Source organism: Pseudochaenichthys georgianus, chromosome 1 (assembly GCF_902827115.2).
Source record: "Pseudochaenichthys georgianus chromosome 1, fPseGeo1.2, whole genome shotgun sequence".
Taxonomy (NCBI): domain Eukaryota; kingdom Metazoa; phylum Chordata; class Actinopteri; order Perciformes; family Channichthyidae; genus Pseudochaenichthys; species Pseudochaenichthys georgianus.
Window position 1 is genome coordinate 16953970 of NC_047503.1, and position 125905 is coordinate 17079874.

General features: G+C 41.4%; 4 protein-coding genes across 4 annotated transcripts; 1 reads left to right on the forward strand and 3 right to left on the reverse strand.

The window, feature by feature from the left end:
- Window positions 1-342: 342 nt before the first annotated feature.
- Window positions 343-21975, forward strand: jupa (junction plakoglobin a). Its single transcript, XM_034098081.1, has 16 exons — window positions 343-473; window positions 11807-11856; window positions 12790-12954; window positions 13052-13296; window positions 14067-14305; window positions 14991-15192; window positions 15429-15573; window positions 15691-15794; window positions 16448-16786; window positions 17873-18025; window positions 18140-18259; window positions 18760-18910; window positions 19494-19615; window positions 19776-19815; window positions 20244-20364; window positions 21016-21975. The coding sequence occupies exons 2-15, from the start codon at window positions 11844-11846 to the stop codon at window positions 20360-20362; spliced, it is 2157 nt and encodes a 718-aa protein (XP_033953972.1). The 5' UTR covers window positions 343-473; window positions 11807-11843; the 3' UTR covers window positions 20363-20364; window positions 21016-21975.
- A 476-nt stretch (window positions 21976-22451) lies between these two features.
- LOC117454165 (A-type potassium channel modulatory protein KCNIP2-like) lies at window positions 22452-33622 on the reverse strand. Its single transcript, XM_034093287.1, has 9 exons — window positions 33180-33622; window positions 26398-26496; window positions 26108-26232; window positions 25903-25972; window positions 25408-25478; window positions 24812-24919; window positions 24605-24709; window positions 23384-23446; window positions 22452-23304 (listed from the first exon to the last, which is right to left on the reverse strand). The coding sequence occupies exons 1-9, from the start codon at window positions 33250-33252 to the stop codon at window positions 23257-23259; spliced, it is 762 nt and encodes a 253-aa protein (XP_033949178.1). The 5' UTR covers window positions 33253-33622; the 3' UTR covers window positions 22452-23256.
- Window positions 33623-45877: 12255 nt separating this feature from the next.
- Window positions 45878-67338, reverse strand: armh3 (armadillo like helical domain containing 3). The gene is made up of 26 exons (XM_034092295.1): window positions 67222-67338; window positions 66155-66264; window positions 65993-66049; window positions 65102-65248; window positions 63149-63256; window positions 62970-63062; window positions 62788-62862; window positions 62595-62681; window positions 61504-61560; window positions 61338-61381; window positions 60792-60852; window positions 60633-60679; window positions 59951-60026; window positions 57569-57662; window positions 56182-56283; window positions 55879-55937; window positions 55724-55789; window positions 55066-55135; window positions 54878-54938; window positions 54699-54787; window positions 53038-53120; window positions 52667-52793; window positions 51999-52074; window positions 50194-50272; window positions 46711-46827; window positions 45878-46032 (listed from the first exon to the last, which is right to left on the reverse strand). The coding sequence occupies exons 2-26, from the start codon at window positions 66254-66256 to the stop codon at window positions 45940-45942; spliced, it is 2070 nt and encodes a 689-aa protein (XP_033948186.1). The 5' UTR covers window positions 66257-66264; window positions 67222-67338; the 3' UTR covers window positions 45878-45939.
- Window positions 67339-86283: 18945 nt separating this feature from the next.
- ldb1b (LIM-domain binding 1b) lies at window positions 86284-109110 on the reverse strand. The gene is made up of 11 exons (XM_034098193.2): window positions 108983-109110; window positions 102792-102894; window positions 95944-95988; window positions 95617-95692; window positions 95426-95528; window positions 95125-95297; window positions 93890-94012; window positions 92333-92416; window positions 89116-89239; window positions 88886-89031; window positions 86284-88344 (listed from the first exon to the last, which is right to left on the reverse strand). Exons 1-11 carry the CDS (start codon window positions 109014-109016, stop codon window positions 88114-88116), a joined length of 1242 nt encoding a protein of 413 aa, XP_033954084.1. The 5' UTR covers window positions 109017-109110; the 3' UTR covers window positions 86284-88113.
- Window positions 109111-125905: the final 16795 nt, after the last annotated feature.

The window sequence follows — 125905 nt, forward strand, 5'->3', positions numbered from 1 at the left end:
TTTTAGGCTACCACGTATAATTGCGTGTATATGCAAATTTGACAAACATGTTCATGGATACATTAAATGTCCAAACAGTTTAGAAATGCTTGATAACGCTTTAAATTATATTTTGAAAATGGTATCATATCATAAACCTACAACATGGAAAATGCTTTTAATTTGATTCACTTCATCGTTACAAAGGGCAACATGTCCTAAGGCAATTGTTGGTAGGTAAACTCAAATGTTTTGTTATTTTATTGACTGCAGTTCCTCCCCTCCCGGCAGTCACGCCTCCTGTGGCAGGGTGGGGTCAGCGGAGGAGGCGGAGTCTGCTCTGAGGTGACGCTTCTTTTACTCATTTTTGTTCAGAGGACTGTCGGACAGCAGCAACAGCAGCACGGACAGAAGTGAGGAGAAAAAGTGTTCCTCCTGAAGAAAACGAGTCCCTGACCTGGAATAATTTACAACGCTTCTGTGTGTTTCGACAGGTAATATGCTCTTAATTTGGGTTCACTTTCTCCAGCTGCTCATAATGTTGTCTTTGTCACCGACGAGGATCTTTTCAGTGTGAATACGTGTGTTAAATAAGTCTCCATCGTGCTTAAAAGGCGTGAATGCTCATGTGGAATAATGTTTCCTTACACTGTTCATCTTTTGCTTAGCTTGGTGCAAATCCAATCATGTATTTGGAGTTCATTTCCGCATGCCTCAAACTAGACGATACTGCCTGCTGATACCGCTTGAGTGAAGCGCGAGCTCCCCAGGCCCCAAAAGTTTGCTTTCTTTCATGAAACATCTACTTTTACTGTTTTATTATCAAATTGACAGTTCTGCATCATCATAACGATGTTTTTGCCCCCAGTATCGATCATTCAACTTGACGTCACTTGTCAATAGAGTCACACTAGTGGTGTCTAATTATGCGCGTGCGTGTACCCGCGTGCGCGAGAGGCAGGTGAAGAGGCTTTTGCCAAACATTTAGCTTTTTCTTGACAACATTAGAGTTATTATCTAATTAGATGTTACATAGTTTGTATCAATCTCACAGATAAGATTTTATGGACACTTAACACGCTGGCAAACCGACAACAACGCTTTTATTGTTCCAGCTTTCTCAGAAAAACAAACGTAGTTGACATGATGTGATTTAATCGAGTCAACAGCTTGATTTATGATCTGAGTCCTTTGACAAATTGTTAATTAAAAGTGTCAAAGGTGAAATTGTGCCAATCCCTTAAATGTAGTTGTTTTAGTCCTCTGAAGAAAAGTAAAATAACTTTAATTTCGATGTTGTACTGTTGGATTACAACAGACAAGTACATTTAAGATGTCACCCATACAGGTCTCTCATTTAATAAGTTAATTAGGAGTTTAATGTAGTAGCCTAAAAACTGCAATGAGGTCATTTTGCATGGGGGCGTAAGTTCCTGTTCCCTGTAATCTGTAATATATGACGGTGAATAATGAATGATATCCAAATGTTACTATAGCGCCCATCCACTCCCACACAGAGGATCATGCCAGCAGAGATGTCTCAAGGTGTTGCCAAATCTTCAATGATGTCAGTAGTTTGCAGATGCCAGGATGGATCTTTTTCAATTTTAGTGTCCTCACCCAGCACCCATTTTTTAAATTACTTTTATCTTATCGGATTTTGTCTTATGTGATTAAATTATTGGCAGTGTCCACAGCCCCCAAAATATACTACATGTCAGTCAAATTAGACACGGGGCACATTAGATAGAGAAGTTAAACAGCTTTGCTCTCTCTTGCACCATTAAACACTAATCACATTATCTATTGTCCCGTTGGAATAACCAGCGAGTAACTCCATGTGAAAGTGCCAAACAAGTTTGTAGCATCCAACTTGGTTCTAGCCCAACACGTCCAGCTGAGGCTGTTGAATGTGTGTCAGGTTGAATGCCAAAACTTCCTGCCATTCAGGCCCCCCCCCCCCCCAGCCTGCCCTGGGTCTGTGTCATCCAGTGCAGCTGCAGATAGCACCCTGGTTGGAAAGCCGTCCCTGTCTGCCCTCAGGGAGGAGGGTGGTGGGACGACGGTGGGAAGAGGGGGGGCGACTTACTGTAGATGTCGTAGCTACAGCTGCGGTGGCACTGTGATAATCCACCCCCCCCCTGCTTAATTCCCTGATACTGTCCTACATTAGAGGAGCAAGAGGCCAGGAGATCCTTCAGTGCATATATAGGTCTACAATTTGAAAAAGGGATTACCATATGGCATGACCTCTTTGTTTAGCATTTCTCTTTTCTGTTGGTTCACTTCCCTCGTCTCTGTTCGGCGGTGCCTGACTGAGGACTTAATTTTCAGCGGCTCAGTTACAGCCACTCAGAGCGCACGTTGTGTGACCCGCTCCGTTTGCATAGCACCCTGCCTCTGTGTTTTACTGTTCCCATGGAGAAGGGGACGCAGAGAGATAGCGTTTCCTATCGGCTACGATAGGGTCCTTTGTGGTTGCAGTCAAAGGGGAGGGGGGTTGTGACCGCAGTAAAACCTTCTTGGGGTTAACTTTCACGGGCTTCAGAGGAAATCTTCACCTGACAATGCTGTCGTCAAGCTAAAGAAAGTTGAGTCTCTTTGTTCAGGATGAATACAGTTATTAACTAGCTAAAGCTGTGACTGAACACAAAGTCGGATACTTCTAGTGGAGCACAGTATAATGCTGAGTAAGTAAAGCTGGCACTACCCTTGACATTCACCGAAATAAATTATTTACCTTCCAACAGTTCCCTTGGTTGGATAAAACGAGGACAAGAAAATGTCCCTTACTTAAAATGTCGAAGGCCTAATGGCTGTTTCTTCCCATCAGTCGCACTTATGTGTGAATGTCTGCCAGGTTTCAAGTCTTTTCAAAGATCTTTCCAAAACACCCATGCATCAGTCCAAGGACATGCTGGAAATAGAAGCCTGCTGCTTTCCTCCTGAATCTATTACCTTTTGATAATTGTTTCATAACCAAGCCGTGTCCAAGCAGGGAGGGAAATGGATTCCAGCGCTGACTCAAAAGACAAAGTTTTCACAGTTGGTTGATTTGGCAGAGTCGTACTTCTCAGCATAGTGACTCTGATGAGTCCTGTGGTGTCTGCTTTTCTTCTCCTCCTCGCTGTCCCTTAATTACACTTCTATGAGAGATTGAGGACAGCTTGGGTGTGGTTGAAACAGAATCACCAGGGACGCTCGATATGCAACATTTCGAACGTCAACATCTCACTGAAGAACATTTAGCTTACCGTTGAGTAATAATCTCATAGCTTGATTGTTGTTCTTGTTTTGTGGCTTTTGTAGGATTTCATGCTCTCTTGGGTTGAGAAAGTTGTGCAACCCTGGGGCCTGTGCATACTTTACAAAACATTGGATGAACTAAAATATGCATGGATGTTTAAGACAATTTGTCCCTCCTTCGTTTTATTCCTCCTGTTTGTTTTAAAAGGTTTTCACCAAGAGAACGACTTATGACATGACTGTTGTCAGACTAAATGTTTTACAATGCTAGCTCAACTCTTCAAATATTTAGATTTGATGTTTCTTTTGACCTCTGCCAAGGAGGTTTTGTTTTGGTCTGTTTGTTATATCTGTCAGCCGGTTTAGGAAAAAATGACGAGCACAATTTTCAAGAAAGTTGATGTCAGGATTCAGCATGGGCCAAGTAAAGAGTATCTTTCTAAATATGGAGCGAATCAGAAACCGTCGGCAAATACAAGGATTGTTTTGCTTCTGTTAACATGTGCAGCATTCATGTGGTGTTGATACCGCTTTGGGTCAACTTGGGTCCCAAATTGGAAACGTAATGTAAACACCGTCTCAATTAGGAACAGATCAGAAACGACTATCATGTTTAAACACGGAATAAAACAAAACGCATCTTCTCTTTAAGTTACTTTACCATTCAGACTAAAAGCTCATAAACACAAATAGTTGGAATAACATTCTTTCCAAATCTGGAAATGGGAGGTTTAAGCGTAATGTTGCTTTTCGACATGGTTTTCATAAAGAAAGCAAACCGTGAACTTGAACTGCTTCCAGGTCAGCGTTGTATTCTTAAGGGTCCCTTTAGACTTTTGCCCTACTCTCCAAAGCAGCCCCCTCCCGCTCCCTCGTGCCTCTAATCTCCCTGAAAAATTAATCATCTGTCACATCTCCTCAGTGCTCAGCCGCACACCGATGCGTAGCAGTCGGTGGCAGTCCAAAAATAAATAACCCTGTCAGGCCTTTTAAACGGGGCTTTGAATGTGGCGTTGTCCAGTGAACACACAGGGCCGTCTTGATGTGCTTCAGCCTTTTTGGATGCATCCAGTGGGGACACTTGAGAACCGTTTCCTTGTCACTGTGACAGCAGTCAATGGGACAATGCGGCTACTCTTTTCCTCTCTAGCCCAAACAAAGTAACACAGAGACTCTCTGTGCTGGATCGGAGACTAAGTTCATCCTCTTCCTTCCTACCGTCCCAAACAACATGGAGAGAGCGGCAGCATCCTGCTTACTGTAAGACCAAATCACTTCGCGCAAAACTATCCTACTCGAGTGACTGGGCTTAACATAATGCATTTAAAGAATGAGGAAATGAAGCCATTCGATTGCTATATCTTTATGGTGTATTTATTGTTCTTGTGATAATCCTTGGACCGACTTCAGTTCCTCCCACTTGTCTGATATGCATGGACAGTTTGGTGAACTTTGTTGTGGGCCTTACAAATGAGTGTTTATTGTCACAAAGGGGTACACCCCCTTTTACTCTTTCTCTGCTTCTATGTCAGCTTTATGTAATGTGATCCCCCTCTGCACTTAGGCACCTCCTCCGAGACAGCTCACGTTTCCTTTGATTCACTGTGAGATCCCACAGGGAGTAAACAGCCTCACGCACACACACACACGCACACACACAGTACTGCATCCACTGACTTAATTCAACTAATTAAAGTAGCTGCAATGAATCAACGACAGATCTAGGGCCATTATCCATTCCGTTGCTTATTTCATTCATTGGCATGCTGGCTGTGGCCGACTTGTTATTGGGAATGTTTCCAGATCAGGCACATTTAGAGAAAATCAGTTTGTGTTGCTGAAGTGCGCAGCAGCAGTATAACATTGTCTTTCTTTGTCTGTGGGGCTCCTGGCATGCTGTGGTGTTGCTATGGTCTGGGTTTCATCAACTGCCTGTTCCACTCAATTGACAGCTCTGGACTTGAAGCGGTGTTGTTCCTGAACTCGGCGCAGGACACAATAGTCGTTTTGCATCTACTAACTACTTTAGTTGGACAATATATCGTCCCAGAAATATCTGAGATACATTTGATTTTGAGCATTTTTCCACTAATGTGATGGGAATATAACGACAAATTATTTCTAAGAATTTACATGGGAATTGGAATTTCATTCTTTTTAAATACCCTACATCAAAAGTAATATCAAATAATAAACACGCAAAAAATCTTTATTTTTCTTTATTATTAGCATCATGTTGGCTAAAATGTCTGGGAGAAACATGCAAAATAAAACAACAGGTCTGAAAAAGATCATGTACATATAAAGTGAAAAACATAAAAATGTTTGAGGTCATCATATCCTTTAATCGTATGTTAAGATGATAACATCTCTATATTATGCATCTAAATCTAATGTTAAAGTGATTAAGAGCATCATTTCCCAATATCGTATGTTAACAATTAATATAGTTTTTATTTTTGTAGGCCATGTCCATATATGGTACAATAAGTCCATAAAGTGATTGCCTTGATATCTATTTACAGTATGGAGGAACAGCTGTGAAAATACAGCATCTCCTCATGTCCCCTCTCTGACCAGAAGGCCCAGCCGTGTGTGAGTCAGATAATGTTGACCGCCACTTCCTGTCACCCACCACAATAAATCCATTAGGTATGCACCACTTCACATCCTCTCTTTATTGATTTATAACGAGCAGTTAGCCCCTGCTGCCTCCAGTACACTGCCATAACAGGTATTGTTGGAGGAGTGGGGGATACTGGACTTGGGGTTTGGGGACCAGGAAGGTTTGCTGGGGGGTGTAGAGCTGTATCCCATCGGGACAGCTGGACCCCACTCTGGGGAGGGGGGATGCAGACAGAGCACAATGTCAAGTGTGGAGGCTCAGCTGGCTGCACTGGCCCTTTACTGTCAGGAGGATTGGGCTGTGTGAGTGCAGTGTTGTGTTAAAGTCATCTGGGGAGTGTGTGTTGCCCATCAGGGGACAAACATGTGAAAGGGTGTGTGCGTGTGGGAGCAGCCCACAGTTGATCTGTGCAGATGGTGCAGGAAGCTTTACAGATGTGTGGAAACATAATCTGCTTTATTTGCATGTCAGTCTAAACATGACATGAGCAAGCCTGTTAGAAATCACAGACCATCAGACGAGGTCACGTTTCTACAGCAGTCGTAATGTTCTGACCTGGATGAGTATTTGCAACATCGACACAACATATGTTTTGTTTGAGAAGTGGGATAAAGGATGCAACACTTTTCTATTTGGAGGAGAGTTGGTATTGATACCACTTTCATTGGCACAATAAATATGAAGTTACCACGGGGTGGGAGCTAGCTTTTAATGAGAAGTTGTAGTTGTACAGAACTTTTAGTATTGTGTACATAACTAAAAAGTATATATAATGGGTTTAAGCTAGGTGATTTTGGGTGCATTTTGTTTTCACAAGCTACACAAACATGTTTCTAATCGTTATGCTAAACTAACTAGCTGCTAGTTCTAGCTTGAATGATGTGAGAGTGGTATCGATGTTTTCATTTATATCTTGGCAAACGTATCAATAAGAGTATTTACCAAAACATGGACCTATAACTCAACACTTGTGTGCCAGCTTTGTCTTCACGAGTAGGCATGTAAAAGCCCACCAGCGCATAGAAGAAGAGCCCGGTGGCATGTTATTTACACCTCTGCCTGCCCAACAGGCATGAGGCTGGATAACAAATCACTGCAAACCCTGTAATGAATGTTCGGAGCCACTCTGGGATACAACCAGAGTACATCTCCAGCCCCCTGCGCCTCTTCCCTGACCCGAATCATTCCTGCTGTGATGCAAAGAGCAGCTTAGGCCAGCAGAGTGACAAATCTCTGAGTGTTTTGCAGTTTGAGTTTGTTACATAGTTTCTTAATCATTGCGATGATTTACTGAGGAGAATTACGTGTCAGAATCTACAGTTTACCTCCTCTAGCAATTGGGTGTATTCAGCCTCACCCTGTTCACTCACACACCCACACACTCTACTGCCATACCCTTGTTGGGAGCCTGTCACTGCTGGGGAGGCACTCCCTGTCTGACTTGCCTGAGTGGCGGGGGGGTGAATAGTATCTCATGATTGAGAACAGAGTTGCTCATCCACTGTCAGAGCAGACCTTGGCTCATAGTATCTTATTAGTTTCGGGGATATACAAGTGAGTAATGAGGAGGTTACAAGAGTTTAGTGTCAGGGGCGTGAAACAGCATGCGCTTTCTGCAGCGCAAGATTTACGCGTGGACACGGGACATATGAATACACTACATCAGTGTGGAATGTCACACCAGCGTTTTAACATCGGGTGCTCAACAGTATCCATCTCTGCTATTCTGTCGCAACTCGCTCACTGGCAGCTTTCACTGTACACACATTCCTGCTTCACTGTGCAGGTTTTTTTTAGAAGGAAGCCCTCTAAAGTCATCCACACAGATAGTGGGAACCGATGTGTGTAAGAGGTGGTCTCTGCAGAGTAAGCAGTGCAGTGGTAAAGATGGTTATGGAGCAATGTACAGTGAGAGTGAACGGATGCATCACTCATTAACTGGAAGAGAGCAAAGTCCAGTCAGAAGTACACAATACAAGCAACGGCGTTTAGTCATGCAGAACAATGGGGGAGGGATTGGCAGATAAGCCTTGATACTCAGTTTTACATATACAAAAATAAAATGGAATCTTTGTTATTTTAAATCAAAGCTTTGAGTTATCTTGTTCCACTTTCGTGGCTTGGAGCTAAGTCATGAGCATTGCGGGGAAGGAAAAAGCAGCACTTATCAGCCAACCAGCCAGCATGGCTTCAAACATCAGATGGGTCAGCAGATAAATACCCCCACAGTACATTGCCTGAGCAGAGTTTCGGTAACCTAGGCGATATGCAGGGCGTGTCGCGGCATTGCAACAGTTGGATGAACCCGCTGCCTCGCCCAGGAAAACAAAGACTACACAAACACTGCCCCTGATTTACAAAGAAAAGGACGGTTCTGTGGAGACACGCTGTGTACAAGCTCGAAACAGAAAGTCACGCAGGTGTTCTTTTATATTGGTGTGCCTCCAGCAGTAGATTGATTATTACGCTGAACTTAAATCTGGGGTATGTCAGATTTAGTGTCTTTTTGATTGGATAGTTGCTTAGTATCTTGATGAACAATCCTCCGTGCTTCGGTTGAAAAGAGGCCACACCTTTTTAGTTAGAACTAGAGATGCACCGTAAGCACAGTTTCTGTCTCATGAGTCAGTGCATTGGGGGGAAGGTAGCATGTAGCTGCAAGCTCAGACAGACCTCTGGGGCCTGGTCCTGCAGGATCTTGTGCCAGACTGGCTACTGCTGACAGTCTCTCTGCTGCTCCCTGTGAAGGGTGTGTTAGATAAGTGGACATGTAGGGACCTAAAGAACATATTCAGAGCAAATGCATATTGTCATTAAACACGCAGGCCCAAAAAACATGTGGGGGCTAGCCTAACCAAATATCAGAGAGGACAGACAACCTAATGAGGAACATGCAGAGCACACACTTATTGTCATGGTTTTCCACCACAGCTCGAAGGGGAGAAAAAGTGGGCGGGTCTAGCCGAGGTACTGAACATTACGCAACACGTCCTTACGCAAGCCCAGAGGGCAAAAAAGACGAGGGCGTGGCGCCTAACATCATGAAGAGTTCCAGTGTAATGCTGAGGGACCAAGCCGTTCAGCTTTGTACAAATTCCTGTCCTCCAAACCATCGATCAACTCTGATTACAGCCCTTCCTGCGCCTTTAGGTTGAGCTACCGTGAGTGAGTTTGCATGTAAGCTCAGGTAAAGGCTGTCATTTGGGGGTTTACGGCTCTTCTTGTGCCAACACAGCAGCTTGACGTTGTGATTCATAGCCCTGACCTTTTTATGAAAACACTACCGAGTTGATTTGCATTGGTGGAAGGGTGTAGCAGGGACAAGTAACAACAACCCATTCAATATAGGAGTTGAAATAAGTGTGCTTCATTCATGTGGTGTCAACACATTTGTTTTATGGGTAACGCACAATGATAAAAGCCCAACTAGTCGGGGCAACCGCTCTGAAACGTCCATTCACTTTTTGTCTGAATGCTCGGAGCAATAAAAGACAACATCTTCTTTGTAGCCTACCTACATGATGTTTCCACATTATGTAAAAAACAACTCCCCTCTTTTAGAATGGTACCATCCAAGGCCTTTTTACAGGCCTTGGCTGAGGGATCTCTGATAGTTGTTTTATTCAGGGTTCGTACGGGTGCTTGAAATCCTTGAAAATGCTTGAAATTTGACGTGCTGTTTTCAAGGTTGGGAAAGTGCTAGAAAAGTATTCTCATCTAAATATAGTGAAAGTAGCGACACTAAAAGTAGTCGTTGTGCAGATTGGTCCATTTCAGAATAATATATATGATATGTTTTATAGTGATTGATCATGAAAGTGTTCTCAGAGCTGGTGAAGGTGCAGCTAGTTTGAATGACTGCAGGGCAGCTGGTGCATTTACTCCAGGTGGAACTAAAGTCTGATTTAACACTTGGTTATATTTCACATCATTCATCCACATCTGTGAAGTAACTAAAGGTGTAAAATACATGTAGTGCAGTAGAAGTACACCATGTACCTCTGAACTGTTGTGCAGTAGAAGTACACCATGTACCTCTGAACTGTAGAGGAGTAGAAGTACACCATGTACCTCTGAACTGTAGAGAAGTAGAAGTACACCATGTACCTCTGAACTGCAGTGGAGTAGAAGTACACCATGTACCTCTGAACTGCAGTGGAGTAGAAGTACACCATGTACCTCTGACTTGCGTTCACTACCAACCTAAAAGTACCTCAACAATTAATCAATAATGTATTGAAAAGTTATTTGGCTGATAGTTGTATATCGGCTCAGCCAGGTTATATGGGAGGCCCAGTCTACGTACAGATCACTAATTTTGAAATATTAAACTTAGTTTTCTTTTCTTTAATTGTTCATCCTCGTGTAGAAGGCTATCACGAAACACACATTTGGTTGTTTATAGCATAAAGAACATCTGATTTAATGTGAGGTAGGGAAATAATCATTTGAGTATGTGTATATAAATATGTAATTTACAACAGCTGTAAGCTGCTGGAAAATGCACCTTGAAAGTGCTTGACTTTGACTTTGGAAAAGGTGTAAGAACCCTGTTTATTGAGAATTGAAGAAGGAACATAATAACTGTGTAGACGCTTATTTCATGGAATCATGTTGTATGCTGTCATGGCCATCTTTCAAACATTTTAGTCTATGTTTAAGCCCGTTGTTTGTTGACTATGACGAGCACCCCTCCAATACCTTCAGAGCATTTACATTGCCTGCAGAAATCCGCACATACCAAACATGTACAGTACAAAGACTCACACGGACACACATCCTGTCAGTTACAGAAAGATATCTGTAAACACTTGTGACCGGCACAGTGGATGCATTGTACTGCATCTGTCATATATGTTGCACCCAGAGACAGGCGGCCATTAGGAATGCAGATTTCTCTGTGACGAGAAGAGGGTTTATGTGTTGGGTGACATTCAGCCTGCAGACAAGCAGAGATACAAAACATGGTCTGACATAAGAGGGTATTTTTGGCCCTTATAACAATGTCTTGGGATTGTCTTCATTTGAAGGCGATTCGAACATGAGAGGAGGATATTGTGTGAAAAAAAACATGGCGATTACATTTAGTTGCAGCTAAAAGGTGGCAACGTTTGGTCACATTTTTGTGACATATTTTCCTAAAGGAACAACATGGTTTGCCTTACCTTCACTGAATATTCTTTACAAGTCTGGGATTCACACTTTGCATCGGAGTTGCATGCATTTAAGTACATTCCCATTTAAGCGTGTTTAAAAAAGAGATGCGGTAAGATATCCTGGTGAGGATTGAATACATGAGTTAATGTAACAAGAAGAATTGTATTAGAAGTTAGGTGGTGCAGACCAAACTTGCACCAACAAGTAGCGTGGCAGTTACGCAATCTGGAGCACTGTTGAATTAAAACTCAACGAGATGCCTATAAATGAGACCCAGGAGGCGGATCAGTCTTACAGATGGTAGAATTGGACAAAGGACAAACGGAAATAAAATGTCAAGTTGCAGGAACTTAAAGAGGTTTATTGGTGTGAGAAAAGGAGCTTGCTGACTGTCTGTACACACGCACTCCCCGAGCGGTGTAGAAACCTGACGAGCAGGTTCCTCATTGCCATGCGTCAGCAGCAGGCTGCTCCCACAGCTATGGGTAGGGGCCGGGGTGAAAGGTCACTGTGGCTGGCTAGCATTCCTGACTTACAGCTGTCTCTCTGCCCACTCCGCCTCCCTCTCCCATGAGCCTCTGCTGCCGCTCCGTGTTGTCATCTTCAGGTCAGGGAGCGGGGGGGGGTCATCTGCTGAACTGCCATACTCGGGTTGCATTTAAAAACCGAACAACAGCATTGTGTGAGGAGGCAGACACCTCGCTGGAATATTAATGGGGAGAGGCAGGCGTGTAGTAAAGTTTATCCTTGTTATAGAAAAAGATATGACGCACATATTTACCTGTTTTTGTGTTTCAGGTTCGCTCCATCGTTGTGACGAATACTGGAGGCAAGGATGGCAATGCATAGTAAGTCTCTCACAATTCAGCTATTGAAACATTTGAAAGTCTTTGTGTGTTTTAGTCTTAATGCTATCTTCCCACATTTCTGCAAATAGATGTATAGTGATTTAAAGATTCTTTTTTTAAACTAGTCGATAAGATAAATAATTGATCATGCAATAAAGGTAGAATCAAATATGGAGATTTCCTGATTTTGATCTGATTTTATTTCACATCAAACTGAATATCTAAGTTTACGGAGAGAGAATAACGGCCCGTCCACACAGTGGCGTGCGTTGAAGCTTGCCGGCGGGCGTGTCTGAAACTCGACCAACAACCAATCACATGAATCTCCCGCCCCAGACACACAAGCAGCGGTTTGATTGGCTAGAGCTTGTACTGGCATGATTCGATTGGCTGACGCTTCTGCCGAGGCTTCAAAAGTTGAACATTGCTCAACTTTTTCAGCGAGCCACGCCAGCAAAGCTCCGCTTCCCACAATGCAGTTCGGCAAAAAGTGACATCACCCCATTCAAAGTGAATACCATGGTGAATCTTTCAACGCACGCCGCTGTGTGGACGTGCCGTAAAATACATTTAAAGATATTACCTTGAGCTTTGAGTAACTTCAATGGACATGTTACAATATTTTCTGACTTTTTTTTTTATTGAGTAAACGTTTAACCTACGTGCATTTTCAAGTGAATTTGTTTGCCTGTACAAAGCAGACTTGTTTCTTTGATCATGACCTTTCCTTCTTCCAACTATTGTTTATATTGAGGTCACTTCCTTATCACATTCAACAACGGAAGGTTATTTTTGCAGCAGGGTTCCTTTTAATTTGATGCAGAAATGAAACCGTGGTACACTGGCAATGTTTGTTCATTAAAACCCTCTGTCCATGATGATAAAACTTGTTAATCTGAACCATCACTTCCCACAATGGCTCCCTTTCTGCAGTGTCTGAGGCCGAGGGCACGTCAAAGGTGACGCAGTGGCAAGATACGATGTATGGCCTCGACTCGGGCATCCAGTCTGGAGCTACTACAGTGAGAGACGACGGCGAATACAGCTCCTCCAAGCACGTCACCACGACCACCACCACCGTCATGTCGGAACAGCCCGGTAAGAAAATAAGCCAGGGCTAATCCAGCATAATGCTTTTCCTCAATCACATGTAGCCTGTGATCTCATCGCCTATATATCCTCTTCTTCTCTTCAGTGGATACTCACTTCACCAGAGCCCAGCGTGTGCGGGCTGCGATTTTCCCAGAGACGGTGGAGTCAAGCACCACCATCGTGTCCACTCAGATAGACCCGAACCAGATGACCAACGTCCAGCGGCTGGCGGAGCCCTCCCAGATGCTGAAGATAGCCATCATCCACCTGATCAACTACCAGGACGATGCCGAGCTGGCAACACGCGCCGTGCCTGAGCTCACCAAGCTGCTCAATGACGAGGACCAGGTGAGCGTCACACAGTCAACCTGGAATAAGTGCAGTGGTCAAATTTCATATTGTTTATTACATTATTAAAGATCCAATGAGTCTAATTGAATGTATTATCAATGCATTAACTGCAATTAGCTATTCCTCAATCCAACTAAAGCAGATTTTCTGTTCAAAGGAATCGAAACCAGCAAAATGACCATTTGTGTATCAATTACAAGGCCTGTGTTATGTACAATTCTTGAAGCAAACTTCACCTCGACGATGAACAAAGAGTCTAAAAACGGTTAACCAAAGAACTTTATTCAATTGTATACGCATTTCTTCACCACCGCAAGCATTTCTGCTAAAATCTTGCTATTTATGATGCTTGTGTTATAACAGCTTAATGCTTCAAAAACACTGAAATGAAAAAGCTATTATTGAGTTATTTGAGAGTATGTACACAAGTTTTTTTTGTAGCTGCACACATTTATTTAAATTCATCAAGACTACTCATTTTCATTGTGAAGGGATTTGAGACAAACAACGTTTTCTTTATGAATTCAAGGTAACATCGGTTGAGTAATTTATACACAAATCGTTATTTTATTGTCATTGCTATTGGAAATCAAATATTTCGTCATTTTGCAAAGTTGAAAAAATGTGAGAGTCATTTGAAGGCATCGTTTAGAATGTTATCATTTTTCATTCAAATTTCTAATGGCATTAGCATTGAAATCAGACACTTCTAATTGCCTGGATAATTTTCCATCCGTAATAAAAATGAACTCTTCCCCTCTGTTCAGGTGGTGGTCGGAAAGGCTGCCCAGATCGTCAACCAGCTGACACGCAAGGAGGCGTCTCGGCGTGCGATGATGCAGTCCCCACAGATGGTGGCAGCGGTGGTGCGGGCGATGCAGAACACCAGCGACATGGAGACGGCAAAGGCCACAGCCTCCATTCTCCACAACCTGTCCCACCAGAGGGAGGGTCTGCTCTCCATCTTCAAGTCTGGAGGCATCCCCGCCCTGGTCCGAATGCTCAGGTACGCCCAGACAAAGAGATAATGGGTGTTACTTCAGTCACTTATTACTTTGACCTTCGTTGTTTTCTTCAATGTTAGTATATGTTGCAAAAATGTACATTTTCTTATATTTCAGGTATGCAAAGTAAACTTTTTCCTAAAACACTTTTTTGTTTGTTTTAGAAAATACCTTTTTGGCTTTGGCAAATGACATTCAAAGCAAATGTTTCCATTTTGTATGTTTGTTTTTTTTTTTAAATATGCAAACACCGACATTGAACTGCATTGTAAAATACCCAAAGATGACTTTAAAGATATAGAAGAGACAACACCTTTTAGATAAACACATTACTGACTTTACCAGAAGAAAACCCTTATAGAATACAAATAATGCAAATTTTGACATCAGAAATAGCCTCATGATCCTCCTGTCCAAACCTTCTGTTTCTGCCACTGTCTAATCTCGTTCAAGCATATTCTGTGAGTGTGTTGACTGCCATTATGGACAATGTATGAGATTGCACAATGAAGTATGACAAAATGAGGTTCAATAGGAGGACAGTACACATCAAAGCAACTTACAATTATTCATTACATTGGAAGTGATATTTTATCTAACATTAGGACATTTATCCTTTACGTACGGCCACTGGACAAGCCTTTCTGTCTTTGATACACCGTTAACCCCTCTGTTTCCCTCCCTCAGCTCTCCCATGGAGTCTGTGCTCTTCTACGCCATCACCACGCTGCACAACCTGCTGCTGCACCAGGAAGGAGCCAAGATGGCTGTCCGTCTGGCCGACGGCCTGCAGAAGATGGTTCCCCTGCTGAAGAAGAGCAACTCCAAGTTCCTGGCCATCACCACGGACTGTCTGCAGCTGCTGTCTTACGGCAACCAGGAGAGCAAGGTGTGTATTAGCCAGTACATGTCTTACTTCATACCAGCCAAGTTCTGTAACCTGAGAAGTTGCTAGGCTTGTTTGGCGATGTGTTTCTGTTTTGGGTGTGGCATGTGAACCGAACTGCTGGAACAGTGAGGTTTAGGTGTGGTTATTTGTTTGGAGAAGTTATGCGGTGATGATTTACTAATCAAACAGCTTTTGTCAGATTTTGTTCGCTTACACAATCTTCCCCTCTCTCACAGCTGATCATTCTGTCCAACGGGGGTCCCGAGGGTCTCGTTCACATCATGAGAAACTACGACTATGAGAAGCTGCTGTGGACCACGAGCCGTGTGCTCAAAGTGCTCTCTGTGTGCCCCAGCAACAAACCCGCCATTGTAGAGGCTGGTATGTAACACATGTTCCCTGTGTAGACGCACACCTGTGGTGACTTTATGTCAGCGCTACATGAAGCCAACAATAATGAGATGTTGCTGAGGGATCTAACTTGTGTGTTCCCTGCAGGTGGAATGCAGGCTCTGGGGAATCACCTCCAAGGCTCCAGCCAGCGTCTGATGCAGAACTGTCTGTGGACGCTCAGGAACCTTTCTGATGCCGCCACAAAGCAGGTATGAGTCCACCACACCCGCTTTTACTTTATTGTTCTTTCTAAAATAATTCTCTGTTTTGATAAAACTGAAAATGACATGCCGCTGAGACACCAGAAAGCAAATTTTTCGCAGGAAAAATGTTCAATGTCCAGGCAAGAGTATCCTTTGGTGCATTTATGTCGTTGTACTCAATAATAAAATACATAAAGAACAAGGCAAGTTTTCCTTATACAGCACCTTTCAACACAATGAAAGGCATTAAGAAATAGTGCAGCAGAAACATATTATAAAATGGCATTTAAAAAAAAAAGTCATTTAAGAGCAAAGATAATAAAGCATGAATAACACAGGTACATGAATAAAAGTTACAGTGCAATGGTTTCCCCTGTGGCTTTTCATATGTTTTGCTGGTCAAAAAATATATGCTCATGCTGGTGTGCTAATCCCACCTGTCTCCAATATATACACTTATGACCAAATCACCCGGTACCCAAAACTGCATTCAGAATAAAGCATAAACAATTACTTGACTAAAATAATTACACTAAATAATGATTAATTTAGTATAAAACAAAAAACAGCTAGAAAATAAATGACCAATTACTAAATGACATGAATCCATGCTCCAGGATTCTCATATTAACACTAAAATCGTTCTCTTCCCTTTGCAGGAGGGTATGGAAAGCCTCCTCCAGGTGCTGGTGGGTCTGCTCAGCTCAGACGACCTCAACATGCTCACCTGCTCCACAGGCATCCTGTCCAACCTCACATGCAACAACGCCCACAACAAGACTCAGGTCACCCAGGGCAACGGCGTTGAGGCGCTGATCCACGCCATTCTGCGTGCCGGAGAGAAGGAGGATGTGGTCGAGCCTGCCGTCTGCGCCCTGCGCCACCTGACGTCACGCCACCAGCAGGCGGAGATGGCGCAGCACGCCGTGAGGCAGCACTACGGCATCCCCGCCATCGTCAAGCTGCTCAACCAGCCCTACTACTGGCCTGTCATCAAGGTACTGAGAGAACAGGGAGGAAGAGTTGAGGGAGTCTTGGTTTAGGACCACAACTAAGAAATATGTTCATTAACATTCAAGCTGCAGTCTCTTAGTCTTAACTATGGATGAATTGTTTGGACAAAAAAATGTCCATCCCAGTTTCTTTTGCCAAGGAAAGCAGCTATTTGTTGTAGAATGGAGACTTGAAAGCAGCAATTATTGCCCTTTTGTATCATTTAACAATGAATCCATTTTTTGTTGTTTATTTTACTGCTGATAAACTAGTCGTTGAAGCTCTAAGGTTGTAAATGATGCATCAAGTGTTTTGTTTTTATATTGCGTGTCATTTTAAAAGGCTCAATCTTACCAACCCTTGACTGAGCCCATAGGTATAGGGTAATGGAGAGAAAGTGCTCCAGAGAGGAAAGCAGGCGGTTAGAGGGGAGTTGATGGGAGAGGAAGAGAGTCTGGGGGGAATGGCGGACAGATGGAAAGAGGGGATGCCAGAGTCTCAATCAGCCTGAAGGAGCATGAAATGACATAACAGCAGGAACAGTATGTTTTACAAGACCAGGCTTCAGGGGAGGAAACGTCGTTTTGTTTTTAAAAAAACTCTTTATTTTTCATTCCACAAATATATAACACACACAACTACATGGGTAAAAGAAAAAAACAACACAAACAGGGAACCACACTACTCCATGTTTACAGTCTTTATTTGTCCTATTTGTACACTGTCCATTTTCCCCAGCATTGCTCACAGATCTCTGCTTTAGTCCTTCGACAGTCGGTCAGTCTTTCCATAGTAAATTCAACAATGTGCAGTCATTGAAACAGTCCAGGAGGGTCACTTTTTAACCAGTTCCGTGTGATGGCCTTTTACCCGCTCGTATCAAGATTTTAAAGAGGTAGAGGTCCTCCTTTCCAATTATACTATCCTGAATCCAGCCCAGGTACATAACCCTGGGATGGAAACTTTGTTTTTAGTTCATATTTCTTATATAATAGCTTGAAGTTGTTTGTCAGAGTTGTGCTGATTTATAAAGAGAAGATCAATATCTGTGCTCGGTATCATGACCGTGTCTTCCCCTCTCTTCCCTGCAGGCTGTGGTCGGCCTGATCCGAAACCTGGCCCTGTGCCCAGAGAACCAGGCCCCTCTGAGGGACGCTGGAGCCATCCCCCGCCTGGTCAACCTGCTGCTCAAAGCCCACCAGGACGCCCAGAAACACGGCTCCTCCACCCAGCAGACATACCAGGTACGAGAGGGCTACTGGATAACTACGTGTGGGTTGTGGAAACGAGTAGTTTTTAATTATTTAGGAACTTCTCTAAACCAGAGTAACATGTCCTCTTCTCATCCCGCCCCCCAGGATGGTGTGAGGATGGAGGAGATTGTGGAGGGATCCACAGGAGCTCTGCACATCCTGGCCAGAGACCCCATCAACAGAGCAGAGATCGCCAACCTGCAGACCATTCCTCTGTTTGTTCAGGTAACACAAGAAACTCAATTTCTCACACTTCCTAGTCTTGTAAATTAACTTCCTGGGTTGAATAGCCAAAACAAGAGGGACTCCTTCTGGAGTGAACATTGGGAATGCAGCTTTAGCTTTTTACATGCACAAAGACCGATATAACTCAAACCCAAAAGAGCATGATGGGGCCCCTTTAAAAGCCAATCTAGATACTCAATGTGGTATAAAACCAAAAATGCTTATTAAGCAATGGAATGATCTTTGTTTGTCGTTGTTGCAAAGAATTATTAGACGGTATTATCTCCCTTCCTTCCTTTAAAGTATCGTCCCTTAAGTCCTATGCTAAAGGAGATGACAAGAGAAACATTGAAGCTCCGTTCCTTAGCATTCAGACAGCTGTTATCATGGCTGCCACCTCGGTACTTCTGGGTCATTTTACCCATTTTAAGAACCTTCCTAAGCAAAAAACCTTTTCCTGTTTTATTTTGTAACGTATATCCTTTCCTCCCTCTCTCCAGCTCCTCTACTCTCCAGTGGACAACGTGAAGCGCGTGGGAGCGGGGGTGCTGTGCGAGCTGGCCCTGGACAAACAGTCGGCCGAGCTGATCGACAGCGAGGGGGCATCGGCTCCACTGATGGACCTGCTGCACTCCAACAACGAGGGCATCGGTAGGATAATGCACTGCGATTAGCTCAGCGTAATGTAGCGTATAGGTGGAAAGGAACACAGGCAATTTTCTCAAGTGCTGTACTTGCCGTTAGTGCCGTTTCCAGGTACTTTACCCCACAAGACCATTTGGTGAGACGTTGTACTATAACTCCACTGCATTTCAGAATGACTGATAGTTGACGAAATGATACAATCCCATCATAAAATACTGCAAAGTGGAAGATTTTAAACTACACTTTGGGTACTTGCTCAAGGTTTTTTTTTTTTATTGGAATCTTTTATGATTTGCATGTACGAGAAAATGTGAGACTTTAAAAATGATCAAGCAAACAATATTTAAAGTCTTGATAATATTTTCCAGGTGACCATTGGAAGATTTGATCAATAATTCGTCAGGTAGTTCTCATGTTGTGACTCAGTTATTAGCATGAGAACTCCTCTGGTGTTTTTCAGACAAACATTTCTGGACTTGTCTCCCTTTTCGATACACCCACACTTAAGCACATTACTGTTGTTGCAAGTATTATTATAAGGAGTGGTCGTTCTTGTACATGACTGAATATTCCCCTTTTTTTCTTTCAGCTACTTACGCAGCAGCTGTGCTCTTCCGCATCTCCGAGGATAAGAACTCAGACTACAAGAAGCGAGTGTCGGTGGAGCTCACACACTCCCTGTTCAAACACGACCCCCAAGCATGGGAGTTGGTGAGTGTCTGACATCAGTATTTAAGAAGATTCTGCAAACAATTGGTTTTGTAAAAACTTTCTTATTACATTATCCTAATAATCCCTTAAGGACTATAAATAAACTGTCTATATTGAAGTGTTGAGTTATTTGACCTTTGCCTTCTCGTTACCGCCGCAGGCCCACAACAGCGTCCCCATGGATGGACACTATTCAGAAGGTGAGTAACTATGCCTGAAATCTGCACATGCAGCACATTCCTCAGCACCGGGTCACTCCACCACAGGGAGCGACCGCAGTGTGACGTGCTGTCATCTGCTAACGGGACGCCGCCCTGCTGAAGCAAAATTAGGAAAAAGAAGATTGTATTAGTCATTATATTGAGCAACTCTCTCAAAAATGACTTGGTATCCCAAAAGGCCTACTTAGAATCTCCAAATAAGGAAAAATATTGTCAAAATATTTACTAGGTATCTTAAATAATAACCTTAAATCTCAAAATGACTATCCTAAAATAATGTCTAAGTAGCTAAAATTAATGACTTGATAACTTAAAATTAATGACTAAGCATCTCGAAAGAAGGATTAAGCATCAAAAGATCATTATTTATATCGCAAAGAAATTAAAAAACATGTTTTATGTTGCAGAAATGGATCCTAATTTCCAATCCTACGACGCGTACCAAGGGGACATGCACATGGACAGAATGGAGGGAGTGATGTCGGACGAGTTCAATATTCCCTACGACAGAACGGACCATTATTAAAGGTCAGTTGATGCTAACGTTGCCTCAGCCAATCAGGATCTGTTTTCTTAAAATCCCCCTGAGATTGTTTTGAATTAATCCACTTTTCTCGATTGATCATTAATAATAATAACGACCAGATAATAAGCAATTTAATAAACAAAACATCTCCTGGTATTCTGTATTAAGAGAAGTCGTTTGAGCTACGGAAGCCCTGAGAGGCTAGTGGGAACTTTTTTTTCTTTTTTCCGTGGTGATCCATTTGATGAAAGGTTATGCCAGGATAATCTTTGTAATTTCTTTCAAATAATTTCAATGTAATCTGTGGAAAAGGTTCTATATTTGTCATTGTTTGTGTTAATTTCTCTCTTTCAAAGGAACATGTATTGGTTTTTTAGCAAGTTTTTACTTATTGTGGTCTAATCTTATCCAATGTATTTATTAGTCTGAAGTTCAATTCCACTAACAATTCGTTTGACTTATGATATATAGGATTGCTGTAAAAGTAATGCAGATCTGGAATGTTTTTTTATTTTACAATGTAAACATAATGAACTGTTTTCCTGATTGGTGTGGGGAATTGTGAGACCTATTTTCCCCAGTGAGACAAAAAACTGAAATCTGTCTCGAGTAATCATTTTTCTTCTCATGTCTTTCTTTTGCTCTTCTTATAGTTCCAAAAGAGACGGAAATGTCTTGCGTAGGACACGGTGACGTACTGGGACAAAGAAGAAGATCTAGTCGTCCGTAGAGATTATTCCCTCTGCGCTCAGCCTGATGTAATATATGCAATTATCACCGAGTACGGGGCTCATAATCTTAACAGGGCTCAACTTTGTTTTATAGTATAATTCTGCTGATTATAACTCTGACGATGCTTTTAGGTTTCTGTTAGAGAACCTTTTAAAAGACTGTGTGTATGTGAGTGTGTCTGTGAGTACGTGTGTGTTTACGCTTTTGGGTGGGTATTCTATGCCAAAGAGATTTTATTTTGTGATGATAATCGTGTAGCTTCCTTCTTTTTCTTTTTTTGTACGTAAAAAAAGGAAAAGAGTAATAGTTGAAAACACTGCCGGAGGTGGCTCAACGTGCACGGTGCACATGCTCACCGTTTCTTTTCTTAACGCCTTTGTAACAGACACTGCTGTCTACGCTGTAGTTTTGACATTATATGCTGTCAACTTTCTCCCGCCTGACCCAAAAAGAGTTATTTTACACACGCTCGCTCTTTTCTAGCGGCACTAATTCAGTAGGAATGAACAAATGAGAGGTCTATGAGGGAGCAGTGTGTAGGGCCCCCCCTGCTGGTTGTTTGTTTTTAGGAATTGTTTCTCATCTTTTTATAAGTTATTTACTGGGAAAGGTTCACATTATCCGGCATTAGCAGAATATTAACAAAGATGTCTCTGAGCTGAATTAGAAGCGATTTCTATGTGACCGTAATCATTAGATGGAGAACAACAACGATGTGGTTTTACAGACGTTTAAATACATTTTAGTCGACGTGTTGTGATGTAGACGGGGATGGCCCTACAGCTGGAGCGAACTACTGACGGGGAACATTTTGTCTTTCTACTTAATAAGAGTTTTTACTGAAATTTTGTTTAATAAAAATAAAGGATATATTAAACATATTATGGTTTTCAATGATTTAACGGTTTTCCAATTTATGAAAATATTTATAGTTGCATGAAATGTAAATGCACATTTGAAGTCGTTTTTACACATGAAGTCATATTTAGCAATTTCTCTTTCTTTTTCCCTTAATCTACAAGAATAATTGGTGTTTTATTTTGTCCAGCACAGAGAACATGTTTTTGAAACATATTCTGGTTTATAACATCTGATTGATGTGATCAATCAGGTCCACATTAAGTCTTTGAATTTTAATATCAATTGAATCAGAAAACAGAACATATTCACTCTTTAAACCTTAAAAATACATGGCTTTTGCTTAATCGGGTCAGTGGTTTTTTTAAGGGATTCTGTTAGTCTAAAAGTTAAATTTTAGTTTTATTTTTTTAATTAGTGAAAATCAGGATTTAAACAAAGGAATTGAGAATATTGATTGTGCCTTTTATCATACGCTCTTTTGGTTCATTACCTTTGCAAAAGAAAAAGCTATAACATGACCTAAACCTGTGGCTGGAAAACCTTTAACAATATGAAGGAGCACTATGACATTAATGGATGTAATATTTCAGCTGGGCATTTAAAAAAACAACTTTTTAAAAACACTTTTGCATAGCAACTGTCGTTTTATTCAACTTAATCATCGTTCTTACCTAAATAAATCAACATTTCAACAGCCAGTCGGAACATCATGCACACACAGTATACGGTTTTACAATACATGTGATTGGTGAGAACAGTCGTATCTCATAGGAACATTGAGGACAGATTTAATAACATGTTGTTCTTACATTATTGCTCGTTTTCAAACCTCATCCCTTCATCAGAGCCGTCCTTAAAACCGAGTACAAAAAGTGATACTTTACATTTTCTACAACATTTTGAGCATTGTTCAATTTGCTCCTTGTGTCTGCACATTCATTCATTCAGGCAAGAGAGAAAGTACAAGTGAATGAGTAAAGAGGCCTCGAGAGAAGCCTGCTTGTTTGACCCTTCTGTTCATCAATGCTTATGTAGCTGCTTTACTACAGCATTAAATACGCGTGTTCAAATAATTCTGCTCGGAACATTTTAACCAGTCTCAAGATCTTAAACGCCACATGTTTGATGCCTTCCTGTACACTTTTAATAAAGACATTTCAGGAGAAGATGGGTTTTTAGGGTAGATATCCTCAGGACATTGCACCGCTCTGTTTAGGATCCAGGAGCACCGTTCACTCCTTCTGGGGGCTGAAGAACTAGATGAGGTCCACGCAGAAGAGAGAAATCTAGTTCCTAAAGATTTAGATCACATTGTCGAACATGTGCATGGACTGCATGATGCTTTCATCCTGGATGAAGAAACAAGGGGACACAGTTAAATTCCTGAGAAAGCTGCAGAGGGATTTGAAATGGTTGGACGCAGCAGACCTTTTGGCATGTGTCCAAGAACTCCTCGATGGTGACCACTCCGTCTTTGTTCTTGTCCATTTTCTGAAAAATAACAGAGATTTTTCAAAGGGTAACTAAAAGGCAAACGGGAAAGCTTTTAGTGTTGCCACCCAGCGGAAACCTTAAAAAGTGAATCCGAAACAACTTAAAGCCTTAATTTGCATTCTTTCTAATGGCCGGCAGGAGGCCACTTCACTGGTTCGAAAAGAAGTCTGTTTCTATAGAAGTCTATGAGAAAATGATCCTATGTTCTACTTAATTAATTAACTCAGTAGACTATTTCATATTAAGGTTATTGTGGTCTTAAAGGTGGGGTGTCATTTTGGAGAAACCAGCTCGAGTACGCCAGAATTTGAAAATACACAACCGGAAAAAATCTGCCACTTCCTTACAGAGCCCCTCCTCCAACACACACATGACCAATGAGGGCACGAGATACGTTTGTGCACAGATGGAAGGCTGACAGGCAGGTAGGCCATCCAGTTACTTTAGCCGGGCCGGCTCGGATGATTGGTCGTGCTTTTTACAGTACTACGGCTTCCACAGATGAACATTTTGTATGTATTTATTGTCAAAGCATTTAATGTATTCATTGCTATTGGGATGTTAAGAGCATTCCATGGAATATAACAAAGTGTTTCTGAAATAAATTACATACCCCACCTTTAAGCGTTAGTCTCAAGCCATCTTTAATAGAACATGATTTTTGTAATTTATTGTCTTATTTTTAGTCAAATAGACAATAAAGCAGGTTATGCTTTCGGTCATGGCTATCTTTTATGGAGAAGTCCCTCTCACAGCGTTGCTCTGCAATTTGTTGCATAAAATACTTTCCAAGGAGTCGGCTGCTCATTTTTGCCCCATTCGCTACATTTGCTAGCATTAGCTTTATCTGGTAACTTTAGCGTGCCCTGCTCCTTCCTTGCTCCACCATCTTTAAAAAATCAAAAACAAGATGGGGCAGACCAAAATGCCAAACTAAATTCCTAAAAGCTGTAGACCACAACATGTTGTAGCAGCAGATTACTATGGATTCACTTGAAATGTTTTAGCAGAATAATTGTAGTGAGATGTAAAACACTTTAAAAACACAATTTTAGTTAAAAGTTAAACCAATGAATTGCAAGTCCAAAATTGAAAAAGCGAATCAAATAGCCTACACCTGAATCATTTGATGTGGTGAACATAATATGTGTTTACCTGGAAGAAGTTGTCAACATGCTCCTTGGAAGCATTTTCCTTCATGCAGGGGTAAGTATACTTCCCCATCATGTCATAGATGGAGCCCATGATGTCTGTCATCTCCTGGACAACAGAAGGGAGGAGAAGCGATGTGAACAAATGAAGCGCCACCCAAAGCTGCCCATATAACACGAGTCAAAGAGAGAGAGATAGAGGTTCACGTACCTCTCTGGTGATGCAGCCATCTTTGTTGAGATCGTACAGATTAAAGGCCCAGTTGAGTTTATCGGTGATGGATCCTCTCAAGATGATGGACAGACTGACAATAAAGTCCTACAACAAGAGAAAGAAACCAGAGCTATGATTGAGATCAGAAAGTGATTAGGACATCAGTAGGAGTGATTCAAAATATAAATATAAAAGCAGGAGGATCAGGAAAGGGAAATAAGGAAGAGGGATATTGATATATATATATATATATATATATAGGTCTTGGTAAAGAAATATGTTACAGCCATCATCAGAAAAAAACAAATGCTTATAAATATTACACTTCTCTTGGTCTCTGTAAGTTTGTATTTACTGTGGGGTAAAGCCAGTGAATATTCGATTCAGCAGATATATGGTATAGACTGAAGTAGACAACAATTACAGTAACCAACCAAAGTTACTAAGTGCTTAACAATAGATGTTGTCTTATCTTAGTATTTTAAAATGACAGAGTTGTCACTATGGAGCATAAAGGAGGGAAACTCAGAAGTGGAGAAAATGAAGGGGGACTATTGGCTGGACAGCAGAGCGTGAAGGGGGGGAGACGTCACCTCAAAGCTGACCGATCCATTGTTGTGGGTGTCAAAAGCTTCAAACAGGAAGTGTGCATACATACTTGAATCTAGATGCAAAGAGAAAATAAAGTGAGAAGAGTGATCCAAATAATGCAGTATAAGAGGACTTAAACAGTCTTTAACAATGAAGCTATAAAGATGCACAATATTTTACATTTAATACCACAGAAATGCTGGTATCTTGGTAAATAGATTGAGAATAAAGCTTAAATATATGACATAGATGAGGTTGATAACTATGGAAGGTATTTTCTGCCAATATGATGAAGGAAAAAGCTGACCCTAATAGTCATTATGATATCATATACTATAACTCACTATTTTTGAGAGAATTGCCCTTTATTTTTGCTATAATAAGTCATTTTTTGAGATTATTTTTTTAAATACAAAGCAGTCTTTACTTTGTTTAAAAGTCTAAGTTTCATCTTTTTTTTCGCTGGCTGAAAAGGGCCTCCATAGGTTCTGACTGACCTCCATGAGGAAAGAACTGGGAGTAGATGCTTTTAAAAGTCTCTTCATTCACCACCCCACTCGGACACTCCTGCCAAATGAAAGAAACAGATCTGTAAACGGAAAGCACACCGGCTTTCTCATGCACACATCTAATTCAATATCACTCCATAAACTATGGTCAGTAAAAATTATTAAAAAGTGCACAAATCAAACATTGACTGACGTTTTTGAATCCCCGGTAGAGGACCTGCAACTCTTTCTTGGTGAAGTTGGTCTGCTGTACGAGGCGGTCGATCCTCTCCGGTCGGTAACGCACCGTTGACAGTTCGTCATCATCACTTATGTTACCTGCATGAGAGATAAATGAAATAGTTACTCCCTAACATGAAATGCCTTGTTAAGAGAAAATAGAGAAAGTGCTGAAAATACAGAAAAGCAATTAAGTAAAAGAGTGTCAAAAGTGTCAGGCAAAATGTTGAATTGAATAAAGTGATAATGGACTGTGTCACTTGCTTTGAGTAATGGAAGAGCTGGAGCCAGAGCGACAGCAGGGCAGAAGTTTGAGGAAGCGCTGCTTTATGGTCTTTTCGTTGGGTTTGGATGGTGGATTACCTGGAAACAACCAATCACAGCACAGATTAGCAGCGGATAGAGTGGCCCATTAGGAACACCATGTTAGATGGATACAACGCTGGCCAAGCTACAAGAAAATACTTTTCATTACTTTTCAACCCAACTTAATGCTCACAAATGAGTTTGCTGACCTGGCTTCGAACCAGTGTGACCCATCAGATCAAAGCTGTGGGAGAGCGTCCATCATGTGAGGGCTGAGGGAATGACTGGATATACAGAGGTCAGTCAGAGTGTGACCTACATGCTTCAGACAGGCTATAGGAAGTATTTGTAATCCTTTTTTTTTTTAACCAGAAGCTTTCTTTGAATACAGACACCGTATTTAACTGATTTATTCTTTGTTTTTTGTGAGGTGACACTACTCATTTCAAACCTTTATTTAACCAGAGGAATCCCATTGAGATCAATGCAACAAAAGTTTAAAGGTCCCATATTATACACTTTTTTAACAATACTAGGTCTCAGATATATACAAAACATGTCTCTGGAGTGTTTGGCTGAAATACCAAACAGATCATTGTAGCCTGCCATAAACCCCTCTGTTTCAGCCCTGTTTCAAAAGTGCTAATTCTGTATCTGTAGCTTAAATGCAAATTACATGCTACTTGTTAGACGCTTTTATCCAAAGCGACTTACATACTCAATACTGTGGACAATCCCCACAGGAGCAATTTGGGGTGAAGTGTCTCAGGGACACAAACGAGTTTGGCAAATTAACTGCCAAACTCCCCACGCCCCACTAAGAGATGATTGTTTTGTTTTTTTAAACTATGGTGCTCTAGGAGGAGATTCAGGTGATAAGGTGGGCGGGTGTTACCTTGGTAGCTTATTGGCTAATGGTTACACAAGCCCAAAAAACCTTGTGACATCCCAAAGTGGCCAACATCTGATCAGCTCATTGTCAGACAGGTTTTTATATAAATGGATCAGGACAAAAAGAGAGAGAATCTTTTTTCCTCAAACTTTCTGAGTCTCTTTCCACAGAGGGGACACATGTTGATGTATAAAAGTCATGAAAAAGAGGATTTTTCATAATAGGAGACCTTTAAACTAACATTTTGCCACGTCTGGACCTGTATGCAGCCACCAGAGGGCAGTGTTGAGCTACAGTCAGATAGAAGTTTTCTAATTTATAAGGCCTCAAAGTCACAGGAAGGAAGAAGATATACGGACAGGAAACAACCATGTATGGAATGCCATTTCCACCAATGTAATGAAAAAAGAGCATGTTATTATTTTAGGAAAGTTTTTCATTATAAGGTCTTAGAGGTTGTTTTTTTTAATCACAAGGCTACTTTTTTAAGTTTATGTTCTTTGTGTTTTCAATGGTTGGGAAACCTTGCAACCGGATTGAATCTGGAGGCATTGAAGTGCTCTAACGGATGAGCAGCTTCAGCCAAAGAGGGGTTTCTGATGGAACAAAGGGCAGCTTCACAGGAGCCACGTGGCACCCAAAATGAGCACACTGAACCACCAGGTGAAAGGCAAATAAACACACCCACAATACATTTAGGAAATATATTTAACTCAAATAAATTCCCATATACAAAACACAGATGAATAAGGCCAAAGCACATACAAGTTTTACTTAACAAAGCGAACTCTACATACAACCCTTTCAATAACACACCAACAGCAGTGTTAGGAACTGTGGTGGCTTTCAACTGTATTAGTTCCAAATGTAAACTTCAACATTAAGTAAATAAATGTATCATAAAAGGCCAACTCAAAAAGCAACTTTGACAACAGACTAATTGTATTGGAAAATGGTCATCAGCAGGGGTGAAGTATACTCAGATCTTGTAGAAGTACCAGAATGTAGGAATACTCTGTTACAAGTAAAAAACCTGCAATCAGATGTTACTTAACTAAAAGTATAAAAGTAGATTAGCCCATTTTAGAATAATAAATATCATATGTTTTATTATATGCAGCTAGTTTGAATGACTTTGTATACTGCAGGGTAGCTTGTGAATTTACCCCAGGTGGAACTAAAGACTGTTTAAATGTGATTATATTTCAAGTAGCAAACGTTTTTTTAAGTATCTCAAAATTGTACTTAAGTACAGTACTTGAATAAATGTACTTAGTTACTTCCCATCTCTGGTCATCAGTAACGTAAAGTAAACAGGGACTACATTGTACGTACAACAGCAGCATTACTACAGGTTGAAACACACTGGAGTGTATTTATACAGAATGTCTGAAAACAACAGCTCAACTTCTTTAGTAAGGCAACACAGGGAGACAAAGTGTTGCCCAATGCCATATAAAATATAGCTGAACAATGTCTTCCTACTCCATGATGGTAATCTGCTTCTGTAAATAAGCATACCTATTGATCAGATTTCATAATGTGGGAACAAACCAGTTGCTGCTCTGCCTTTATGTGTAGGATATGTCAATTCAACTCACAAACACAGCAGCTGCACAACTAGGGAACAACAAACAAAGCCTCTCACACACACACACACACACACACACACACACACACACACACACACACACACACACACACACACACACACACACACACACACACACACACACACACGCACACACACACACACACACACACACATAGGTGATGAGGCTGACACAAACAGCCTTTTTTATTTATTTTTCTAAAACTAGAGAGCCATTCTGCAGGACGACAGAAACGACATCAAACCTCCCTGCTGTTTTATGTCTTTCTAGCTGATATATTTAGACGCGACAGGGTGCAGAGCAGATATAAATATACATATTTTCCAAGTTATCAAAAAGCTCTCTTATGGAAGCTGTTTGATGTTAAGCAATTTGGCAAAAACAGAGCGAACCAGGCATTATTTAAAGAGTTACATAAGATCATAAGCCTCAGCTGGACAACATGTAACTATGCACTGTCAGCCAATATAAAGGATTGTGTGCATGATGTAACAATATAAGCAAATGCGACATATTTAGTGTATTAAACTCTGTGTGGCAGATTGTAGCAGTAAGTAACATTTCAGCTGTCCCACTTAACAGACTGATCATTGAACGTTACGTCTCCAGGGTCGAACTGATGGATAAGTGAGTTATTTGAGCAGGAGCTGAGATCCTCCATCCCTCCTGGAGACCCTGTGGGTAACAATCCATTTCAACAAATGCAAGCCCTCTGAGGCGGATCGATACGCCCTTCCCTGCTGTTATCGACATATTCAAGACACTTTCATCCACCGGTGCAAACTAACTTTAAGTTTGGAGGGAGAAAAGTGAAAGGCACTGAGAGAGTTTAAGGAATGAGTTCAAAGGCTTTGATGAGGAGCCATCCAGTTAAAAGTCGGTTATTGAGTACTTTGGCAGGTTTTCTGTCAGAGACTGGCATAAATTATTGTATTTCTGTTCATGTTGAAGGGAGAATTAATAAGTCAGAGTATTTACAGACTTTCCCAGGCCTCAAACTACTTCCTAAACTAAAGGCTTTCAATAAGGAAAAACTCTGTTTGAATATTGAGTTTAGGAGATTTAGTTAATCACAGTATAAGGATTAAAGATTCCCAAACTGACAGCTGGTAGGTTTTTTTTTCTTATCAAATGTAAGCACATTGTTCTCAATAACGTCCAAATCCACAGTGTAACCACAGCTTGCTGACCTCCATGGCTCTCTAAAACAAAAGTTTAATTTCCTCCCTGACTATTATCTAATAATAACAAGCAAGCATATTTTAGCAGAGAATTAGTGAATAAGGAAATGTAATAGTAAGTGAATAAGTAATGGTGAATGATTTGTTACCATAAAATAACTAGTGAAAACGTATGACCCGACTGCTGACATTCATGTTATCATGGCCCTAAACCCCGCTAGATGAACCGTTCTCAGTTTATTCCCAAGGACATGACACCTAGAGTCGGGTCATGAAACAACAATTACAGTAAAATGTTTAGAAACAAAATAAAAATGACATAGTATGGTATGTCGTACTCTTTCCAGCGGTAGTCAAATCCACCAGCAACTCAAAAGCTCGGAAAATACCTTGTTTTTTCAACCTGTACAAAGGCCTTTGAGTAAAATACCTTGCCAAGTTATGAGGGGGGGGGGGGGGGGTAGCAGGGGCAAAGATATAGTCCCACACATGATTTCTTCTTACAACTTAACATTTAGTTTTTAGCAGATAAAAAAATAAGGAAAGCCAGAGCAATGTCCATCTGTCTTTAATGCTAAACTGAGCTGTCTAGTTCACATTTAATATGACATCTACGAGTGGGAAAGAGAGAATATGAGTGCATTTTCCATTATGTTGAGCTATCCCTTTAAATGAAAACATGACATCATGGCCCTTCATCAGCAGCAGTCAGTCAGGGTCACTGTAACATGTGAAGTGTAGAAAGTGATGACTTGATAGATGCAGTGTCTATAATGTATGAACACAGCCAGGAGGAAACAAGCAGCTTTACTGCGGCAGGGCTCATTCTGTAAGGACTTAGACTAGGAACCCAAGAGTCGCCGGTTCACGTCCCGACCAATGCAAAATATATGGAGTGTGGACTGGTGGAGAGGTGCCAGTTCACTTCCTGGGCACTGTCGCCTTAAGCAAAGCACTGAACCCTCAACTGCCGCACCGACTGGCTGCCTCTCCGCTCTGGACATCTCCAAAAATGCATGTTTGTATTTGTACTTTGTCTGTATAACAAAATAATGCATGTGCACCTACTTGTACAGTGTGTACAAGTAAATAACACAGCACAGCCACTACACATAAACACACTAACTGCTCAGCCTTTCTCCACCATGAGTATTTGTTGTTGCTTCCTTCATCCATAGATTTGACATGACTGTTGGATGCTTAATGTACAGATAAAATAGATACTAACAGCAAATTCTGCAGTTACACAGTTTTGTGTCTCAGGTTGTTGATCACCACAGCCCCCCTGCGCTTCCCTCCATAATAAAAAGGTGTGTTTGTGTGAACTAAAGCCTCACTGTTTGTGCACCTGTTCACTGTTTGGTTAACCTGCTGCTGAATGGATATCTCACTGGCTACAAACATCAGCCAATAAATACAGCTGTAGGCCATCTGTGCATTTTAAACAGTGGTTAAGGAAGATCCTGCAAGGGGAACAGAGTTGTGCCACTCTATAGATTTTGTATATGTTTATTTTTAAAGGATTATGCTTTTTTGGAATGTGTCACAAGACAGATAAAATCAAGTGAAAAAAGAGACTAACGGTGTGATGCTTAATCCCTAAATAGACTTGTCTTTGCAAAGCACTCATGAGGAAAATAAAAGACTGAATAGTCTGACAAACAGAGAAGCCTCACTGATCCAATTATACTATAATCACACACACACACACAGATACACACACATATAACACACACACACATCCACAAACACACTAGTTAAAAGTCTATATTAGAATACAAGTGAAAACATTGTTTAGGTCTTATCTACATTTTTCTTCATGTCTAAGAAACGGGTGAAGACAGGTTTGTAAAGATTTTTTTTTTTTAAAGAAGACACAGGTGAAGATTTGGATGGTGATTATTTGAGAGTTTGTTGTTGTAATAATCTTTTGGGACACAAGGGTTTGGAGTATGCCACCACTTTACGTCTTTAACGGACTGAAAGCAATCCTGTTTTCTTCAATGTGAGCTTTGACGTTCAAAGGATACGTTTTGCCGGATCATGTGTTTGCTGTTGTAATAATCTTTCCGGCAGCCAGGGGCACAACCTTTCCATGTTCTAGAATCTAGTAGGACTAAAAGCGGCACCGATAATAATACGTTTCTAGCAAAAATAAGTTATTACCGTCATTTAATGTATAGGTGACTTATACACAATATATATGTATTTTGTGTTTAGTGTGCACGGAGATCTTGAAACCCACCTTGAAGAAAACATGAATACTCTTAGTCGTATTTAGAATAGCTGCCTCTTGTGGCCAAATTGTATATTACAACAACAAACCATTAAGTACAAAGATTAACCTGCCATCACTTTTTAAGCAACTTTTAGACTCATAAGCACAGCAGTAGAAACATTTAACCTCACACTTAGAAATGGATTACCAAAATATTTTTTTAAAAATCACTTGCTTTTATTTTTATTTGAGTAACGGCATTTTCCACTTCAATATTAACTGTCAAGACAGTGCATTTGCTTATTCTGTCTCAGTCTAGCAAGCTATTTTCAGTGTATGTCTTTTTTCATGTTAAATAAGTTATTTCCCAGAATCTTATCAAAAGTACTTATTAGGTAAACACAATATTTCAAGTGGGAATTTTGCAGGAGAAACTCAGCTTTATAGATCCGTCAATGAAAACGATTAGTGTTAAATAACTTGTTTTTGTTCTTTTAGTCGAGGACAACCCTACTTTTTAGAGCATATGTTGGTCATGTCAAAAAGAAGATGCGTATTTGTGATAGGGCTATTAAATATGATCATTTTCATTAAATCGATCTGTTTAATATTTCTTACAATTTATTAATCGTTAAAGCTATTAAATATCAGGGGAAAAATGGAAATTCCAATCACAGCTTTCACAGAACCTAATGATATTGACCTACAGTTAAAGCAATAATACAAAGTTCATATTACACAATAATACAACAATGATGGCTGTTTTTATCTTTGTTTTCCAGGGCAGCAGGAAAGCAGTTTCCAAGATCGTTTTTAAAGAGGACAAAGACTGATACCTGTGAGCGGGTCGTAAGATCTGTCCAGCTCTCTGGAGTCAGACAAACTCTGGTCCTGACTCCTGGATTTCATGTTTGTTGTTTGTGTCACTTCTTCCCGGAGCCCCGCGCTCAGCCTGCGGGACACGGCGCGCGCGTCGCAGCCGCAGCTCGTCTATGAATTCACTCCCGTTTGCATATCACTTTCTGCAAGAACCAGCCTTTGTGCGTGATGCAAACTGGTCTCAGATAAATGGAGGACAGAAAAGTGTAGAAAAGATCCGTGCAAAAGGAATAATGTTCTCTATCCAAACTCTCCTCAGCAAAAGCGCGCTCTTCAAGGTCACTAAAAGGCTTCTTCAGGCTAAAGTGTTACATGTAAGGTTGGTTAACAGCAGAAATGCGATGATTTAACTTTTATGAAAGTCCAAACATCCAGGAGAAATAACCAAGAGTCCGTTTGTCAGCCGGAGCATCTGCATGTGTCAGAGCTGAGAGGAAGAGGAAGAGTGAGAGAGATAAACAGCTGGGAGGAAGAGAGTGGTGAAGAGAGAGAGGGAGTGTTCAGACAGACAGACAGACAGACAGACAGACAGACAGTATATCTGCTGATCTGCTCTCCCTGATGGACGCTCTCACCTTGGCTCTGCAGGAAGTAGTAATACCTGCGGATCGATACCGTGTCAGCTGCACGTCCTTGGGCTGCTTAAAGAGGGACTCACTCACATTTCAAGTAAATCCAATTACCAAGGTCGCGATTCAAGGTAAAAAGAAACATAGAAAGTGTGGAAGCCCATTACACTGAGAGAAACAAATCCCCTGTAAATCATTATAATAATTATATTGCATTATTATGACTTACTTTCTCATCTGACTAACTGATCGAAATGATGGGATATTAAGCCAAAATAATGAGGTATCAAATAAAAACAATGAGGTATTAACTCAAAATAATGAGATAGTAAATCCAAATAATGAGATATAGGTCATGATAATGAGACATCAATTCCAAATAATAAGGTATATGAGATACAAAATCAAAATGAATAGAACATTATAATTGTCTCAACATATGGAGAAAGCTTTTCATAATTTTGTGATGCTAAGTCATTATTTGGAGATGGTTCCTCTTTATAATGATAAACCGGATATACAGTATATAACTTAGTGCTGGGCAACGATTCCAATGTTTAATTGTGATTAATCGCATGATTTTTGCAATGAATCGTGATTAATCAAATTGTTATGCGCAAAATTCAAAAGTAGTGTATTGCACTTTTAAGTACTGCTATGAACATTTGGTTTGTAAACACTTTTTAAAAAAGTGCTTTTTAACAGCAGTATTCACTTTACACAGTATCAGTCAACATTTATAAATCTCAACTTAAACATGAATTAATGTAATCAAATCAAATATAAAACCAAATCTATTTGCCACTGCCAAGGCATTAACGTTGTATCTAGTTTGTTATAGAGCTGATTTATGGAATAAACTTTGAGATTTCCACAAGCTGTGTTTCCCATCATATAATTCTATTTTAAAATGTTAAGCCTTTTGGGACATCATCAAGGTTTAAAACAAGGGTGTGATTCAGTAGTTGTTCACCAAAGATTATTAGGGCCAGGGAAGGGGAAAAACAAGACAATATGTCACGAAAAAGTAAAACGTTCATTATAGTTCAAGGCATAAACTTTAGTTATACTGTCTTTTTATTTTTTTATTTCATGAACAAAATAAAATAAAACTTCTAGCAGTAGTGCATATACTGTAAATTGACATTCAGATTTGATTCAGTTTACTTTTTTTGGAATACCAAAATAAATAAATACAAAAGTAAATGTATTTGTTTTTTTACCATTATGCCTGGCCCTAATACTCTTCCGTAGATTTTTTTATAGTTTCATGCAGTCAAAGCAATACTGGCTTTTAAAATCCAAAACATATATTTGAAATTACTATCTGACCTCACGGAGGCTTATACAATAGCCCTCATAGACAGGAGAGGGGTAACTCTGTACCTGAGGTCTCTGTGGTTTCATGTATAATCATGGTCGCTGAAGATTGGGAATATTCTCGGAAAATGTTATTAAGGGAAGTAATCTCCTGCGATTAAAGTTATTGTTGGTGGCTTTAGGGCCGCCAAAAGATGCATCACTTCTGCATCTCACTTTCTGTATATTATTCTGTGGATTAATGATGTAAATGAATGCGGGAATAACCTTGAGAGGTAGCCGGTTCCATTGGACCTGGAATCCATGATGACTGGTATTGATTTGTTTAATGTACTTGCTACTTTATGTTATTTGCTTTTAATCTCTATATCTTATTATGTGCTGTGGGAGTTTTATATTAGAGGACATGTGTATGGGAAAGAAACGTGATGTGTATAGCTGTGATAAATGCAGGATACTGGTTTTATTCCTACAAAATAAGTCGTATTTATGTTAATCATATTTTATGTAATTGTCTTTCTTCAGAACCACTTTAGTTATACTGCCCGTATAAAATGGAACACTTCTAGGAGATGAAATATCCTAGTACCCCATTTAATACTGAAATCACTTGCCTTGCCTTGCTTTCTAATGTGGCCCTTTTGGCAGATTAACTAAAGGTGTGCGGCTGCTGTGGTGGGGATCGATGAGGCTGAACTTACAATGGGGTTTAATGGAGACATGTTGAAAGTTTTTGTCACTTCATGCCCTTTTTTTAAAATGTTCAATCTACGAGATGTTTTCCTACATTTCTCATGAAAAATTATGTCTCAGGAATGTAGGGTTTGGGAATTATGGCAGGTTTAAAAGAAAATAATAATTAATAATAATAATTAAAATTAAATCTGTCCTCCGCTGTGACATCACGCACTCTAAAATCTAAAGAAGGCCTCTTTACCAAGGTCTGAACAATGTTTAATATCTCTAAAAGTAAGAATTAGATTTAAAAGTTGTGGTACACGAATAATGTCAGAAAGATGTGTAACATTTTAAAGTTGGAATGAGGTTTCTGAGTGAAAGTACGAAGGAGCAGTTAGCAGTTGAAGAAGGAGCAGTTAGCAGTTGAAGTTGCATGAAGATTGTTGAAGTCTGAAGAGTTTCTCCATTGACTTCCATGTTAAAAATGGGATGTATTATGGGATGTATCTCTGGAATTATGAAAGTTATGAATGATAAAAGTAATAGCCATCGATTCCCGACCGAGCTGAACGTTTTGACGTTTGAACGGAGTTTCTGCGATGTTCAATGTGGGAGAAGAAGAGGCGCAAAATAACCCGGCGGAATAATAAAGAATTCCGTGCGTAGCATAACAGATAGTGGGAATGCTGTGTCAGCATTCCCACTAAATTAAGTGTAACACAACCCAACACTATTGGTTTGCATGCCTTTAAAGTAAACTATCAAACCATCACGTAGAGACATGTAATGGGAAAATAAAAATAACCCCTTTTCCCAAGAAAAGTTCAATGATGCTTTTTGTGGGATAAACATGTGTGAAGCTTCCTTAAAGACAGACGGGAGGCGGGTGAGGGATTATATGTTCCCCGTCAGAAGACTGATGGAGAGGAGAGAACATATCTATCTCCGGAAAAGAGCGGGACAAAGCAAAACCAAAGACAGACCACAGACAGAGGCTTTGTGAAGTACAAAAAGAATAAAAAGATGGATAGTGGTGAAACTGAAAATAAGGAAGAATCCTCAAAAGGAGAAGACAGAGGGAAAACTGTGGAGACGTATTTGAATATATATTCCTCGCCTCGGGACGGTTAAACCATGCAGGATTGATGGTGTTTATCTCCCATGGGGTTTACACAGAAGTGTAGCACTGCTGCAGGCTGGAAGGAGCTGACAGATAACCAATAATGAGCTCTGATGAAGTTATGCACGGTGAGGAGTGGGGAAACAGGTGAGGAATAACACACACACACACACACACACACACACACACACACACACACACACACACACACACACACACACACACACACACACACACACACACACACACACACACACACACACACACACACACACACACTGATAGATACAGAAACACACACACAAACAGGTGGACTGTTCAGTGCTAAACAGAATATAATAATCATAAAAAGGTATAAAAATAGTGCCACATGTGTTTTTGCTGATATGTACCCCCTGGAAAAAGGCAGTTTCAGTTGATTTTCATTTCATGAAGATGCAGGTGAGGCGCACAGCTAAATAAATGAAGGGGTGAGGGGGTGAGAGAGGGAGGGAAGGGGGTGAGAGCGAGACAAAACAGGCAATCTCCCCTTAAATTAATATTTGATGAGAAGGCTGATACGCTTAAATGAAACGTTATAAATACACAGCGGTGAGAATGGGTTGTCTCATAAAAAGGGGTTTGTTTTATCTTAGCCGTCTCACACACACACACACACACACACACACACACACACACACACACACACACACACACACACACACACACACACACACACACACACACACACACACACACACACACACACACACACACACACACACACACACACACACACACACACACACACACAGTGCAGATATCTGTGGGTTGATATACTGCCCAATCTACAATAAAGCCAAAACAATTAGACGGTTTAGAATGCTGGGGGATTGAGATGCACCATATTAAAAAGATATTGTACAAAGTGATCTCCAGAAACCATAAAAAACACTCTCCCTCGCACAGAATAGGGCAAACACACACACTTAGAGTCCACCATGCCACAGTTTTATTCCCAGAGGCACATTATCATCTCTGGAAATGGATCTTCGCACGAACATGATGCCTGCGTGTCCATTAGAGGATTATCAGGGCAGTATTTTCAGGACCACAGTTCTAATCAAGCTTGGCCGAGATAATAAAGGGAAAAAAGGGAAGAAAGAGATATCATTGATGTTTATGGTTCCACTGCTGCTGCATTAGAGGCTATGCATGTCCTCACCCATCCACTACAAATGAATGAGCAAGGGCTTTTTGTGTAAAATGTATGGTACTGCAGTCATGCAATGAAAACACTGACGCATTGATTTTAATTAAATGTATTATCTCAACAGATTTCACATCACTGTATTGGTTAGTTGAAAGCAATAATATTAAGTTGAACCTATTTAAACGTAATATCATTGCTTTCAACCAACCTAATACAGTGATGTGAAATCTGTTGACATAATACATTTAATTAAAGTCAAGGCTTCAGTTTCTTCAGAGAGGCTTTGTTGTTGGTGCAGAGCTCAATGGTTTAATGCTGGAGATTGGAAACTTCTGCAATTTGATCACACACAGTTTTTAAAGTTTGACATTAAAGGACTGTCAATAACTTACAATTGCATTCTAAACTTCTGGAGCATGGAGTCAAAACACAATGACACACGGGAGAGCCGGAACTTGATGGCAAACACTGAAGATTTATTTAAAGATACGGCTGGAAAATTGTGCTGCAGCCACAAGGTGACACAGCGGTTGCCCAAACAATTCTGAAGATCTCTACCCCAGACCCATGTATTTAGCTGGTTCTGAGAGGATCATCAACATTCTGCATAACAACATAAAACAGGCAAAACACTATAACACCTTGTGACACTGTGGACTGACGGCTTCGGGCCTTGTAACTCAGCACTTTAGTGAACAGTGTTGCACTTTATTAGCGTGATTGCACAGTACCGTTTGGCATGGCATATTTGCACATTTTATGTAATTTATACTAATTATTGAGATAGTATTTATTAAAGGATTAAATCGTATTGATTGAAATGTCGTCTGGCAGGTGCTGGTCGGGTCCTCGGCTCCGCCTGACAAGATAGGGGAGTTAGCGAGAGCGCCGAAAGTGCTTATGCTGGGGTAGAATGACAGCGGTTAAGAATAATCCGGGTGCAAATAATATGTGGGGATGTAGACATCATAGCGTTAAGTGGCAGTAATTGTTCAAGTGCTGATTGCGTTTAGTTGGGTTTGTATGTGTGTACTTCTGTTCAGTTATATGTTTGTGTTTGAAAAGTGTTCCCCCTCCCTTTATGTCTGTTGCTGATTGTGTGCACCTGGTGCCCTGTGTTGTCTCCTCCCCCCTCACCTGTGTCTTGTTGTGCTGATTAGAGTGTGTGTATTTAGGCTCTGTTTCCCTGTCTGTTAAGGAGGGCAGGGGCCGTTTCTCAATCGCGAGGAAACTGGCTTCCAAGCCAATATTTCAAGGATGCTACGTAATCGAGTGCCGCCGAAGGACTGTTCCAATCTCTAGCATACTTGGAATTCCACCGAGGCAGCGTCCTTGGTTTGGGGGTAATTTCGAGGCTGCACATGGGTAGACTTCGCGTCCTTCAAATCCCCACAATGCTTTGCGCACGGACCAATTTCACAAAATCTGGGCCGTTTCTCAATCGCGAGGATGCTGGCTTGGTAGTCGCGTACTTCCAAGTCACTTCCTTCAGAAACGAAGCATGCTTCCAAGCCACGGCTTCGGAAAACGAAGAAGAATGGAACAGACTAACAAGTGTGCCACTCTCTCTAACGGTTTCAACATAAACTGTACCGAAAATAAATACCTCCCGATGTCTATCTAATGATGAACTTGCTTTACTTTCACGGAACACATTTTTGGTGATAACAAACAAATGTAACAAAGTAACATATTTACCAACACATGTTCTACGCCACTACATACTTACATTTAAATGTGTGCTGCGTCGGTTCAGCCATTCTCCGCAAGGGTTTTTGAAATTGGTCCGTGCGCAAAGCATTGTGGGGATTTTAAGGACGCGAAGTCTACCCATGTGCAGCCTCGAAATTTCCCCCAAACCAAGGATGCGGCCTTGGTGGAATTCCAAGTATGCTGGAGATTGGAACAATCCTTCGGTGGCACTCGATGACGTAGCATCCTTGAAATATTGGCTTGGAAGCCAGTTTCCTCGAGATTGAGAAACGGCCCTGTTGCGGAAAATGTAAGGCGGGGCCTCTCATATGACGCACACCTGCACACTTGCTAGCCTGTTCCACTCTTCGTTTTCCGATTGCCAGGAAGGATTCTGGCCTAGCTTCTGAAGGAAGTGACTCGGAAGACATGTGCTACCAAGCAAGCATCCTCGCGATTGAGAAACGGCCAGGGAGTGTGTGTGAGATCCTGGTGGCTGCAGGCTGGGCTCATGTGAACAGCAGCAGCAGGATTGAGGCTGTGTGTGTAATGTGTTCATGTTTTAATAAATGCCCACACCGGGTTGTATTTTTGGATGTTCTGCCTCTGCCTCCTTGCTTGGGCCGCTCAATTGTCAGCGTCACACACCTCTATCAGCTGACGGCAACAGGCAGGAATAAGGAGCCAACACACAGAGAGAACCACAAGGTCGCAGGCCTGTGCTCAACAACAATAATAAACCTTAATTCAAAGCCCTCGTATTTTATTCAAAGTGTATTTTTTGGGTTCCTTTTTTCTCCTTTTATTACATAGCCTTTATTAATGCTTCCAGTATGCTGATGATGCCTGTCAATTAACCACTAAAACCACTGACTTCCATCCAGTGGTGTAAAGTAACTAAGCACATGTACTGTCATCCTACACCCTCTTCAGCGAGCGGCATAGGAAAGACAGGGCCCCTAGGTAGAGGGCTCCGCCTGTGCTTATAGACTAGGGTTACAATACGTAACCCACCGTTCTATCTCACACAGGCTCCGCCCTCTACTGGACTCTATGGATACAGTGGGTGGAGCCCTGATGGATAAACACCCTGTCGTCCTACAACATCGACCCACCACACTGCCCCTGACCGGCCTTTGGTTAACAGCCACCGCACCCAGGGCCGTCCCTCCCTACAGGCCGATCATGCAGACTGCGTGGGGCCTCACCTTGCGGAGGGGGTCTCATCTTGTGAGGATGCGCAACCGTGATTTAATTGTAATACACGTTTCAAAATGATGCCGCAATAACTACATACTGATACCGGTTAGTAAAAAACATGAATTAATGCTTTGACAAGCATGCAAACAACACGGCAGGCGAAAAAGATTTAAAATACGTGTTTTCTGAATGGAGATCGGATCGATCAGGCTAATCTAACGTTGTAGCTGCTCAGTCCAAACTCATAACAACATGATACAGACACAGATACAACAGTGACTGTATTCACCATGACACAGACAGTCTGTGGTTTGTACATGTTTAACATGTGTCCAGTTTCTGAATATTTATGAGGAGCTGTGAGCTCTGTGTGCTAACAGCTAACGGCTGATGTTTTGGTTTTCTGATTCAACGTCAATGACGGCAGGCTGAGATCCGGTGTGAAAGCACCAATGGTTTATGCACGGATAAAGAATGTTGTTAGAATTTTGAATTTGTAAGAATTGTGTTAAAATCACTAGTTTTAATGTTAATGTTAAATGTTGCACTTGCATGAAGCTTCAGTGGATAAGCCTCAAAGTTAAAATGGTACTTTATGTTATCTGCTCACTGCAAGATGTTTTTGTTGTTGTTGTTGTTGTTGTTGTTGTTGTTGCTGTCAACAAAATAATGTACTCACTCAAACATGGAAAATGGAAAATAAGCTACATACATTTATATTTAGGATTGTACTGAAGGAATGAATTAAACTTAAAATGATAGGTATGATGTAAAGATATTTATATATCCTTTTTGACATGTTAGTTATGTTGTGTTCTTGGTTTAATCAAATTGGAAGTTGCACCAAATGATTTGATGTCATTCAGATGCAATTAGCCTACATAAAAGGCCTCAAATTGGAAGTACGGTCTGGGCTATCTTTTTCACTAAATTCTGCAATAAGTAGATCTCGCCTTTCACCAAGGCCGAGGTCGGGGATCTTGGGCTTAAAAAAGTTGGTGACCACTGGGATAGAGGCTCTAGACTCCTTTCTTCACACCACCGCTGGAATCCCAACCACTTCGTCCTGTAACAGGCTGTGGTGGTTCCTGCTCTTGCTGCCTGGATAGTCTGAATAACCTTGTCAGACAGTCCACCCCGTCTCAGCCTGTCCCTCTCAGGAGCCAAGCCTGGAGAGGTTGGCCCAGGCACCTGCTTCCTGAGACAACGCCCCCCCAGACCTGGAGCTACCAGGATGACTGACAATCGTCGTTCTCGTCTCACCGTCTCCAGGAGGGGGAGAATGAGACGCAGCAGTGGGAAGGCGTAGAGCAGCTTTCTTGGCCATGGCTCGTGTGCAACGCGTCCACCCCCAAGGGTGGATTGTCCTGCCGAGCCAGGGAAAACCATAGGGTACAGTGGCTGTTGCGCTGGTTGGGGAACAGGTCCACCTCCGCTTTCCCGATCTGGGCCTAGATCTGCTTCACACCTCCGGGTGAAGCATCCATTCATCTGGCAGGGGCCAGCCTCTTGACATGAGGTCGGCCCCCCCGTTCTCCAGCCCCGGGATGTGGTGGGCCTTCAGAGATAAGACATTCTCTGAGGCCCACAACCACAGGTTCTCCGCTGTGCTAAACAAGGCGCCGGAGCGGACTCCGCCCTGCCTGTTGATGTAAGCCACTGTGGTGCGGTTGTCGCTCCTCACCAGCACATGTTCGCCCTGTAGTAAGGGTTTGCAGTGCTGTAGGAGCGGTACTACCGGCCGTAGCTCTAGAAGGTTGATGTGCCGAGTTTCTGTCAGAAGCCAGCCACCACTTTTGCTCTCTCTAGGCAGGTCCCCCCCATCCTGTCACGGATGTATCTGTGAACACTGTGACGTAGGAGGTCACCCGCCCCAGTGGAGTTCCCCTCCGCAGATGCTTTGGGGACCCCCAGTATCGGAGGTTGTCCTCCACTGAGGGGGGATGGTCACCAGACGTCGTTTGTGCCTCTTGGGATGTAAACGAAGGCCGGCAAACCACCTCTGCAGGCGACGCATATGCAGTACCCCCGCGGTACCACGAGGTGAGCAGCCGCCATGAGACCCAGAGTCTGCATGAAGGTCAAAGCTGTCACCGTTGCCCCCTGTCGCAGTCTGCAAACTGCCTGAAGCAGGGATGCCTGTCTGCTCTCTGACAGGGTGGCACGTAGTCTGCCTGCACATCATTACAGAGAAGCTGGAGGACAAAGTTTATCAGAGTTAATGGCTAATTCGTTTTTACAACAGGAAGGGGCAGGGAGCGCTGGATGGAGGACAAAGAGGAGAGGAACGTTTCTGTTTTTCCTTGACTCTTCTTATCACTTCTCTGAATGTATTCAAATTTTTATTCACTAGCAGAATATTGATTAGTTTGTATGAAAATGTAAACAGACTGCTGAGTGTCCTATGTTTACACTTTTTCTCACAAAAGTAGATCAAAGCTGTAACTTCTTCACCACATCCACCTTTGTATTTCAGTATACATTGAATACAGTACATGTAATCTGATGTACACAATCCCACAATCATCTGGGACATTATAGTCGCTCTGCAAGGAAATGGTTTAAGATGGATTCATACGTGATACTCCCAGGAGTCATTTTTGAGACCGTAATGACATCACATATCTGCAATCTCGCCAAAATGCACTGAATCAAATCATGAGTGCAAGCCGTTTGACGTTTCCCCCCTGACAATTCATAAAACAAACTATTTATAAATGCTCAACAGGGACAACAAGTAAAGAAATGATCCAAGAAAAAAGCATTTGTTATCAGAGAGCATATTCTTCAAAAGAACAGTCATATTTCACTCGTGCCTCTGGTGGGGGTAATAAATGAAGTCACGCAATGACGGCTAATGCATCAGACTCTGGCAGCAGTGTGTGTGTGTGTGTGTGTGTGTGTGTGTGTGTGTGTGTGTGTGTGTGTGTGTGTGTGTGTGTGTGTGTGTGTGTGTGTGTGTGTGTGTGTGTGTGTGTGTGTGTGTGTGTGTGTGTGTGGTCAATCTGATGAGGATGCGGTACACATCTTACATACAACTGATGCATGTATGCCACAGTCTGCTTCTTGCCCTGCCTGCTGAACCCGTCATTTTCCACTGACCCCGCCCCCCTCACACCTTCAGCTAGCCCCTCCCATCTCATCAGCACACCTGGGCAAACAAGTATATAAGCGTGTCTGTCTTTCTACATTGTTCGACGCTTTGTGCAAGACTTTCCAGCACTCTTTCCCGGACTGAAGCCGCGGTCCATTTACATTGGAAGTAGGAGGTCGGAACTGGGAGTGATGTCACATCCGAGTTGAATGTGTTCCAAGAGCACAAGTCGGAAAATAATGGCCGCCCGAGAAAGTTGTTTGCCTTGGTAACAGCTTTAGCAGTCACTTAATTTAGCCATTGTTAGCAATACCGGTTGATACTCTATATATAGTATTTTGTGAATACAAACATCGTTGAAAAATATCCACGGATAGAAGAGGAGTACCATATGCACAGTTGATTTAATGTGACACAATAATACAAAAGAGCTAAAAATGTTATATTATCAAAGTGTTTTCTTAACATTAGATATCTTAACAAATGCAGAGACTCCATCTTGAATGATGATCTCAGGTATGGCGAGGTATCCGAGTTTTCAAGTAGGAATTCCGACCTTGGTGCGTTCCAGTTGAAATTTGTGACACAACCCATTACAGTATAAGGGATACAAGCAAGTTTAAAAGTCAATAGAAAACACCGGTTGAGTATTAGGAAACAAACTTTTATTTAAAAAAGAAACATAAATAAACCTACAGGAGTTAAGAGATGAAAGAAACAAGACCCTACACTTGAAGAAAATTGCATAATTAAGATCTGCTTCCAGTCAATAATAACCATTTCAAATGTTAAGAGTTCCTTGTGTTTCCTGGCTGAACTGACTCAATGTGCTAAAGACACACCATCAATAATCACTTCAATGGATCATAACCGTTGATTGAACAGTTTTCCTTCAAACTCAACACATTCAGACACATGTATTGAACTGAAAGAGACAGTGACTCGAGTGCGTGCAGTAGTGAATGTTAGTCATGGCTTTGATCAAAAGAAAAAGGTTTGCCACAACATTAAAAATGTTTTTCATCACTCCAGAGCATTCTCAAGATAACTACAGCTCAAAGTTCTACCGTTTCGCAAACAAGTAAATTCAAAATACTTGTACATTTATTTCGAACATGTAGAGATTTACAATACCATTCCCACGACCATCATCAGCCAAAAAGAAAGAGTTTATGATCAAATGAAAGTGGATTTACAGCAGGGTTCAAACTGAAAGAGGCTCAGGTTGACATCAAGTTTAAAGTCAAAGTCCTCTGAAATAATTACTGGAGAGATAAATCATAAATCTGTACTGTTATGCATTTAAACAGCAGGATTACCTACAACATTATCAGAACCTTTGGAGATGAACACCTGGGTTAAAAATACTTCTGTTAAATCCAAACTCTCATGTGTCACTTAACAGTCCAGCCAATACTGCAGTTTGCACACAGGGAACAGTGCAATACGGGCACTTCCTTTAAATGATCACACACATATCAACGACTCCGGAAAGTTTTCAGGTCCGTCCTTAGGGTACCTCCAGCCTGTTAGTGTTTGTTTCCATCGTGACATGAGGGCTCGAGACAAATCAGGGAAAGAACAATTCGTACTTGTTGGTTTTGTTTGTGAAAATATGCGTTCATGTCCATGCGCACACAAATGCACTGGGTATGTCTGTCTGGAGGGGGAAGGAGGCTCTGTGTGTGTGTGTGTGTGTGTGTGTGTGTGTGTGTGTGTGTGTGTGTGTGTGTGTGTGTGTGTGTGTGTGTGTGTGTGTGTGTGTGTGTGTGTGTGTGTGTGTGTGTGTGTGTGTGTGTGTGTGTGTGTGTGTGTGTGTGTGTGTGTGTGTGTGTGTGTGTGTGTGTGTCTCTCAGGAGATGGTGGAGAACTCTTTAAGCAGGACGTCCTGACTCAGCGTGTTCAGAGAGACGTTCTTCCTCACATTCAGACTGATGGAGCGCACCTGGAGACACACAGAGGACATTCAAAGTCAAACGGATAACAAACTGTGGGCCTTGCACTTTGATGTTGACTTCAATTCAACTATAGAGTTTCTCAGCCTGTGCTGTTTCTTTATATTTGTCTCAAGTCTTCCAACTGCAATAAAATCAGAGGAACACCCCTTTAAAAGGGGCCCTAATTCTCATTTTCAGGGTTATATTTGTATTTTGTGCGGTGACACTTCTCCATGCTTTAAAGTTCAAAAAGCTCTTTATTTTCCTCATACTGCCTGTGCTGCAGCACCTCTTTTCACCCTCTGTCTGAAACCAGAGTCCAGTCTGCTCTGATTGGTTAACTGGCCAGTTCTGTTGTGATTGGTCAACAGCTTAGAGATGTCGCGCCCCTTAGCCTATCACGTACAATGTGTTGTAGCGCTAGCCAATAGAAGTGCAAGTGTTACGTAGTGATGCCCCCGCTCTGGAGGGATTTTAGTCTTTGCAGACCATTTACATGCACAAAAACCTGTACAACACACACAGGATATGGAAAGAAAATAAGCTTAATTGGGCATCTTTAAAATCTTCCTCAAGCTTCCTCATCATTGAAATTGTATATGAAGTGACATCCCCACAGAGCCTGCATCTCAGAAGACTACATTAAACTCCTCATCACCCACAATACATTGCTCTTCGTCTCTTACCAGCTCCTTGAAGAAGGCGGCCTCTTTGGGCTGCTCCGAGTATCTCTCAAACTGGTCTAAACCATCCTGCAGTTTGAGCGTCAGTGTGTCGTAGTTGGACCGAACCACCTCCAACACCTAGCAGAGGAACAGAATGGAAACAGAAGACGACTGTGTTACATCACACAGTAATACAGCATACTTGCCAACCCTCCCGATTTTCGCGGGAGACTCCCGATTTCATTGCCCTCTCCCGGTTTCCTCCCGGGGTCATATTTCTCCCGCATTTCTCCCGATTTCTGACAAAATCAGATTTACTCAGGACTCGGACTTTAATACAGCTACACCATTGTTTGGTTTCCATGGTAGCGCGTCTCTTTAGCAGCGCGCTCAACTCAAAGTCTGAGAGGGTGAGGAAGATTGTCACAGAAAACTGAACAAGAATCGACAACAAGACCCTCTGCTCACTCCTTTCCAGCCCACACATATGCTCCACTTAGCACTACAATAAGCATGTTAATGTTAATCTAATACAGCTCTGGCGATGATCCACTAGCACCCCCCCCCCCCCCCCCCCCCCGCGGTGGTTTTGAAATGCTCCCGATTTCTGAGGTCTCAAGGTTGGCAATTATGTATGTAGGTTAATGCATCGCACAGTGAAAACACTGAATTGTCACCAAGCAGTCAAATATTTATTTGTGCTTAATACTTCATTACAACATCTTTATCTTTATTCATGAGTGATCTACTTTTCCTATCCACGTTATTTCCACGTAACTGCCTCCCATCAGGGTCAACTCTTATCAGGGATATGCTCGTTTGGAAACAAGGACAAATTACCTGTAGACTGATTAAATAGTCCAATTTCTCCACAAAATTACGCACTAAATGTTTATATCCGTGAGGTTTGTAGAGCAATGTTTGTTTTAAAATTGTTTTTTTCTTCAGATGAGCTGAATGGTTCTGAATCTGTAACAAAAATGAGAGTGTGTGTTTTCGTACCAATGAGATTCAGTAAGACTTCACAATCAGAGCATTTTCGCTTGGATAAGGACTCAATAGTTCACAGAAAGGTCAAACAGAGCATAATGCATGTGTGTTTGTGTGTGTGCAGTATGTGCGTGAACACACATGCCTCAAAGTCCAGCTGAGATAAGGTGAGCTGAAATCAGAGGTAATTATTCAGAGATTCTCCATACTCCCTCCCCTGCCATCCTCTCATTCAACCGTGAAATAGCCCCCAAGCAGACCTTATATTACTTTAACACACACATGTGCGTGCTCACACACACACACACACACACACACACACACACACACTTGACTTGTATGTGAGAGACATAGAGACTGTTGTAACGCTGTGTGTTTCTGGAGGCCATCCATCTTCTACTGTCACTGGGGGGAGTGAAGTCGCTGCAGGCAGTTCAGCTGTGTCTGTGAGAGTGTGTGTCGAGGACTGTATGTCAAAAGAAAATACAAGGAACCTAATTGAAGTTACATAAGAGCATTTTCTAAAGATGTAACTGTTGTAAATGTCCCTCAAATGGACCAAAGTTCAACACATATCCACCTCCATCCCACCCACTAAAACATGTTTAAGTGTCTGACACTGGTTACATTAACTTCACTTACCCTAATGTTCATCAATAAGATGCAAGATTTTTGAATGAAATCCTATGAGTATATACCTTTTGTTTTCATTTTCTTTGAGCATTATTTTGTTTGGGCTGAGGCTAAATTTAAATTGTCTTGTGTTCAGTTGAAAGCTTTCAATGTGCTTCACTCAACTCTCTCCTGCCTCTTCGTGAAAACACACAGGCTAATCGCTCTCATAGCATCGTTTTTGGATGCAGTCAGCAGCTGTTTTCAGAAAGATCATCTCTAGACCCATTCTCCTCTAAGTGCACAACAGAAAACAGCAAACAGTTGTCACAAACACATCTCAAAATGAATGATATTGTTGCTCTGTATCTGCAGGATGTGTTAATAAGCAACTGGCTAGAAGTTCAACTTCGTTAAAAGGTAACTGTTGGAGCCAATTTGGGTGTTTTCATTTTTGACAGTTATTTGGGCATTTGCACGTCTTGCAAAATGTCTTTACTTGTTCAAATCCTTTTTTGAGTCGTATTTGTTGACACAGACATACAACATCTGTACAGTATAAGCATAAAATGAGGCTCAACGAGGACACAAATAACAAATGTTTGACTTTATCTAATGATAGGGGTGTTAATATCACAAGCAAGAAATCATATATTAATCCAGCAGTTGCTCTTCGAGACCAGAGCTAACTGCTGCCTTCCTTCTTTGTTGTGAATAAATCTCGCAGATAAAAGAGAGGTAATTGGAGAGCATAATGACCAAATCCATCACTCTCTTATCAGCTTGTAAAAAAGGACTCTTCTGGCTCTTTTCCTACCCTTACCAATTTGACATAAATGATAACGCCTGAAGTGAAGCTCACAACGGTCATATCAGCTCCCTTACAGACTCAAGTGTTCCCACTGACGATGAAAGAATAACTCAGGAACAATTGAGTCATTAAAAAAGCTGGACGCTTTGATGAGTTTGCAAAACCAGGGATACAGATATAAGAGTCACTACAACTGGACTATATTCATGCTTATGTAAAACTGTTTAAAACTATCAAATTACGTTTATTGTCATACTGTGTAGGAGAAAACTATTAGGTTGCATTTCAGTGTTACAGACAGTTTTTTGTTATGAGGAAAAGTCCTATTATTGTCATCTGTAGTTAAGGGACTATTAAAGACTACAATTCCCAAGATGCCAGCCTTTAAGAGACACAGTTGAGACTAAATACAAATATATTAAAAACAACATAAAAGAAAGAAAGTTTGTTTATAATTTTTATTTGAGTTGCCTCTTTTGATTTGTTTGAGTTTTGCAAAGGCCTATTTTCTATGCTGAACGTTTGTGAAAATAATTATATTTTGAATAACAATGAGTCGCATAACTTCAGCACTTCATCAGAAGCCAAACAATGGGGGAAACAAATAAATGAAAAGATAACGCGTTAGAAATATCTGTCTTAAAGGCATCTAAGTGGCTTAAGGGAAGAAAGGAAAGAAGCCGCGACACTCGGTGTGTATGTCACCGTCTGCAGTGCACAGTGTTGAAGGGTTCATTTTGATGAGAACAGGCTCCTCCCACCTGTCTGAACTGTGTGCAGTGAATCAGCCCCGATGATGAGCGGCTCCTCTCTGTGTCTCATCACAATGAGCCATGTGTGAGTCATCCATCTCTGCCACATAACTGTTACTACTCCATGATGAATGAACGCCTCTCTCAAGCACTTCAAAGCACTGAGCGTTTTCCATTGTGTGCTAAAAAATTCATAGGATTTACTTTTGAAATGACAGCAGTGAGGTCTCCGTGGCGTTCTGCCAAAACGTCCCCAGAGATGATGCCCATTTTATTTTTATTTTGTACATGGAACTTTTTGTTAAAGTATAAAAAGGAGAAAATGTGTGTTGTGTTTACCTGTTCTTCTGAGAGCTGGGAAATGTGGTTCACAGAAGCGTACGACTCAATCTTGGGATTAAAATGGTTTACGATGGCCCTGAAAGACAAGATTAAGCAACATGAAGATTTTCCCCAAGTCCAATGATTTAAACTAAATAACCAACATGTATACCTGCACACGATTATAAAAAAAGCCAAACATAAGGTTACTTTTTGTTAACATAATAATAGAGATAACATAATATTTGAAGGTAAGAAGATAAGCATTTGGAATTTTTTTGAGGAGGCCATATTTAGCTAATTTTCAGGTTCTTATTTGTATTTAGTGTCTCTACTGTGACATGTCTCCATGATTTCATAATTTAAAAAAAGTCTTTATTATTCTAATACAGCAGCACCTCTTTTCACCCTATGTCTGAAACCAGAGCCCAGTCTGCTCTGATTGGTTAGCTGGCTGGCTCTGTTGTGATTGGTCAACCGCTGAGAGCTGTCCAACCCCTTAGCCTATCACATACAACGTGTTGGAGTGCTAGTCAATAGAAGCGCGGGTGTTACGTAGTGATGTCATAATGTTGCAGGAGTAAACAGAAGAGTCCAATGGAGGTGTTTCAGGTATGGGGGGAGTGTGTGGGAGAGAAACTCCCTTCGGAGGGAACTCTGGGATGTTAGCCTTTTACAGGCCATTTAAATGCACAAAAATCTATATAATATTCTACAGGAGAGGGCAAATTATTCAGTCGTATATCAAATAAATTATAGTAAGGAAAATGCAGAGAATTCTCCATCGTGGTAATCACTATGTCATTGACGTATGAGTCAGCGTATGGAGGAATGAGCTGGTGGGAGTATAATGGGATTGGTCCCTTCACTTAATTTAATTCAACACACACATTTAATATTTCTGTGGGTTCTATATTCCTCTCTGATTCACCTATTTATCTTTTCTTCCACATATTATTATTAAAAAATAGTTTCCCTCCCGCCTTCCTGTGTTGCCTTCCTTACTCAGACAACACAGACCAGCTGAGAGGGTGATTCCTCTGGGAGTATCCCGCTCGTACAGGGGCCCTCAGAGGCCTTCAAGCCAGGGTGACCTTAGGCTTAGAGGATCTTCTCCTCAGAGAAGATGGAGGGGGGAAATGAGAGAAAGGCTTAAAAATGACTGAATCGGGCAGCCTGGGGGAGGGAAAGTAATAGACTGGGGATGAAGGACGTAAATGACAGTTCTTAAAGGTCCCATGTCATGGCCATTTTTCTACTGATCATAATTCCATTGTTGAGGTCTGCTAGAATAGATTTACATTGTGCAATTTTCCAAACTCACATTGGTTTCTCAGCATCTCTGTATAGTATGTGTATTCACTCTCTGTCCTAAACGGCTTGTTGGAGCTCCTGCCCCCCCCTCCCTGTGAGCCCAGTGTGCTCTGATTGGTCAGCTCGATGCGGCGAGGAGCTGACAGTGTGAGCTGGCTTACTGGTGTGGTTTCCTGTTTGCTGCGAGACATCGCGAATGGACGCGGGGAAGGGGGGGGGGGGGGTGCAGCAGCCCCATCTGCGAGGCTCCACTAGTGTTAGTGTTTTACTCGCTACAAGGTGTACTTTGATGTTTTGTGACTCTGCAGACCGTTTACATGCATAAAAACCTTCATAACACACAAGGGGACGGGTAATAACCGGAAAAGCATGACATGGGACCTTTAAAGACTTAACTTAATTCACTTTATTTGAGCTTTCTTAATCACATCCTTATTTTAAATTCCCTTTAATCAAAATATATTTCTCCTTCTTAGGGTACAGCATTTGTGTGCTGAGTGTGTTTTTACCGAACGTTGACAAGGGCATGCGTGACTTTGCTGGCTGGCTCTTTCCACTGGCCCGTGTTGGTTGATACTCTCAGAACTAGAAGGCAGAGAAGGACATAAACACAAAGTTAGATACACATATGATGTCAAAATTACGCACATTTACTTTCCTCTGTGGATAAAGGAAGGGCTTGGAAGTTTTGCTGTCGAGAAACTCCCTGTGGAGGGAACTTTGGGATTTTAGCCTTTGCTGACCATTTACACGCACACAAACCTATATAACACACTATATGAAAGGGAAAACCCCAAAGAGCTCCTTTCAAAATGTATTTTTAGCCTATTATATTTGTGATAGCTTTTATTTGAGACTCTGACATTATTTGAATAATAGCTTTTGTAGGGGAAATACAATCGCTCGGGTTAAACACTGCCATTTTATTTCTCAATTATTTAAAACATGCTACTATTACATAAAGCAGTATATGTAAAAAAAGACAGGCTTAGAGTTTCTATTGTTGTGTGTCTTAGTAATGTATTATCTATCTTTTTGTGAGTAAGTAAGTGTTACGGATATGATTTGATGTTTTTTTTCTGTAAATTATTAAAGATAGGAATTGTGACCCCGGGATCAGTAACTGTATTGAAACAGTAGCTAATGGGGATCTAAATGTATAAATAAGTCAACATACCCATACAGTAGAGGTTGTCGAACACCTGGTGCATTCGTACGATTTCATAGTACAGCTCGTCGTAGCTGTTGGAGGTGGGCAGGAATGTGTCGCCGTACGTTATAAACATGTTGAACAGGTTCACCACCTGATGAGGAAACACACATTAGATGACGGACAATATTCATTTTCAAAGGAACCAAAAAAAAAGTGATATAATTCATATTGCATCAGTTTTTGCACACCTGAGCCTGTTAGTCTCTTTCCTCGTCGGACACACATACAAAAAAGGAGTTCCGACACGCATCCTTGTGGAACTAATTTCCACTGTCTGCATATTTTGTGTGTGGTGTGTGCGTGCGTGCGTGTGTCCGTGCGTGTGTGTTTCTCACCAGTAAAGCCAGATGGAAGATGTTGTGCTTGGCCAGCAGCGTCGTCTCATTGGACAGGAGGAACTTCAGCAGGTTGATGAGCGCTGTGCAGAGGGACAGGGATACATGTGATTGTTGAGACATCTGGAAACTGTCTGCTTTCCTCAGTGAGCTTCTTTATTAAAGCAGATCATCGAAACACAGGAAAGAGAAAACTATTTCAACACCAAATAAAGTCCTTTCAGAGGTTTAAAAAGTGGGAGAAACAGAGCCATGAGAAGAAACTGGCTAAAGAAGATAAACACATCTATTGCTTTAATTCAGCTTTTACTCCAGCCTTATATTTATATTGCCAGCATGGAGAGAGCGTTAGTGTCACTCAGGGAATTAAGCTGATGATTGGTCTGATTAGAGGAGTCTGTATTCTAATGAGACACAGTGAGAGGGGGCTATTATAAACTGAAATGTTATCCTATTGTGTGTTGTTGACCGGGCTTAACGCTAGGCCAACAGGATGGATGGTGCTTCTTCAGAGACTCATTATCCAATCTCAATGATGCAATACATTTCTAAAAACAACAGATCCAATTACTTCAGGGGAAATTGCAAAAAGCATCAACTATTTACTCAACTCTTAAAGGTGGGGTAGGTAATTTTGGAGAAACCAGCTCGAGTGCGCTAGAATTTGAAAATACACAGCCGGAAGAAATCCGCCACTTCCTTACAGAGCCCCTCCTCCAACACACACGAACGTGCACATGACCAATGAGGGCACGAGATAAGTTTGTGCACAGATGGAAGGCAGGTAGGCCATCCAGTTACTTTAGCCGGGCCGGATCAGATGATTGGTCGTGCTTTTTACAGTATTACGGCTTCCACAGATGACATTTTTTTATGGATTTATTGTCAAAGCACTTCAGATATTCATTGCTATCGGGATGTTAAGAGCATTCCATGGAATATAACAAAAAGTGTATCTCGAGCCGGTTTCTCAAACATATCTACCCCACCTTTAAGGTGGTCCCCAGCAAAACAAAACATTATTTTATTACTAAAATATAATCTCTGAGAAAAATGACAAAGAATTTGCAGCCAAAATCAATTAAGTTTGACCTTTTAGGAGGAATTCAGCAGTTTTTATCCTGCGTAGTATACAGTAGTATTTGCAAAGAATGGCGGACTCAAAATTATTTTTGATGAAACAAAGTTGAAATGATTGAAACTAGTGATAAAACTAGCCATAACAAAAAACCCTCATAATCCTTACATTATTCTGGTGATAATCAAAAGTGATTACTGTTCATTCTGAGAGTGACATGATGATTGTCTACAACACATTTCACCAGCTGGACCTGTTAAAGGAGCCCTTTTATGCTCATGTTCAGGTTTCAAATGTGTATTTTGTTCCTCTACTGTGACATGTTTACATGCTTTATTCATGTTCAAAAAGCTCTTTATTTTTCTCATACTGCCTGTGCTGCAGCACCTCTTTTCACCCTCTGTCTGAAACCAGAGCCCAGTCTGCTCTGAGTGGTTAGCTGGCTGACTCTGTTGTGATTGGTCAACCGGTTAGAGATGTCCCGCCCCTTAGCCCTTATATAATGTGTTGGAGCGCTAGCCAATAGAAGCGTGAGTTCCTTGTTATGTGAATGAGGTTGAGAGAGAAAGCAGGGCGTCTTTACCTGACCAGAGCTCTCTCCAGGTGTAGTGTAATCGGATTCTGCACTTCTTCTGGTAGCACAGGAGTTTGTGGATGATCTGCACACAGCGCCTGCACAGGAAATAAACACATTGCTGTGATGGCGTTGTTTTGTGGGTGAGATTTTGGAGTAATATGTGTGTGATATGTGTGTGTCCTCACAAGTATAAATCCATTGGGAAATCCTTCATCATATGAGTGACAATAAACTCCACCATCAGATCTAGAGAAAGATGGAGGAAATGAATCCCTGTTTGAAGAATCTTGCAATAATGCAACATCCAGTGAAAGAATGCAAAAAGAATCAGAGGTATCTGCTTGAAAACAACAGGTTTGAATGTTTCCCATACCTAGAACTGCACACACCAGCGGGCGTGAAGGGATGTTCTTGTCCACTGCTTTTTTTCTGTGCCTCATCGGCTGAAAAAGAAATATACAGAAGTAAAATATAGAATATAGGTATGTAAATGCTCATATATAAGATGAATAGCAGCATTCTACAATTCAATTTTAATAACAAATATTGTACAAGACATCTTTAATATGTAGAATATATCTGGCTCAATCTTTTCCCTTTTTGTAGAGACGTGTCACTCAAATTGAGGAAACATAATGAAGTATAATTGTCTTCATCAGGTAGTGGGCTTACGTGGAGTTAAATAACCAAGGTAAAGTCGGCTTTCTCCATTAAGCCTATTTCATAACACCATTTAGATGAGAAACTTTGTTTGGGGTAAGAGAAATATGATTTCCCAATCTAGTTTTACATCGAGAAAGCGGATTTCTCTTAGATGAATACAAATATTAATCTGCGTGACAAACAGGGAATCAGGGAATGTATCATCTGAGAGGTGGATGAAAGGAGGGATAATAAGTATTGCTGCATTTATTTACTGAAAATAACTACATTCAAAGTCTGACTAAAGCAACACAATGTATCCCCTCAAAATGTAAATCAATTAGTGTATTACTTGACTATGAACTCACTCACTTACAGCCCACACTCACCATTCTGTGGAGATTGACTCTGAAGTTCATGTTGTCATCATGAAGAAAGGCATCAGCGTACTGATCCTGTGGCACACAGAGGAGAGGTCAGAACAGAGACAATCTGTGGAGGGGGGGGGGGGGGGGGATGTTGCACATAATGTTGCCTTTCCTACCTCGGCTATGCAGGTGAGGATGATGAGGCACAGTCTGGCACTGTTGAGTCGATGCTCATCTGGAAACACAAACATGAGACTCTTAACAGGTAGAAAGAAAACAGACAGAGGTGGAGAATATACAGTGAAAGAATGACAAATGATAGTAAAGTGATGGTAAAGTGACAGAGACAAAGAGGAGGAGGAGGAGGAGGAGGAGGAGGAGGAGGAGGAGGAGGAGGAGGAGGAGGAGGAGGAGGAGGAGGAGGAGGAGGAGGAGGAGGAGGAGGAGGAGGAGGAGGAGGAGATGATGATGATGTTTACCTTTAGTGTCCTGCATTACAATGGAGGCGTACTTGAGGAAGGTGATGAGAAGGTTGCTGGTCTGCAGGTTGGGATCCAGAGGCAGCTCTGGGTTGTTCATCACTACAGAGAAAGATACAATCCCATTATTAAAAACTCTCTTAATATTAGGGAGAAAAATAACAGAACAAATGTAACTAATAATAATGAATCAAACTTGAATTGTGCAGTCAGCAATTCCATAAATAATGACCTCCCAAATACATGAGCTGGAACGCAAATCCTACCGTCTACAACTGGAGTAAATAGGAATCTGTCGCCCCTGTTTGGGCAGATGGAGGGCTCATTCAGGCAGATAAAACAATAAAAGAATGGATGTCTTTGTCTCATTACCGTGGCTACTGTAGCATGGCGCGTTGTATAGACTAGCGTTTTTATCCATTTAAAATCTCTGCTCGCTCAAACATACAGCTTGTTTCATGGATAAATTATGAGCCCTCACTAATATCCTCTAAGTGCTGACGCTCCCATGATATGTTCCAATGCACGCTGCATGTGGAACATTCATCTGTATTTGAAGCTGTAGTTTAATATTTCATACAGAAAATAGCTCTTAAGTTCAAGGCGATGGAGGGAGAGCCAGCCAGAGATAGAAAAACATGAACCTTTTAACAGTTACAGCGTGTGTGCATGCTGAATGACCTGCTTCTCCAACGTGATGGCTATAATATGAAGTGAAGTGACAGCCATGCGCTCAAGTTTAAAGAGATGATAATAATAAGTATGGAGGCTCGGGTGTTGGAGTTATCTGATTATTAAAATGCAATCAAACCAAATTAGAAGCGAAATATATTGTGTATGAGCATCTTTCTACTTTTGGATAACCTTAAAAAATCTATTGAATATTTGACAAGGCATGTGAGCCTCTGTATGTCAACCCGAGGCTGGAGTTAGGGGGGGAGTTTTTAAAAATGTATGTAAAAACACTGGTCAGATTATATTTAGGCAAAAAAGCAGAGATCTGATGGGATGCCAAATAGCTTTAGAAATCCTTCAATCCATTTCGAGGTCCAGGTCTCCAAACTTTTTTTGTGTGCATGTACATAGGCTAAAAATCTGGGCTGAGTTTACTCTAGGATTTACCATGAATATTTCAACTGAAACATGTTTTTCTACTGCATAACGTAAAACCATCCTTATGCTCTGACAGGTGAAACATGGAGTTACGATTAGTTTCTTCCCCAAAAATGTGGATCCACAAACTGACATAATGGTAGATTTAGAGAAAGTAGTCCCTTACACTTGAGATCTTCCCTTCAGAAAGCTGTGGCCATCACTGACACTTCTCCAATATGTCATGCAGTCTATGTCCTCCATAATAAAACATATGACAGAGTGTATGACTTACTGTCTAAGGATGGAGGTGTTGTGCCCAGTGGAGTAGTGGGTGTGGTTGGAGTGGGGGTGGTGGGTGTGGTTGGGATGTCCATCTCAGGGTGGCTCTGTTGATCGACCAAAACAAATGTGTCATTAATAAAGAACAGCTGTCCCTCGTGTCCCAAAATGTTCAGGAGAATACAACAGTATAGACTGGAGAGGAGATTCAAACACAAACTGAGAGAAGAGAGCCTGGAAGAGTTTACCTCTGATTTTCCAAAAAAAATGTAATGGACACATTAATCATAGCTTCTAAGGAGGTTTGTATTTAATTGCAGTACTGTTAAGAGCATCACAGTGGCTTAATGGCCTTAGAATGGAAGTTATTCCGGAGACGTGTGAGGCTTCTTAACTGCATCCTCACTATTCAGTAAGTTTCTTAAGATCCACAGGGATTAATAAAAGAAACATAGTCAATTTATTTGAAGGAATATGTTCCAATCACAGGTTAACATCACTGGTACATTAATGCAATATTTGTTTTTTACGATCATCAGAAGATTAGACATTTGCAATTATTCATAGAGAAAAATAAGAAATGTGGATTCAGGAAAAGCTTTAAGAAATGTTTTAAAGCCCAACCTAAAGTTTGCCAAATTATACAAAATCCCTGATTCTGTCACGAAACACTTTTTTAGAGTGTTTAGTTATTGTGAGTGATGAAACTTGACTCATTTTGGTTCTTAGGCTATGCAGACCCTTGTGCAGGGTACATACAGTGGGGCAAAAAAGTATTTAGTCAGCCACCAATTGTGCAAGTTCTCCCACTTAAAAAGATGAGAGAGGCCTGTAATTTTCATCCTAGGTACACTTCAACTACGAGAGACAGAATGGGGGGAAAGAATCCAGGAAATCACATTGTAGGATTTTTAATGAATTAATTGGTAAATTCCTCGGTAAAATAAGTATTTGGTCACCTACAAAGAAACAAGATGTCTGGCTCTCACAGACCTGTAATTTCTTCTTTAAGAGCCTCCTCTGTCCTCCACTTGTTAACTGTATTAATGGCACCCGTTTGAACTCGTTATCAGTATAAAAGACACCTGTCCACAACCTCAAACAGTCTCACTCCAAACTCCACTATGACCAAGACCAAAGAGCTGTCAAAGGACACCAGAAACAAAATTGTAGACCTGCACCAGGCTGGGAAGACTGAATCTGCAATAGGTAAGCAGCTTGGTGTGAAGAAATCAACTGTGGGAGCAATTATTAGAAAATGGAAGACATACAAGACCACTGATAATCTCCCTCGATCTGGGGCTCCACGCAAGATCTCACCCCGTGGGGTCAAAATGATCACAAGAACGGTGAGCAAAAATCCCAGAACCACACGGGGGGGCCTAGTCAATGACCTGCAGAGAGCTGGGACCAAAGTAACAAAGGCTACCATCAGTAACACACTACGCCACCAGGGACTCAAATCCTGCAGTGCCAGACGTGTCCCCCTGCTTAAGCCAGTATATGTCCAGGCCCGTCTGAAGTTTGCTAGAGAGCATTTAGATGATCCAGAAGAGGATTGGGAGAATGTCATATGGTCAGATGAAACCAAAATAGAACTTTTTGGTAAAAACTCAACTAGACGTGTTTGGAGGAGAAAGAATGCTGAGTTGCATCCAAAGAACACCATACCTACTGTGAAACATGGGGGTGGAAACATCATGCTTTGGGGCTGTTTTTCTGCAAAGGGACCAGGACGACTGATCCGTGTAAAGGAAAGAATGAATGGGGCCATGTATCGTGAGATTTTGAGTGACAACCTCCTTCCATCAGCAAGGGCATTGAAGATGAAACGTGGCTGGGTCTTTCAGCATGACAATGATCCCAAACACACCGCCCGGGCAACGAAGGAGTGGCTTCGTAAGAAGCATTTCAAGGTCCTGGAGTGGCCTAGCCAGTCTCCAGATCTCAACCCCAAAGAAAATCTTTGGAGGGAGTTGAAAGTCCGTGTTGCCCAGCGACAGCCCCAAAACATCACTGCTCTAGAGGAGATCTGCATGGAGGAATGGGCCAAAATACCAGCAACAGTGTGTGAAAACCTTGTGAAGACTTACAGAAAACGTTTGACCTCTGTCATTGCCAACAAAGGGTATATAACAAAGTATTGAGATTAACTTTTGTTATTGACCAAATACTTATTTTCCACCATAATTTGCAAATAAATTCTTTAAAAATCAGACAATGTAATTTTCTGGATTTTTTTTTCTCATTCTGTCTCTCATAGTTGAGGTGTACCTAGGATGAAAATTACAGGCCTCTCATCTTTTTAAGTGGGAGAACTTGCACAATTGGTGGCTGACTAAATACTTTTTTGCCCCACTGTATGTACAGTGTAATGATAAGTGGTGCATCTTACCTGTGCCAATACAGTGATGAAGTTGCGGTTGAGGTGCACAGCCTCATAGAGAGCCAGCAGAATCGCCTCATTGGTCCTTGAGAGGAAAGGGAAGTTAAAGGTCAGCTCATTCATTTATGAAGTAAGATCTCCAAAACATCACATGACATTAGACTGGGTAGGGAAAATCCTCAGGCTTTGATCCAGCGAAGCTCAAGAGCAGTTCACGTTTTATCAACAATGACTTCATGGCTCACCAGGTAACCCTTTTTAAGTATCTGTACCATTAACTACGGCACTATGTGTGTAATTACTGGTACACCATTTTCTTTATATTATATTTTGATAAATGACTTGACATTACAGATGTAAAAACAACATCCCTAAACTTTCTTCATCAATACCAATAATTGGCTCCAATTTGGGCAGCAATACACAGATTACTCTGTACCTCAAGAAGTTTTCATATTTTCTCATCCACACACATGTCTAAATGTAGGCCCCGACAAATGGTGAAGTCGTGTCTTAAGCCAATCAAATGTGAGCCTGTGCTATAGCAGTTAAAGCTTTAAAGTATGGGTCAAAAACAAGATTCAGATTCAAGTGAAATAAAGCCAAAACAACTGCAGCTGTTCTCTTATTGAAGGTGCCGAGAACAATGCATAAAGGTTTGTGTAACTTCAACCGTATACTTTTGACTTACTGTACAGAGAGTTTCTCATCTGCGTCGGCTATAAACATGCTGCCCACCTGCGGAGAGAAGAAGGCAAACACTGTTAAAAAACTAATAAAAACCAAAAGGAGGAAAAAGCAATCTATTCAAAATAAATGTACTTTAAATATGTTAACAATATGATCTTACCATACTAGTGAGGGTGGAGAAGAACCCACCCTGGTTCTCCTCCTCCTTGTCTTTGTACTGCCTAAAAAGGGGAACGAAAGACAAAGACAGGAAGTCATGAGAAAGTGGAGACAATGACAAATAAATTAAAAAGACAGGTAGGGCTACACAACAGCAGAGATATATGATTTAACTCTAACACAGCATAACACACAGTCACCCAACATCTCCTTCTTCTCCCCACAGCCTATTATCTAAGGGACATTCACTTAAAAACAATGCACTGTGTGGAGCCGTCATCCATCACTTTGATTCGCCCGTCTGTGCACGCATGCAGACGAGACTTCCTTCACAAACAGCATTTTAATTTCCAGACCTCGCCTCATCCAAAAAACATTACCGGAGACTGCCAAAGAAAACTGTCAGATATAAATAACTTTCTTTTTTTTTCTTACAGGAGAATAGAAATAGAACATTTGTGCGAGACATCAAAATAAACCGATGACGCCAGTGGCCTCGGCACAGAACGGTTAAAAAAAAAAGTTTGACACATATTTTAGATCTCACCTGTTATATTCTGTCAGAGCGTGGTGGACCACCATACCCATTCCCTGGGGAAGAAAAAAATCAGGTGTTTCAGTCAAACCTTTGATTATATACTTGAGGTAAAACTTCTACTACTACTACTGGTTACTATGCGTTAAGAAGGGACAGTTGGTGACCGCATACTTACATCCAGTGTTGGCTCATCGTCCACAATGGAGAGCTTCACGATGTATGGATTCACAGACTGAAAAATGAATAGAAACAATTACATTTAAAAATGTTTCAAATGTGACACAAATATTAATACTGCATTGACAATAGGGCTTTTTATTTTTCATTTTATCGCCGCACCTACAGATAGGCTTAAAAAGTGCCTCATACGCTCAGTAAAGCAACGACAACATGGAGCTCAGTTTTCATTGAAACAAACAGATAAGCCTGTGTGATACCGGATTGTAAAACGGCTACATTTGTACCAGTTAGACTTACCTAAATACCTCAACTGCCGACCGTTGCAGGCATATTTTACCCCATCTCAAACATTTTTGAGTACATATTTTCCTAGAGTATATGCTCTTTGTGCAGCTGCTTTGGTTGCTTACATATAAGGCTGCATCCAACACTCCTCATCCTCTTAATCCCCCCGTACACTGGCGCTCTTATCCTTTCTAGGAAATAACTGTGAGGGATGTCGATTGGAAGTCATTTAATTTCAGAGAGCATGATTGCTTCTCTGTAATTCAAATGTAGGACAAGTGTCTGTAATACCTGGCATAACCAAGGTCACATGTTCATGTGGAGCCAAATACAAATGTACTTTCAGCTGCACAAACATCCTTGTTGATGGCGTTCATGGTTGAGCTCGTTTGCTCAGGAGATTTTACTACTCTCCTTTGTAAAACTATAATTAAAAAATAATGACTTTCTATTCCCTCAAGGGACAAGTTAGTAGTTAGAGTAATATATTATTTCATCTTCAGGGTATTTGGTTAATGGTAAGGTGTTTGTTTCAGCTGTATAATACATAAACTCCATCCAATTCCAGATGTGTTAGTGAGATATATTTAAATACTTTCTTTTTAATCTGTGGACCTGTATTCACAAGCTTCTGACAGCTTAAAGGGATGTCCCATTTCAGATATCTCAATTACATCTTATGAGTATACTTGTATTTGTATCTGTTTGTGAATAAGCTTAATTGAACTGAATCCTGTATTAAAAGAGACTTCTAGAGTTGCTTGTATTGGCCAATTAAAGTTCCAGAGCATATGTACACACCTCATATTTCCTGTAGTTGACCAGCAGGGCCAGGAGGACCACAGCGTCATAACCATGCTGCCCTCTACTGGAAACATCTGACAGAATCTACAAGTACAACAGATATTACCAATTCAGAAGGAGAGAAACAGTTTAAAATAAATAAATAAAAATCTGCAATGTATGCTGCACATATTTTTTACTAAACACTTACCTGTAGAATGGCTTCAAAGATGCTGTTGATCATCACATATTCCAGTATAGTGTTCTGACTAATATTGTCCGTTACCTGTTAACGCATAATTCACATATAAGTGATATTCAATATGTTTTTAACGGCACAAAAAGCATGACCTTTTGCTCTATGATTAATCTTGCTGTTTTGATGCTACTCACCGTCACCAGACACAGCAGCAGTTTGAGACAAAGGCTCTTCAGACTCTCTGAGCCTTCTCCACAAAGAAGGCTGTCCAGTCTCTCCATCAGGTCCTACAGGAAAAACATACAACATGAATGAACGTGAATCATCTATTTTATTCCTTTGTTTCACCTCTCAGGGTATTTTCCCCACACACCTTCATCCTCTGCTCAGCTTTGTCGAAGCCCATGAGCATGTTGATGATGTCGAAGCCAGACGCAGACTTGTTCTTCTGGTGAACCCCTCGAAAAAGTGCACAGAGGGTCTGGGAAGAAAGGCAGAAGAGCATTTCAAGAAGAATGAAAAATGTTTCATGGAATAATAACAGTTATATGCTCATCAGCATACTAGCTTTCTGGGTCAGTTAGATCAAATGAGTGCCTGTAAACTAGTCCGAGAAGATTTACATTTTCCAGACAAACTAGAAATTCCGGCAAATATTACCTGTGTTTATTATTGAGCCTTTAAACAATCTATAAAAAGGATATAAAGAATGACATTATCAAAGAATGTTGATTTATATTTTATTGAAAAGTAAGTCCTATCAATTGAAAAATATATATACATTACAATATATATATATTAGGGCTGTCAAGTTAACGCGTTAATAACGCGTTAACGCAAAAAAAAATTAACGCCACTAATTATTTTAACGCGATTAACGCATGTGTATTTTTTTTCCTCGGCCGCCCCGTAGTTTCAGAGCGCATCGAGTTTAAAATACCATCAACAAGCTGATGCTGACAGCCCCGCTCCTGCCGCCCGCTTGTGGCAGACCACACTTCCACGCTCACCGGCAGGCACCGACTGGCTATCGGGAGGACCGGGAGGGTGTGTGTCTGTGTGGCCCGAGCGAGCGAGAGAGAGACCTTACGTGCATTACCGTACCGCAGTGTGAACGCGGCTATTGTTGTTGTTAGCATCTGGTGCTAGCTAGCTGCGCTAACGGATATAAGGAGCTGTTTAAATGAAAACAGAGGAGCGCCATATCCACACAACTGCGCCGAGCACTTGACTTGATGCAGGAAGCCAGACAGCGGGACATTGTACGAGAAGTCAGCACACTCATGATTGCAGCAACATGATCACAGCGTCCAGGCAGCTCCCGTTCGAGCATATGCCTTGAGTTGCACATAGCTCCAACGATCTCTCACACACACACACACACACACACACACACACACACACACACACACACACACACACACACACACACACACACACACACACACACACACACACACACACACACACACACACACACACACACACACACACACACACACACACACACACACACTGTATTGAATGAGAGAGGTTCCAGGTTGTTGTGTTTAATATTCATGAGAATATTTGTCATTGTTCAAATGATAATAAACATTAGCATAAAGCATATTTGTCCACTCATATGTTGATAAGAGTATTACAAACTTGAAAATATTCCTCTAAGGTACATTTAGAACAGATAAAAAATTTGCGATTAATCGCGATTAACTATGGACAATCATGCGATTAATCGCGATTAAATATTTTAATCGACTGACAGCCCTAAAATATATATATTCCCTCAGTTTAAGGCCAATATCTTCTCATATGAAATGGAAAAAAAAATGAAAAAAAATACATGTAGACCTATCCGGCTCATAACATTGTAATCAAATGTTGCTGATGCCGACTTGAAATCAAGAGTTGATTTGATCCCGTTTTGCAAAAAGATTCAGATCTGTCTGACTGACAGATTATTCTGTGGTAGCGAAGTCGATAGGGACTTGGCTTGGCAACTGGAAGGTCACCAGTTCAAGTCCTGGCAAGACCAAGTGCTACTGAGGTGTCTCTGAGCAAGGCACCGTTCCCCACACTGCTCCCCGGGCGCCGTTCAAAATGGCAGCACACTGCTCCTAATACTAGGATGGGTCAAATGCAGAGAAACAATTTCCCCACGAGGGATTAATAAAAGTCCATCTTAATCTTAATCTTAAACTTATTCTGGTCAAAGTCTGGTGAATACCGGCTAACAGAAACCGTGTGTTATACTTCAGGTGCTACTGATGAGATGGAGACATGTGCAATGTAACCTGCTGTCCAGGTGGTCCTCCTGAGCTTTAGTTACCTGCAGGGCATTGACTACTTTGATCTGGTGCTCCTCTCCCAGAGCCTGGACACAGTGGTGGAACAGAGAGTTGATGTTATCCTGGATCTTCTGAACTTCCTCCCCATCGACAGTCTCCAACTTGGTCTCCAGGTACTCCAGGTTCACCTTAAACATGGTGGAAGGACAAAAGACAAGTTAAAGTGAGGAAAAGTGGTTTTTCGGAGCAAAAGAAGGAATATTGTAAACACATACGAGTGGTGGATTATTGGGTGACAGTTCCATAGTCTACTTTATATAAATTGACAATTTTTCAAGTCCTGAACTGTGTACTGAACTGTGTACTAATCTGTGCGGCACTTTTTCTAGTTTGGGCACTTCACAACCTTCTTTTTTCTACATTATATTGTGTGTCTTTTCAGACATTAGGGCACAAAATGACCACCCAAATGCTTGTATGATAGGCTAGTAAACGTGCATTACTCACCATCAAAAATACAATGATTATCTATTATTGGATGGTTACATTTTGACAGTTACTAGCCATTCGGTGGGGGTGTCATTTTCCTTGCCATCTAGTTTTTGACAAGGTAACATTTACATGTTTCCCACATAATATCAACAGCACTCCGGTATTTTTGGCACACAGGAACCTTATATTAATGTTTAAACGTGTTTAGGTACATATTATAACTTTTGATTTTTCTTCAAGTTGCATACATATTTTCTACTGCTCAATATTTTTGACAGTCTTTTATTTTGAAAGCGGATTACTGATATCTCATTTAGCTTTACTTCTTCCACACTTGGTCATCAACACAAACAACAGTGCTTTTTTTTTTTTTTTTTCTTTTTTAAAATGCAGAACATACTGTATATATGCACTCAACAAGATGTTGAGCATTTCTTTACCTTCATAAGAAACAGCTCATCCCAGAACCGTGGGTTGTTCTTGGCCGGGTCCTCTTTCTAAATTAAAGAAACAGAGAGGGCGATTGTTTACATTTCAAATGTATTTTTTCTCTGTTGTTCATTTCTTTCAATCACTGATACTCTCCTTTTTGAAATACTTACAGCAAAAATCTCATCATACATCAGCACCACCTTCTCTTTCAAGGGTTTCTTAGAGGACGACGTCCTCCTCAGCAGCCCAGCCTTCTTCTCCACCTGAGACATGACTGAGTCTGAGGAAAGAGACACAACGAGGTAGATGAGGATGCAGACCCGAACTATGTAAAAAAGCTATGGCGTAAATCAACAAGATGTCTTCTCTTGGATAGATTCATTAAAGGATAAGGTAAACAATGCTCTATATTTTTGTCACACCCAACAAAGCGCATGAAAATACCAAAACCAACTGTCTGTTGGTTTGTCTTAGTACTGAATAATATAAAGTCCACTAAGATATATATTACACACTTGGTCGTGAGATCAATTCATTGACAGTTGCTTACTCTTAAACTCCAGTTTGCAGCCTAATGTTTTCAGCAACAGATTGTTACCTTATTCATTACTGCTCTGTAAAGGAATACATTTATCTTCCATTTTACTATGATCTTTTTTGGAGAGTTCTTGTTACTACATTTTGTTTATTATCGACTGTGGACGTCAAAAGTGACACACCGGTAAGATACGGTGTATGACTAATATTAGCAAATGGAGGTAAACGTTTTGGCTAGGTAAACACAGTAACCTAATGTTTAAATAACAAGGGTGGCAATATTGGGTTGGATAAAACATTTTGTGTTGACATTTGCTCAAATTGATGACACATGATACAACAGTTAACTATCCTTAAAGCAAGTAGGGATGGGCTGCTAGCTAGTTAGCTAATAATTGCTAACTGACACATCGTTAGTAAGCCGGTTTGAATAGTAAACCACTAACAGAAACGTGTATAAATTCAAAAGCATGAGTTGTTGTCCACTCGACACATGTGAAGGGCAGCTGGTTTATTAGCAGCTACATCACCAAACGAAAGTCTGCTAATATGTTTATATTCTCGCAGCTAAAGCTAACGCTACCCATTGCTAGCTAAGTTAATGCCTGGCAGACCAGGGTTGTAACATGTAATGTCAGGGTGCTATTGTTGACAACATCACTATGAACATGGCTTCATTGTGAGCGTGGTTTGTTCTTACCTCAATCCAAGTATTAAAAAGGTAGTTCATTAATCCCTGTTACAACACTTGTCTCTGCTAGCATACTGATGCTAACTATAGCATCCTGTTGCTGGTCTTCATGGTCCTAGTGCCCCACAGGAACCTCTCCTGTAATGTTTACTGAGTGCCCTGTTTAGTGAGTTTAATAATTGCGGAACAATGACATTATGGGATTATGTAATGCCATTGGGGTCATTCACACCTCACATGCATGGGCACTAAATCAATTAACACGTACAAATATGTAGTAAAATAATTGCTTAGGTCTTAAGAGAAAGGAAAGCATTAAATTGCAAGTAGCTGCAAATTATCATCAATTAATAAATTATTCATTCTGTCATGAAATTAAATGTTAATGTATGAAAAGATGTTGTTATAAAAATGTTTAGACTTATATTATGAAGACTATTTACATGGGTTATATTTGTCTTAAGGCCATAGATACAGCCATAGGCGGCGCGAGGCTCAGGTTTGGGAAGGCTACATAACTTGTTTTACCTGACGCTGCCCGCCTCGCTCCGGCGTCTATAGCAAAGAGATCAACTCAGTGTGCGGAGTTTAAATCTCTCAAGTCATATTACAGGATAAAGGAAATACAGTTTAAACTGCCGTATGCCGAGAAGACGCCGACGTGTCGCACTTATCATTCATATTACATCATCAATCAGATCATCGATCATATAATATCATAACATATCATATATTTCCTTATCTGAGTCAGCTTCTCCAGCCGTATCTGGCCGTGCAACACTTACAGTGTCACATACTGTATGCAGAAGTATTATTTTAAGCAACACATTATGTTGACGAAATACTCGAGTCAAATGTAATTAAAGTCGGATCCACTCGTGTCTTAGATGGGGCAGTGACATCATACAACTATACGCTTTCAAACACTCGGTATGCCTAGTTATTTTTTAACAAGTTGTTCTGTATTCACCTTGCAGGTGCAACTCTGTGGCTTGTATCCTGGATTATATGTTTAAGTCATGGATGTTTAAAGCTCATATTTGTCTAATATTAGTTTACTTTTCATTAATGAAGTATGACGCTACGCTGTCAGTACACTTGTCCCTGTTTGTGATTTTGTCAAATGTAGCTAACCCTGCCCCTTTCACGTGAACGCGCTCTCAGCTGGTGAGAGAAACCCTGGCTTGATTTACCGAGTTGATAACCAGCGTCATAGGACCGCTTAGCGAGATCTCGTTTGTTAGTTTGTTGTTGTTAGTTTGTTTGTTACTCAAACATATCCAGGGTATGTTGAACTGGCTTCGTAGTACAGGGCACAGGTGGCTAGCAGCGCTAATGTCAAAGACACAGACATTATACACAGGGCCGGCCCTGACCAATTTGCCGCCCTAGGCAAGATTTTAGCTGGCGCCCCCCCCCAAATGCAGACACTCACTATGATTCGCACGTGCATGGTTGTGGCATGACCACAAAAACAAAGATATTGACACAAGATGTGTGCAACTGTATTTAGTTTCCTATCCAATTGAACATGATTTAAGTGGGGGGGGGGGCTCCTCTAGGGGGGTCCGGGGGCATGCACCCCGGGAAGACTTTTTTTTTTATATTGAAGTTAAAAGCATCAATCTGGTGCACTTTGAGAGCAACATTAGGAGCTCTATGGATACATCTCTCAACACCCAGATGAAACAGAACTGGAAGCAGATTTTCTTTTTCTTTATGGATATTTTACAAATCACTCCCCTTTCAAACTGTATTCTAGTTTATTAATAACAACTTTTTTGTACTGTCAGTATTTTATACCTGTTTTTCACCTGTTTTTGTATAACTATAATGATCACATAAAGCTGTGCCTTTACCTCACTGAGCTGAGGTTATCAGAGCCGCTCAGTCTTTCAGGAGAGAGCTCTCTAAAGCTCTCCCCCCCCCTCGCGGCCGCTTACACAGTAAATTCCAATGTCAATAAAAGCACACAGAAGCTGTGTACGTTTTTTGGGAGTTTGATTTATTTTAAATGAACACAAATACAAAATTAAAACCTATAATTGCACACTAAAACCATTATTTCAAAAAAAGAACAATTTCACATAAACCTTTGGTTTTTACTGGGGCTGGGGCAGTTCAACTTGATTTGGGGGGGGGTGTGCCATAGTTTATGGGTGCTGTACGCAATATAGGCGTAGTTCTGTTAGTATAAGATGTACTTTGTTGATCCAAAATCGGGAAATTGTGTTGTTATGAAATAAAATAAAAATATATATTTTTTATTTCTAACTTTTTCTTTTTTTTCAATTTTCGGCGCCCCCTATGGGTTGATGCGCCCTTAGCATTCGCCTATACTGCCTATGCCGAGGGCCGGCCCTGATTATACATTATATTTGTATTTTACCAGGATGCAGTGACACAAATATTTGGGAAGGCTTCCCTAGCCTACAGCACCCGCCGCCCCTGGATACAGCACTGTATCTCCTCTGACAGTCTGATCATAAGTGCTTCTGTGTTTAATCATAAGAAGAGGGTATACTATGACATTTGTATCTCTATGTATCTTTTATCAGTGAACAATGCTGAGACTCGGCATTGAAAGAAGATTGTTTTGTCTTTGTCTATGGCCTGTGGCTGTTTGTAAAGTGCTTTGAACTCTGCATACCCATTAAAAGTGGTGATTAAAAGAAGTCTGATTCAAGCAGAATAGAGTTTAGGATTAAAAAAAAAAAATTAAAGAGTGACAAGCAATCTGTGAGATAATGAAAGCATGCAATGATTAGTTTATCCTAGATGTAATCAGCAGGGAAGAACATGGTGTGTGAAGACATGATTTAGAGGAGCTGCTTAAAAGAGAACTGAGATTTATGTTTGAACGGCTCACTTCTTTACATTTACGCCCCCAAGTTTCACAATCTTATGTATTGACCTCTATGGTATTGACTTTTTAAAAAATGTCAGTGCTGCCCTTCATCTCAGGAATTCATATGCACTAATCTATGGAGCCCCCTAGGGGACATGGAGAAGAAAGAAAAAAAATGTGAACATTTTTTTTTTGCAAGATGGAGAATGGAGCGGTTCATCGATTTTACTTTGAGCCTGGCCTTAAATATAAAGATATAACATCAGTGCTTGGTATTAGGACCGCCCCTCCCTACAGGCCAATCACGCAGGCTGCATGGGGCCCCGCCTTGCGCAGGGGGCCCCGCCCAGAGGGCCTCAGCTGCTGTACGCAGTTCTCCGCTCAGCTCTCAGCTCACCCCCCCCCGCGAGAGTGAAAGTGGGAGGTGACAAGGGGAGTACGTCTGTAACTCGACACCGTTGCAATGAATCGACATCTGACCAATCACGGCTATGATACGGCCACTAGTGCAGGTGAAGAGATGTCGGCGAAAAGACAGTAGGCTTGTTTGAGACAAGCAAGACCTGCGCAGACCTGCGCAGTTGCGATCAACGTCTTGCTAGTGCGTTGCATGATGGTTAGTCATTTTGTCCGACTTGCTCTGGAGGCTCGCCCACATGAGACTTTGAAATCTCGCGGGACAAAGACGCCCGCAGCCTTGAGAGCGAGGCGAGGCGAGTTGGCGCAGTTGCTCTCCACGAGCTGCGGAAGCGAAATGCTTGATGGGAAACGGCTCGCTGGTATCTCGAGCTGAGCGCTCATTGGTGGTTTTTACCACGTGCTGCTGATGAAACTCTCCAATTGGCTGGCAAAAGTTTGTTGTTGTTTTGTGTCAGTTTTACGTCGCCACATCCATTCCCATTTTTCATCATTGTTCCACAATGTTTATCATCATGAAATTAATATCTATATATTTTATACTATACTGCTTACCGTTTTCATACTTTATATATCTTAGCATATTCATACACACTGTTCATACTGCTCACAGGCTGATATCTAGTGTATTCATACCCCACTGTTCATACTGCTCACAGGCTGATATCTAGTGTATTCATTCATACCCCACTGTTTATTCATCATTCAATTCATTCTATATGTTATTCTGTAGATTGTGTACATTACTTTCCACTTCACTGCTTGTTGCACCTGGTTATAAGCTAAACTGCATTTCGTTGTCTCAGTACCTGTAATATGTGCAATAACAATAAAGTTGAATCTAATCTTGAGCAGGAACAAATGTATTTACTTAGTACATATCTGACATTAACGATTAAACACATGTGTGCATTCTTTATAAATGCAAACCGAGTCAAGCCGACTCCGGAGGTGGCGGTATGCACCTTCAAGCTGTTTGCAATCCGCCAAAAAACCGAGAGAAGAAGAAAAAGATGAAGAAGCCGACTCCGAGCTGTCCGACTTCAGGCGAGCTTTTTGAGACCTCCCCCGGCTGCGATCGGCTACTCTCGTCTACTTTCGAGGCGAGCCGCAACGCGTCTCAAACAAGCCTAGTTTCAGTCCGGCGCAAGCAAGAGTGAAAAAAAACAAAACATGAAGAAACTAGAGCATCACTCGAAGGTGGGTTATTGTATGAGTCAAATGTACAACTTGCAAATGTTGTATAAGGCAAATTGCCAATTGCCATATTAAAACATCAGCTGCAATTCACGACATGAAGAAGGCAGTCTCTGCATAGCATATAGGCTAATGGAGATGCAGTTATTTCCAGCATTCTTTATTTACCATTCATTCAAGTATGGTATGTCTTTTATCTGCTGATGTACAGGAGGAAGAGTGATACACTGTCGGTCTAGTTGGCTTACATAACAGTTAAAGTTTACAGCCTAAAAAACATGGAGCATTTGTTCCCCTTTTATTCATTTGTATGTCAATTTGCACATTTCATGGTGATGCTCAGCCTCTCCCCTTAACTCCTAACAGTCATCATCATGTCAACCACAACACAGAGAAATACTGATAGCAATGTGGGTGTAGTTGTTGATTCATTGATGACAGAGGGAACTACATTTGAATACAGATTTAAGAAATATCAGTTTTTGAGCATGTCATAAGCATGTTTTGTCTTGACTATATTACAACTATTATAATAAAATAATATAGTATTTATTATTATTGAATTGATTATGATTATTATTATTAGTAGAAGTAGTTTATTTGCATTAATTATATTTTAATCTTTTTGAGGCTAGTATTTGGCAGGAAATGCAGACGTATTCACCTGTAAACGCATTCTTTCACACACACATACGGGTATTGGGCCGAGCGCGACACCGTACTTCCAGTATCCGCCATTTTACGCGAGGTGCAAGCAGCCGTACACCATCTAGGTGTTGCTAAGCTTTCTGTACTGAATATCATAGTCTATTGCCTTAATCAATATCTAGTCAACTCTAAAATACCACATATATGCAATGGCATGATAATATTATTGTGACAAGTGGGGTATTCACCTGGGGCCTATACTACGAAGCTGGTTCAACCTAACCTGGATATGTTTGAGTTAGCCGGTTGGCCTAATCCAAAACATACGCGCTCTCTGTACTACGACGCGGGTTATCAAGTGGATCGCTCAAGCCAGCCGTTTCCTATCTAGTTAGGTGCGCGTTCACATGAAAGGGGTGGTATTTGGAGCATTCGACCAATCACAAACATGGAGAAGCGCACTGACAGCGCAGCGTCATACTTCCTGAATGAAAAGTGAACGTTAATACTAGTCAAAAATTAAGAAGTTAAACTTTAAACATCCATGACTTAAACACTTTATCCAGGATCAAAGCCACAGAGCTGCACCTGCAAGGTGAATACAGCTGGAAAAAGAAAAAGTGTTTGAATGCGTACATTAACAGGTTTATGATTTCACTGCCCCGTCTAAGACACGATCTGACTTTAATTACATTTGTCTCGAGTGTTTCGTCAACTTAATGTGTTGCTTAAAATAATACTTACATAATAATATACAGTATGTGACACTGTGAGTGTTGCACGGCCAGATACGGCTCAGCTGACTCAGATAAGAAGATATATGATACATTATGAAGTGATATGCCGCGGACTGTACTTAATGTACTCTGATCCGGTTACTTATGTTGTGGCCGATATGTAAGTAAGCTTTCTTAACGCTAATGTTATAATAGTCAGATTGCTCTGAAGATGGGAGGTGATATTCTATTAATGTTCACGTTCACACAGTCGGTGATTTTTGCCGGCCGTCTTTCCTGCGACGGCAGCTTTTCTGTATTTCCTTTCTCCTGTAATATGACTTGATCGCTTTAAACTCCGCACACTGAGCTCTGATTGGTCAGCAGGCAGTGCTTTCACTGAGTTGAGCTCTTAGCCTGCAACCTAACCTGGTCCCGACCAGGTTAGCCGCTAAGCATAAGTTACCATGGAGATCTAGCCTGCTAAAAAGAGAACCAGCTTCATAGGACCGGAAAGCCGGAGTTTTCCCTGAATTTAGCCGGCTAAGCGAAAATCCTGCTTCGTAGTATACCCCCCTGGTGTTTCCAGAAATTAGACGTAGATGCAGCCAAAATCGACGAAAGCCACTGTCGTTTTTTCCATACATCTGCAGGCAGTCTGTAAGGGCAATCCGACAACCCACACAGCTCTAGTTTACGCTGGTAACGACCTAGAGCACACCCCTCAAGTCCAGAGATGTAATCCGAAGACATGCAGCGATTTCTTCGGTCGTTAATTCAGAAAAAAAACCTAGTGCGCTCTGCCTGGCTACGTTAGCTAGCTGTTTATATTTGCACTTCCAGGATATTTGCACCTCCAGGAAAATGGCGTATTTATATATATATATATATATATATATGGCACGTGTTGCATTGTGGGTAGCTCGTGACGTCACTGTGTGTGAAAGAATACTGAATGACATACATGCACATTTACCATTTACCTCACTGTATACAAAAGTAACTGTGTTAATAATAATAATAAACAGGAATTATATTTGCAAAGTAGCCTACTTTGTTTCCACAAAAAAAAAGTTCACTCCTGACGGTTGGGGCCCGAAGTTGGCCAGGTACCCTGCCTAATACCCTGCTTGGTATTAGGCACGGGTTTCACATAAGTGAAGAGAAGACAAGAGAACACTCAGAGCGAGGGGACATGCACGTTCCTCTGAGCTGAGTTATTGACAGATTCAAATTTCGCGGATCAATAACTCATAAACATAACGTTGTAAAAATACAAACAACATGACTTTACAATCATAGCAAGGTAGACAACGAGCTACAGAGTCGTTTTTATCAGAACAGTTCGATACGCGCCGTCATCCGAGCTAAACATCAAGAATTGGTCACAATCTGCAGCTGGAGGGAGAGGAGTGCTTAGGGACCGTCTACAAACTACAACAGGGTTTTGCAAGATCTCGCAATACTTTTTGCGAGATCTTGCAAAACCCTGTTGCAGTTTGTAGATGCAAAACATTTATTTTTTTCAAATAATATTGTTTTCTTCTCCATGTCCCCTAGGCAGGGGGCTCCGTACTAATCAGCGTTTTAATGGCATTTTTACATGACTTCTTCCTAATCAACCACAACCACACAGAGAAATTGTGTTAGATGCAAAAAAAAACTGCTTATTAACTACAGCGGGTTGTTGATTTGCATTTATCAACATTTGTGAATGAGAGTAAAGGCAGAATTCTGTGGTAGACCTGTTTTTCTGCTCCGGGTAAATAAATTGAACAGTTTTGTCTCCAATTTAGAGCAACAGTTGATACCTCTGTGTTGTGACCCCATGGGTTCCATGGTCAATTAACTTCACCATCAAGGTATATATTTCTGGTAAAGACTACATGGAGCGCCTCAATTTCCAGACTAAATGAGACGAGTTTCGCTTTTTACCGCGTCATTAGACAGAGGAGATGAGGCAAGAGAGAGGGAAGAAAATCAGAATATAATGAGAGAGCGAAGAGAAAACATCAGAACATTAACTGACACAAATGGAGGGAGGGAGACAAAGTTAAACGGTAACTGTTTGAACACATTGTTTTCTAACTTTTTTGCAGTTTGAAAGTTTGCTTGTAGTAAGGATTTTTTGGCCAGAAGCTCTTAGTCACGATAACACCACGTTTAATATAGTGACCCCTGATACAAAACCAGTGTGAAATCTGAGAAAACACTTGGCCTATCTCAAGCGGTATACCAATCAGAAGGAGATTCCTGTGCAAAGACATTCCTCTTTAAAACCCTAATCCAGTGTAACCCGATGTGCACTAAACTTTTTGATTTGCAGTCGCCAGCTTTCTTGCAACATCCAGGGGAGCAATCCTAAATTTTAGATTAAATTCTCTACATCCTTGGTTCATTGTTGTTGAATGTTGTGATCTTAAAGGGCCAGAGTGGCGAATTAAGGGGTATTTATTGTCTGAGATCAAATATTATATACAACTATGTTTTCAATAGTGTGTAACCTTCTCGAATTAAGAGTCCTGTTTTTGTTACATTATAATGAGCCTTCTTACTGTATCTATACTCTATACTCAGAGTCCGCCATTTTGCACAGCCATGTTTCTATGCCATGTTACACTGATAGTTATTCGCCATGTTTTGGTAGCCTAGCATGGAAAAAACGAACTGAATCTAAAGAGAAACTTTCATAATTATATGTTCAGTTGAAACTTGGATGTGGTGGCGAGAATGCAACTAAAGGCCACTGTATGGTCTCCTACACTCTGGGAAAGGGTGGGATGGGTGCATTCAGGTGGCTGCAATCTGCCCCCTCACCACTAGAGGCCACTCAATCCTAAACACTTCAAGTAAATATGCTTTGTTTTGAGAGAGTAAGTTATGTTTCATATTTTAACACCCGTTATGTTAAGTGAGTTATCATAAAGAAGACTTACATCTGTAAATATATTTCTCCCTCTATGTGCATAACAGTATGATGTATGTGTTTAACACAAAATCACAGACATAGAGATCAGTTGCATTACACATTTGCTTTCTTTTCCTTCTTTGCTATCACTGCAATGGTATATTTTAGAAAATATCATCAATATATGTGCTGTGTTATCTACATCTTACCTTTACACTAAATCAAATACTTTCGAATATTATGGACATATCATATATCATTTTCTATTTCAACATTGAATTTGTGAGATTTGTCAGAAATGTTTCTTGGAACAATGAAGAATTGCCTGTAGTTGATGCAAAACATTAACAGTTTTATCTTGGAAACATGAAAGACAGATAGTCTGAGAGTCTGCATGTGTCAAATGACAACACATTCTTAATATTCAGGACAACAAGGTCATTATGTCATAATGCAGCTCTCGAATAATTGACTTTTGTACCAGGACAATGTGAAGTGTGTTTGTTTGAAGTGTCAAACCGCACTCATAATGGGATTCTTTGGGAAATATACAGAGCAAAGATCGAACAAAGAAGTCCTGATGCAAGGAAAGCAACTTGACCCAGATCATGAAGATATATGAAGTACATGCTCATACTTCTGTGCCTTTTTTGGACCCACAAATATTTCAGAATCAGGTGTCGTAACAACCGCAATGAGGACAAAAAACGGTCTGCTCTTCCATGGAGGTGAGAGTTTTCATGGGAGTGTTACTTAACTCCAGGAGACCCTCCGTGTTTCAGCTGGCTGCACTGACTGCCTTTACAGCTCTGCAGGTGCAGTGTGACACAGGGAGTGGAAAACATGCCTGAAGAGAACGTGTGATAGTTGGCAGGAGGATGTGTGTGTGAGGCTGCTGTGGAAGACAGCGGCTGAGACTTTTAGAGAGAGGCTGTGGCCCGTCACTTTCCTGCCTGCAAACAGAAGAGGGAAACACACACAATAAGCTTTACATGCAGACAGGAAAAATACGGGTTGGCAAACATTGATGTCCACTTTCTGTGACAGAAACAAAGCAGAGGCAGAATGTCACTATTTGACTTCTTTATTTATTTGAATGTTGTCGTTTACACTGCTGAAGGAGCCTGGGACTTGTGATTTGTATTGCCCACAACTATGGTGTAATGTAGTGACTTATATTTACTCAAGTATTGTAATTCAGTACAATTTTGGGTTATTTGTGCTTTTCTTGAGCATTTTTATGTAATTTAAACTTCTACTCCACTACAATTTGGAAGCCAGTATTGTACATTTTACTTCGCTGCATTTATTTGAGATAATTAGTTACTAGTTACTTTACAGAATCTGATTATTAGCTAAAACCAAATATAAGTAAACTAATAAATAAACTATGATATATAATTATAGGTTACGATATCCAGCAGTATATAAAATAATTAAATGTAGCTCTATCTTCACCTGCTGTAATGAACACACTAATGCATTAAAACGAAATAATCCAGTAACTCCTGTAGTGTTTCTACTTTTACTTAAGTACAATGTCTAAGTACTTCTTACACCTCTGCCCACAACTATGCTGTGACAGTTATATGACAATAAAGCCTCTGAATTTGAATCTAATGCATTACTTACACTCAATTTTCATAATAGGAAGGGGCTTATTTTTCCTTAAACACAGCATTGTAATTGGAAAGTGAAGACTTGCAGTATAAAAAGTGAATGTGAGAATGTGATCCAAAGGTAAGGCCTTGCAGCACTCGACAACGATTGTGTCCTTGGAGAATTTTCCTTCATGCCCGCAGTTTTTATTCAAGCTCTCCATTTTAGGACTGATGTGGAGATCAAGTTGAATAAAGTTAGATCCTTAAGGAAGAGATTTGGGGAGCTGCGAGATACCCATCAGCACAGCCTGAAGCTGGTGTGATCAGAGCTCCAGGTTCCAACAGACAGCCTGCAGAGGGACGGGGCTACACAGAGGAGGGGTTTGTTTCAGCCAGAAAAGTCATGTGCTGCAGTCAGTCAGGAAAAAAACACCTAAAGCTCCATTTCGAACCCTTCGTCATTCTGATCACGTCAATGTCAGTTCGCTTATAACAGAGTTGTTTTCTGCAGCTCTGAAAAGTATAACCCTTGATGATTAAGAAAACTTCTGATGTTTTTAAAGGGGTAGGTTGTTCTGCAGTGTCGGGGTGTAGAGTGTGAAACCACAGAATGTGATCATGGGTGTTCCATGATCCATCCTAGATATCTAACCTTGTTGCCCTTTGACGTTTATGACCAACCCTCACGTCTGTTATCTCCCATTTTATGACCGGGCAACTCTCGTTCACAAAATGGTTTATTGTTGTGGGTACACTGGAACACTTCCTTCTCGGTGTTTGTGGACTCCAAGGTGTGAAATCTTCGAGGCCATAAGTGTCAGACGCAAGTAACTCAGTGTTCCCAGCTGTTTAGGCTATCTCCTCAAATATGTTGATTACTCTCTGAAACAAGTTAAAAGGTCTCGCAAGAGAGAGGCGCTTCAGAATTGATGTGGCAACTCTCCCGTGCAGTCAGATCGTGACTGCCGTGACTTGTGATGTGCATCCTCTGGCCAATACTCCTAAGTAAACCATCAGTGTTTGACATCAAAGCTCCTGCTCATCCCGTGTCTCCTTCATGAGTCGGTGACTCCCACTGCATTGCTACACAGAAGTTTCCCCCACAATGGGGTTTGTAGGCTCCTGTGGTGTTGTGAGCTAGGCCGATTGCTTCAACTTCTTTCACACTTTTGTGACCACTTCCTCACACTTACATATCTCCTAAATAGGAAACCTGTTAGGCCTACTTGCAATAGTTAAGTCAATGTTGTGTCAGACCTTCATATTAAAGTTTAGAGGGCAGGTCCATAATTGTTTTTAAGGTTTTTATAACATTATGCAAGAGCCCTATGGTGTTCCTTATGTATTCAAAACAAGGATGCATGTTTATGCGTAATAATAAATGTTCCCTTTCCTTAAGTTTACCAGTGCATAACTTTTGTTTATTATGACCAGTGTTGGGACTAACTCGTTACAAACTGAGGCGTTACTGTAACGCATACCTTTTGCGGTAACTAATAACGTTATTAATTACCTATTCCCATTCAGTAATGCCGTTATAGTTACTGTGATTTAAATGGGTGCGTTACTGCGTAACATTATGTGATCCAACTGAACCGAATCTCCCTGCGGATGTAATTTACAGGCGAATACAGCGAAGTCCTCTGGATCTGGATCTGGATGAATACTGAGCAGAACCCAGAGGTATCACGCTCAGTGGGGGATGGATGATCCCCGCTAAATGTCTCTTAAAATTTGCCGGAAGCACTCCACGGTTTCTGCGATGACAGCTTCTTCTGGTAGCAAATTCCACTCTCTGATTGTTCTCGGAAAGAAGGAGTATTTAAGAGTGTCACTAGTTGCGAAAATGTGCTCAAAGTTCAAAGAATTGGCTTTGCGGGTTGCACTTCTTCTAACTGGCTCTAGGTACATTGATGCATCAATGGCTGAGATGTTATGGACAATCTTGAAGAAGAGAACCAAACGAGCCAATCGCCGCCTTTCACTTAATTCCACCCAGTTCAACCGCTTGAGCATTTCTGTGACACTGCTGTCCCATTCATAATCTCCAAAAATGAATCTTGCACCTCTTCTTTGTACTGATTCCAGGGCATCGCTGTCTTTATCAGTGTAGGGGTCCCAGACCGAGCTGGCGTACTCTAGTTTAGAACGTACTAGGGCCACAAAAGCTGTCTCCTTCAGTTTCTGGGGACAGCGTCGCAGGTTCCGGTGTAGGAAGCCGAGCGAACGGTTTGCCTGTGTTACGATTTGGCCAATGTGTTGGCCAAACTTCAGGTTCTTATGGATTTCTACCCCAAGATAAGGCTGGTGGGTCACCTCTTTTAACACCTGGCCACATAGAGTATAGTTTTTAATGTGCGGGTTAGTTGATCTGCTTGTTCGTAGGATGTAGCACTTATTAGTATTAAAGCACATTCCCCAAGTGTTAGCCCATTCCTGAAGTCTAGTCAGGTCAGCCTGTAGGTCTTCTTGGTCACTTCCATTTTTAATAGGCCTGTAGAGCAGGCAGTCATCCGCGAATAACCGCACTGTAGATGCTACATGTGACGGCAGGTCATTAATGTAGCATAAGAAAAGCAATGGACCCAGCACAGTGCCTTGTGGGACACCAGAGTCAACGTGAACTGTACTTGATTTCACCCCTTCTACGACTACTTGTTGGCTTCTTTGCATGAGAAAGGTTGTGGTCCAATCAAGTATTGGGCCGGTTATACCCATGTGGGCCAGCTTTAGCAACAGGCGCTGATGTGGAACCGTGTCGAAAGCCTTTGAGAAGTCAAGGATTGCCACATCGACTTGCAATTTCTGGTCATGATATTTTGCCAGGTCGTGCATTGTGACTAGGAGTTGAGTTTCACACGAATGGTTTTGTCGAAATCCATGCTGGAACGGGGTGAGGACATTATGCCTTTCCAGGTGATTCAACAGGTGTTTGCAAATGATGTGTTCCAGGAGTTTACAACATACTACTGTCAGGGAAACTGGTCTGTAATTTGCGGCGATGTGCCGGTCCCCTTTCTTGAATATAGGCATAACATTTGCCTGCAGCCAGTCATCGGGTAGATTTCCTGTTTGCAGTGACTGCGTGAATACGCACTTGAGCAGTGGGCCTATTTGGGGGGCCAGCATTTTGAGTATACGATTGGGTAGACCATCTGAGCCGCGAGCTTTGTTGATCTTAATATTTGCCAGTAGTTTGGTCACTCCTTCAGTCGTGATGATCAGGTCTTCTATCTGCGGGGCTGGTTCTCCTGATATAGAGGGCTGACTACCATCATCCTTAGTAAATACAGATTTAAATTGTTTGTTAATGAGTTCAGCCTTGTCTTTGCTGCTACTGTAGAGGTCTTCACCCTCTCTAATAGGGGAGACTCCAATGTTGTCCGCTCCACACTCTTTGACATATTTCCAGAATAGTCTGGTATTGTTTTCAGCAAGACTCTGGGTGAGTGTGTTTTCGATATAGTCCCAGTGTGCACTGCGAAGGTTATTTTGAACATGTTTCTTTTGTTTGCGGAAGTTTTCCCAATCACAAGTTTTGCCTGATCGCTTGGCTTTGTTGTATAACTTCTTTTTATTTGGCGTTTCATGCAGTGAGTGAGCCAGGGCAGATTGTGCCGTGTGGTAGTGAACTTGTTCGGGATATGCTTATCCATCTGTGAAAACAGTTCGTCTCTGAGCATATTCCAGTTGTCATTCACAGTTCGCTGGTTTTCTGTTCTAACAAATTCTGTGCTGAACACTTCCAGCTCAGTTTGGATGGCTTCCCAGTCTGCTAATGAACATTTGTAAATTTTTCTCTGTGCTTTCTTTGTATATACAGGATGTATACTAGAGTCCATCATGACAGCACAGTGATCGGATATGCCTGGTATTGTTTGCACATTTTGCACGAGCGTTTGATTTGAAGTAAATATCAAGTCTAATATGTTCTGTTCCTCTCACAGTACCATGGAAAAGTGAAAGTGACCAGAGAGGACACACACACACACACACACAATGGCAGATGCAAGTATCAGCGAGAGCAGCAGCGCATTTACAACTTGGAGATATAACCACTATTTTCAATTTGTGGGGATAAAGGACGCAACAAATATTACGGTCAAATGTAAACTGTGTGCAGGACAGAAAGCATTGTCCACATCGAATAACAGCACTGCCAATCTCCTGAAGCACCTAATTTACACAACCTGATCTCACCAGAATGCGTGACTCCACCACGACTCCTTAACACCACAATGCGTGGTGGAGTCACGAACTTTGTTACATTTACGTGTCTGTACCACGCAAACAACCCCAATGTAAAGTGAATGAGGCTCCTTTGTCGTGGTGCACACACGCATTTCTACAACGTCCCGCAGTGAGCTTTTATTCTATACAACGTTTTTTAAATCTACTTTATAGCTTGTAGTAACTCACGGGAGGCTTCTTTTATTTTATTTGTATTCATAATTATTTTTATTTTTCGTCAGAATGTAAAAATTACATTAGTTACGAATTTGTGTTCTCAAAAAACAGTGCATTGTGTGTAATACAACTGTGATTTTTATTAAATTAGTTAGTTTTTAAGGAAGGCCAGAGCTTCAGCTGTGTCAAATAGATTGTTCCCTTTAGTTAACGTTATTTAAAATATAATGATCATGTCCCCTGTATTGTATTACGAGCGTCCATTCCCATTGGATAACGGAGAATTTTACACCCGGAAGTAAGTAGCCTATTCTCCTTACTGTCGATTGATTTTACAGTGATATCTACACTACTCATCGACTAAAAAACACCAAATTGTCCTTGTTAATTACACAACATTGATTGGTTTGAATTGTGTACAATGCTTTTGTATTTTCCCCCTTCGATTCGGAGAAACAAATCTTTTTTCGGAGTTTTAGGACGGCAGAAGACACTACACTACCCAGAATCCTCAGCTATCGTTTGGGACTACACCATGTGCTTAGCTTGACAAACCCCGTGATCAGTCCTCAACCTCTGTGATTGGATGCGTGAAGTTTACACAGAGCGTCCAAAAGGACTTTGAAATGGAATGAAACCCTTCGACGGCACACTATTCAAAACAGGAATCGAACGTGTCCTACCCCCTCCCCCCCTTAGGTCACAGGCTCCTCCAACAGTGCTACGCAATAAAACAGATACACAGAAAAAATAGTGAAATAGTGCAATAAGAGTCTATATACAAGTGATTGGAATATGATATATTAGATAAATAATTTCTAAGTAGCAGCCAGATGAATGTTATTTCTAAATTCAGGTGTTTAATAATCGTATAGCCTGTGGGATGAAGCTGTCTCTGTGTCTGGTGGTTTTAGTCCGGATGCTGCGGTACCGCCTGCCAGACTGCAGCAGACAGAACAGTTTGTGGCTGGGGTGATGGGGTCTTTTATAATCCTGAGGGCTTTCTTTAAGGTTAACCTGGTATTTTTACTCCACTACATTTATTTTAGTTACTTTACAGATTTGGATTAATGATGTGAAATATAAACAACCCTTAAATCAGACTTTAGTTACACCTGAATGAAATGCAGTGAAGGTGATTGTCAAGTGCCAACAATCAGGAGAGATATTTGATTGTTGGTGCTTGAGAAGACTAAATATTTATCTGCAGATCCGTTTAAAGCATATTCATTACTCGTTATTCTCTAATAGTTAATTAAAGACTGTATATAATTGCTATTTTGCACATCCCTTTCAAGATTTCAAGATTTTCTAAGGTTTATTGACATATCATATACACAACAGTGTAGTTATGCAATGAATGAAAAACTTGGGTTCCTCAACAGTGCATTACAAGACATCTATCAATGTGTGTATACTTCCACCATTACACTGTCGTATTCTGCACATTTCTTTAAATAAAGCCTTATTAGTTAGCACATCCTCCTATCAGGCACTAAACTGTTTTACTCTAGATATCATTTGAGTATCTTCTTGATATTTTCTATTCTATATTTATATAATTGACCTTCTACTTTCCCACTATTTTGTATGTACTCTTAATATTTAAATGTTTTCATAAAATATAACACATTCAAAAGTGCTTTACAAAAATGAAAGACATTAAGAAAAGGGCATTTTAAACAGTCATTAAAAAGCAACACAATCTTCCTGCATTGCAATTACTCTAAACGTGTAATAACGTGCTTTAACCAGTAGGTGGTTTGGGTTAAAAGCATAGGTTAAAAGGCTGTCAAGTTTACAGTGTTAACACAATAAGATATACTGCTGTTTCCGGTTTAGTTTACGACGAATATTATTTTGTTATTGTTTTGATATTTGTAACACAAAAGCGATGGAAAAAACCCATAGCAACAACAAAAAGATGGTCTTAACATGACCCAGTCGTCTAGTAGTTAATAAAAAACAATAATATCAAAACAAAATATTACTACTAACTTTATTGTGAAATTAAAACAGAACGGTAAAAGAATAGTTTCTGGTCTATTCTGATGCCCGATCTCTGTAGATAAATAAAGAACTACGACAGATGTGTAATATTTAATGCAGCCAAACCATTTATTACAATGCATTCATGTGATGACTTTCAAAGAGTAAAGCAAGCACTGCTAAATAAAGTTTTTTCATATGGAATGCAGTTGGAGGTCAACCAATCAAAGAGCTTGAGGACTGATCACGGGTTTGTCAAGCTAAGCACATGGTGTAGTCCCAAACGATAGCTGAGGATTCTGGGTAGTGTAGTTTCTTCTGCCGTCCAAAAACTCCGAAAAAAGATTTGTTTCTCCCAATCGAAGGGGGAAAATACAAAAGCATTGTACACAATTCAAACCTATCAATGTTGTGTAATTAACAAGGACAATTTGGTGTTTTTTAGTCGATGAGTAGTGCAGATATCACTGTAAAATCAATCGACAGTAAGGAGAATAGGCTACTTACTTCCGGGTGTAAAATTCTCCGTTATCCAATGGGAATGGACGCTCGTAATACAATACAGGGGACATGAGCATTATCTTTTAAATAACGTTAACTAAAGGGAACAATCTATTTGACACAGCTGAAGCTCTGGCCTTCCTTAAAAACTAACTAATTTAATAAAAATCACAGTTGAATTACACACAATGCACTGTTTTTTGAGAACACAAATTCGTAACTAATGTAATTTTTACATTCTGACGAAAAATAAAAATAATTATGAATACAAATAAAATAAAAGAAGCCTCCCCTGAGTTACTACAAGCTATAAAGTAGATTTAAAAAAAACGTTGTATAGAATAAAAGCTCACTGCGGGACGTTGTAGAAATGTGTGTGTGCACCACGACAAAGGAGCCTCATTCACTTTACATTGGGGTTGTTTGCGTGGTACAGACACGTAAATGTAACAAAGTTCGTGACTCCACCACGCATTGTGGTGTTAAGGAGTCGTGGTGGAGTCACACATTCTGGTGAGATCAGGTTGAATTTACAGGGCCGCCTTAATGCACGGGCAGACCTGGGCTGAAGCCCCGGGGCCTACGGAGATCGGGGGCCTATCATGAACCAATTACAAAAAAAAATTCAAATATATATATTTTTTATTTTGGGTGTTTTTTTAAAGATTTTAAATAAACAAAGCCGGTGTTTCTCGTGAGTGTTTTCCCCGGGAAACAAACACAATACACACAAACGCAAAAATACACAAACACACGTATACACACACACACTCGTAAACTTCCCCCAGACCAGTAATCCAAACGAAAATATCTAATCTAATCTAATCAATCAGATCGATGGATTCCAGAGATTCTTCTCAAACATGATGACTCCGTAACAGTCAGTGGGCACCACTTCACAGCCAATCAGAATGAGAATATGCTTCACATGTGATTCATTCAAATTGCGAGTGATTGAGTGACAGATGAAGGTTGTTTAGGAGAAAATGTCGGAGAAGAAAAAGTTTGAGAGTGGCGCTCGGAAAAGGAAATTGTTGAGGGAAAATAAGTTTCGAGACAAGCAGCTATTACAAAACATGCCAAAGCTTACAGGTTATTTTAAACCTGTAGGCCAGGATGAGGAGGAAGGAAAGATTAGTTCTGTACCGAGCGGCAGCGGTGCCGGCCGCGAGGCCTCGGAGCCAAGTAGGCCGTCTGGTTCCGATAGCGATGGAGTAGCGGGAGAGGAAAAACAGACAGGAGGGACATTATCTGTTGGAGGAGATGGAGAGGACGACGAGGACTTGCTCCGTGGAGGGGAGCCAACGGCAACCGGACAAATACATGAGGGAGGCCCGATACGTCACTCATCTGGAGGAGGACCAGGCGCGCGTAGAACAGAGTGGAGAAGTGTGATCACAGAGCCTGCCGAGGAAATGACTTTGATTTGTTGTTTAAATAGGGGGCCCCAGGGCCTGATGGCAGGTTAAGGCGGGCTTGCCTAACTAATGTACATGTGGGGAGTTGTCTTTTCTCTTACTGTGTCACAGAACACAAAAACTTGTATTGTTATTATTTTTTAAAGTAAAGTAACTCGTTACTTTTATAATTTAATAACTAATAAAGTAACTAGTTACTTTTTTGAGAGCAGTAACTATAACTATTACTAGTTTATTACTTGTCCAACACTGATTATGACTTAACTACTACATCCTGCTTTTTGCCAATGGGTGTTTCCATTCTAAACACTAAGAAGAATGCAGATGGAGTCGACCTTTAGGCGTTAAAAATGGACCGAACCCAGAAACACTGACAAGCACCAACACTTTGTAGTTGTGTTATATTCATTACAAGACCCTCTTTTAAAGTGAAAATGTATCTTTTTATTGGTACCATACATTAATTATCAAGGGCAGAAACTAACCAAATCAAAAAATATATATCAAACAATGATTTTTTTTCTACAGGGATTGAAAAAAAGGTACAAGTCACCATTCAAACTCAGTCATAACTGTGGCTGGAATCAACTGTAAGGAAATGGAAATGTACAAAACAAACAGAGCTTCAGCTGTTTTTAATCAGACTTTACAAACTCCGCCTTGCTACCCAATATGACGACTGAACTTAATGTTAAGCTGGCTTTAGAAGATGTCTGGGTGGTTGATGGTATCATTCGGGTGGTTGTGAAAGACACTGCACAAATGAAGGCGATTTGGACAGAAACTTCATTTAAAAAAAAAAAAATCAGCTTTAGCCAGTGAGGAAAGATGAAATTCACCGGTTAACAAACATTGTGTGAGCACATTCACTTGACATCAAGTTGAAAGTTGCAGTACACAAAATTGTGATGGATGCCAAGTGGAAAATCACTTCCTGTATAGATGAAATACATGTGTCAATTTCAAAAATGTCCCAAAAATAAATTAAGAAAGAAACTGAAAACTGTAAAATCATCACGCTATGGTGCCGTTGTACCCCCCGGAGGTTTTGTAATTTAATTTACACAAGTTCTTAAAAAAGAGGGAGGGGGAAAGAGCATGTGGGAAGGGGACGGGTTCATGAATGTTTTTTCTCCTTTTTTTGTTTCCTTACATTAGATCGGGATGGCTTTAGGTAAATCTAAGTAAGAATACATTTTATTACAGTCAGACAGAACTTTGCTACTACCTTAAATATACAAGCACAAATACACAAATTTAAATCTCCAAAAAAAGGGAACGAAAAGACAAAATAAAGACATCCGCACTAAATTATTTCTCTTTTATAAACATAAAAGATAAAAACAATATATTTTAGAGGGGGGAGGGATAAAAGTCCTGTGTTGCTCCTTGGTCTGTAGCTTTTCAGTATTGGTAGAAAATAAAATTAAAAAATTAAAATGAAGGCGTTTAATACAAATTAAAAAACATTCTAGGGAAATATATACTGTATAAAAACTCTTAAAATGTGTAACTGTGTGTGCGTGTGTGTGTGTTGTTAATGCTCTTCATTTGAAAGACTGCATCCATGGTAGTCTAATCAGAGATGGCTCTGGTACTAGGGGACTCCTTCAATTATGTTCGTGTGTGTGTGTGTGTGTATGACATTTCCCTAGTGCCACATTTCAGCTGTCCTACAAGTGTGTGGATTTCAATGGTTTTATAGACGGACTCTGAATTCTGGGCTGTCTGTTTCAGCAAAGCCACAAGTAAGCCCCTTACTCGCTCCTCACACACTTCACACTCTCACACACACACATACTCTATTAACAAACGTTACCAGTGGCTTGTGCGTCGACGGAGCAGACCAGAATTGAGAGCAACTTGCCACCATGTTGTGGCCTCGCTGACACCATCCCCTCCACCCCGGGCCCTACATGTTTATTCAGTACGGATGGTTTAGTGTGCACAGTTCTCCCCTGTATTAAATCCCTTGCGCCTCCTCGGTCACATCCACCCGATCTCTGACGGGACATTTGCGACGAGGAAAAGGGAGAAAGAGGGGAGACACAGTGGTTAAATATGGGGGAGTCACAGCATTGGCTCAGTGACGTTGCCTGAGACATGCCAAGCCCCCTCGGGCCCGTGTGTGTGATGACTCTGAGCTCTACAGTGATGTCTGGGTTGCTGCTGTTGCACTCGTGGCTGTCGGGGTAGGGATGGGGGGTCTGAGGAGTGGCAGAGAGGGGGTTTGTGAGGAGGTGGCGGGGCTCTACTGCGATGCCTGTGAGGTGGGGTTGTCGCTCTTGCTCTCCTGGCTGGAGGGGGCCTTGTTGTTCCAGGGCGAGTTGGAGCCCAGCGCCGGGGAGTTGTTGAAGCTGTCCTCGTCGTCGATGCCGTTGGCCGCGTCAAACTGCGTGTTCTCCAGCCGCGTGATCAGGCGCTCGTCCTCGTCGCCAAACTCCCCTCCCATCAGCGTGGGCTCTCCCACCACCATCACATCCTGCAGGGACGCAAAATAGGAAGCAGAGCCATCAATGTATTGTTTGACAGAAGATGAATGGCCATCATGCCATATAAAATACAAGAGGTAAATGTATTCGTCTTCCGCCTTATGTCAGAAATAACCTATTACTTTGTACACTTTGTGTCAAATGTTCATTAACCTGTTAAGAATGTGCCTTTGTAGTTCTTGAGGAAATTGACTTATTTACTATTAACCCTTCATTACACATGTGTATTTATCCCCAAATCGTCTGTCAGACCGTAAATACTTTCAGGCCATGTCCATTTAAAAAAATGTGGCTATTCAAAATTGGCTGCACATGTGATTACATTTTCATATTTACTGTGCAATAGTATTTAATGTTTACGTATTTTTAGAGACATTTGTTTTCCCTTAAAATAGTCCTGGGGGTCATGTGTCCTTATTTGGTCAGTTTAATGGCCTGTGAACTCCAGTTGATGTCTGAATGCAGCAGTGATGGTTGTGTTGGAGGTGTATTAGCAGAGTGCTGACACTAGATGGCAGTGCTTGTACTCACTGGAACTTGGCTGGACAGAGGGAAGCCACTGCCAGGGCTTTTCTTTTTGTTGTTGTTGTTGTTATTAGTTCCTCCTCCGCTGATGGTGCTTCCACCTGACATCTTACGCTTCCGCCGTTTGTTCGGCGCCTGTCTTGATGGCTCAGCTGCAGAGAAGAGAGAGAGTTACAGATACATCTCCTGGGGTTTATGTGGATGTGTTTTCCTTTTATTCTACACTGTTCACTTACCTGGCGGTGCCACCATCCTCTGCCATTTCTGGAAGAGGCAGGTCTTGAGGCAGTCTCTGGGGCTGAGGCTGTACGTCTTGTGTCTGGACATCAGCTCCTGCATGGGCTCCAGAATTACACACAGCTGGAGGAAGGAACAAAAAGAGAGGCGAGTGAGTAAACATCACATTGTTCCGCCCCATCATTCTTCACTGGTGTTACTGACTTCAAATTCTCAGATGTCTCAGGACTCAAGCTAATCCCATTTCAACCATGGCGATTTTTAAACTTGCCAACATGAGGTTGTGACTTTTTTTAGCATCTGTAAACCAGACTGAAACTGCAGTTCAAGTCTAACCAGTGCAGCCTCCACCACAGCTCCACCATAACTACATCTCTTTGTTAAATGTCCCATGTCATGCTTTTCCGGTTATTACCCGTCCCCTTGTGTGTTATGAAAGTGCTAGTGGAGCCTCGCAGCGGCGAAACTCTGACACACTTACACTGTAGGTGCGCCGCGTTTGGGGGTGCGGGTGCTAGTGGAGCCTCGCAGATGGGGGTGCTGCAGCCCCCTCAGCACCCCTCGCAGACCCCACGCAGCAACCAGGGAATGAACCCAGCTCACACTGTCCGCTCATCGCAGCAGCGAGCCGTGCAACGTCCCGCCAACACGGCACCCAGACCCCACGCAGCATTCTCATCTGTTTGTCATTGCTGGTGTCATTTTCTGGTTGGTAACAAACGTCATTGTAAAACATAATCACTGATGTTCCGCTGTAACGGTGGTGGACTCATCAGAACAAAGTGGGCGAGCTGACCAATCAGAACACAGTGGGCTCACAGGGAGGGGGGGGCAGGAGCTCCAACAAGCCGTTTAGGACAGAGTGAATACACATACTCTACAGAGATGCTGTATGAGAAACCAATGTGATTTTGGAACATTGAATGTAAATCTATTCTAGTAGACCTCAACAATGGAATTATGATCAGTAGAAATGGCCATGACATGGGACCTTTAAATACTGGTCTGGTTTTACGAGCTACATAGAAAACATGTGTTATGGACAGGGGTGCACATAACTTTTCTGCCCTGGTTCTCAAAAGGAGCACCTGGATATGTTGCTTGGTGTGCATCCTTAAAATGAAATAACCGGACCTTTTGAGGGGTACTTGACTTTATGGGTAAAGTCTATGTGTGGGAAACCCTGCTATCTTACCAGTTCTTATGCAACTCGCAAATATCTCTCTTTTCTTTCTCTCTCTCTTCTCTAATCTCTCTCTCAATGTTGGTGCGCAAATGCGCCTTTTTTCAAATGATCCAGTGCTCCTTTGTTGGCGCACCAGTTATGTGCAGCCCTGGTTATGGATGTTCACATCACATTTTTTTTATTATGTGTGACTGAATCTAGCTTTTTCCTTTCTGATATTGTTGCTTACTGTGGCTTTGTCTGGAGGTAGGGGTGGGCAGGACGTTGGTCTTAAAAATGTCAAGTTCTCATAATTTTTTTACTCTAGGGCAGGGGTGGGAACCTTTTTCATCTCAAGGGCCATTTCAATTTTTTCAACATCCTCTGAGGGCCGTACAAATGATTGACCGCTGCTTAAAAATACTAAAATCACAGCCCATTCATTTGACCTTTCTTTCATGCTGTGCAAAGAAAAAGCAACCTCTTAATCCAGATATCTTACCATGACTCGTGTTTGCATGCACGTGCACGGTTGTGGCATGACCACCAAACATAAAAATGTTTCAAAAGTTAAAAGCATCAATCTGGTGCACTTTGAGAGCAACATTAGGAGATCTGTGGATACATCTCTTAACACCCATATGAAACAGAACTGGAAGCAGATTTCTTTTTCTTACAAATCACTCCCCTTTTAAACTGTATTCTTTAAACTTTTTTTTACTGTCATATAGTATTTTATACCCGTTTACTTTATTCTCTTATTTTTGTATAACTATAATGATCATATAAAGATGTGCCTTTACCTCACTGGTTGGAGAAAAAGCTTCTTATATTCGTTAGCATAGCTAGCTAACCAGATGCTAATAACACCAAAGTTATTGACTGTATGATCAGTATGACAGATGAGCAGATCGCCACTGGGCTTTCAACTAAAGACACAGACACGCAGAAACTGCAGCATGCACCCTTATGGGGTACTGCAGTTTTTGGAAGTGTCGGAGTGACGTTCTGGTGCTCTCCGTCAGCACTGCACCCCTGTCAGACGAGACATATACCACGTGATGACACGTTAGGCTCGTGTTGTGTTCAAGGACCCTGACAGGAAAAACAGGCACTTGCTTGTTTAATTATTTTGCGGTCTAGATTTGTTTTGCTTTTTTGCGTGTGTTTATAAATTACCTCGAGGGCCGTACCAAATGGTCTCGCGGTCCGTATACGGCCCGGAGGCCCCCCACCCCTGATCTAGGGTTTCTTTTTTACAACCCCTCTACTTGTACTTTCTCCTGTAACCATTATATGTTTCAAAGAGCCAAATCAATCAAGTTTAAAAAATAAAAAAACAGCACCATTATTAATAAAAAACCTTTCCTTTCTCTACATAACCACCACATGTGAAAATTATTCCTCTAGAAACTCAAGTACGCAACTGTATTTGAAATCATGAAATATATTCCTTATTTACTAAATTGATTTAGTTTTGCAATTTCAAAAATACAAATGTGGACCTTTATAAACAATAAAAAAATATCTTGTCATGTTTCAGAAACTATTATTATCCGATTAAAGGTGGGGTAGGTAAGTTTGAGAAACCGGCTCGAGCAGAGGTCGCGTTAACCGAATATTTTACGTATATGACCGATTTTTTTTAAACGATGACGGAAAAATCTGAAAGCAGTCTGTCATTTTGACAGATTAGAACAAACTCAGAACAGCGACAAAGCTAGGGTTAGGCTCAGGTGTTATGCATGCCCACCAAAAAGGAGATGATATTGTTTCCATACCTAAGTTTGCCGTACAAGTGCTTTACGCTGTGGCGCGCTCTTGCGAGGTGCAGTGGGCATGCAAAACACCGGCACTAACAGTTCACGAGCATCAGCGCCCCCTGTTGACAGTTCACGAGCGTGCACTCCCCCCCCAAAATTGATGAAGCTCACTGACTCAAGGTACCTATAACTGGAAGCCACCTAGGTGTATTTTCTTAAATAGCTCTTCCCAAAAACACCAAGACCAGTTTCATTCTATAGGTAAAATGTTGTGAGTGCTCCACTTACTCGGAGGTAGTTGAGAGTGGAGTTCGACAGGCCACATCTTGTTATGTTTTTGGACAGCTGTTCCAGCATCTGTGGGTCCTGGGCCTGAGACACAAATAGTGGTCAGATTAAAAGGCTGAAACTCACTCACACATCACTATATACACACAGACACTAGACACTAGTGTTGTCACGATACCAACATTTTGGTTTCGATACCGATCCAAGTCAAGAATTGCGATTCCGATTCTTTTTCGATTCTTTTCTTTTATTATTTTCATGATGAATAAAATTGTAGTTTATCTGTTAAGTGTTTTCTTACAACATGGTCTCTTTTTTATACTCGAGTTTATGTGATTTCTTTGATAGTTAACTTTATATTTTATTAACATGTAATAGTACAGTAATATAAATATTTATTGACAAAATGTACATTGCAGATGTTAGCCACATTGGTAAGTTAGCTAAAAAGATAGCCATATTAGACAGTTATCATTGCCATTAATTGCCTCGTCAAACTACGAAAACGTTCGTTTGTCACAAAATAAATTACACTTGTTTGACTTAGATTTGAGGGCATCAATCAATCAATCAATGTTTATTTATATAGCCCAATATCACAAATGTTACATTTGTCTCAGTGGTCTTCACAGTGTGTACAGAATATCAGTATGACAATATGACACCCTCTGTCCTTAGACCCTCACATCGTACAAGGAAAAACTTCCAAAGAAAACCCAGTTTAAAGGGAAAAATGGGAGAAACCTCAGGGAGAGCAACAGAGGAGGGATCCCTCTCCCAGGACGGACAGACGTGCAATAGATGCCGTGTGTAAATTGAAAAGATAATACATTTGCAACATAGGTAGTCCAAATGTTTGGAAATGCATGTGTGTATAATAGGAAGATGAATCCACGAGGATATCCATCCAGGACCTATAGGGCATGGGCTTGAGCATGATGTAATTATGTTATCCATCACATTGGCTAACCTGTCTGTCTTTAAATTCTTTAATCAGCTCTGGATGCCGGTCGGCGAGGTGCTTAGCCAAGTCTGATGTGTTGGCTCCCTTGGTTTGCAGGGATCTAAAACATGTCTCACAGACAGGCCTCGTGGTGTCTGTAGGCTTGCCCTCACTGTCAGAGATATAGCTCAAATACTTCCAAATGTCGCTTCTGGCGTCTTTTTTGTCAACAAGCCAAGGCGCAGCGGCAGTTGCACTCCCACTTGCAGCCATGCTTCTCGTTTTCTCACATGCTCTGGCAGCTAGCGCGTGGCCGCGTGCACGAGAGAGGGGAGGGACTTAGAATGTGCTTGAGAGGGGAGGGACTGCAGGCACGGCTGCAGTGCAGGGAGTGGAAGCAGAGAACACACACGGCTCTTATTAAAACTGCGCTTTCTCACCGGAGTACTTTTCCCCGTCATTCTTAAAGTACCGACACTAATGAAACTGAGGAATAGTAACGTTTTTAACGGCAGGGTATCGCGGTACCTTTCAAGTATCGGTACACCGTGCAACACTAACAGACACATCAGTGAACTATATGTAGCTGATCCCACTCCTACACTCCTACTCACATGCATGGCCAGTATACTGCGGGGGATGAGTTCACGGTGTTGTCTGATGCTGAAGTGCCACGTCTTTATCCTCATCATGTCGTCAAACATGAACTCCAGGTACAAGCGTCCTTCTACACACACCTGAAACAGATCAGAGGACTCATGTCAGGATACAGTAGTTTAACTCTTTGTAATCTTTGCAGAAACAAGTAAATGTTGCACTGCTGCCAACGGGTAAATCAAACAATATATTGATTGATTTAGAACATGAGTTTCACATCCATATAATTATGTTCTCCATTTTTTTGAGTACTTGGACAGAATGCAATTATTAAGCAGTGAAAAAGCAATGCAATTTTCCTCTCCAGAACACAAGTAATTGCTCTGAGCTTTTGTTCTGTGAATTAAGGTACCAACCAATCACATTGGAAGGGAACGGTCCACGCTATTTCTTTTACACCACTGTTTACTGGAGTAAACTCAAGATTTCCCCCTGTGTTTTGCAAGTCTGATGAGTTCAAGTTGAACCCCTCTGGATCTATGAATCTTTTTTTTAAATGTTAGGTTTTAATTTGGTGCGCAGGTTGTGTCTTACATTAGAGATTCAGAAAAACACAGGCAGAGAAAGAGGTCAATAAAAGAGCGTCTTGTGTGTGACAGCAAGTTAGTAATCTGGATTCTATTTAACTGCCAATCTGCCACCAACACACACAAATGATCTTGGTTCAACCCACAGTACTTTGGGAAGTGATTGTGATCTTGCAGAGGGTCTGTCGGCGGTCAAGTCAGCGGTTATGTGTCTGTGCAGTGTGTGTCCAGTTTAATTGTGGCTGAATAATTGCTACAACTCTTCCACTTGATAAAGGTCATGGCGCTCCGGTTAGCACTGAAGCAAGCAGCGACAATAAAAACGCATTCCTTTATTTGCCACGCCCACGGTATGTATACCCATAATGACCCTTCAGGGAGACATGGTCCCATATGGTAAGAAGCGGAAGCTAAGAACCATTTAGAGTCAACTTGAATGTTTTTTTAAATCCATTCTGGCACACACCTCATCCAAAATGTATTTATTGTTTAGGAGAAATTGTATGCATTGTTTAGGAGTCACAAGCCAAAAGTGTGTATTTTTCTTATCAAATTTAAAGTGATTTGTATTCTAATCTGTAATAAAAAATGACATGAAACAGCCACACATATTTCCAACAAATGTAGAGACACAATAACAGCAATGATTGCAAACACACACACACCTGTGTAAACATGGGCTTTCCATTCTGGGTGACCATGGTGCACTGATCACAGTCAAGGGAGACAAAGTTATTGTGGAAGGACTCCTTGGGATGTTTCAGCACATAGTAGAGCTCAGTGGCACCGCCCTCGAATATACTCCGGAAGTACCTCGGGATCAACGTCCGGCCAATTGCTGAGGAGAGAAAACAAAAAGGGGCCTGAGACAAAGTATAATAGGAAGTCTATAAGAATGCAGGACTTTTGAGAGCAGTATATGTGTGAAACGTAGAGGCAATATGTTCTAGTGACTTTGACTCTTACTGTAACGTTTGGGTCCATCCTCCAGACAGAAAGTAATCGTCAACATGGCGTCGTCTTCAAAGAACTCTGTAGTAAATGCATCCCACCATAGGTTATCGCACTCCTACAGGGTTAAACAGGGGAGAAAATAATTAGTGACAAACACAATTCTTGGATTTTGTTTTTGGATGTGCATATGTGTGCCTACGAACCTCTGTCCAGTTCTGTAGCCGTTTGTTGAGTTCAAATATTCTGTAGTCTGTCTGGTTGCCATATGGTGTGTGCCGCCTATCATAGAAAGGCAGAAGGAGGGGAAAACAAAAACAGGAAAGGGGGGTTGAGAACAGTTAGCTTCTGGTATGTGCTTCCATGCTGTTAGGGCAGTTTTACTACCTAGTTTAGCCTCGTCACAGACTAAATACAAAATCTGTTTTAAAAGTTAGATAAGAGCACAAGTTCCCACGGCCTAATCTTTACTTGGGTTGTTGTTGCCGTTTTCACCTAAGCTGAAGATAATGGAAAACAATTCAGTCTTTTACCCTATTCCGGGCTCAAGGTATGTGGGAGGATACATCGGGGTGGGACTGGAGAAAATAAAGAGAAAGAGAGGTTATTAGATTCAGCTATAGCGCTAATATGCCCTCCCCCATTGGCTTGTCTGTCTTTATGAGTCTGGGATGCAAGCCAAACATGGCACAAATTGGATGATACAAGGAGACAGTAAATAACAACACTTCTCAAACACACACACGCCACACACACACCAAATGTCGCAGATTTGCTCGGTGCAAGACAAGGTTTGACAGCACACAATCCTGCAGACCTTAGACCAACCGATGAGTCAAGATAATTCAGTTTTGGCATTACATGTTCTATTCTAACAGCTTTTACCCCTTAGTCACTGTCATTCAACAGGCATTTTCTTCGGAAGGGTAGGTGGCTAAAATAACACTACACTAAAACATACAGGCATCTTTCACCAATCAACAGCAAATTGACAGGTGCACTATTTGGCTCAAAATCACCAATAAACCAAGAGGTGTCCCCAGAATCCGTTTCAACAAGGTGTTCAAAAGAATGGACTCTATGCTGTAACCTGTACACTACACTAAAACCAAACTGAGCACCCGAGCCTGGGAAATGTAGTAAACCATTAAAGTGTTATTCTGATTATAGAGTGTGAAGGTCCAGTCTGTGCACCTGCCTTTACAAACGCAACACTACCAGGGATGTAGCTGTTTTTTTAACTTAATTTTGACCAATCTATTGTCTGAAACCAGTTTCCTGGTACATTTGAAACCTAATGTCCATCTTCATTTCTTAGAGTGTTTGTTCATGAAGTTTATAATCGGGTATAGTGTTGTTGAATCATGATATTCAAGAATAAAATGTGGATAACATGGTAATAATGCACATGTAAAATAGGGCTGGGCGATATTGAGAAAATCTAATATTTTTGATAAAATACCTTAATGTTAATATTGCCATTATAATCAAAGTTGAACTACCGATGCTTTCACTTAAATGTACGCAATGATATTTTTGATAAATAATAATCAGTGACATTCAAATAATGACTTAGTGGGTAAAGCAAACAACGATAGAACAGCCAGAAAAATCTGGTAAATTCTGAAAACTAAATCACATTACTGTAATGAAACACAAAGGACAACAAATGTTTTAAAGGTGGGGTAGGTAAGTTTGAGAAACCAGCTCGAGATACACTTTTTGTTATATTCCATGGAATGCTCTTAACATCCCGATAGCAATGAATATCTTAAGTGCTTTGACAATAAATCCACAAAAAAACGTCATCTGTGGAAGCCATGGCGCTGTAAAAAGCACGACCAATCATCTGAGCCGGCCCGGCTAAAGTAACTGGATGGCCTACCTGCCTTCCATCTGTGCACAAACTTATCTCGTGCCCTCATTGGTCATGTGCGCGTTCGTGTGTGTTGGAGGAGGGGCTCTGTAAGGAAGTGCCAGATTTTTTCCGGTCGTGTATTTTCAAATTCTAGCGCACTCGAGCTGGTTTCTCCAAAATTACCTACCCCACCTTTAATTAATGCCGTCAAAATTATCGCGTTAACTTTTTTTTTTTAATTAATTGCATTAAAATATTTAACGCATGTGCAGAATGGCCCGCCCCATACATCCCACCAGTGGCAGCGCCAGGGTATGGCTGGGGTAGGCTACACCCATACCAAGAAATGGCTTAGCCCCACCATGAAAAATGATGTTAAAGTAAGCAACTCCGCCAACTCGCGGAGTAAATTGCACAGACAGCAGTTAGTAAGATTGATTTCAGTAGCAACTTGTCTGGAAATACCGAAGACCAGAAACGGTTTTGAAAACTTTTGTCACGTAGTGATCGTCTTCTCAATAGAACATCTTTGATAATGTCTTCTGGCCAATCAGATAGACCCTCCAGAAAAACGCGATTCTGCGATCGCAGAATTTCCCGCATAATCAGCAAAATGGCGCAGATTTTTAAAAAGCCGCATATTTATCAAAAGGCCGCATAATCCCCGCATTTTTCAACACAAAGTTGAAAAAAAAAGTTAACTCATCTTGACGTGAAGTGATGATGATGCGCGACGTCATCAGCTCACGCATCACAGAAGGTAAACAACACCGTAGAGTGAACGTGTGGAGCTCACACGAGAGTTTCTCTTCACCAAGATGAAAAAATCTAATCCATCTAATTTACCGACGAACATTTCTGCTAAAGACCGGGCAAAGCAGTACCCCGATGTCTTGCACGAAAGTGGGGGGAAACTATTCTGCACCCCGTGCAACTGTGTGTTGGAGCATAAGAGAAAATCCACGGTGACGACCCACTATGATTCATTCAAAGATTCGAAAATGCTTTCTGCTGCTGCGGACAAGAAAGCCAAACAACTCACGTTCACCGAGGCATCGGCCTCCAAAACCCTTTTGAGGGCTACAAGAAACGAAGTGAGTAGCCTACAAGATTGAAGCTGGTCAGATAACGAACGAGTAAATGAAAACAGAATGAGGCGGAGAAGTGTGTGTGTGTGTGAGAGAGAGTGTGATTAAAATAGCCCAATTGCTTTTACAATAAATAAACATTGAATGTGTTTAATTGAATAGTAAAGGGGTTTAACGTTAGTGGCAGGTTGTTTGTGAGAGAGAATAAATAAATAAGACAGCCCAATATTGATTTTTCCCCGCATATTTCCGCATATTTTGCAACTTCCCGCAATTTCACCGCATAAAATCACATAAAACCCCGCATGTTTGATCGCATAATCAAGGATTTTTGCCCGCATTTTTCTGGAGGGTCTAATCAGAATCAAGATAACAGCGTGGTGTTGTTGCAGGAAGTCCCGACGGAGAATATTTTTGCTGTAGTACAGGTAACACATAACTGGTACGCAGGTTATGTGCGTAATCTGAAATGCGTACCGTCACTTGTGTCACAAAGCGCATTTGCGTACCGACGTACTTGTGAAGCTTTTCCAGAAGGCGGTTAGATCACCGGACGACAGAGTCGGTCTCCGTGTGCACAGACAGGGCTGCTGTTAACGTCGGTCTGTACAACGGACTTGTACCAAAACTACGCCAACCGGCTGCGGAGGGAGACTCCCCCCCTTCACTGGAGAACTGCGCTAAAACAGCTGATCACAACGTTCATGCTCTGTGGTCACGAAGTACTCCACTAGCCCCCCCCTGTCGACTTTCCTGAAGTACTTCACTAGCCCCCTTTCCTGATGTACTCCCCCGTTGATAGAAATCAACACGTGATGAATTAAGACCCCACGGTTTGATGATTGATAAGTGGGTGTGCTCTCTTTCATTTTGACACACAGAAATGTTTTATAATAAACATAGATACTGTATGTTAAATGGATATATCCGCCTTCTTTCATTTATCTTTCCATTCCCACAACAATATACATAAATAAATGGCATATTTTGGACATAGTTTGAATGGTGATTAATCATGATTACTTAATTTTTAAGCTGTGATTAATCTGATTAAAAATTGTAATCGTTTGACAGCCCTAGTTTTAATATATCAAAAGTCAAAGGCGATAACGAAACTCGTATCCCAATTAGTGTTGCACGGTGTACCGATACTTGAAAGGTACCGCGATACCCTGCCGTTAAAAACGGTACGATTCCTCCGTTTCATTAGTATCGGTACTTTAAGAATGACGGGGAAAAGTACTCCAGTGAAAAAGCGCCGTTTTAATAAGAGCCGTGTGTGTTCAGCGCTCTGCTTCCACTCCCTGCACTGCAGCCGTGCCTGCAGTCCCGCTCCTCTCAAGCACGTTCTAAGTCCCTCCCCTCTCAGTGCGAGCTGTGTGCTCGAGTCTTCCTGCCTGTCGGCTCTGCTCATGGATGTATCATAAGGCCAGGGTGCGAACTGGAGGGGAGCAGGGGGAGCTATAGTTCCCCTAGTGGTGACATGAGCTCCCCTGGGAACATGGTTTGTGAAATTTGGGGGGAGCTCTCTAAAATACTGATATGATGACCAAATAAATTCCATTTTGGGCATGTTTTTTTTTCAAAGGTGTAAAATAAGTGAAATAAAATTATATTTAGAGTTTATGATTCATGAAAAAAGTGTCGCCTGCTTGCACGCTGCCTGCAGCTCCACCCACTACCCACTCACTCACAAGCTCGTTTAGTTAGCACTGCATGTTTACCAGGCATTGTTGCTGCTGCTGACATGTCGAAAAGAAGAAAAAAAACGTACCTTGGGCAATTTCTTTAAAAAGACGGCCAAACAACCTGATCAAGAAGACCAACCGAATGTAGCTGGTGGTAGCACATCGTACGTTGTGACTGCTGCTACAACAGAACCGAGAGAGGAGGGAGCTAACGTCAGTGCTAGTGCTAACTTGACAGCTAACGTTAACTTGGGGGCTGAAGAGACACAAGAAGACGAGCCAAGAGAAGCTAACTTGATGACTACAACTACAATAGTAGAGGTCGAAGGAGATGTGGAAGAAGATGATGATGCTGCTGATGACCACCCCACCTGTTCTTCCTCTTCCTCCCTGCCTGCTGCTCGAGATGGGGGGGGCGAAGTTGCTGCGGTGGTCCCGCGGCCGCCGGCTGGCTGGACCAGCCAACAGTGGAGTGAGTGGATCACATTTTTGAGACATTTTAAGTTGATTTAATTAAACAGTTACATTGGTGGCCCGTGAATTACTTATTATCAAGTTGATTGAAGTTTGCGTAGCCCATACATGCTCGGGAAATCTGTTGACATGAACATGATCCATCGGGACGTTTCATGTAAATGTAGACCTGTGTCACCACCCCGTGTGTAACAGATTTTCTCTTTATAATAGGCCTATGTCTGTGCTGCTGCTATTAATGCAACAAAAAAATCCCGGCTCCCCCGGTGACCGTGGTATAGTTCGCACACTGCATAAGGCTCTGCTGCTCCACGATGAGTGTCTAGCTTCAGCAGCTACATTTCGTACGGGTGCGTTCGTTAATATTAACTGTGTGGTACGGAGTCACTGTGTTGGACCGCTGGTGAACAGCTGTTAGAACGGGCCGTTCAGGTGTTCAGAGCAGAGCTCCCTGTCGGAGCGGCAGAGCGTGATGTGCACTGAAAAGTTTTTCTGTCGCAATATTATCGTAGAGCAAACTTAACTAGCAAACTCGCATCACTATCTGCTAACGTTAGCTTTAGCCTTCGTTTTCTATTAGTTTTTTTCATAGGCTATAAACGGAGGTGGTATAAGTATATATCTTGTACTTGAGTAAAAGTAGAAGTAGCCAGGTCTTGTACTTGAGTTAAAGTAGAAGTACCTGAATGTAGGAACAATCCTGAAATCAAAATGTTCCTCAAATAAAAGTACAAAAGTATTATCATCAAAATATAGTTAAAGTAGCGACAGTAAAAGTAGAAGTACTCAGGTCTTGTACTAGAAGCACCAGAGTGTAGGAATACTCTGTTACAGTAAAAGTACTGCATTCAAAATGTTCTTCAGGTAAAAGTATTAAAGTAGCGACAGTAAAAGTAGTCGTTGTGCAGATTGGTCCATTTCAGAATAATATATATGATATGTTTTATAATGATTGATCATGAAAGTGTTCTCAAAGCTGGTAAAGGTGCAGCTAGTTTGAATGACTTTATATACTGCAGGGTAGCTTGTGGATTTACTCCGGGTGGAACTAAAGTCTGATTTAACACTTGATTATATTTCACATCATTCTTCCACATCCGTGAAGTAACTAAAGGGATTAATACATGTAGTGGAGTAAAAGTACACCATGTACCTCTGAACTGTAGTGAATTAGAAGTACAAAGTAGCAAAAGAAACATTGAAATACTTAAATAAAGTACAAGTATCTCAAAATTGTACCCAAGTAGTACTTGAGTTTATGAACTTAGTTACTTTACACCAGTGGCTATAAAGATAGAAAGACTAAGCCTTGCACAGAGGCATGAAAATACATTTTCAAAATGCTCAACAGTGCTGCCAAAATGTTAAACTGACTGCTACACAATTAAAATAAATGCTTTTATATATATTTATATTAGATGTGACTCTTTGGCGTTTCTGTTCTTAGTAACACTGCTGCTTTAGTTGTTCTGACTGCTAAAATCATCTGTTATTCCTAATTTTAAAGCCGATATTCCGTGGGGTCGGGGGGCTCGGATCCTTGTCACCTTTTTCATACCTGATGAGTTTGCATCCCTGATTATATTTAAGACTGTTTCCCTTTTTTTAAGAAAAGTATCGAAAAAGAATCGGAATCGCAATTCTTGACTTGTATCGGTATCGAAACCAAAATGTTGGTATCGTGACAACACTAATCCCAATAATGATATACTGTTGATATATTGCCTTAATATGACAATATTGTGCAACAATCCAGCCGGCTATAAATATAGGCTTTTGTAAAGTTATGGTTCCAAACAGTCTCTCCTTGACCTCCCGACACTGATATTTTGAGTGGAATACATTTTCCCCAAAAAATAGATAATGGCATCTTTCTAAAGTTGTCACGATTTTTGGGGTATTGTGACTTCCTTTGGCAATGATAATCATGCAGCAAAATCTGATATTTTGATGCAAAATAGAACCAGTCACTTCAGTTCAAATTCACAAAATTGTTGTTCCTTCCTGTGGCCAGGATCAAAACTACTTTCTACAGTTTGCTGATTGGCATGACTACCAGCTGCCACGCTGAATCTATTATCAGTGGACATTTTCCAGACTAACATATTGTTGAGGAAATTAAACTCATGATACTGAGGCTGGATTTGCTTGGCTGTGTAAACATGGCGTGCAATAATAAAAGCACCTGTCGAAGATGTTTAAAGGCTGCAGCTTGAACTCCTAACCCAGAGCAGATACACAAAACACAAAAAACACAAGGACATTCAACTCACCCCACGTCTCTGTCCAGCATGGTGCCGGGGTGGAAGGGGGGGAAAGTGCTACCGTTGGGGGGCTCCTTCGGGGAGTACAGCTTGAAGGACTTGGAAGAACAGCCTGTATGAGAGATACGAAAAACAAGAGAGAACATAAGAGTTTCATTTTTATAATATAGGCTAAGTTGTTTGAAATGTAAGAATGAAATCCCTGAAAATCATGACGGTGTGGTCTGGTAAATCTGGTTATAGATAATGGGTCTATTAATCCACAAACATAAGGATTATCAGTGCAAATCTTTCACGATTTTGTTTTTGTTAACCCAGCTGTAAATAAAGGCCTAAATTATAAGCCAAAGCCGAAAAAACTCAAATGAGAGAACACACAAAAATAGTAACAGAACAAGTCACTTCACCCTCGGGAATTACAGTGCTGCTTCTAATCACAGTTATTCACTTTTGGAGTGACACTTACAGTACAAAGACTGACTACCATGTGAGCGAGAAGGCACATGCAGCCTGAACGGGCCAGTGTGGCCCAGTTTCAGTTGGCTGCACTTATTCACAGGTCATCCCAAATACACCAATCTTGTTTCATGAAGGCACAAAACAACAACAAGATGAGGAGGAGCCTCTTGTAAACAAAGCGCTTCTACTGAACTCCCACAGAAAGTGCTGCCCAACAACTCCATAAATACCCATAAAATACTAAGCAGACCAATACTGACTGTTCACACCAATAAAATAAACCTGATGAATCTTTCTCTCACACATACTGCTGCAACCGTTGTTCTACTCTAATTGCCCAGCTCTCCAATAAAGGCCATCCAGGCGTGCCAGCCTCCAGGTCACGACCCCTGCCGTCACCATGGTGAAGCCCCGCCTCATTAATGTCTCTCTGTCTTGTCTCTGCATATTAAACGTCTCTCTGACTATGTGTGTATGTATGAAAGAGATTTAAATCTAGAGGCCTAGACAGGGAGAGATAAGCTTTTATTGCATTCATAGGAAGGGAAACAGCAGAAGTCATGTGAGATATATATATATAAATGTTATATAAAACAATGAAAATATAAAGGCCTCTCTTCGTTGAAGGGTTTAAAACAAAAAAAAAACATTTCAACAAAACATTCCTTATCAAAGTACTCTTATTGTATTTTGGTCAAAGAATGTATAGTTATACAAAATGCAGATATCAACAGACTGTATGGCCTGACAGCCCAGTGATAAACTGACCTTAGGGGCCACACATATCATATACATATCATTGTAGTGTGACTTAATTGTGTTCGCAACCATATAAACCAAACTTCCCTTTAAACAAAAAATGTATCTTTAAGAAGACTAACAACATCAGGGTTCCTACTGTACTTTAACCTACTCTTATTGATAAGGGACACATAAAGAAATAACTTCAGATCTTCAAAACAAGATTTGCACGATCTAAATGGCAACCAAAAAACATCCATTAGAAACCCAGCCTTTACTTTATGTAAAAGAAAGTTGTTTACTGTGTGAGTCAGGCCTGCTATATGCACCACCAGAGGAAAACAAATGGGTTTGATAAATAAATAAATAATCGATGGTTATGTGTCCATTAGTTGTTGAGAGCCCTATTAGCTCCTCTCCTCTCCTGTTAGCGGTTAATGACAGGCAGTCACAATCACATCAGCTGGACTCCACTTCCTCCACTGGGAATCATGTTCCTCTACAAGTAGACACACTACACCATATACATATTATACATCACATTATCTTCCTGGCTTGATATAATGGGCAGCCCACCCTCAAAACAAATCTCGACTCAAATGTTGAGTAACATCGACGTCAAAAACACAGCTAGCATTCCATTTCCTTTGAACACCAAATACAGAAAAGCAAGTCAGCTTTACAAAGTCTCCTCTAAATAAGAGTAATCTATAGTGGTTTTGCTACTCCAGACTGCCACCATAATTGCAAAAAGGGACAAGTAGCCCATCTAAACGGGATATTGACGATAGCTACATGGTAAACCATTAACCTACGTTAGCAAACATTCCACAAAAAAAGACATGAAGATGAAGTTGAGTTTCGTAAGCAGCACCTAGAAATGTATTTTCCAATGTCTGTGGAGTTTATAACTTTACCAGTCGAAGGACATCTGACGTGCAGTTGTCTGCTTACAAAGGCAGAGGCAGCCAGCGAATAATGCTAACACTTGTGTTAGCTAGGCTAAAAATGTTAAACAGGTGATATCAGGACGCCCGTGAACTTCGCTACAAAATGCCCACCACTTATCTTTTTAACAAGCCCGACAGCTATGTAAACATAGACCAAACACGACAAACAAACTCGAGATCTTGAACCACCAAATGTTGACTGTATACAACCCTGCCCCATGGGCCTGCACGGCAAGCTAACGTTAGCACAGCTAGAACACAGTTAACAGTTAGCTGGTGTTAGCCGAGTTGCTAACGCCTTAGCGTTAAATCCCCTTTCAACGAGAAAGCACCGAAATAAAATGAGAAAGTCTCAACCACGGCGGCTCGTAAACCACATTTAGGCACTACAGCAGTGAGACATTGCAGTCAAAGTGTGTGTTCGGAAAAAGCGACCCTTTACCTGCAAAGAAGTCCAATCAGAAAATTGATGTTTACAGATCCGTTATGATAGACCGTGTGTACGCTCCGTGCGTAAAAACGGATAGGCCCGCTGGACGGCGGTTGGCTGGACGCAACGTACCAACACAATACGTCCCCCTGAACAGGATCGATGAAAAAATCTCCTCTATCCGCGAGACTGAAACGGAATAAAGCCTAAATTGCGGGAGTCGGTCGGTTATGTTTTGTCCCGCATGAGGCCTTGTCAGTGGGCTGAAGCCTGCTGTGGGTTTACATACGGACCCAGATGAGCCCTTTGTTCACGGGAGGACATGAACAATAGCTGTAGGCCCTCCTCCTCCTCTCCCTCCGCAATGCATTTGCTCCTCTATCCTCTGCCCAGCACCGCAAGCCGCCCTCTCCCCCCTTATCTCCTCCCCCCCACTAATGCACAACTGCACATGAAGGTTGTCTGGTAAGCATTTTTTTCTTCCTTCTTAACATCCCATCCCTTCCTTGTAACTGACACAGATGAGAATTGGCCTAATGCAGCCTAGTGGAAGAGTGTTTGGAAATAAACATCATGCTGACTGCTAAGTGGTTTTCATGTTTGCCTAATTAGTGCACATCAACAACTAATCTGAGACAGTGACAGCCAAGACCCTGGTCTTATGCATAATACACCATGGGTGCATCCATGCAGAGTGATGCATCCACTGCTGAAGCAGCAGGCTGATCAGTTAAAAATCTGATCAAGATCTTACAAATTAGCTTACATTTTCGGATAACAGACTAGGGTTGTTTACAATTAATTTAGTCTCCCAAGGTAGACCCGTAAACCCATTACCATAGGGAATTTCTCTCTCTGCATACACATACAAACACACACAAACAGGAAGCACTAAGCCAAAGGGAGAATCCTATAGGCCTCTAAATCTGCTTAAATCGCCTCAAATTATAATCAGATATTCAGATCACAGCCAGCCACGGCTCGCCCATATGGCTGAGGTTGGGATATAAAAAGAACAAGCAGTATTGGGTCAGTAGTTTCTTCATATATTTATAGAAGAATATGTCTTGATATGTGCTTATTTCATAAACACAGTTTAACCCCTATGATTTCTGACATGTGATCCAATATCAACATTGACAAATGATTCCCTTTCAAACATGGAAGTGCTTTCTTCCGCTGTCTCAATTATTGCAGCCACCAGCATGGACGTGGTTTTGATTTATACACTACCCATGTACTAGGAGAGTGAAAACACAATGTTTCATTAATGATTTATTCACAAATTAAGCTGCTCTTGGGAGCCGCTCGGTGGAAACAGCTAACAGGCTTTCACAGAGGCTACTGTGCAACTGAACACCGGTGCTAATAGGGTATACATTTGTATTACATCATAATTTAACATTATTTAGTTAGTATATTAGGGCTGCAAAATAAAAACTTAATTTCCTTATTGAATCTTAAACGTATTTCCTAGATTAATAAATTGGTCTATACAATGTTTCAACAAAAAATGGCCATCTTAGTTTTTCAAAGTCCAAGGTAATGTCTTTAAGGTCGTGCTTTGGAATCCTAAAACCCAACGTTCACATTAATATGATGTAAAACAAAAGAAAGCAGGAAAAAACTGCATGTTCTGCAAGTTTCTGCATGATAATTCTTGCAGCTCTTATACAAATGTTTATGGTCCTGTAACATCATTTGTAAAACATATCGACCCCATTGTATCATACACTGGGGTCAGATACATTTTCGCATTGGTCTTACACATTTTGGATATTTATGGCATGATATATTATCATTTCCCCTCATACCTTAATTTATTTATTTTCCAATTGCTTAAAATGTTTGTATCTTTTTTTATTAAAAAAAAGCCAAACTGATAAAATATGCAAAGGTATAACAGAAATTAAGGTTAAATACACAAATTGAATTAATCATAAAAAATCAATGGGATGACATTGATTTGATTCATCATCCATGTAGTAATAATAAAGTCCATCAGTCAAACCTCCATTCGACCCCAATTATCTCAGTCCCGTGACACACTCTACTGTTTTAATTGTGGCTGCTCCATCGTCTGCGACATTCTGATGTGACGGTGCAGCAGGCATACATAATTATAATTTTTCATTGGATATTTTCTGGCCGTGTCTCATAAACTGTTCTTTTCTGCTTTTTTGACTACAGAGAGTTTTGCCTTACTCTGACATATGTTGCAGATCATTTCTCTCTGTATATGCAGTCTTGGAGCCCTATATCCTCACATTTGCAACAGAAAGACAACAACTAGGATGCAGACGTCCTGGCAGACTCGTGTTGGAAGAAGTGTGGAGTGTGGTGAAGTGCAGAGTCTCCCAGAAACAGACAAGTAGAGAGGATAAGCTGCTCTAAGGCCTGTCTCTCACCCGAGGAGCAACAAAGATGCTCGGGCTGAGTTTATGTACATTGGTTTGACCGTGCTAAGCGTGTGACACGAGCTCTTCACAGCTCACGAGGCTGCTGTCAGTCTTTTGGCTGCATCTTTGTGTGAGTCTAGTACCAGGGGGAGGTATAGTCAGCAGTAGCTTAGAGTGTGTGTTGTGGGTGACTTATGTGGATTTGCCTATCTTACATTTGCTGGCCCCTGTAGCCATGGCAACACAAGCAGTCAATGCTGTCACAACCGGAGCAAAGCTAAGAACCATCCATGGAAATGGACACACAAGGGTTAATCCTGTGTGTGTGTGTGTGTGTGTGTGTGTGTGTGTGTGTGTGTCTCCGGCGCTCACCCATTCAAATGGTACATGACGGGGTTAATCCTCAGAGTGTGTGTGTGTGTGTGTGTGTGTGTGTGTGTGTGTGTGTGTGTGTGTGTGTGTGTGTGTGTGTGTGTGTGTGTGTGTGTGTGTGTGTGTGTGTGTGTGTGTGTGTGTGTGTGTGTGTGTGTGTGTGTGTGTGTGTGTGTGTGTGTGTGTGTGTGTGTGTGTGTGTGTGTGTGTGTGTGTGTGTGTGTGTGTGTGTGTGTGTGTGTGTGTGTGTGTGTGTGTGTGTGGTGGGCTGACAGAGAAGAGGTGGGGGTAGGAGGTGTGTCAGGATAAGGCTTGAAGGGCTTACACACACCGTCTCTTTCGCTCTCAGGCATAGGGCAGGCCTTATCTACAACCAGCACCCCAACCAGCGAGTCACACACACACACACACACACACACACACACACACACACACACACACACACACACACACACACACACACACACACACACACACACACAGCTGCCTTACCTTCACTTCACCAGTTAGCCCTATTTCAAACTTGCATTCACACCTGAAGCCATAAATCCATGTACAATAACTGATTAAAGCTGGAGTGTGAGGTTGAATAAACTCCCAGAAGTGCCTGATGTGATGTTTTCACTAAGCTCACACATAAACCGACAAGTGCAACTACTTTGTCAACGTAAAAGAAACAGACTTTCATTATTTTGTAATGTCTCAAACCACAATCCAAGAGAAACATCAAGAAAAAAAACTATGAGGCCTTTTCTTTTTCAGCTTTGTTGCTATATTTGACCTCAGGAATTACTTCTTGAATCAGCTATGAGAAAGACCACAAGGAAAAGGTCAGGAAGAGCGACTTACCTCCCTCAGTTTCAAGCTGTTCTGACATCGCCATTTTGTCACCCACAAATGCACTTTCACAGCTATAAACTGATCTAACTCAAACACTTTTGGTCTCTGTTTTCATGCCTCTCCCTTCTTTCTGATATCTCCCATGTCCAGACTGTCAGGCTCAGGGGCACGAGAAAGAGGGGGGGGGGGGGGGGGGGGGAGGATGCCTACAGTGTGTTTGAGTGTAAATGTGTGTGTGCTCTCACGCACGGGTCGCCTGTGTATGTGCAAATGTGTGCAGCCTGCCACTTCCACTCACTAGTCAACAGGAAACTGAGCGGCGCACACATCTGCCAGAGTTCTGATAACAACCGTCCCCGTCGCCCTGCCTTCAGCGTTAATCGCTGATCTGGAGACAGTCTAGTGTTGGAGTGAGAGCAGAAACAGCCCTCACTGAACTGATCGCAGCTTAGGATGACATCAGTTCATTTGAGCTTTCTCCCAAACAGAAATAAAACACTCCTGTTCTCACAGATCTAATTCTTTGCTTTTCCCTGAGTGCCACGCCAACGGTACTGTTTCATGGCATGTTACCCTTTAAAGTCAGACATACTGTAAGCATATCAATAGTGAAGACAGTCCCGTTCCTTTATATGGAAGCTCAATATCTCTGGGGCTCTTTTCTGTGGACACTATCTGCCAGATTTGATACACTTGGCCGCTCAGGCCTCTTTGCTCTCTTCCTGGATCAGATGGAGAGACAGAGATCTGTGTGTCTGATTCAGCTCCAGGACAAGCTGACACTATTTCTGAGGAATAAGTCAGTTTAGATCAAACAGTCTGCCAGTCAGAATCTCCAACACTTAACTGCAGTGGAACTTGTACGTTACTCTCATTTTGCACTATATGTTATACCTCGACCTGTACTTTCAAACTAAACTAAATTGTTCTGAGATCTTCTATTGATTCAGATTTCACAAACATAACATCTAATGACTTAAATCAGATGAAAATATTGTGCACTGTAAATTAAACACGAAAGAAATTACCTTCACCTCAGCTGACTACAACATAAAATAATATTTATGCTGCATTCAAGTGGTGTTGGAATATTGAAAAAAAGTCGTCACAACCTTGAAAAAATGTGTGTTGATTAGGAAAGGTTGGGGGAAATGTTGGTTCGGCAGATGAAAGTAAATGTTGGGTTAAAGATAAGAAACCGTTAATTAAATCATGTTTTGCACATTGATGTTTTGCTCATGTAACTTGTAACTACAAAGCCAAAGTAATCAAGACTGACTTGCCCAACCGCTTAGAGATGTCCTGCCCCTTTGCCTATCACGTACAATGTGTTGGAGCGCTAGCCAATAGAAGTTCGAGTGTGACATGGTGATGTCACTACGTTATAGAAGTAAACAAAGGAATACAATAGAGGCGTTTCAGACAAGGGGGGAGTGTGGCAAAGAAACTCCCTCTGGAGGGAACTTTTGGATTTTAGCCTTTGCAGACCGTTTACATGCACAAAAACCTATACAGTATAACACTACACGAAAGGGAAAACCTCAGATAGATAACTTCTTCAAACTAAGCGGTTAAAGCAAAAGAGTCCAACCCAGATCCAAGATTCATTTAACTCGAACCGTCTTTTTATAAATGTAACTAAATGAACATAACTTTTACTTGTCATCCAGTTCTAGTTTATAACTAAACAATATTAATAATCGTATTTAATATGATTCAAACACATTTAGTAAAAATTGTATAAATGTTCTTCATAAATTGAAAAGGAATTACAAAGGTATTTCGGCATTGCCGAGCTTACTTATAAAATAAAAAATGCAACCACTGCTTATTTATCAGACAGGAAATAGCTTTTGATGCGGCAGCAACAACAGACAAAAGAACAATAATCAAAGTTGTTATGCTAATGAGCTTCATGATTGAAACTGTATGCAAATGATGCCTTTGGTCCTCTGCACAAAGTGATCGCTCTTCCTTTGATCTACAGTCAGGACTTCATTGTGCATAATTACTATAGACAGTACATGTGGATCATTACATGGGGGGGAAATGAGATCTGACCTACAATCAGTGCTGCTTCTTTGACGGCAGCGCCCTCTACTGGCCCTGACGAGCCGGTGTGTTTGTTTTCATGCTGCCTGACAGTGTTTTCTCACTCGTTGGGTGAATGCCCTGCTCAGGATTCTCTCTGGCAGGCGAACACAGACTGTCAGATGTCAGTGCAGGCCGACGGGTGAGGGGATTAAATCAGCAAAAAGTACCCTGGTGCGAGCACTAATATATATTATTAGTATATTAGTATACAAAAGAATGACATGCAAATAACATAGTAACTTAAAGCTCTGCATTATTAGCCACCATCCTCAGATTTTACCCCTCACACTGGCATTTCACAGGTGGCTTATCCTTTAAGAGAGAGAGAGAGAGAGAGAGAGAGAGAGAGAGAGAGAGTGTGTGTGTGTGTGTGTGTGTGTGTGTGTGTGTGTGTGTGTGTGTGTGTGTGTGTGTGTGTGTGTGTGTGTGTGTGTGTGTGTGTGTGTGTGTGTGTGTGTGTTGTGTGTGTGTGTGTGTGTGTGTGTGTGTGTGTGTGTGTGTGTGTGTGTGTGTGTGTGTGTGTGTGTGTGTGTGTGTGTGTGTGTGTGTGTGTGTGTGTGTGTGTGTGTGTGTGTGTGTGTGTGTGTGTGTGTGTGTCAGCTGACAGCTGTGTGAGGGGGGATGACAGTGCCCTGATGCTGCGTTCTCTGTTCTCTGGGAGCCATTTTGTCTGTCTCTGATCTCAGAGTCAGGTCTGTACCCCCCACCACCCTTCAGCCAATCACGTCACCACTCAGCCTTGCAGAAAACATCGAAACACAGTCTGATCCCTCTCTCTCTCACTCAGTCTCACCCATCTCTCCCTCCCAACCCTCTCCTCCTGCGCTCCTACGGTGCTCATCTCCCTCTTTCCTGTTTTTTATGAGGATCTTCTTTACCCCCCCCTCCCACCTTCTCCGTCACCTCTCTTCTCTCCTTGTTTCCCTTTCTTGTCGTCCTCCCTCCTCCTCTACCTCTCTCTTAATCCACATCCCTCCTCAGTATCTGCTCTCTCTCTCTCTCTCTCACTCACTCCTTCTCTCTCTCTCCCCCCCCCCCCTCCTCAGGCTCTCTCTTGTTGTGCAACCCGTTTCTAAACAGCTCAGCCTTTGTGCGTTTTGTCTGTTACCATTTCAGCCGGGCTGCAGTCTTTACTCATTTTCCTCCAATCAGGGACACCATGTGACTCTCTGCATGAGAGGGCACAGTCCCTTCCCCCTTCTCTCCTCCCTCCCTCCCTCTGTCCTCCTCTCCCCTTCCCTCATCTAGCCAGCCAGTCAGCCAGGCAACATACGCTAGCAATCAAGGGAGTCAAAGAGAACAAGGGAGTGAGGGGAGTGAGGGGAAGCAAGGATAAAGGTATATACACACTGCATAGGGAAACAGTGTGAAAGGGGGAGATATGAGGGGAGGGGTTGTAATGGAAGGTCTGTGTAGGTCAGCGCAGAGTCTGATTGAACGTTAAACATCTGTATCTGCAGAGAGCACACTCTATTGTCTGATTTTCCCTGAATGTATCGCTGCACATCCCCACACACACCACTATGATGTTTATGTCATCCACATGTTGGGGCACATGCTGCACACACACACACACACACACACACACACACACACACACACACACACACACACACACACACACACACACACACACACACACACACACACACACACACACACACACACACACACACACAGAGCCCACACAAGAAGGGGGAGGGTCCCTGTGTGTTGAACACAGCTCTGGAATGTAAACAAGAGAGACTGGGAGAAAGAGAAGGGGGGGACTGCAGAGAGACTTTGTAGTTTTACATTATATTCCATATTCTATAATCATACAGCATCTATTGACCCGTTTCTAAGTTGTTTTAGTGTTTAAAAGCAAGTGGAGGCATAAGTGTGCTATAACCAGCATCACTGTACGGGGTCAAGCTCCGGGTTCATATTAAGTTGAGTCAATGGAAGTGATTGTTCCACATTTGGAGGCAGTGTTTACATTGGTTTTCATTTGAGTCACGTTGTAGAGGTGAAGTTTGACTCACCACACACATTGTTTCAGACCTCCGGGATTGCATGATAGAAAATAAAATGAATGACTTGTTATAACAAAGTTATAACTTTACTTATGTTGCTTTCATCAAGAAAATATATTTTGCTAAAGAGAAGCAGCTCTTTTCCGTAAGAGGAAAATAAATCTTAACAAAAAACAGGGACAATCCCTAAAGCGGAGAAACTGAGGCAAAAAAAGGGGGAACACCACAGAGAACAATATGAGAGCAAAAGTGGAGTGCATAAGAGTGCGGTCGTAACGTCGTTTTTGGAAATTTCCATGACCACGTTGATTAAGAATGCAATCTGACCGCAAGATAGCTAAGGCCCGGTTCTAAACAAACGCTCCTGCCTCTGCTGAGGCTTGTTTAACGGCTGAGGTGGCAGCGTTTGCCTTCATAGCACGGGGCGCTGCGCACACAGATTGAAAACACGCGCGCACACACATGGAAACTCTTGTGTGCATGCGGTCACAGTTAACGCTGGTACACCATGTTTCCTCATGTGTTCAAGGCAAATTGTCGTCTGGTTTGTCTAGAGTTTGTCCTTGCTGATGGCTTAGATGTCTGGTTTGATCACTGAGACAATATCTCTCTTTTTGTCCACTTTTCTACATCTTTTTTACTTGAATTGTGTGTCATGGGTAAAATAATTGCCGTTCACGATATGATTACGAACTTGTGAAATGACACTAAGACATGGAAAAGATCTTCTATTTTGTGAAAACCAATCATTCTTAAATACATTTTTCATAAATCCTACAACATAAATAAATACATTAGATTTAAAAAAAAAAAAAAAATGGAATCAGGCACCATTTTTCGCTTCTCTATCATCAATCAGCTTTTAAATCATTCAATCAAATTCTCCATTATAAACGTTTTGTAAGTGTTTTTTATCTGGATAACATCTAATGCATATGACTGTAAAGACAGGGATGAGTTGTCTCTTAATTTGCCTCCCTAAACTTTCAGCCTTTGAAATAATCTGTCAGCGAAAAATATTTTCCAAACCGCAGAACAAGGGCCCAGTTAGTGTTTCCATCTTTCTTATGATTAAAGTCGTGGCTGGCAACAGAGTAATCTGATGCTGGATGCGTGGTCGGCTAGATTTCTAAATCCACATCCCTGCTGTTTGAGGGCTGACCACAGCGGCCACTGAGGCCTGGGAGGCAGGAGAGAGAGGAGGCCACGTCAGGGTGATACACCACACACACACACACACACACACACACACACACACACACACACACACACACACACACACACACACACACACACACACACACACACACACACACACACACACACACACACACACACACACACACACACACACACACACACACACACACACACACACACACTTATTCCTCCTGCTCTCTTGCTGCTGCATATTGTGTGGCAGTAGTTCCTGACTACATCTATCATTATTATGAATACTTTTTCAGCAATGGGATTATATTTCATGTCCTCATCAGGAGTGCAACATAAATCGCTATAACACTTAATATACTGCCTGGCTGAGCCTCAGTGCAGCAGGGTTTTTCCAGATTCCTCTTACTTTGCCGTGCTGTCTTATTAAAGCTAATAAAATGAGGAGGATTATCCGTTTGCTGTCAGGGACTCGACACCCAAACACAACAGTTCGGGGACTGCTGGGAGTTCCTCAGCCTTTGTGGTCGCCCACCTCTCAATATGGAGGTCTAATATGACGGATATTACTCCCTGCAGGTCGCTCGCGGTGGCTCGGCTCCCAGAAGCCCCCAGTGCTCAACTTTAACACATTTTATAAAAAAATAGTGACAAGCAAAACCCCTGACTGCTGAGCTGGTTTGTCATCATGTCGCTTTGAAGCCTGGCCTGAAATGAAAGTGTGTTGTCGATCGGATTCCCAGCAGCGGGTCAAGAGAGGACAGAGGGGGAAGTGGATGTGATTGAAAGCAGCAGCAATAAACAAATGGCGATGCCAGTAGTTTGAAATGTGCAAGACAAGGTCAGTACTTCTCACCAATGCACTCACTGACCTTCCGTGAACTCATGACAATAGGACTTCTGAGTAAAAAGAGGCCATTATACAACAATGCAAGCTTTAGGGATGCTAAAACTCATACAGCCAAACAAATGTGATGATGCTGCATTTTACTTGTCATTGAGAAAAAATCTGAATGAGTAGAATCCGACAGTCTCGCGCACTTGATGCATGTTAGATGATGTACTCCTGTGTGAGCTGTGGAACATCAAACGCTCATTAAAAGCTGGTGTGGGAAGAAGCGCAGCATCAATCATGCAGGCCTTTTGATACGAGCAAGTGACCTTTGCCCTTTAAATGTCAGACTCTGATCCCTCTATCCCCTATTCTCCTCTGGCATCTCTACACGAGAGGCCGATAAGTGAGTGTAACATCTGTGTCGACTTTAAAAAGATAACTGCTGTTAACCCGGGCCATCGGTCAGAAATCATCAGCAAGAACAAAAACAAAGTGGTGGAGGTAGAGAAGAAGAAGAAGAAGTAGCATTCGTGGTGCCATAGCAACAACTTCATGCCCAGATGTTTGCAGCGGCAACAGAGATTTTATTTTCATCTACAAACTAAACAACAAATCAGACTGAAGAAAAAGTGAAGATGAAACAGAATACATGTAGATCTATTCTAGTTTCCTTAGTCTCCATCCTATCAGCCATCACAGAGGGCGACCTCCCATGAGCCTTTGCACACAGAGCCCAAGGGCCCCGGGGCTCCCTGCCTCTCGCTGCCCGAGTCACGCCACGGCAGCGGCTGCACTCTCCGACCAAAATACAACAACAACAAGGACCAGAAAAAGGCAGCAGCAGCAGCAACGGGGCTGTCGTTAATGGCAACCATCACCACGGCAGCTACTTACCGGGACACGCGCAGCCGCCCACGGACATCTTCTCACATGTCTGGTGTGAATCCGATCAGAATGATGGTGGTTGGGTCTGTGATCCCCGGCTCTCTCTTCTCTCACCAGTCACTGCTGCCGCCACTGAGGCTGCTCACATGAGCGTCTGTTATCCCCACTGTTCACATACACACACAGACACACACACACCACCAGGGAGCAAAGAGAGGGAGGGAGGAGGGAGGGAGGGAGGAAAGAAGGGAGGGAGGGTAGAGTGACGATGAGGGAGGAAAAGAGAGAAAGAGGGAAGGAAGAGGTTAAAAAAAGAGCACAAAGGATTGGATTCTCTCAGTTGTAGCTGTACAGTGTGAATCACACCATGTGTACGTACGTGTGTGTGTGTGTGTGTGTGTGTGTGTGTGTGTGTGTGTGTGTGTGTGTGTGTGTGTGTGTGTGTGTGTGTGTGTGTGTGTGTGTGTGTGTGTGTGTGTGTGTGTGTGTGTGTGTGTGTGTGTGTGTGTGTGTGTGTGTGTGTGTGTGTGTGTGTGTGTTTTAGAGTGAGAAGGATTGTGTTCCTGCCTCTGTTCTGCCTTCACCCTCATCAGCCCTGCAAATTACAGCTCAGGTGGGAGGAGAGAGTAAGAAAGAGAGGAAAAGAAAAAAGGGAGGGAAGTAGAGGCTGTGTGTGTGTGCGTGTGCGTGTGTGTGTGTGTGTGTGTGTGTGTGTGTGTGTGTGTGTGTGTGTGTGTGTGTGTGTGTGTGTGTGTGTGTGTGTGTGTGTGTGTGTGTGTGTGTGTGTGTGTGTGTGTGTGTGTGTGTGTGTGTGTGTTAGAGCCAGGAAGGGAGAGGGGGGAGAGAGAGTGGACTGTCAAAGTGACCTGAGAGGCAGATTTGAGAGAATAACAACCATGTGATGTGGCTCCTTTTTTTCCCTCCTTTAAATATGTAGAGGCTGTTTTTCACCACTGCTGCTGCTGTAGTGACACACACTCAAATACACACACACACACACACACACACACACACACACACACACACACACACACACACACACACACACACACACACACACACACACACACACACACACACACACACACACACACACACACACACACACACACACACACACACACACACACACACAGTCTGAGTGGCTTGTTACCATCCAGTGAAGGTCTGCTACATGGCAGGGAGGGCGGAGGAGGAGGGATGGAGGGAAAAGGGGGGAGTAAAAGGGAGGAGGGGGCGATTTACGTGCCTCTACTCTCTCTCTCTCTGTCGTCTCCCTTCCTTGCCCATTCACTCTCTCGCTCCGTTAGTCTCTCTGTCTGCAGTATGCCACACAGTGTTACTCTCTCTCTCTCTGCTCATCTCGCTGTCTACTGGGCCATTTATCTCTCCGGCCCTCCTCCCTTTGCCGTCTCCCCCTTTTCCTTATTACTCTTTCTTCCGTTCCAACCTTCCCTCCCACTGTCTAATTCGCGCTCTGATCTTTCTATCATTATGTCATCCGTCTGTCTTTGTTAAATGCTAGAGTCACCAGCTGACAGGGTTCTTCATTGCAATGGAGACAGTTGTTGATTTCTCATTCACTACTGTACTACTGTAACACCAAATGTGTATAAATCCTCCACTGAAACTAGTCCCCAATATACGCGCTGTTAACACCTGTTTGAGTAAGGCTTACCAAAAGCTGAAGTACCCAGATGTTTAAGGAAATGACAAATTACTGCCTTTTTCTTCCCGATTAAAATGTTCAGAACCATTAGTCTTACAATAACGAATTACGTTCCATACCATAAAACAGCATTGTCTGAATCCGGGACAACTTATTTTGTCTGGAGAAAACATGATTTTCACTAGGGGAGGGCTGTTTGTGTTCTGTGTACATAAGAAATTGACGTTGACTTTCGTAATAGTGATATTTTTCCAAACCAACCGAGCACTTTTGTTGCTGGTTTAAAACTTCCAAGAAATCTGGGAGAAAATACAGAGAGAAAAAAAAAAAAAAGAGAATACAGTCTAGTCGTATGGTAATGTAGTTTTGTAGGAAATGGGATTATTCTTGGGATTATTGACAATATGAAAAGTATATGATATAAATAGCTTTATTTTAAAATCAGTGGCAGTTCCCAGCCTAGTGAGCCCTGAAAGGAATTGGAAAATAAAGCAATGATGGAAGGAATAGTTCAACAGTTTGGGAACACTATATGTGAAGTGTTTATCTGGATTCTTCTACCTGTGGACAGAGCCAGGCTGACTCAATCCCCCTGTTTCCAGTCTATATGGTGAGTTAAGTTAACCAGCTGCTGGAATTCGCTTCATATTTAACTTACAGTAGTAAGAGTGGTATTCAACTCCTCATTTAACACAAAACTTTTTTTTTTAAATATGAACAGGGAACCCAACACTTGAATACCCCGATGACAACAGGTCAAAAGTGTTGCTAACCTTGGCTTTGAACAACACATCCAGTACATACTAACACTGATCAATCACATATTTCCACATCTTCAAACTATTGCAAAGGTCGTGACCCCAATTGAGCCCAAAGCACACAAACTGACTACATGTTTTACAGTGCACACACATGCACAGAAAGCTAAGACACCCGGCGCTGTTTCCCTCCAAAATGACATCACAGAGTCTCTTAATCAGCTTTTCTCTTTAGAAGCAAAGAGGAGTCTGCATAGATCACCTCCTCCACATATTTTGTACTTCCTTTTTTTAAGACACTTGCTCTTTGTCTCCCTTCGTCTATTCCTTACCCTCTGTCTCATTAGGCATCATCTCATTTTGAGGAGGAGAGAGTTAAGCCAATCAGAGACAGGAAGAAAGAGAGAGGGAGAGGGTTGCAGAAGGAAGAGGGCAGAGAGGGAGAGAGGGAAACGGAGGGCGACTGATGGATGGATGGATTGGTGGGAGGGGGGGGAGTGAGAGAGGGAGAAAGAGAGAATAAATAGCTCTGGCGCACTCATCCCCCATTACCCCGGGAGGGCACTGTCACCATGGCAATGTGGCAGAAAAAGGCTAGCACAAGCATGATGAGCTCACTAACACGCACACGCACACACACACACACACACACACACACACACACACACACACGAAAACTGTGATTCACACATAACTGCCGACAACAGTTTAATGGAGACAGTTTTGACAAGTTCATACTTTCAAGTCTTACACCTTACCATAATTATTTATATATACACACAGACACACACCAACAGTTTGCCAGTTAGCAGATAAGACAGATGAATAACAAACAAAGCAAGCTGTTGAGGCCAGAGTATGAAAGACAGTACAAACAAACAAGAATCTGAAGAAAAGGCATCAGAGAAGAAGATGACAAAGGAGAACAGGAAGGCAGCTTCCTGCTCTGGCTTACATCCCCTCTAAAATGTCTCAGTTTGATTAGCTTGATTCCTGTGTGTATAATAATCTTGTTTGGATCTGAAATGTAAGCTTAACTTGAGTGGCGCAACAAGTTATAAACACAGCATCGACATATTATCACCTTAAATAGTTATAAGTTGTCATTTGTTAGGATTTTGGGTTCTTGATGTCAAAGTACAAAACGCACGCTTTTAGCTCTGTTTTGATCATCACCACCTGGGGGAATATATGTTCCTTACCAATGCTAAATATGTCTCTGTGGTTCTTTGGAGACTTTTCTGCATGAAATAACGCTCACGAGAATAGTGAGGGTGATTTAAAACAGTTAAGTTGCGGTTAGTTAAACTAAAACAAAGCTCAAAGGTGTTAAAACGTAGTATTTGGTCTACGGCCATGCGAGCAGCTTTGTGAAGAACAGGCACAGTTATTTTCTTAACTGCAAGAGCATTTGTTGGTAAGTACAGATAAGGCTTATGGGAAGGTCATTATTAGTTGTTCAAGTATTTGGTCATAAACACATGTTTTTTTTTACCTGATGGTGGAGCTACATAAAAATCGGGTTAATCATTTAAGTTATAATTTATCCAGAAGGGGAAATGTCAACCTCATGTTGGAGCTAGACAAAAAGTCCCGGCACTACAAACGACATTAGGATACCTTCTCCAGGTATTATGAATGTTTGAAAGAAATGTCATGGGAATCCATCCAATGGTTGCTGATATATTTCACTGTTGACCAAATATGAAATCAACCACAAACCAACATTGGGTCACGCTGCTACCCAATCGAAAATATTGATAAAGCCTGTTTTAGATTTTTGTCAGATTCCTCTTATCTATTCTATCCAAATAGTAAATAGTGACTCCTGCTAAACCTAATTATGTCTCTTTGACCCCTGTGACCTGGAACAACAATGCTCTTTGGCTCCTGGCAGGTTGTGCCATACCAATCTGTCCATAGCTGCAGACAAAGTTCAAGTACGAAAAGTACATAGGAAGGATAAGTACTTGCCAACATGCCTGCTTCAAACAACAGGCTTGTTTCAATGATGAAACTTCAATAATGTAACATCAACTAAATTAGGGACAAGACACAGGGGTGAGAAATGTTACCCCTGAAAGTAAAAACAAATCACCTGAAGTCAGCAGACTGAAGGTAAAAGGGGCTCTAGCCTTGGTTTTGTTGCGGAACACTTTTAATCTAGTAGGATTGTGTGGATGGTACGGTTGTGGTTAATTAGCTTGAGAAATCCTGTGTGCATCCCGCCTGAGGGCGAAGCGGAGAATGGAAGAGTATGTTCTGGGACAGCCAACTCTCTGTAAACTCTTATGTAAGGCAGAATCTGAATCCTGTTCCTCTCAGCTACATTATTGATGTCGGCTTCTGTTACCACGCCGAGTGTGTTTGTGTGTGCATGTGCGCCCGTGAACCTGCACACCTGTAAGTCACTGCGTCCCTCACCTCTACTGCTCTGTAGAAGGGGTGGTCTGCTCCTGCTGATGTCGTTTCACTTCCTCCCCTCTCCTTTCCACCTCTCTGCACGCCCTCTTGTTCTTTCTCTGTCTCCTTTGTTTCCCCCAAGTCCCCTTCCTCCTCCTCCTCTTCTTTCTCTCATGCCTTCATTTCTCACTAACAGATGTTCTCAGCACCATGTGGGAGGGAATTCCTCTTCCCCGCTCTGAAAGCTGAAGAAAAAGGAGACTTACTTCAAGCAAAGAGAAATCAAACGACGGCAAAACAACTCCCTAACTCTGCAGCCTCAAAGTAACGCCGGCGTGGAGAAGGTGTCAAGTTAAAGATCACAGGTCTTTTGCCTTTTTATAAACACACGGCCTCCAGCGTTACACAATATGTGAAAGGTCAAAGAAGTGCGTGCACACAACTGGGAGTCGTATAGAGAAATGCTTACACACACACAAAACAGTAAGTGTGCAGGAAGCAGAGGGGAAAGCACATACCTGACTCCTAAGACCTTGTGGGTTCTTTAACAATTCAAACATGCCAAAGGAGCACTGTGGGAGACTCCTGCAGGTCAAGAGTGAGAGAGGGAGGAGGGAGAGATGTAGAGCGAGAGGAGGAACATGGAAGAAAAACACAAGAAAGATGTTTTTCTTTCTTTCTTTACTCTACTTCCTCTGTCCCCCCAGAGAATGAGAGTAACGTCTGTCACTTTTAGCTTAAGGGAATCAGGGAAAATGAGTGAGTGCATTTTGTATTTCAAACCAAAAGTGGTCCGAGTGGAAAGGAAGACAGAGTAGGTTAAATATATGTGTGTGTCTGAGCGTGTGGGGCCATGTACTGACATGGTGGCTGGATGCTGCAGTAAGGTGACCCAGTTAGACACAACTCCCCCCCTGAACACACTTACACTTATACACATGCCTCTGCACACACTCGCACCTCACCCGCTGGAGACGGGAGGATGCTTTGGCCCCATTTCAAACAGTAATGTGCTTCAAGAGTTGTGGCAATGAAGCGAGGGGGGGCTGTGTGTGTAAGCGCGACAGGGGTAAAGAGAGATAAAGCAACATTATGGAGGAAGATGTGGGATTGAGACGAGACACTAGAGGCAATATTTTTGGGGTCAGTTTCAAGAGTTTAACCCGTCTTCTTTTGGACTGGTAGATATGTATGTGTAATTTTACAAATGTTTTCTTTTTAAGTCTAGGTAATGCCTCATTTGTATATTTAGAAACATTTGTAACACATAGAAAGATATATTAATATAAGTTATTAACTGGGGAGGTTTCCTGGTGGTTTCAATTGTTAAATGTTTACCCTGTGTCTGCAAAATGTATGTAAATATACAATGTATAACTTTAAAAGCCGATATTCTGAGCCAGAAATATCCACTTCGGTAGTACTACTAACACCAAACTTTTCAGTGTCATTCCTTAAAACAAATCTTTTTTTTGTCAGGATAACATGCAAATAAGCACATTATTCAAACAAATATTGCCTGGTTGCATATTGGACCATTACATTTCAGAAAATGCTTTACGCAAAGAATACTTGTGTTAATGTAAATAATGAACCGAGGAAGTTTCATGGTGTTGTCTACTTATTTATTTTTAAATAAACAGAGAATATGTGCCGTCTTGTTAAAGAGTGTGTCTGTGAGCATATTTCCCTCCAAACTAATCTAATTCAGACTCCGTGTACCGTCATGACATTCAGCAGAAAGGTCAACTCCTCGCTGGTATGCACGAGATAACAGGCCAGACACATCCATAGCCGTCCACAGACAAACAGGAAGATGATACAAGATAACTCCACAAAACATGGTGGCGAACCTGAATTCATTATGCAGCCGTTTCATTCAGATGTGAATATCTGATTGTCATGCATTACTGGATATCAGCTCACTGGGAATTAACTCAGTCACAACTTTCGAGGGCTAAAAGTTAAAGTGGGAGATGTGTAACATCCCCATCTAGTGGAGAAAAACCATCCCCACACTTATCTTCACTGTACGCTGGATAGAATAATATCCGATACAGTACAGGGCCGGTTTATCTCAAAATATTAAAGTGTGTCATAATTCAGTGCCTCTAAAATGCTGTATAAGTATTTCAAAACAGCATTTAAATGTTATTCTATTATTCCCATTGACCCAAAAGTTATACCATATGCAAAAATGATCTTAAAAGGAAGATGCCAAAAATCCCAATGCCAATACATAAAGGACATACCTTCCTGTATTTCGGGGCAATACTCTTCTTGGTATTTTGAGACAACAGCATGACAACAAGATAGCATGTGTTAAGTGTTAATTAGTGAGTTTTAGAAGGGCTGGGACCAGATTATGTTACATTTGGACAAAGTCTGGCTCTCTGTTTCTAGAGGGACGAGATGAATGACGATCCAATATGATATATATAATATTCTATTTAACCACAAGTGTTAGCACTGTTGATCCCAAACTGTTTAAGGCACAGGGTGGGGCTGAACAAGATGTCAGTTAGTCAAGCTGGACTGGTTAGACTGGATTAAGTAAAAGGAGTGTCCAACTCCTGCACCACTGAAACATGCTGATGAGATGCTTACTAAGACATAAGAGGGGGGAAATTGGCTGCTGTACTTATTATGTAAATGTTTTCAACCAGCCAAAGTCCATAATAAGATGTATCAGTGGAGCATGATGTGTGCTTCTGCTGTGGGTCTTCGACAGCTGTGTTTGTTATTCAGACGTTAGAATTAGTATTCGTCATATATCAGTGTGAAGCAGTGGAGGGTGGAGTGTAAACAAAACATATATTTATTATAACGCTGGTTCTGATTCATGGGACTGCAGAGTCATGCAGGGTCTGAACAAGACGATACGTCATGTGAAAACAAGCCATGAATGCATTTAAATGTATTCAATCATAATATTATAGTGCCTGTACAAATACTTTCTGAGGCCTGAACACATTTTAAGTATTTCAAAGACTTAAAACTGAAGCATGCAGAGGACATGCAGAGGTTGTTGGGGTGGCATTATTTTTGCAAATAATTCAAATTAAAAAGGTCAAATTTGAGCATCAAGCACTTTAATTTAGATATGGATGATTGCTATATCTTTTATGGACTAATTTTCCCTTTTTTTAAATGATGGAAATGTCTAATTATGTAAAGAGACCCAAAATGCAGGCGCCAGCTGAATATTCAAAATATATAAAGATATACCAGAATAATTTGCAGTAAGGCTCTAAGGCATTTTGTATTGCTTTCAAATATTTCCGCTGAATCAACAAATGTGTGTGCATTAACTCTTACCCCCTCCTTTGTGTGTAATTGTTAAATGTGCATGTGGTCCCTATTCTCATTGCTAATTAGTTCATTGTAATCATTTTCAAACCCCTGGACTTTGCTCACGTGCCAATGTTAAAAACGTTCTGCATATTTGAATGTGTTCTTTGAGAAGTCTGGGAATAAAGAATAAAGGTGTAATTTAATAAAAGTCACAATATATCAAGAAAAATAAAACTATCCTCGACTGCTGTGCATTATTTGTGTGCAGACATGTCTTTCAGGCACCTGAAGGTGCCATTTAAAACGGGTTAGTAACAGAGTTGTTAGGCCCTGACAGTGAACGAGGTATTGTTGGAGGGTGTGTACACACATTAATCAGCCAAGTCAACACATCAATATTGCAGTGTCTGAACATGAAGATAATCTCTGTTTGTTCTGGGTAGCAAGCAGGCCACAGGAAGCATACACTCTTTACTTTGCTGTTTGACACACCTAAACCAAGGATAAGGGTTGATTATAAAATGACCACATTTTATGTCTACCCTACTTGGATTTTTTCATGATGTTCTCATTTATTATAACATGGGAAATAATGGAGCTTTTAACATAGATATAGAGTTTCTTTCAATTTCAAGATAAGGGTTTCCACTCATTGTACACTGTCTGTTTTTAAATCGCTTCTTAAAACCCACCTGTCGTTCAACACTTTGTAGATTGTGGCTTTTAAAATAGTCTAGAGTTTTAACTATATGCCTGTTATTATTTTTGTTCTTGTTTATTGTTGTTATTATTGTTTATTTATTTGTAATTTACCCTATGTAGTCTTCTGTGATTTTTGTATTTTATTTATTTCTCTGTACAGTACTTTCTTGAGGTTTTAAAGTGCTTTACAAAGAAATCTGTATTGTATATTGTATTGTTCTGAAATGCTGCATATCACGAGTCCTTAAGCCTGTACATTTTCAAAACTACCTGCAGGCCTGTCTGTATTAGTTGGTACATTTGATTATAATATGATTGTTAGCAGAGGTGGGAGGTAACTAAGTACATTTACTCAAGTACTGTACTACAATTTTGAGATACTTGTACTTTATTTCAGCATTCCCATTTTATTCTACTTTGTATTTATACTCAACTACAATTTAGAGGTGATCATGTACTTTTACTCCACTACATTTATTTAATACCTTTAGTCACTTTACAGATTTTGATTAATGATGTGAAATAAAATCAACTCTTAAATGAGACTTTAGTTACACCTGGAGTAAATTCACAAGCTACCCTGCAGTATACAAAGTTATTAAAAGCTGCACCTTTACCAGCTTTGATAAACACATTAATACATCAATACATATAATGAAAACATATAATACATTTTATTTTGAAAGTACTTTTACTTTAGGTAATTTAAATGTATTTTCATGCTAATACGTTTGTACTTTAACTTGAGTAATATTTTGGATCGCAAGACTTGTACTTGTAACAGAGTACACTACACTCTGGTACTTTTACTTAAGTACAAGATCTGACTACTTCTTCCACCTGGGATTGTTAGCCTATATTACGGGTACGCCAATATAAAGCCTGCTGTGTGATAGTGTATTTGGGTTATTGCTGTCGCCTGTCATGCATCTGCTTTATGTGCATTAGGCAAGAAATGTTGGTGTTGTCATTCGGACGCAAGGTGTCGCTTTTGAGCAATACAAAAAAATGTAAATGTAGAAAAATCCTGTATTTAAAAGTCCCATTAGCCACATTTTTTATAAATGCTACAAATGTGATATGGAAGATGAAACAAACATTAGTTCC

Excerpts from the sequence above, each read along its gene's own strand:
- LOC117454165 (XM_034093287.1), bottom strand. The coding sequence starts at position 33,252 with ATGAAATCCAGGAGTCAGGACCAGAGTTTGTCTGACTCCAGAGAGCTG. Across the intron at positions 25,973-26,107 it reads TCTACCGGGGATTCAAAAAC|GAGTGTCCGAGTGGGGTGGT; the intron begins GTCAGTCAATGT and ends TTCATTTGGCAG. Across the intron at positions 24,710-24,811 it reads ATGGCTGCATCACCAGAGAG|GAGATGACAGACATCATGGG; the intron begins GTACGTGAACCT and ends TCTGTTGTCCAG.
- armh3 (XM_034092295.1), bottom strand. The coding sequence starts at position 66,256 with ATGTCTCAGGTGGAGAAGAAGGCTGGGCTGCTGAGGAGGACGTCGTCC. Across the intron at positions 53,121-54,698 it reads CTGGAGAGAGCTCTGGTCAG|CGCTCATCAACCTGCTGAAG; the intron begins GTAAAGACGCCC and ends CCCTCTGCACAG. Across the intron at positions 52,794-53,037 it reads TCTTCCATCTGGCTTTACTG|GTGGTGAACCTGTTCAACAT; the intron begins GTGAGAAACACA and ends TTTCCTCATCAG.
- jupa (XM_034098081.1), top strand. Across the intron at positions 15,193-15,428 it reads ACGGCAACCAGGAGAGCAAG|CTGATCATTCTGTCCAACGG; the intron begins GTGTGTATTAGC and ends CCTCTCTCACAG. Across the intron at positions 19,616-19,775 it reads ACCCCCAAGCATGGGAGTTG|GCCCACAACAGCGTCCCCAT; the intron begins GTGAGTGTCTGA and ends TTACCGCCGCAG.
- ldb1b (XM_034098193.2), bottom strand. The coding sequence starts at position 109,016 with ATGGCGATGTCAGAACAGCTTGAAACTGAGGGAG. Across the intron at positions 89,240-92,332 it reads CCACTCTCAACTACCTCCGA|CTGTGTGTAATTCTGGAGCC; the intron begins GTAAGTGGAGCA and ends TCCTTCCTCCAG. Across the intron at positions 89,032-89,115 it reads GAGGATGGTGGCACCGCCAG|CTGAGCCATCAAGACAGGCG; the intron begins GTAAGTGAACAG and ends TCTTCTCTGCAG.